The sequence below is a fragment of the Malaclemys terrapin genome, chromosome 3 (assembly GCF_027887155.1).
Source record: "Malaclemys terrapin pileata isolate rMalTer1 chromosome 3, rMalTer1.hap1, whole genome shotgun sequence".
NCBI classification, from domain to species: Eukaryota; Metazoa; Chordata; order Testudines; family Emydidae; genus Malaclemys; species Malaclemys terrapin.
In genome coordinates, this window is record NC_071507.1 from 40,327,054 (window position 1) to 40,471,232 (window position 144,179).

A 144,179-nucleotide genomic window follows, 5' to 3' on the forward strand; every position below is an offset into this window, starting at 1 on the left:
GTCTACCTGAGTTTGATTTACGGCAAAGGCAATGCAGTCTTCTGAACCAGTTTCGTACCAGACATGAATTTGTTCAGCAGCAGAATTTCAGTGGCATTTTAGAGACAGTCAGTGTCAATGTGGGCAGCCACAAACCATGACACAGGGTTGAGGACTGCAAAATGACTCCACTTCCTGGAGGTCTTCGTGCCTTGAACATCGTGGCTTGGCTTGACCGAATTGCATACAGCAAATAAATAATAAATGCCACAAGAACCAATCTGAACATTTGCTGAATCGGATCTTAAGCTGCCAAAGACACATTGCCCTAGATAGTAAATATACTTCTGTTACCAGTAGTTATTCAGGCTATTAGAACTATTTAATGTACTAAAGTGCTTCTCTTGTTAAGATTTTATCAGCATTTCCATAAGAAACCCTTTATTTTCAAAGAGTTATCAAATGGTCTATATAAAATTGATGACCACAGAAATTTGTTATCCAGTCTTTTGGCTCAAAGCTACGTTCTTTCTTTTTGCAGATTCTGGTGAGAATTGTTTTGGCAGTTTTTCAGTTTCCACAGGGCAGTACGTTTTTTGGTTTTCGGTTTCAGATGTTTTTAGGAAAACTTGAAAGGGTAGAATTGAAATTATCCTGATCATTAGTCTTTGGATATCTTTTTTTCCCTTGAAATTTAAAAAACTGTTGGATACTTTTTATTTAGTAAAATGGCTAATTAAACAACCATTTATAAAATATATTACTTTTTTAAAATGCCAAGTATTTTATATAATGTTTAATATGAAGGCACACAACCAGGATTAAGAAGAACAGGAGTACTTGTGGCACCTTAGAGACTAACAAATTTATTAGAGCATAAGCTTTCGTGGACTACAGCCCACTTCTTCGGATGCAGTCCACGAAAGCTTATGCTCTAATAAATTTGTTAGTCTCTAAGGTGCCACAAGTACTCCTGTTCTTCTTTTTGCGGATACAGACTAACACGGCTGTTACTCTGAAACCAGGATTAAAGGCTTTCAAAGTATGTACTGATACCTCAATGTCAATAAGGTGTATCACTTCAATGATCTGTCCATCTAAGTAGAGTATGTGTTGGTGTGATGTGTAATGAATTTTAAAGGACTCCTTACTGTGTGTTTATCACCATTAAATGAATGATGGACTCCTAATTATACAATCAGTTATTGCAGCAGCTAAAATGCTAATCTGTGAATTATAGCATGTCATTTTAGTGATTTGTGCGATATTATTACAGTATCAGTGATCTCTGAGAAACTGCAGTGAAGTAAGGACTGTTGCTGAATGTGCTGCCCCAAGAACATCCTCTCCTGCATAGTCAGAAAGCTGAGAGAACTTCTGCTTCGCTGAGGCAGCTCCCTTCCTCCCTCTCCCCCACTGCCCTGAGCAGAGCCCAGTGAGGACAAACAGAATTTAGTCCTATGATTAATTACTTCAGATTCTATTCTAATCCGCTGTTAATTCAAACTGTTTGAACACCAGTGAGCTATATTTACATGACTGAAGTCACAAAGAAAGAGAAGCTACTGAAACATGGTCTCTCGACCTAAAGGTCACTTATTTCAGCATAGACAAACACACATACAGGGCCAAACTTCGCTCTTGGATATGCACACCAGATTCCCACTGAAGTCAGTAGGGAGTCATGTATATCCTAAGGCAGAATTGTGCACGACTTACAATATTCTACGTTAAGAACTTACATGCAGCTTCACAGGGTCCAGGCCTTAGGGTGAAGCACAGAAAAAACACTGACAAATTTTAAATTTTATTTTTTTTACAAAAATAAACAATTTAAGGAACAAAAGTACAAAATTTTCTGAATGCACAAACTACAAAACAGTATGACATTGGTCACTTTTAGCATTTAGTTTATTGCTTTCACTGAAAGCAAATTCTCTAGACACACTATGCCTATAAAATGCATCTATTTATATAGAATTTAAGGCTAGTGTTGGTTTTTCATTTCATTTGTTCTAAGAACTAGTAAGAAGCACCTTAGAAAACCAAGGATTTGAGGATACTACAAATGGAAAGTTTTCCATGGCAAGATTTTCATCAAAAATTATGTTGTTCAAACTGCTGGATTGCTTTGCTGATCTGTCAGTGAAATACCTTAGGGAATATTTTGGACAGTGATTAAGGCCTTGATTCAGCAAAACACTTAAATATATACTTAAAGCTATCCCTATTCAGCAAAGCACTTAAGCATGGACTTAAATCCCCCTGGCTTCAGTGGGACTACTTATGCTTAAAGTTGCCATATGCTTAAGTGCTTTGCTGGATCAGGGCCTAAACAACTGAAATATGGCTTTCTTAAATTAAAGATAAATGTTTTCATAAACTTTTCAAACAAAATGAAAATTGGCTAAATTTTTAAAAATTATAAATATGGCTGAGTTCCATTGATGACAGGCCCATAGTATTTCTACAAATGTTTTTGGTCTTGCATATCTGATAACATTGACACAAATGTTGATTGTCTTCTATAACATTTGATATTTAGCTTTGTAACTGATAAGCTTCATTAACTCTGTAGTGATTGTACTTGTCTAAATAAATATCATGGCAGAGGACCCAGACTTCCTATGGAAATTATGAACTTCCAACTCTGTGCAAATGTGTACAGACCATTAACCTTGGTTAGAAAGGCTAGAGTTACCTACTGCTTTAAAACCCAACTTATATTCCAACAGTGTATCACATTTTGTATATTTTGTTTTGTTTTAAAAATCACATTTTGAAAATGTTGTTGTATTGCACATTCATCCTGGTCATGCAGGTCATTTCTTTAAAGTTTTGCTTAGCACTCTAGATTAGAATGAGTAATAGTGCAATTATCTCTCCCTCCCGCAGACATCTTGTACATAACAGCTGTCTATATTTATACACAAACAGTTCCTGTCATTTACAAGTCAGACTAAGCCACTTAAGCTGTCAGCCTGTCACTTTCACATATGTTATCTTGTCAGGATCAGGCACGATATGATTTGAGCCCATCTTGAAGAAGACAAGCTGCCGACCTAAACGGAACATGAAAGAAGAAAATAATTAGAAGTGATTACCAACATTTTGGTCTATTCCAAACACTGAAATCTCATATCCTGATTCTTTCTCTGCATTCTTTAAACTACACAGGAGGCCAAATTCTTCTCTCTTTCAAACTGGTATAAATCTGGAGTCTTTCTGCTGAAGTCACAAGGGCCAAACTGCACTCTGCTACACCAACACTACATTGATTTCCATAGGTTTATTATGGATTCAAACCAGAATCACTAAGAGCAGAGCTACTCCAGGTATATGCTAGGATAAGTGGGGTCAAGATTTGGCCCTCTGGGGTTGCCCATGTGTAACTAAGAGAAGCATTTGAAGATTAAAATTGTATTAATCTGATTTATTTATAGAGTTGAAGGAGCTTCTATAAGTCATCCCATTGATTTTAATGGGCTCTGGATAACTTAAATGAAGGGCACTCACTAGATCATGCAAGAATATCTTCTTGGCCTGCTTGAACCGCCACAAAAAATGTATATATGCACCAAATTTGGCCTAGTCTGAAACACAGATGCTAAATAAGTCATCTCCTGTTGTTCAGATTTTTAAGTCAACTGTAGCAGATTTTCCACTCTTACCAACAAACTAGTACAACAAAAAACACTGAGTGATGGGCAGCCTGTACAGTTTCCATTACATAATTAATCCTTTAAGCCACAGTTCATTTAAGGCTGTCCTTCAGAAAGGGGTTGGTTGTTAGTATTTGCTGGTGCCTCGCTAGCCCTTTCTGCTCTCATCATGCTTGTCGAACTAAGATCTTTCTTACATCCCCTCTATCTGGATGTGATCCCAGCATACTGAAATCCCTAGGGCACCCACTGTAATTGATAAAGTTGAGTCACTGGAATATACGCTACTGTGTCTTTAGGCAGTAATTCAACCTTCCCCACCTTCTGCCTCAAGGTAATACAGCCAAATGATATTCCCACAAATCCTGCCTCTTCAGCTGGATAACATTTCCCTAAAAAACCTATCACATGCTGATCTGGATGCCAACACATATGGTTTTAAATAATCAATAACTAATCAGAATGCCTGAGAATCAAGTGATAATGTAGCAGGAATTAAAGTATTATTTTAAAGAATTATTTTGATGATGCTATTCAATTAAGGGAGCTGTTCCTTTCTTCCTGCAAATTTCACCAGAGCTCAAGAAGGTGTTTTTAGTGGTATATTTGGTAAATCTGATTGTCATGTAATGGACAGTATGAGATGATCAGCTAGAAAGTGTTGGCTCCTCAGGATAAGGCTTGCATAAGCCTGTGATATATATTCTTCATTCTAGGTAGGCTCTGTTCATGTCTTTGGGGTGCACAATGGATGTGAAGACCCACAGCTGCATACAACACCTTACAGCTAATACCATCCTATGGACACCTTTTTAAAAAAAAGGTGTCTATTGTGGGTGCCTCCAGTTTTGGGGTACCTGAGTAAGATAAAGAGACAGATTTTGGCCTGGTCTAAATTAACATAGCTCCACTGAAGTCAAAGCTTCATTGATTTACACTAGCTGAGAATCAGATTTAGGGTGTCTCTAGTTGGACACCAGAAACTAAGCTACCAAACTAAGTGGCCACTTCTAAATATGTAGGCCTGCATCTTTGCTCTCTACCCACAATGGGGCACAATGCATGAGCAGTTAAAGTAGCACAATGTTATGCCCAGGTAGTGTTGTCATTTTTACATTTCTGCCTTAACCATTTTACTCCCTTTCTGATGATTTGTGTCACTACTGTACCATCATTTACATATAGATCTTAGTACACAATGACTTTGAAGATTAGAGCTGATTTTCCCAGAGCAGAACACTACTGTGCAGAGAAGCTGAAGGAGATTTGTATTATGTAGTCCTATCACTTCTTTAAACTAGGGGTTTACAGACTCAAGTATTTGTATGGCTCCCATTACCACAATATCTGAGCCCCTCACAACACTCCTCTGAGGTAGGGAAGGGCTATCGTCCCCTCAGACAGGAACTGGGACCGGGAAGGTATATCTAGACTGCTTTTTAAACCTGCAGCAGCAAATTTCAGTTACCAGGGCTACCGACAGGCTCACACCAAAACCAGCTGTGTACATAGTGCAGCTCAGGCTTCAAAACTCATCCCCCACCGAGCTTCAGAGCCCGAGCTCCTGCCCAAGCCCAGACATCTCCACAGCTGTTTTTAGCGATGTAACACAAGTCTAAAATTCACTGCCACCGATTTTCACACACTGTAGACATTTCTTCAGAAGCGAAGTGACTTACCCAAGCTCACCCAGGAAGTCTATGACAGAGCAGAGATTTAACCCCAGCTCTCCCAAATCCTAGGATGGTGCCCTAGCAACTGAACTATCCTTTGTCTCGAAGGTTGTGCCAACTCTCCTTACCAACAAACAGCATCTAAACCAGAACACCAGCTGCTTATTTATTACAGCTGACGACCGCACAGTATTTCTGTCAGGATCAGGACCCTCTTCTGTCTGCCAGAGGGTCATAGCTAAGTGATGGAAGGAGGGAGGAGAGAACTTGTTTGGCCTAATTTCAAACCAGATCATATGGACTTGAATGTTTCTTTCAAATTCAAATGTTGGGCCAAATCTTGCCTATCTTACTCATGTGAAAACTCCCAGGGAGGACAAGTCCCTGTGATCCCTGTCCAGCTGCTCCCAATTGATCCCTTCATGGCAGGCTCTTCTGAGTCAGTGAACAGACCCCACTCTATGGAGCACAAGGAAAGTACAGCCTAGCCCACCTCCTCTGCTCAGCCCTAACTGAGAGTTAAGAGACATCCTCCCATCTCTAGCAACTATGCTCCCATGAGCCTACTCCAGTGTAACTCATTCACCAGATGGTTTCAAAACCATATATATTTAGATGGGCCAGTAGCTTGTTTTGGATTATTAGCACCAGCTGCTGCATTTGTTCAATAGCACCAGTTACCTGTCCACGTTGTCTGGTTGGTCAGGACAAAAGCTTTGCACTGGGAGTGATTCTCGCAGACCTCAATGGCTTCGCCGACATCGAACACAGAGAGGAGGCAGCCCTTGTGATGGTAAGAAGGCCAGCACCTGTAGTTCTCATCGGGAATAGCAGCTTCAGGTATCTGTTGGTACTCTGCAAAAAACAGAGCTAAACAATCAGTTGGAAAGCTCTTCTGAAAGGGTTTGTCAAAGTGCTGGGAGGGTGGGAGAGAGAAGGGACATCTCTCATAATCTATCACATAAGATTTTCATCACCTCTGGTGCTCTCATTTATTTATTTATTTAATTAATTTATAGAAAAGGATCTGTCCGTAAAACTGTGCGTACACAAGATGTTTTTGCCTCTTTACCGAGCAGGCACGATAGATTTTATATGGGGTTTTACTGGGAGAATGTCCCATTCAATAAAGAGCATCCACTTGAATGAACTGATTCCCTGTCCTCGTTCTTAACACTGAATGGGATTGTCAGGGTGAGACCTGATCAGGCACTCCTGCCCCTCCCTCTCAGCCAGGAGAGCATGTTATTTCACTCTAGCTTCTTTAGAACATGAAGAAAAGACAGGCTTTTAATTAAGCAAACTTTTTTCCTTGCTCAGATTAACACAAAAGGGGAGTTGCTTGATGGGTCTCGGGGGTGTGTGGGAGGGGGAAGGAGGGACAAAAAGAGCCCATAAAGCATGTCAGCTTGGTTCTTGCCCAGCTCCTCTGCATTGCCCTGTGGATTACTTGGCTCCCTTGGCTGCCGTTCAGTCTCTCTTGCCTTTATGAGCTCCCTCTTGTTCTCTGTTCACAGCTCCTCTCAGTCTCCCAGCTGCTCTTGGGCTTCTCTGATGAATGCATCAGCAAAATTAAACTAATCATTTATAAATATTTCTACTTAGCTCCCAGAACACAGAAATAAAAAATCATTCTATAGTTATTCTAATTGCATCTATTATGGAAATTGTAGCTACTTCTTTAGTCACTTTAGTTCAAGGATCTTTTGCTTGAAACTGCAACGTTTCAGCCTGCTAATATTTCAGAGAGAGCTTTGTAAGGATGCTTCCAGTCGAACTGACAGTGTTTACTATAGACTTAACAGCCAACAGTTTGATTCATACACAATTACTCACCATTTAGGGTACATTCCATACTATTTATATGGAAAGTGAGTGAAATAGTCAATATGCTCTTATGAGCCTGGTCAAAACAAAAATAAGACATACACCAACAGGAAACACAATAAGAGTCCAATCATGTCCCATTTAAGTCAATGGCAAAGCTCCCATTAACTACTGTCGATGCAGGATCAGACCCCAGAATGGATTTAAAAAATGGGAAACAATTACCAAAAAAAAGTCTCCTTAAAGAGCTGCTGCATGAATAAGAACGGTCACTAGTCAGACATATGTTATTAGTATTAAATGTAATGGAATTATTTGACCAGAGCTACAGCAGAGAGACTGATTTGAGTTGATTTGTGCCTTCACTCTAAGGTCAGTGAGACACTCCATGTAAGGCGAACAACGGGTCCAGTCTACCATTGCCCTGTTCCTTATGTAGTCAATTATACCAGTGCCAACCGAATGCAAAGTGGATGTGAAATGCTCACCTTGCACCGGCGTGACTACAAAAGGTGCCAGGCAAAGGTGAATCAGTACACCTAAATGGACATCTGCAAGCTGGACATACTTTTTAAGTAACGGAGGAAAATGAACATCTACTATAGTGCTGGAATGCCGGTAGGGATCAAGCCTTGGGCCCTTACAGGGAATTCTCCTCAGAGCTTGCCAAGCTCCTGACGACAGCGTCTAAGGTCAAACTCTAGCAGGCCTTGGCAGGAAGTCTGCATAGCAACCCCAACATCATGTGATATATCTTCACTATACAAACAGAAATCTGTCTCCGAGTAACCCACCTATCAAACTGCAATTTACTTTTTTAAAAACTCTCCTACAGGCAAATATGTTTTAAAAGTCTCTCCACTAGATATTACATTGTTTCATTTCTAACGTGTTACTATATATTCAATGTTTCTCTCAACAGTTTCCCCCACTCCTTACCTGGGCTGCCCCGGGAGGGGGAGGGGGAGCAAGTGGGGCAATTTGCCCCAGGCCCCGGGCCCCACAGGGGCTCCCACGAGAACATAGTATTCTATAGTATTGCAACTTTTTTTTTAAATGAAAGGGGCCCCCGAAATTGCTTTGCCCCAGGCCCCCTGAATCCTCTGGGCGGCCCTGCTCCCTACCCTACCTACAATTACAATTCTTTAACCACAGTGGGCCAGAGCAGCTGAAGCTCTATTTCCTTTATTCATACATCTATCCAAAAAAAGCAGTTTTCATTCACTTTCAAAGAGACTGAGGGCTTGCTTTGACTGAGGGGTGTGAATTATAGATTGTGCTAATGTGTTGTGATTTAACTATCCCACGTAGACCCTGCTGGCGCAAATTCAAAAAGGTACCTAGGTCGTGTTCATGTAAACATTAGAGTGAAGATAGTCTTTTTACTTGGAGTAGCTCTGAGGTGTGCAGCAGTGACCTCTTTGTCCAGTTCCTAGAGCAGGGAAGCCACAATGGTCTGCAAAAGTCTCTGAGCTCTGTACTAATGTAAATAGTATCGCAGTGTATTTAGTAAATGATAATCCAAACCACAAAAATATACACAGAGGAAGACTGATACATTCCCTGGCTGAGAAGTTACTAAGCTTCCTTGCACAGTCCTGGCAGAGGTAGAGACATAGGAGGCCAATGGGAAGTGTGGAGGAACAGGGCCTCCATGTGGATAGCTCTGGCAGAACCCCAAGACTGGCACATTTCTCAAAACACCCACAGATTCTTGGGTTTTCCAGCAGGGTTCTGGAACAATTTTTATAGTGGGGGAGGTGCTGAGAGCCATTGAACAAAACTGTAAACCTTATTTATAATGGAAACTACTTCAAGCCAGGGGGTACGGCAGCATCCCCAGTTCCAGCACCTAGGTTTTACAATATGGTGAAAGTGTAGGAGGGAGGGGAAATGTGAGGGGATTGTCATGGGGTTCCCTTTCCATTGTGTGGGTTTTCCTGTGGAAAGGCTGATGTCCTGAGCATGATGCATTTCAGCAAGCACAATGTGAAGAGATGGGCAGTTTACTTTTTAAAAGCATTACATTTTCCGACAGAAATCCTGATCCGATATCTACAACTGGACTTTCCATCAAACTGAGATCATTATGGATCCTCTCCTGCTTCCACTGAAGTCAACAGAAAATCTCCCATTGCCTTCAGGGGCACCACGCTCGGGTCCCTAACATATGAGTACAGTAACTGCCAACTGGTGTTGCTGTCAAAGTGAGAACCATATGGCAGCCTCGACAGCCACATCAAGACACTCTTTAGCTTCCTTCTCCATACATCACTTTTCCCCTTACCACGAACGTAATAACCCTTACTACATTTTCCCTTTAATCATTTTTTTCATGTCTATTTTTAAAATAGATGTGAGGGGGTGAGCTGCTCCTAAAGGCCAGCTGTGCCTCTGCCATAAGTGGCCATACAGGGGAGGAACAGGAAAGGAGCCTTTGCCACTACTTGTGTGGCCTACAACAGGAAAGCCTAAATCATAGCCCTGAGTGTAGGGGCTGCTGTCAAGAGGCTTTGGTCCCCTGGCAGCATCTCACCTGAAAGAGGGCAGAATGAAGAGTAGGCTGAAATGTAGCTCCTTCCCCCCTCCCCCACCTCTCTCCTGCCAGCAGGGCTTTCCAGCCTTGCAGGGGAACAAGTTTGCTGTACCCCTTTAAACTGGTGCCACAAATTATTCCTCCTCCTCAATTAGGGATCTCCAGGAGACATCCACCCCCCGCCCCCCGGGCAGTCAGGCCCATGTGCTTTTTTGGGTTATAGAAAATATCTTAAACTGCTTGTACCTAAACCTAGAAAAAACTCTAACTCATGACAAGAACAACTGAATACTGGTCTGAGAAGTGAATCCTTTTCCAAAGATTCACCTTGTCTCAGAACATGATGATCTAGTATCTTTGTAATTTGCACAATGAAGAAAAAGATCATGCGAATATCATGTGTATATCACTTCAAATCAAGGGTCCGATCCGTAGTCTTTACTTGTGAGTAATCCCATTGTGCTGTGAGTATTTGAAACCAAGACACTTTACTCACTTAAGTAGGGATAGCAGGATAAGGAGCCCTTACTTGAAGGCAATTGGAGAGTTACTTAATTAACAGGAGTTCTGACAACACTAATTGGTATGTCCAATTAAAAGGTAAGCTATGTATTTTAGATATGCCCAAATGTAACCACTCAAATACATAATGAATCAAAATACTGATAAACGTGGTACTAATTCAATGGTTCAGAGAGCATTCCTCTCCTATTCAAAACTTGCTCAATCTGAGATAAACTATCAAGATGAAAAATAAACCCACTAAGTGGTAACTTTCCAGTCACTTACTTTCTATCCATTTGTTTTTATGTTCATGTCACTCACCTAGCTTTAGTGGTTCACTATGTAGGATATAGCAAGATAAAACTGTTACATAGCTCACTTGTACTTTGTTGTATGTATCAAAGAGAGAGGTTTGAATGAGATTTGTAGCCACATCAGGACTTTTTACCTGATGTGTGATATGGCTTAAGAAATCTAAGGTGCATTTCTCAAACAACTACTTTAAATGTTCATCCTGATCACAATGGTTCAATATACTTGTTCTATTTAGAAATACCCTACTGATTTAAAGACAGCTTTAGCTCAGGTTTTTGCCTTCCCAAACCTGAAACTTACTTAAATGGAGTCCATGGAATTTGAAGGCTCACAGCAGTAAATCACATCATAAAAAGGTCAAAGTTCTGGTCGATTTCCAGACTAATGGTGTTTAAAACCAATAAATACTTGCCTAATACTATAAATGCAGCCATAAATTTACACTTTCACATACATATACACAATCTGACGTAGCATATTTAAAGTCTATCACTGTAAAGTCAAGGAATAGATCAAAGAATTACACTGTGTTCATAAATAATTCCTTACCCAAAATATTCCTTTTCACTTGTACATATTTTTGTAAATGTTGAAACAAATAAACTTTAAACTACACTAGGCCGGATTCTGTTATCACTTATACCATTTTCATACCAGTTTAACCTCTGGGACCAAATTCTCTATTCACACTGATGTAAGTAGAGCCAGGCAGGAAACAGTTTGCCCATCCTACAAAAATTTGAGATTTCAAAACATTTTCCCAGCCCAAATCATGATAAGTTGAAATCTAAAAATTGTTCCTAAACCAAAAATCCAAGATGCATTTTTAAATCACTCATATTTCATTTAGGTTTTTTTTAATTATCTATAAATTAACCTGAATTTTGAAGTAAAAAGTCATTTCAAATTAAAAAACAGAATGTTTCATTTCAGAACTTTTTCTTTCTCTCTTTCTTTCTAAATGGGAAATTAGTTGAAACTGACCCATTCCTATGAAGTCTGCTTTGTTTAACTGGCATTTTCCAACAAAAAATGTTTAGCTGAAAAATTCCCCAAAAGCTCTAGATGTAAGGTTACTCACTCCTGCAAAACTGGGACCGTTACACTGGGAGAAAGTAAGTGTAAAGCAAGATCAGACTCAAGCCCATTCATTTATGTTACACTGCTGTAAATTGACAAGTAATTTAGATCAGGCCCAAAATGTCCTAAAGGGCCCACCCCTATATTGCAGAAAAGACATCTTGACCATGTACCATTTCACAGGATAAAGTGATATATTTAAAAACTGAAATCAGTTCACGGCAAACTAACAAATCACTGACCAAATACTATAATTAAAAACAAAATAGCAAAGCTTAAAAGGCATTAACATCCCAAAATTATCTTAGCAAAAAAATCACCTGTGTTGTCCCAGTGCTGACTCTAATCTATAAACATGCCCGTTTTCACAGTACCAGACTCAATCGTATAAATAACTCCAGGACTACATTATAAACAGGCTGTGGTTCCCCCTTTTAAATTGCTTAAATCACCTTAAATCTGACTTTAATCAGTCCTAATGACCATTTATTTCAGCCACAGCAGCTAGAGTGCATTTTTACTACCAGCTACAGCTACCAGGTGGGAAATTGCCCAGTCATCTTTTCCAGTTATCACCTGCCAATACACCATGGGTCAATGACACAGCTGCATCCTTGACAAAGTAATCCTGTTACTCCCTATTTCACCCCCACTTCCATTGTAATGATAAAATAATTAAACTTGCTTCTGGATTTCTTCTCCCCCCCCCCCTACTCCCAACTGCCCTTGCTTGTAGTTAAACATACAGGGCCTGATTCTACCAATCTCAGTAATACCTTGCTATACAAATAGTCCCACTGATTTCCCAATGAGTACGGACGGTAGAACCCGACTCTAAATAACAGAAAAATATACTTCCTGCTTCACACATATGTTCAGATTAAGAAACAGAGCGAGAACTTTGTTATTACAACTGTTCGCCCTCTTGATATTACATTTGTTTGCTTGACTTTCAGCAGGTCTCATTTTACATTTTTCATTTGTCCACATTTCCATATGCTATGTTAATTCATTCAAAAAGAATGCCCCATAAATATGGCTCTTAGGCCAAGTTAATGTGATTTTGCATTATACAAAAGCTTTTGGGGGGGGAGGGGCGCTACAGGCCCATGCAAGCAACAAAACGGTAGTATAGCAGGGAAAATTACTCATCAAGTTTATTCCATTTATCTCCACTTCCAATCACACTTGCCCTCCTCCACTAAATCACTGCAGCCGTTTGGAGAGATGCTATGGTCCAGTGAAAAAGTCATCTGGATAGGACACTGACCTGCTGCATGACCTTGGGTAAGACACTTCCTTTCTGTTTCTGCTCCATCTTTTGTCTGTCCTGTCTATTTAGACTGTCAACTGTTTAGAGCAGGGACGGTCCCTTACTATGTATCTGTACAGTGCCTAGCACAATGAAGCCCTTGTCTTGATTGGAGCCTGTCAGGGCTGCTGCAGTACAAATATTTGCATTTTGTCCTCCTGTCAACATTGCACCATGACAGGAGAAAAAGTTGGATTTTTTTCTAGCTCATGCATTGACAATAGAACTGTTAACCAGGTTCCAACTACAGTGGCAGATTCTACCTGCAGTTATGCCTCTGCAGTGCAACCTCATTGAAGGTAGCTGTACCAGAGATTGGGGTTGCACAGATATGACGGAGGCAGAATTTGGCCAGCAAAATCTTCATTGGTGTATGAAAAACTGTGTTAAAATTGTAGAGCTATCACTTTAAATGCTCGGGGAATTCCCAGGTCCTGCTTGCAGGCAGGGGGCTTTGTAGGAAAGTGTGTGAGCAATAGTGTGGCAGCAGACAGGCAGTCTAAAGTAAAGTGAGGTGACCTGTGCCTCTCTGTCTTAGGGAGCAGCCTGCTTTGTCTCTCTATTTTTGTATTATTCTTGTGTATTATTCTAATCTAAATTCTAAAAAAAAATCAAGTATTGTTAAAATGCAACCTTCCAGCAAAAGTATTGTATGGTTTTATCTAACTTCTCTGTTCCTATGCTGTGAACATACCAAATGGTCGTGATACTGCACAAGCCAGAAAATGTATAGGGTCAGATTTTTAAACATTTAAAAGCTGCTAAAGATGCAGCTAGACACATAGTGGAATTTTCAGAAGTTCCTAGGTGCATAGCGCCCAGTTGGAGTTAGGCACCTAGTACTGAGATTTTCAACAGGGCTTAACTGCCATTGGGAATTAGGCACCTCAGCACTTTTGAAAATTCCACTAGGTGCCTATCTGCATCTTTAGCAGCCTAAATAAAATCTGGCCCCTAACACGTCTGAAGGTCCAGCCCAGCAGTTAGAAAAAAACATTTTATTACTAAGCTGGTCAAATTTGATCCTAGAGCAATGGAAAGATAATATGAAACTCCATGATGCCATTTTAGAGTCATTTTTCAGAGCAGAGAAGAAAGGAGTACCTTGGCAGCACAAGGGTGGAGATGTATATCCTACTGTCTACGAGGGAAAGGAAAACAGTAACTCCTTATTTTCTCAGGGCTATGTCATTATATTTATGCTACAGCCCTGTAAAAGTGAGTCAGAGCTACACCCTATGGAAGTCAGCTACTGTCTCTCTGGGGTTGCTGCGTGCTGATGGTAGAGGCGAGCACTCTGTTCCATAACTACGCACTCCTAGTGGATTGGCCCCACTCCATGGGCCAATAAAGGTAGAGGTCAGACCATGCCTCTCCCCTTCTCATTTTTAGTCTCCTGCCCCATGTATGGCTGCAAAACGAATCCTTGTGCTCCCTAAAGTGGAGGGAGCACACAGACTGCTAGCAGGGGAGGCCCTTGCATGGCCAATGGGGAGGCTTCCTCCATGCCCCTCTATCCCTATGCAACTCAGGACATGTCTACACTTACCTCCAGAGCGATCAATCCAGCAGGGGTAGATTTATTGTGTCTAGTGAAGACGCAATAAAATCGACCACCAAGCACTCTCCCGTCAACTCCCGTACTCCATCGGAGCGAGAAGCGTAGGCGGAGTCAACGGGGGAGTGGTAGCAGTCAACCTACCACAGTGAAGACACCGTGGTAAGTAGATCTAAGTACGTTGACTTCAGCTATGTTATTCACATAGCTGAAGTTGCATAACTTAGATCGATTCCTCCCCCCCCCATTCTAGTGTAGGTCAGGCCTCAGTAAAAGGCCTCATACAATCTGGACCTATATGGTTGTGCAAAAGGACACAACAGAGGCATAATCCTGACCAAAACTAATTCATTTTAGAATCTGTGAGACTATTTGTAGGGAATTGTTTGTAATGTAGTCCCCTCTGTAACATGTGTGTCTTTAAGTATCTTCAAGAAAGTGCTTATTGTCTTTTGTAGCTCAACCTAATATGGCATATAAAAACTGCCTGAATATAATCGGTTCCCACCCTCCAAAGTTTCTCTCTCTCTCTCACACACACACACACACACACACACACACACACACACACACCATTAAAATTTCTTGAGCAGATTTATAATTTCTCAAGCAGGTTGTTATAGTATTTTTTAAGAAACATTATTGCACTGTAAATATTTACATACAGCGCAACCCTGCCAAAATGTCAAAGGACAAAGGAAAACAGGGAATGTCTTTTACCTTACTCCCTGGCATTCTGTCTCGAGTCCTGTAAATGTACTTGGTTCAAACAACTGCTTTTATTTCTGCTAATTATGCCTTTCTTTTGGCTAACCCACCCCTCAAGACTTAATAATGGGTCACCTATTTTCTTTAATGAATAACAAAGCTACAGGATTTACTAGCTGTAGTGCCTCTCATACATTTCTGTGTAACTCCTGAATTCACTGAAATGTTGGGTTGGGGAGGTTAGACTAAAACTCCAGAGCCAGACCCTGAGTTGGTGTAAATCAGCATCACTCTTGAAGTCAATGGAAGTTTTGCTGTAGACTTCAAGGAGGAAGGAATTTCACCCATGAAATCCAATGGGTTTGTATAGTATAGTATTCTTGCAGTTATAGCAATGCTACTATCATTTTTAGAAAAAAAAATTCACAAGGAAATGTATGATCCACATTGTTCAATGTTCAAAGAAGAAGAGACTAATATCTCATTACAGATAAAAGCATTTGAACACAGTGTCATTCCAAACAGTGTAGCACGTGTATAACAATTGTGTGTTGTTTACAATTACAAAAAACTTACATGGCTACTGAAGGACTTCTGACCCCACCCCTTCTCTGTTTTGCTTCAGTAATTTAGAAGCAAAGTCCAGAGTATAATAGAATTTACAACACTGTAAAATGTTTTACAGCTGAAACACAGTGAAAGCTTAAGACCCAAGTCCTTCTGTGACATGACCATGGTTCATGTTGTTAAATTTAATTTATGGGCAGGCTCAGATTGACAAGAACTTTCCTAGTGTCACTTTCCTACTGATGGTCAATATCACCTTTCTCACTTGAAAAGGGTTTCCTTGCAAAAACATAGGCTTAGATAGAGAAATCTGTTTCATGAAAGGCCAGATTTCAGCTTTTTCCTTAAATCCATTTTCAGAGATCACCATCACATCTTGTAAGGATTTACAACTCTCTATTAAAGACAATGGATAACTCTGAGTTTCTAGATCTAAATCAAATTATGAAGCACCATGAGTTGAAACTTCTAATGTTCCTTTTTTTAAAAAGAGAGATCGCTTGCAGTTCCCTGGATCTGAACCTACTATTTTGGCTTTGGTTTCAGTATAAATTCTATACCAGAACGGGCTTATTTTCTAGGTCTCTTTCAGATGCAGCAGGAATCTGTTGGTAACAGTTATTTGGTGAGACTGCAGCCCAAAATGGAGGTAACGTCACATGAGCAGTTAATTTCTTGAGATTTCCATTATTCAAGATGGTGGAAATCTTGTGAGACCAGGTCACCTGATGAGATTTCCACCATTTAAACCGAAATCTTATGAGAACAACCTTGAAAGCTTTTCATAGAATCATAGAATATCAGGGTTGGAAGGGACCTCAGGAGGTCATCTAGTCCAACCCCCTGCTCAAAGCAGGACCAATTCCCAACTAAATCATCCCAGCCAGAGCTTTGTCAAGCCTGACCTTAAAAACCTCTAAGGATGGAGATTCCACCACTTCCTAGGTAACCCATTCCAGTGTTTCACCACCCTCCTAGTGAAAAAGTTTTTCCTAATATCCAACCTAAACCTCCCTCACTGCAACTTGCCTCATTTTAACCTGAAACCAAAGCCTAGTTCCAATTCAGCCTCGAACTCAAACCACAATCCCAAGCCCAAATCTAAATCAGCTCAGCATCTGACAAATAGCCTCCTCCCCCTCTCACTATATTATAGAGCAAGACAGAAAAAGAACAAACAAGCCACAACTTACAAAAATATTTTCCCCTTGCTTTGGGAGAGAGTTATACAGTGTCCTGTGAAGTGCTGCTGATTTCTCTGTCTTTCCACGGACAACATTTTCAGTGGTGTTTTAAGGTGAAATTTGTCTCACTCACATAAAATGCAAGGGATTAGGGAGGTGAAATCCCACCCCTCCCCTCCGCCGCCCAGGCAGGGCCAGAACATGGGAGTGTAACTGCTTTTGTGACTGCTCCTGCCTCTGCAGCTGCTGAACTGATGGGTTGGAACAGTATCCATACCCCCCTCCCCCACCACCACCACTTGCAACAGTTATTACGTGGCCCAGTGGCCCAAACTACTTAGTCTGTGGTCCCAGTATGGCTTGGGAGTAGTGTTGCCTTGTGTGCTGGACCAGCATTTGGCTATTCTCCTGAGCACTCAATCCTGCCCTACCACCACACCCTGCCTTGCAGCGCCACTGCGCCATGAGGAGAATTTCACCATTGGTAAATCATCTTTGGATTGAGAGTTTTAAAAAAGTGAGTCGTTATGTGCTAAAAGTGAAATCTTGCGAGAGAAGAGCCTGTGTGGAGAAGGAAGGATATGCCTGGACACATGGGGCCTGATTACACTCATTTGCACTGGAGCCTCTGGGAGGATAAAGTAGGGTTACCCAATGTCCCAATATGAGGGGCTTTTTCTTGTATACGCAACTATACTCCCCCTACCCCCAAAAAAGTGTCCCGATTTTTCATCCTTGCTATCCGGTCACCATAGGATAAAGGGGCCTTAAAATATGAATACATTATATATACACACCCACTTTAAGGTCCTTTTACATGACTGTAGTGGTGTAAAATGGCCTTAGTGCAAATGAGAAACAGGCCCATGCATTCTGAAGATATGGTATCTAAATATGAAAATTTACCCATAAGTCAACAAATCTTGTTTCAGTGTAATTTCTGTGAGGATATTTGATTTCTCTTGATTGCCATTGGCTGAATCCTCACATAAAATAATTTAAAGAACCTCAATGTTACGTTAAATTAGAATTTTATTAGAATTGCATAAAACTGTACTCACATGCTCTATGTGCAGTTACACAGGGCAATGTCTATACCCTTTACTCATGTTGAGTAGCACTTTGCACCCGGAGCAGTTTCGTAAAAGTTAATGGGACTGCTTGCAAACAAAGGCACTAGCCAACTTGAGTAAGGGTAGCAGAATCTGAGCCACAGTTATTCAGGATTATACATAACTAAACCACATATGAAATACAGAAGCCTAATGTGAGTGCAGATCTGCTCCATATCAGTGAAGCCTTGCACTGTTACATCTAGCATTGCTGTCTTGGGTTTTCTCCTGGCAATTCTTTATAAGCAGGACAGCCTTTAAAATTCAAAAGCTCATATTGTCCTGACATGGCAGCTAAATCTGGAATCAGCCAGCATCACAGAAAAACCTCAACCTTCCTGGCACTTCCTCAACAAAGGATTTGTTTGTACTGTTGATTGTACTGCTGAGAATGATTTGACTGTGTTGACAGGTATCACTCAGCAAAGACTGTGATGAAAATCTGAACATTAGAAAGTTAAATGAACACCTGTAACAATTTTCTTGCCAATTTTACAACAAAATAAATATTGAATTATTTGTGATTAGTGGGCCAAATTCATCCCTGGGGTCAGAGTCCACTAAAGTCAGCAGAGTTACACCAGGAATACATTTGACTCATGGGTCTGTCACAAGGGAAATGCTTTACTGAACTTTTCAAATTCTTTACCCTAAATCCATCTTCATTTATCACCCATCTCTTTCTCTCTGCTATGCATGTGCAGCAAAACCATCATATTTTCCTATCACCCTCCCAGCAGCTCAAAGTCTGACATGGATATTGCACCTACAAAAAGATAAATTCTGCCCAGCATCTTTTTTTGGTGGTGTGGCTAAACAAGAACATTTACCTATTACCTTCTTTCAAATGTTACAATCTGTAATGTGTTCTTCGAGGTAGAATATGTATCCCTCTCTACAGCGTATGTTTGAAAAGCACTGTATACATTTATGGTGCTATACAAGAGATTTTTGTTAAGATGTAAAAGAAAAACCTTAGCATGTAAGCTTTATGCAATTTCTTTGTCAATTTATGCAGTTTTGTTACCGTATCGCTGCTGCAAGCTGCAGGGATTTTCCCCTGCAGAGCAGATAGGAGGCTTAATGCTTCTAATCTGCAGCAGTTGCAATATCTGCAAGGAAATCCCATGAATTTTAGGATATCCATGCAGAGCTAGGATATTAGCATGGAGATAAATTGGTTCCCTCTTCATGGGCTCCCTGCTTTGGCCTGCCCCAAACTCCCACCTCAGGGAGGTTCCAAAATGCAGATTGGGAGATAAGTCTTTGGGCATGATGAACCTTTCAGCATGAATTTATAATGCAGATTTCCGATAGGTTTGACATGGTTGATGGCTGCTCTCCATGGCATCAACAACCCGCCTTAGTACCTGCCGTGGTACCCATGGAACTCTGACTACCTGGAAGCCCTGCTGTGGACTTCAATTTCCATGACTTCAGGGGCCTTTTTGGTCTCTTCTCCTTATTTCTGCTCCCCTCCACACCTCACAGTCTAGATCGAGCCAATAGCTTTACATTTGTCAAAGGAATACTTTACCAGCTTTCGGCATCCATGTAGCGTTCTGTAGGTATGTGCCACTCTTGTATAAATGCAAAACTTTTTCTAGCTGAGCCACTGTTTCATCTATTCCCCAGTGGAGTTCTCCTTTAATAGTACAGAAAAACAGTGATTTAGACAAAGAACTTGGAATTAATAGGGATTATACCTGAGTACGGTCCAAAGGATCAAGATTCAGTTGTGCCAAACTGTGTGATGTTTTTGTGATGTGGACTTAAAGTCCATGAGGCATTACAAAGTGACTGCCAAATTGATTTTCATATATGCGATGAGTCAAGCCCTAACCCTGTGTCTCCAAAGCTGAGCAGCTAGTGTACTGAGACAGCCAGCTTCCTGTCTGAATATGATAGGATGGGTTACCCACAAGAGATGAAAACTCCTTTCCAGTGAATTCCCTTTGAAATTATTTATAGACTGGCACATTATACCTCCCCATAAAATGTACTGAAGACCAGGCAGGAAAAAAAAACCTCTGGCGTGAAATCAAAAGTACAGTTAAGACATACTCAAGCTACTCTTGTCTGAATGTCATTTTATGATAAAGATAATTTTATGGTCTACTCTGGAGTCTAAAGCATAAAATAATCTCTAATGTCATCTGGGAGATGTATGCAATAAATTGTCTCCGTGGTTCTAATTCCTCTCGGTAGAGATGGCCCATTCAAGGTCCTCCACACCAATGAATCCCTTAACATGGGACTAACATTTTGCAGAGGGCTGTGCATGAGCCCTTTGGTCAGGATGAATTTCACTCTGTGGGCTGCCAGGGTTCCTCCTGAGATCTGCATGCAGAGGAGACCAAATTCTGAGTCAAATACTGCTCTGGTCAAACTGCCATTGACTTGCAATGGGAACTGCACCTATGTAAGGGTGGAATTCATCCCTGTGCTGGGGCCCAGGACAAGACACATACTACTTAAATACTACTTAAGACCTCAAAATAGAGAGTTAAATGGTATATAGGCCTCATCTTAGCTCCTCTGATCAGGAGATAATTTAATTCTAAGGACACATCTACACTCCATCTGGAGGTGTAATTCCCAGATCAGGTAGACTTGCATGTGCTAGCTCTGCCCAAACGAGCACCTAAAAATAGCAGTGTAGCCAAAGTGGCATGAGCAGCGACTCAGGCTAGCCACCCAAGTACAATCCCCTCAGAGATACTAGGTAGATGCTCCGGTGGCTAGCCCATCCACCATAGCTACACTGCAATTTTCAGCATGCTCACTCGATCAAAGCTAGCATGGGTACATCTCCCCAGGCTGGAACTTACACCTCCAGCTGCAGTGTAGACATGCCCTAAGTGAAAGCAGAATCTGGCCTTAAAGCAATACATGTAAATGTAACACCCTTCCCCCCCATCTACCCCCAAACACTCAAGTTTACAGTGATATGAAAAAGGGAGACATTTGGCAGTATCACATATTTACAGTGGGATTACCTGTCGCATTGACTATCATATCCAATAATGGTCTTAAGGAGGATGGAGCACTGTGTGGCAGAAGATATGTAAAAAAAAACCTGCAATGGAAAAGTAACCCATAGTTTAAAATAAAGTTGGCAAGGGTCTAGTAACCACTGAACAACATAAACTATTAGAATTTTATTCCTTAAGTCCCTGACCTATTCAGGAAATATAATCATATTCTATAATCAAATAAATATATAGCGGAGGCTAGTCACACAGCTGTCTGGCATACCTAGACTAAGCTGCTATACACAAGGCTGCCTTGTAACTACCTGTAAATGTTCCATTAACATAGAAATTTGCTGTGAAGCCCTATGGATTGGGACTATTTGCAAAGCTGTCTGTACTTGGACAAACTTTATTAAAAGGACACTGTCAAACTCTGAAGTCTTGTTTTTTTCCCTCAAAACCTTAAAAATACAGGTCAGATTTATGCTTATTTCATTTCACCAATTATTTCCTTTTCAGTTCTGCATTATTTTTAGGCTTTAAGATGAATGTTGGCGGGGGGAGGGGGAAATCATTTTACGCCACCAAAATTCAGGACCTCTTCAATATTCCCATGGTGGGGTCATCATTAACATGCATTCGTGATGTTCCTGAATGGACTCCATGTTTGAATACACATTCTCTACTAAAACAAAACAAAACAAAAAACCTGTTAGGGATTCAGGTAGTTTGCGTTGCTTTTCCTAGGGAGGAAACGGCTGTAAAATGAAGGAAACAAAAAGTAAAGCAGATTCTACAATTTCCAGCCTAATTTCTCACAAGCTTGAAACAAGCATCTGGTTGTGAAGGCTCTTGCCCTGTGCTCAGTGCCTGATGATACTGAAATGCGAACATGTAACTGGTAATGCAAGTTAAATGGGGATGGCTTCACAAGAACACAGCTAGGATTTGGAAAAGCGGGCACAGCAATCTTTTTTTTTTTTTTTGTAATTAAAGGTATGCTGATTTCACTTCTCTATTATTATTTAAAGGTAGACGTAATTTCACAGTGCCCCTTTACATTTCTGTTGCTAAGCCAGTATTACTAAACTCTACAAACCCTGTTGCAGAGGGAACATTAGATAAAGATGGACAGTTTAGGAGCTGGTAATATAAACAAAAGTATCAGACATAAATATTAGGTAATGAGCAGAATGGTAACACAAATAGGAAATTTTACTGAGAGAGTTGCCTTGTCCATCCTATAAAGTACAGCTTCCCCACACGGCCAGATAAACTGTAGTGAATCATATTCATTGGAGAGAATAAAGCAGGTTTCACATAAGCATAATTTTAAAAAAAATCAAGTTATTGGTTGGAAAATGTCAGCTACAGGAGCCAGTATTGTGGCCTATTCAGCTGACATACTTCCACTTTATACAATTAATATTTCCTGCAGATGTTAACATTTTTTTAAACAAGAGTAAAATTCATCCCTTCTAAAAAGGATACTTACAAAATCCCCAAATAAGATTATTATAAAAGATGTCTTAGAGTTTTATATAAAAAGCACCACTCTAAATACATATAGTGTTTTAAAGGTAAGCAAATCATTAGCAATGAAGAATTCATCTGGTAAATTTTCTGTACCTGGAAAATCCATAAGTGGATTGCGACTGATCACCAGCAGCTCTTTGAAAGTATTCGAAGGTCACAGTTTGCTTTTCAGACTGGGTTGGATTGTTACAATTGGACAGAAAAGTCACATAGTATTGTTTCTGATCCTCAATTGAATGAGCGTGCGAACATTTTGATATGAACACTCACACATGTCTATCGGTACTCATACATGCGACTTTGAAGTGCATCGACATCAGTGCCAGTGAAACTCAAACTGGCACTGATGCATCTGATGAAGTAAGTTTTAGCCCACGAAAGCTTATACCCAAATACATTTGTTGGTCTCTAAGGTGCCACAAGGACTCCTTGTTGTTTTTTCAAACAGGAACATTCATGCAGAAGCACCTTGGGGCGGCAGGGGAGGGAAGCGGGGAGGATGCAGAGTCACATGCCGCCCCCCACCCCAATTTCTGCCAGGGTTTATATGCCCTGCCCTGAGTCCCACTGTATAGCACCAGAAGAACCTTCAAATTGTGCCCTCCCCCCCACTACCAATAATTATGCGATGTCTCTGCATTCATGATTTGTAGATTATAAGGCCAGAAGGGACCACTGTGGGCTTCTAGTAGTCTGACCTCCTGCATTACACAGGCCACAGAACTTCTTTAAATATAATTCCTTTTTGAACGAGACCATCTCATCTACAAAAAGATCCCATATTGTTTTTAAAATGTTCAGTAAATGAAGAATTCACCAAACCTATTGGTAAATTGTTCCAATGGTTCATTACCCTCATTGTTAAAAATGTGCATCTTGAGGGTACACAAAAGGATGCATGTGTGACTGAAGGAAATCGTTTAAACATCCAAGCCAATACTTGCACAACAATTTTTTTGTAATATTTGCTCAGCTCTAATAATCCACCTTGAGAAGGAACCAGGGGACTGGCCCAGTGATGTTTCTCATGAGTGGCTTTAATAAATTCAGACACTACTGAAGATTTATACCATTGGTTAATGTGCTGTAGGTTGGGACTACCAAGTAGCCCCAGATATGGACAAGAAACCCTTTTTCCAAGCTTCAAAAAGTAGTACTGCCAGTCACCTGCCATCACAATGTCCCTATACATGGGGATCTGGGAACTGGAAAACCTAGTTGTCTATACCAAGTAGATTGTAGTTTTGTCCTTGCTGAGTGAGCATATAGAGATTGTTGCAGATGCATTCATACGGGCGGCTGCAACCTACCATGGTGTAGGTCTGCTGTCATACAGAGACCTATTATGTGAGCATAATAATAAGCAATAGTGGGTGCTAAAAGCACTAGGATTTTCAAAGTGTAAAAACAGATCTTTAGAAACTGATGAGCTGATGGAATAGTTCAGGGATTCTCAAACTTCATTGCACCGCGATCCACTTCTGACAACAAAAATTGTTACATAACCCGAGGAGGGAGGGACCAAAGCCTGAGCCTACCCGAGCCCTGCCGCCCTGGGCAGGGGGCCAAAGCCAAAGCCCCCAGCAAGCAAATGCCAGCCCTTGGCGACCCCATTAAAACGGGGTCGTGACCCACTTTGGGGTCCCGACCCACAGTTTGAGAACTGCTGGAATTGTTCAATAGCACTCTCACAAATCTTAACCACGGTGATAGAAAAAGACAGCTTTCTTCAGTGAGCATATGATAGTGTATGGCTAAAATCACACTTAAATATTAAATGTTTTTTTCTGGCCAGACCAGCAAAATGGCCCTAATCAAAAACTAATTCACTAAGAAGTATCTTTAACCCAAGCAAATGGAAAATTTTGCAGAACACACTAAAAATTGCACTGCGCAAATGCACATGACAGTCATGTAGTGGAATACATTTCAATGTGGTCAGATAATGTTACACATATGCTGGTAAGTGCATTGGGACAAAAGCAGAAGACTCTCCCTAGAGAAGACTCTTCTAGTTGTGGCCTGGCAGGGAATGAGTGGTGTGATACTTGAAAGAGAAGCCTAAGAAAGGAGCACACCATTATGGCATTGCCTTGAGACCCTCTACCGTCCTCTCTGTCTCTCCAGTGGACTTGAACATCAAGCCACAGCACAATTAGAAGCAGTGCTTTAAGGATCAATTCTTCATCCTGTGAAAGCCAATAGTAAAGTTTCCATGGGATCAGAGTTTGGCCCAAAGAGTGAGTTGAGTGATCAGAGTTAGTGAAGAGCCAAGACCACAAACATAAATCCCTCATGTAAAACTCCTCAGTTGTAAATCTGAAGAGACCTTAAGAAACAAAATTCTAAGAAACACATTTCAGCTAGACACTTTCTTCAGTGTTCTGACTGGCCGACATAATAACCCAATTACCTATCTGTCATGTGCATGGCACGACCATAAATTATGGATGCAGACCTCAATGGGGAGGCACAGGAGGATGGATGGGCGTAGTGCAAGAAGCAGGCAAATCACTGCCTATTCAAAGAACCGCAATTGGTTTGTTGGTGTGAGGAAGCCTGGGGTAAATTGTAAGGCGAGAACTACAAAGCAGTGATGGCTTTTAAAAAAACGTTAAGATTCATTATAACCCCTGGGAGATTACTCTCCAGATTATCAGCGGTCTACGTTAAAGAAGTACAATGACATTACAGGTTTTTGACTTTCAAACAACTGATCCAGCGAGTTTTATAATCAGCAGAAAAGAGGCCTGGTCTAATGAGAGAGATGTATGGGTTAGTGGTCAGAGCACAGAACTAGAAGACAGAACTGTCTGAATTCTAATCCTAGCTCTGAAGTCACTTCATTTCTCAGCCTCAGTTGACTCATACTTAAAAGGGGATGATAACACTTATTAATCGACATCATAGATGTGTTGTGTGATTCATTTCATTAATAATGTAGCAATTGTGCCCAAACACCATATTACCCCAGTTTTTCACTGCTATAAATCTTTACTGTGTAACGGACTTCAATCGAGTTATACCAACATAGACTTTAGTGGTGAATCAGACCCAATGTTTGCAAAGTACTTCCAAGATATTAATGTTATGTATTATTATTAATGAAATATTTACAACACAAATTATTTATTGTTTTAGTTATTAGTCTATAAGGGCCCAATCCAACATTTCCATTGATCTCAATGGCTATAAATGACTATACAGAATTCTTGTCAAATTTTATTCACTTTATCTACTTAGATAACTGGTCATCTACCTGTATGCATTGTAAAGATTCCTCTTTTCATTCATATTTCGACATCGGCCCTCCACAGAGCAGGGAAGAGTGAAATTTCTTGCTGGAAACTCTATAAAACAGTCACGGTTACTGGTACAAGAGCTTTCTTCTATGCTAGCATCATCCAAATCTGTCACTTTCAGCTCTCCATCTACAATCACAAACTGTCGAGGGCGAAAATCCAACAGCGTCACGGAGCCAAGCGGAGAGTGAGCCAAATAATGCAAAAGCCGAACTAAGCTGAGACATATCTGAAATATAAAAAGCACAGATACCCTGTGTTACTTGTCTAGTATGGAGCATGTAAAAAAAATGCATCTGCTTTAAATTAAGTCACACACATAATAATGACCAAAGATTGGCATTAAATTGATCATAAAAATCAAAGTTAGTACATTTCAAGGTATTCTTCATAAAATTTAACATTATTCTTTCAATGTAAATTATAATAATCTTTAGAAGCTTGAAACTAAAACGTGCTTCTTTACCAATTTTTCCCCTATGCAATTTTATTATTGTAGAGTTGCTCATGAGTTCTGAGCTGCTGAGGCTTTCTTGTTTTGTTTTTATTATTTTAATAGAAATAAAAGCATTTTTCTAAATAAAACATCACACATAGGCCCTGATCCTGCAATCTAATGCTCTTATCTTCTAAAAGCTAACACGTACTTAACTTTTCACACTGAGAGTAGTTTGACTTCACTGGAACTATTCACAGTGCATAAAGCTAAGTCTTTGTAGGACTCTTATGTCCACACAGAATCCCATTCAAGTTAATGGAGCTCCACACATGTGCATCAGATTGGGGCCATAGAGTGAAGAATTATCTGGGCTTTGCTAATAGATAGAAGAGAATAATATTTGGAACCTTCAAATTTGGACCCAACCCTATAGTGTTTACTACTGTTTGCAGTTCATTTATGTGATGCCTTGACAGTATTTCTTTGCATGTATTGTATAACACACTAAAACAAAAATAATATTAATATGCATGCAGTTAAATGCATGCTCATTCACTGTATTCAATTAACAATATGTCTTATGTAAGCTAGAAAGCTTTTTATTGTTTACATGTACACTTTGTTTTTTGTAGGGTGACCAGACAGCAAGTGTGAAAAATTGGGACGGGGTTGGGGGTAATAGGAATCTATACAAGAAAAAGCCCCAAATATCAGGACTGTCCCTATAAAATAGGGGCATCTGGTCACCCTAGTTTTTTGTTAAAACTGTTGTTAAGACCATATGTATTAAAGTAGTCAAATCACAGTTCAGTCTCAGGACATAAATGATATACTCAGGGAAATACTTAAATGCATACTTCAGAAGAAAATAGAGGTTGAATATGGCTTACGTTATACTTCACTGACTTTACGTCTGTGAGATATTAGGACTATCCAACACTTCTGTAATCATTTCCCCTACCTTACCAGCCTAAAACATTTTTGTTCCACTTAAGCAATATCAAAAGTTTATGTAGCGATACTTGTAGGTATAAATTAATACAAGCATGGTTATGGGATGTCTGCACTGACTGCTCTTTTGTTCCTCTTGAAATTTACAGAAATCTTCTATACAGCGTCCCAGAGGATGCTATATATAAAAAGGCATATCATGTTGCTGAGGAAATGAAAGTAGACCAAATTGAAGCATTTAATATTCAGAATATCAGTGTGATTTTTTCCTTGGGTCAGGAGTACTGTACAGAACCTCATTATAGGAGCTGAGCACTGTGCTAAAATTGTTACCAGAAGCTTGAACCAAATTATAATTAACATCTTTAACTGCTCAAAGGTAAATATAGGGGGGAAAAAATCACTTTTCACAGATTTCTTAAACTATTACGGAAAACTCTGCATAAAAGTACAAAAATTTTGCAAAAAACTAAAGAGGGATTTTTGTTTGCAATCTGAAATCATTCCTCTTTCCTCAAACACTACCAAGACCCTGATCCTGCAAATGGATCCACTGACACAGACCCTTGTGCCTGTACTGAGCCCTGTTGAAGTCCTTTATGTGCCTGCCCTCAGTGTTGATACGGGCTGTGTGTGTATATCCCTTACAACAAGATTAAAATACACATTTTAGGGCTCAGGTCTGCTCCACTGATTTCAACAGGTTTGGGGAGATTTGGTCCTTGTCCTGTAAGCACAAAGGCACTACTTGAGTGTATAAAGTTAAACAACCATGTTAATGTTTTCTTAACTGGGGCAGATACATAAACAATTCTCATGTATTGAGCTGAGAACTTGCATCCTTTTTCCTCTCCTCTACGACAGCTGCACACTAGATAAGGTAATAGTTATGACATTGCCTAAGGCTTCATTACAGCAGTTCCAGGAATATTCTATTTATAATTACATCTCTATGAATCAAACCAACATTGCCAAGGTATTTCTCCTTCATCTCCCTCTAACTGCCCTGTAAGGGATACCCATTCTAAAGAGAATTTCCACCCACATCCTATGCAATATGGTCAAGCCATATTTTGCAAGCCTCTTTTGCAGTTTACATCACAGTGCCATAATTTGCGGTTGCATGGGTGAGGTGTGAGGGAGACAGCAGTACACTTCATTGGCCATTACAAGCTAAAAACTCTGATTGAGTCATCATTAGGATTTTGTTTCTTTTAGAACAATGTAGTGGAATTCAACTTATGGGCCAAATGCAGTTCACAGAGCACTAAATGAAGCCTGTAACAGCCCTAATCTTTAATAGTGAGGTACATCCCACTGAGACTACAGCTCAGCATACCCTATCATGATGAAAGTACCTCTACAGTCTGGGTTCCATTCCATACAAATTAAGTGTGATCTCCATGTTTCTGTTAAATTGCCAATGTGGGCTTCACTGGGCAAACTCTGTTTTAGGATCTGTGTACATTGATAAACCTTGCTTTACCCTTTACTCTCCCCTAGTAAAAGGCAACATAACAGGAAACAGTAGGAAACAATTATAAAATCAGCTTGTGATAATGATCAAGATAGAGATGTCACATCCTTCTATTGTTTGAATTCCAGTTACAGAGCATAATGTTCAAAAATGCCAAGCTCTGAGTTTTTAAACAAGTATGAAACCTTTGAAGATATTATGTGAATAGCACAGAACAGCCTATAATTAGATACCATCAACACACATAATAGCGCAGTGTGTCAACAACTGAAAAATGGGAGTGTTATATCTTACAGACAAACTAAGACTTAACATTCCCAAGCAAAGCAGTTGTTTAATAAATGTGAACAAAGCTGTAAATTATGTAGCCTCTTTTTTTTTTCTCCTCTCACATGCTTGGAGTTGTGTGTTCACATGCTCCTTAAAAGTCCTTTTGATACCCTGGTTGTTGTACTTACTCGAAATCTGTCCTCCCAAGAGGTCTGTAAAAGCTGAATCATCTCCAGTGGTGAGCCTAGCTCAGTGATGGCAGTCAGCGTGTCTGGGATGTCATTGCTATCCTGATAACAGTAGCCATAGAGCTGAAAAAAGTACACAAAGGGAGAGAGATTAGTAGAATACTTCTTGGCATGCTCTTCTTTTCTCCATGGATGTGGGAAACAGTCTCCTGCATCCTCCTGGGACATCTGAATCCTATATGTTTTAGGACGCTGCCCTTAAGGCCCCATGTCGCAGCTTTGTATCCTTCCATCTGAGGAGAGGTCCTGTTGAAGCCCATTATTGAAACTCTTAAGTTGCCCAGTGCAGACTCTGCAGGCCACACATGGGTGGCTGGGTATGCAGTATTTGCCTATCCTTCTGGGTAGGCTTTTATAATCAAGACCCTTATCAAGAAATTTATATGGAAAAATATGTATATGTGTAGATATGGAGACTTACCAGAGGGAATTCATTTTAGTATATGGGCTATCTGGCATAATCATAATAATTCTGTGCTTAAAAATAAGCATTAGAAAAATCTCATTTAAAGATCAAGATTTTTTGCAATACTATTGCTAGTGCACTGAGTGTCTATTTGTATTTAAATGCCACAGAGGGTTCAACTATATCTTTATAATGAACTTTAAAAAGCCATTGCAAATGTCAAGGCATATCCTTTCCAATGCAGAAAATGCTTCTAATAATACTTGTTGAAGTTACATGTGCAATAATGTTAGAGAGGGGTGAATACTGCAAAAATATTTTTAAATGAATGCAGTTCAGCCATGCTCCAGCCCCTTTTGTGTTTGCTTTCCAAAAGTCACTTGAGTGATCAGTTTTTACTTGCACAGACACTTTCACAGTAACAACATTTTAAGCCTGTTCTTGAAGTGACTTATTTCAGATGGGATAGGGACTGTTTTACACAGCCAGGAGACAGGCTTTTAGAAACTCCTTGCCAAAGCCTTGGCAGAGAGGCAGTTAAATGAGCTGAACAAAGATCTGATTACAGACTCTGAGGCAGGGACAATTTTACACTCTACCCCCAGCCAAATAAGTCTTATGGTAGAAGAGCTGTCATGATGTAAAAGGTTAAAAATCCCCTGATCCTACTCATCTCCTCCCCACCCTAAGAGGCTCAAAAACACCATGGCTTCTTCAAACCCATTCATCTCCTGATTATGGACATCATCCAAAGCTCACTGAAGTCAATGGGAGTCTTTGTATTGACATCAGTGTGCTTTGAATCAGATCCTATAAGAACTATGCTCAGCCATTCTGGGTTCAGAAACAATACCTTGTGTGTTATGTGATCGATCACGACTAAGCAACATTTGAATAGCCAGAGCAATTAAATGTTCTCAATCAACTAACAATGGAAAAAACAATGCAAACAAATTCACTCACTACTCTGACTAGCAAGCGAATTTGTGCAATATGCTCACAAACATTTAACAAGCAGAAAAAGAGGTTAAATTCAGTAAGCAAATTATTTGTGATGAATCATTCCCTTAGCTCTATCATTGTCCATGTTTAAAGGAAGGAAAATATTCCAAAAATGTAAGTGAAGTAAACAATTACTCCTTTCAGTGAAAGAATAGCATTGTACTTCAAAACAACTGGTAAAACATGTACATCGAACAAAATGGAAGCTAGAATAGTTTATTTTAAAAACATACAACAGATACTTTGGCATGAGAGATGTACTTGTGGCAGGTATTTCTGCACTAGAGACACATGGGATTTAAATAAGGATACACCATAGTTTTAATAATACACATTAACCTAGGACTTCTTGGACTAGAACAGGGATTGTCCCTTAATATCTGTGACACAATTTTTTATGGAAGCTTGTTTCTGATATAGGTATAGTAGTAAAAACTTAGCATGACACAAACTATCTTAGAAGAACACATCAGCACAATTATTACCATTACAAACCAAAAAGAACACATATAAAGAGAATTAAAATATGTTATAGAATATGCATCTTTGCTAGAATGCTACTGGACTTGCCTGTGAATTTTTTATATATATTTAAATATGCCTGATACTGCAGTCCTCACAAAGTTTAGCCTTCGTATGGATGGGGACTAACAGTGTAAGATTGGGCCCATTATATTTAATGTGTTAATTTCTGGTGTCAGAGCCTAATAAGAAGGTCTATATCCTTCTAAAGTCTAGTTCTATAGAATCACAGAGGGGATTTATAAAATTGTATTGTCCAGTGGAAAAAACTAATAAAACAGAAGTGAGATTTAGAAGACAAATGTAATGAAAAATGTCAATTCTACAATAAATGTCAATTTAGAGCAATAATGAATGACAAGGACATCGGTCTTCATTAGCCATTCAAGCCCTCTGAAAGAGTGCAATAAAAACAAACTAATTTTAATTAAGACAAAGTTTCTTTATAGCATATGTATATGCATGTTAAAAGATTCTGAATTTATTTTAATTAAAATCCAATTTTCCTTCCACAAGAAACTCTCTCTTCAAATCGCAATGGGAAATTTTCTTCCATAAGTCCATTCAACTTAATTAAGTCCATAGTTAAATACGTTAAAAAATATTTGATATTTTTCTTCATCACACATAATTCTAACTAAAGAAATAGATTATCTGGCTTAAGCTCTTCTTTATCACTATTATTTATGTAAAACATTTCTAGCTATGGAATTGCTGTTTTGTTATATAGAATCATTGGAGCATGGCAATCATAGATGGAAAGGAGATATTGAGCTACATTTCAATATATTTTAAATGAAGGCCTGAGGTCTAATGCAAAAATGCAAATGCAATACATGGCCACATTTGTGAGTACAATTGTGGTGACTGAAAAATTAAAAAGTAGCTACATCCTGATGCAAACAAATAATTAGGTATCCAAAATGGCCATTTATATGTGCATGACCACACAGAATACAGATGTACGTGTATTTTCCTTTAAAAGTTTAGCTCATTAGATCATCTAGCCCTTCTTCCTGTCAATGCCAGGTTGTTTCCCAAAGTATACTTTCTTGGTTTTTGTCCGATCTAGTTTGTAAAGGTCCCAAAGAGGACAATGTCATTTTCACTACCAATAATAAAGTAATTAATTTGTATACATACATATTTGGATCAACTACCTGCACTTGGAAAAATAACCACACAGACAATTTGAATGAAACTGGTGACAAAAGATTATCCAAATGGTAAAGATATAAAAGTAGAGCAAGCAGAGTGAATCAGGAACTTCAGCAAATGAAATTCTCTTTGTAGGGATAGAAAAAATGCTATCATCTAGTTACATATTAGATTTTCCAAATATATTATTTTTCCAAATATATTATTTTTTCATACCCCAGTATGGCATGGTTTCAGTTAAATGTATGGAAAGTAATATTATCCAATGAATATTGTCTGATATGTCAAGCCATTACATTGAAATACTACAAATACATAATTTTGTATAGAATCTATAAACAGTTACTTGTGGCACCTTAGAGACTAACAGATTTATTAGAGCATAAGCTTTCGTGGACTACTGTAGTCCACGAAAGCTTATGCTCTACTAAATCTGTTAGTCTCTAAGGTGCCACAAGTACTCCTGTTCTTTTTGCGGATACAGACTAACACGGCTGCTACTCTGAAACCTATAAACAGTTACTATCTTAGGATGCTTTTCTTTTTCCTTAGGAAAATATAAGCTGGATATGAAATTTTGAACTGTTGTCACATTGTGCACAATAATCCCTGTAGAGCAGGTGTGTTTACTGAGTTCTTCACTAACTATTTAGATTTTCTCAATCAAAGACTGTATTCCTTATGCACCTAAAAGCTCCCACTGACTTCAGCAGGAGTTTTAGATGCCTAAAGAATACAGGGTCAGCCCCTGAGAAAGTTATATTCTTTTGTAAGATTTCATGTCTGTACTGCCAGTCAGTTCACATCCCTTTAGAATTGCCTTGTATTACAAATTATAGAGACAGAGGTGCCCCTTTCAGACAAGAAAGGGGGTGGTGGGGAGCAGAGGTCAGACTGCGCACAAAAGCTGACAAGCTTACTGAATAAAAACACAAAATAAAGGAGCTTATTAAGCTGTCATCAGTGGGTAAGTATATGCAAACAACAGGCCCTCACGCATTAGTGTAGTCACCAAAGCTGGATTTAAAAAAAAAAAAAAAAAAAGTCAAGAGAAAGCCTTAGCAAAAGTGTTACTTTTCATTTATACAATTTGCTCAGACAGGAATGGTACAATTGAAAATCTTACAAAATAAAGCCAGATTATGTTCTATCACTGGTGTAAACCTAAAGCAAGATTGCCAGCCTGAAATATCAAAAGATCAGAAGTTTGGCCCCCAAGAAGAGAATACTGGCCCCAAAATCATGAGATGTTAAAAAAAAAAATGATAAAATGGATTTGCATTCTAGTTTTTGAGCCCTGAGTATCCCCTCCTTTAGCTTTCCTCTGTAACCAGGGGGGCTATAAATTTACTTGTTTTTTGTAATAAAAGCTGAGATTGTTCATATAATCACATGACTCCCAGAGCTCAAGCTTTCTGGGAAAAAAGGAATAATCACCTTTGATGAAATTGTGAGAGTTGGTAACTGCTAAAGTAACAGCATTAGTTCTGATTCTCTTCTCATTCAGACCTCAGTGATTTCACTGGAGTTACTGCAGATTTATTCTATTGTAAGAGCAGAGTTTGGCCATGAACTGACAAAAATTTTCTTGTTCATGTGCATACTGGAGCACAGGAGCTTGTGGGCACAGTGAGATGGAAATTGTAAGCAAGCAGTGGATAATTTAAATATTAAACTAACTACTCACAACTATCTTTAGGAGGTTTTTTTATTAATAACTTTACCATTATTAATAGTGCTGCACACTAGAAGAGCTAAAGGTTACACAAATGTCATCATAGCTGCCATCCATATTAATAGCTTCAAAAGAAAGCGGAACAAAAATGAAATTCACGTGTATATGTATATATTATACTCACAAAACCTGTAAGGCACATATTTTGGCAGTAAACATAAAAGACTTACAAAAGTTCTTTCTTTTCTCTCTCCTCATTTTCATTACAATTAAACTCCAAAATGAAATAGTTCTATTATAAAAAATTCTTTATAGCACTGTAAATTTACACTGCATTGCACAACCCTTGGGTCCAGCCCAGGAAAACACTTATTCATGCAAGCTCTTGCCAAGATCTCAATTAAAGTCAATGAGACTACTAATCGAACCATGATTTCAATGGGAATGGACAGGTATAACTGAGGGCAGAATTTGAAGCCATACCTTAAATAATAGGGATGAATATCTACCCTGACTTCCACCTGTGATGACTGCCATCCCCTTTGGTGGGGTTGTGCGGAAGTTTGACTCTAAATTATGCAACTATTTAAATGATTAATCTCTGTATGTTTTCTGTTCTGAAGCAGCAAGCAAGACAATGCTGTTGAAATGTTCATGAGACCCGTCCATATTAAAACTGATCCCTTCAGTATAATTCTACTGAGTTAAGTGTCTCAGTCTTCTTCACTGCTGGGCTTACTTCCCTCAAGAGAGCTTTGTTTAACTCAGAGTTGGTCTGCAGTTGCAAAGTCCCAGAATAAGCAGCTCTTCCGATCATAGATCATTCTGAGTTTAGCCAGAAACAATATAAAGCCTTCAAGGCCTAGGTCCACAAATACTCCACTGGCAGTTCTTTTTGCCTAGCTAGAGTGGCCAGGCGGAGATTGGAGAAAAGACAACAGTTTGCTCCTTTATTATTATTGATTAGTTGTATTGCCATAGTGTGTAGTAGTGCCAGCCATGGACCAGGACCCCATTGTGCTAGGCACTGTACACAGTCCCTGCCCCCAAAAGCTTACAATCTAAGTAAGTAAGAGACAACAGACAGATACCGATTGACAGATGGAGGCTGTGGTCTCAGCACCCTAACCCCTTATACAGTTTTTTTTTTTGTAGGCAACATGGAAGAGGAGAATTCAAATGATAATTAGGCACTGAGACACTTCACTAGAGGCCTATTTGCATCTTTAGGTACAAAAATGCTTTTAACAATCTGGACCTAAGTGAAAAGGTATTAAAAATATCACTGGTTGGTTCATACATTGTATGTACAACACCTTGTCTCCTCAAATGCTCCTCAAGTGTGCGCCCTACAATAGTCTCTCTCCCCATTGTGGACAAGGCTACCACAGGGGTGGCAGCATACTGGTTTGGCTAATTCCCATGCCCTCCCACAAAGTAGTAATGCAGAAATTACTCTAAAGCCACCCCCTCCCCTCAGCAACAGTGGGTATTATGGGCTAGGTCCTACAGGCATCTTAGAACTACAGCTGTTACAACTACAGTTTGTGTGTGGTGTGCGTGGATGCACCAAAACAATTCTATCAAAATAGCGCTTGTGGGTGGGTTAAACCATTGCAAGGATAGGTGATGCTACAAACCATTTTGTGCAATCGAGTGCCATTGAAGCTAAGGAACTGAATTGTTTGTTTGCAACAGCTGTCAGGAAGTGTTCCTTCTGAACTGGTACAGAAGGATTTTAATAATTGCTAGTGTAGGAGGGCCAAACCCTTTACAGAACCATGACAGGAAGTATGAACGAGACAAGTTTTCCTCAACTTAATGTAGACACACCCACTGATCAAGGGCAGGATGCAGATCTAAAGAGACAACATGGCTACATGGGACCTTGGAAGCCAGGAAATCCTGTGTCTAACCCCAGCTGGGGCAGACTCGATGTGTGGCCTTGGGCTAGTTATGTAACTTCGCTCAGTCTATCTAATAAAAGAAGTAGGACAATAGTACTTACCTACCTTACAAATGAGCCCGATTGGTAAGTAATAAAGCAGGTTTGCCCTTGGAATCCTTATTATACAAAATGTTATATTTTATTGAAACATAGTGTCCTGAGCAGGATACCACCACCTTGAACAGCTTTATACGTGCAGTGTCTCTCTGAAAAGTTCAAGTAGCAAAGGTGATTTTTGCAAAAGGTGAAATGGTGCCATTGGTCTCTGTTCAATGCTGCACAGAGAGGAGACTGCCAGGATCCTAGGCAGGGAAAGCTGATGAGGTTGCAAATCATCAGTTCCCATAAAGGAGCCAGAAATTCAAAACAGAGTCTTTTGGGGTAATTTACATGGCACATAACACAGAGGAACAATCAGAGAAATCATTCGACAAATTAACGGGATTAGTTTTATGAATGATGTATTTGAAAGTGAGTAATGAGGGTGTAGCTCTTTAACTAATTCTATGGTTTATGCCTCATGGAAATCCCTTCCTGCCAACAGTTATGTAAGTTGAATCCCCTCTACAGTCCCATGCAGTTCAATGGGAGAAAATATTATTTGGACACTTCAGAGTTGAGGCATATGGCTTGTCTAATAATGACATGAATAGTTATGGCTGGTCTGCAATTGTATCAGCTCTGTGCTTCCAACAGCACTGGAGTTCTTGTTAACAGATCCTTTCTTCGCTCTTAAAAGTGCAGGATAACATCTGGGCCTGTTGGGAAGCACTCTTGCAATAAAGAAGTACTTTGTGTAATTCATCTTTCCTCGCCAAGCCGCATCTGTCTGCTCCCCCTGGCCTTCTCCATTCCCACCCCGAGCTCCCCAGGGCTGTGGAGGCATACTGGAGCTGCAGCAAGCTGTCTCCATCAACAGGTGGCACTGTTTGCTTTTTTCTTCCTTACCCTACAAAGAGATCCGGTGCTGCCACCCCACATTACACCTAGGGTAACATTTTCAAAAGTGCTTACGTCACTACATCTCCCTGTGGATCTAGTGCTAACTCCCACTTCAGGGTCTTAAATACAAAATATAGGCACCAATGAGAGCCTCAAAACCCCCACTCAGACGCCACCTCAGCCCTAAATTCCCTAAGCACCTCAATTGTGGTTGGTGAGCAGGTGCAAAACCACCTAAGTCTAATACCACCAAGCTGCTTGGTGCCCTAGTTCACGCTCCCCCCGGTGGGATTCTCCAACTAGTCCTCCATCTATTTTGCCTGCAGGGCCAAATCTGGTAGGTATTGTCCGAGCATGCCTTACCCGCACAAAAGACAACCAAATCTAGACTTTTTTGACGTGAGTATGCATGTCCCAGAATACCTGACAGCCCAGTGGGTAGAGCTCTCATGCAGGCTGTGGGAGACCTGTTTTCAAATCCCCACTCTGGCTGATTTGAAGCAGGAACTTAAACCCAGCTTTCCCAGATAAGTGCCTTAACCATGAGGCTATTGGGTATTCTAGGGCGAGAGTGCTCTCAACCTGTCGTGCTGAAGCTGTTCCCCTGTGTATTAAATAAATAAATAAATATTAACTGGGCTCAAGAGAGACTGACTTCATAGCCCGGTGGTTAGGGGACGTGCCTGTGATGTAGGTCCCTGCTCCAATAAATATTTCGTTTGTTATACAAAATAGATCAGCTTCACCAGAAGAGACAGAGAGCCCCCCTCAGCACGCCACATAGCCAAGGCAGCAATAGGGGAGACCTGCTCCAAATCAGGCAGAGTAGGGGTTTGGAAACAGGTCTCCCACAGCCCAGGTGAGCACCCCCTAACCACCTGGCTATAGGCAATAATGTGATGGGTCTCTCTCTCTTTTTGAGAAAGAGCTGAGGTGGCTTAGGAACCTCGTTCCAGGAGAGGATTCACTGCTCTGAATCCTGAGTGGAACTAGACACGGGGCTCAGACCCCCACCCCTCTCCTCGGCATTTCCTACTGGCTAGCATAGACAGTAGCCAGCAAATCAGAAGCCAAGTCTCCCCTTCTCAGGCATCTAACTCCCCCCACCTTTGTATAGGGGAGCCTGAGCTCCTAACTTAGAGCTGTGAATTCCACTAGGCAGCTGGGTGCCTAGAAGTTAGGTGTTGTCATGCCTACGTCCCTTTGTGGACTAATCCTTAGGAGCCAACCAGACACAGAAAGTCATTGGGACTTAGGCTTCTATGTACCTGCATCACTTTGGGGATTTAGGCTCCAAAGTCACTTAGATGCTTTTGAAAATGTTATCCCAAGTACCTACCTACCCTGGGAAAAATTTCTGAGCAGTTTTAAAACTTGTTCAGCTAAACTCATTTTAAAACCATCCAAGTCTTGGTGTGCACTTGGTTTCAGGCAGTTTAAAATGTCTTTAAAATGCTCTAATAAAAACAGGTTAACAGCCGTTAGAAAATTTCCCAGTGTAGATAGGCCCTTGGAGCTATATTGTGCCCTTTATCTATGGATGCAGATCAAGCACATAATAAGATCCCAAGATCTCATTCTAGCAGGTTAATTCTCTCTAATTAAAAAGAACAGGAGTACTTGTGGCACCTTAGAGACTAACAAATTTATTAGAGCATAAGCTTTCGTGGACTACAGCCCACTTCTTCGGATGCAGACTAACACGGCTGCTACTCTGAAATCTCTCTAATTAGGGGCTCTGTTTTGAAGGAAAATGTCTATGCTCCTCTCCCAATCCAAATTTCATAACGACAGTTTCCCCATGTGATCAGCTACCATCTTGCCTGGGCTCTTCGTTGACACTACACTACAGTCTACTCAGAAGGTTGCTCAATTTTTCAATAAAAATAAAGAGCTCTTCAGTTCATCACCGAGTATTCTCCACCGCTACCAGCACAAAAGTGTTTCATGATTTGAGCTCCTGATTCCACTGGACCCCACTTTCTTGAAACAACAAAGGATTTCCTGAGCATCTGACCCTCCCTCCACAACTAGAGTTCAACCCTAGCCAAGTATGCAAGTTTTGTTAATTAAAGATTAGTGTGGACTCCAAATGAAGCAACATGATATAATATGACCTGAAGATTCCATAGATGATTCATGTCAACTCATTTAAGCTAGAAATGCAGTTTAATTAATTTACCACTTGGAAAAATTATTTTCTTCCATATAAAATTACCAGATTATATATTGAGACCTCAACATTTTAATTCTCAAACTAAAAATAAGGGTCCTGCTTTTGACCTCACTAACTGGATTTGTCTATGCTGAGGAAAAGCAGCATGTTAGAAAACATGTTAACTAACACGATGGTAACGTGACTTTACATCCTATTTAAAAGAGGAACTAGTAATGTTTAAAAATGTGTTAGCTGGTTGTAATAGCCCATGCCAGGACCACCTAAAATGTTTTCAAACACCACTGGATTTGTCCGCGCCAAAGGCAAAATCTTTTAATCCCATGTTTTCTAACATGATACATCTTCAGAGTATAATCAAGGCCACTTACACATATGTAAATCCAAAATAATTCCCCTAAAGACAACTGAATTACTCCAGATTTAAAATGGGATAAAATCATAATCTGGATCATGAATTTTTAAAGTGTATTTGCTTTAACACTAATCTGACAAACAAACCAAAAAAGGGGGTTGGTCTTATTCAACAAGCCTCTAGTTTGCTATCAGCTGCTATTCAAGGCTGTTCCTCCCCACCCCACCACCACTGTATCATCACTTATTTTTATTATTTTTTAAATAAAATAAAGATTTGTTTTGGTTGACGTGGAGACTTTTTCAGTAGCACACACTGCATTGCGCTATGAGTGATTATAAAGATACCTAAAAACCTACAAAGACAATCTTGCGGTTTCACAAAACACGTATGTCAGTTTCAAACCTTCACTCCCTTCCATTCGTCTTCAGCAATGTAAGGGGAGAACCCGTCAAAAGATTGTTTATACTCATGAATGGCAGCACCCTTAATTCAGATCTACAGGGCTGTAATTATATTATTACAGTAAATCAAACATTGCCAGGGTCTTTCCAATCGTATTCATTGTCTGAAATTAACAGCAAATGGTGGTTGATTTGCTTTTCTCCCCTAGATACAGACAGACTGGAGGGAGGAATTAGAGCAAACTAACCCGGCTGCCCGGAAAAGCTGGAGTCAGAAATAAATATTTTAACTTTCTAAGAAAAGAAACCACCGCGGAGAGGGAAAGGAAGAGGAGACCCGCCACAGCACTTGATAGAGAGCGAGTGCAAAGCAATTAGTGGGCTGCTAAATCCTGTGTTACAATAAATCAGTGACCCAAATCCCCCTCTTCCCCAATGCCCCTCATTATTAAATCAACTTTAATGAACTAGCCCCTTCTCTCCCTCTCCAAACCAAATACGGTTCCATTTCCATCTGCACCTGCCTATCACAATGGCTGGTGTGCGGCAGGAATGTGTATAGGAAGCGATCTAGAGCAGTGTGTGTGTGTAATTGACAAGTTCCCAGCCTTGCCCTTTGAATCCGCGCCTCTGCCCAGATCCCGAGGCAATGCCCCATCGGACAAACCGAGCCTGACTCAGAGACGGTCAATACAAACATTTTAAAGCGACAGGCACCTCCTGTTTTCTTTGTATTAACACCAGCTAACCCCTGTATCTAACACTAACCCACACTCCCTTGTCCGGGTTCTCAGCGTTTCGTTTGATAGCTGGATGTGCCACATCTGGCGCCTGGCCCGAACAGGCTCCATGCATGACGAACGTGTCAATATGTGGTGCGAGGACGGGGCTGCGAGCTGAGAAAGGTTATTTTTTTTTAACTTCCACATACGTATATTGTGCCCTAATCAGGTATTCTAAAAGGATGCCTTAACGGGGATGGGACCAAAGCTGGTTTTGACAAGAGACAGGCTAGAATGGGAACTGCAGAGACAGTCAAGAACAAGTCTGTTATCTTACAAACTACACTTCAGGCTGTCAGCTGCGAGAGATTTACAGGAAAATCCCCTTTCCTGGGACTGAACCTCCAGGAAAGAAACGCTGGGTTTCCCCCGAGAAAGACAAGCATATTCACCCTAGATAGCCCCTCATACAGGCCTGAGTGGGGGCATGCGCTGCCGTGCCAGATCGCTAAGGGTACAGTGCCGGGAAAGCCACTTAGCAGCAATAACATTGCACACCGCCCTATGCATCTCGGTGAGTAGGTTCTTTGGCGGGGGGGGGGCTATTTATCTGTCCGTGTTTGGCTCTATGAAAGAGGGGGAGATCTCTCTTCTCCCTCGCCCCTTCTAGCCCCCCTCCCCCCCTTACCGCCATCACCAGCTGCAGTTAGCGTGAAGGTGGCTTCTGTTTTCATACTAAAGTACAGCTATTTGGGGACGCTGTTTCAGAGGGCTGAGCGAGTCAATTGGAGTTGAAGTAGCTCAGCACTGAGCAGCTCCAGCCCCGAGTCGTGCTAATAATTGGTCGCAGCTGGCTTAGGGGTGTTAAGTGTTCACTGTGTGTTGGGGGGATAATTGGAAGGGGAAGTTTGAGAAACAAAAGTGCAATATTTTATGGCTGGTTTACAGTGATGTCAAACTCCCTAGTAAACACATTGCTATTGAAAACCCAGCGTGAGCCTATCTGAGTCGCCAGGAACAGCTAACCCCTGGTAGCTAACAGAATCGCCGGGCTAAGCCGTGGCGTATTAAAAAAAATTTCCCTCACATTTGATTTTTCCCATGTCTGAGATCGCTAAAAGTTCCTTACCCAAGAGGGACTGCAAACTGCTGCTGGCGGCGGTGGCTGGGGAGTCATTTCAGGTGGTCTCCACAACTCTTTCGACTAAGGGGGGGCGATGATGAAGCTGGAAATTCTTTTTAAAAACTAAGCCGAACAGTAGGCAGAAGTCTTGTATTTTGCTAAATTAAGATCTACTGAAGTAGCACAGGCAACGCAGTAATTAACTGTCTGCGGCAATGTTGTTTTAGCCCTATAGCTCCCGGGCTATTAGAGAGACAAGGTGGGTGTCAAAGCGTCTCTTTCTCACCAACAGAAGTTGGTCCAGTAAAAGATCTCGCCTCACCCACCCTGTCTCTCTAACGCAGAAACGGACTGTCCAGTTTGCTAGGGAAGTAACTCGGTGATTGATGGATACATTGCATGCAGGCAGAAAGTGAAAGGCGTTTGAGGACAAACTGAGCACTCTCAATTGTGTTTCTACAGTGGATGAAGACCCCCGATGAAAATGAACTAAGAAAAAGCTTTTCTTATTAGGACATACACACCGTTGTGTTATAGTGAATTTGACATCAGTTAAATGGTTTGGGTCCTTTACACTCTTTTCCTCTAATTAAAATTGATGCTTATGTCAAAAACCAGAATAGATTGGGGAAAGTATGATGACTTTTGAGTTTCTTTCCTCCGTCTCCGGCAGAAATTTATAGATAGTGATTTCTAAACCCAGATAAGCGTTAGAGGCCTAATCCTGCGTTAATTTTGTCACTGACGTCAGCAGATGCAGGACCATGCCCTATAGGGGATTTTAGAATAGACACAACAAAAAATAGCAGGCTGGTTTTGAAAACGTTCACTGTTCCCCGTTGTATGTGCCCCGATGACCCCCAGCATGACATTACAGATCTGTTCCTGGACCATACCTCTGCCCAGCTGTGACTAGATAAAGTCTGTCGGGTTTTTAATAGTCGCTTTGCAAGGTAAGGTCTTATCAAACATTAGTGTTCACTCACGGCAGTGACCTCGCCCCGCGCTATTCGCAATGAATGGACTAGGGTAAACAAAAAGGCAGCGATGTACGTGGCTTCGCAGCTCTCCTTTCTAGCGCATTTGCAATCTGATCAGAGCAGCCAAGTCCAAAGGAAATTCTGCTAGTGTCTGAGGAGACAGCGGGCAGCCAAAATAATAATAAAGAAAGAATCGGAGCCAAACGGAAAACATGTTTCTGATTTAAATTTAATCTATTCTGTAATTAGATGGCATGTCATTTATGAAAACATAATTAACACAAGGGATTTTTGCTCATTAGAACATTCTCCCAGCGCAGAGGCTGGGCGTGTATTTTCTACTTGGCGTTTTTAGAAGCGTCTATTCATGTGTTTCTACACTTTCTACATGACGTGACTGCTCACAAGGAAAATGTGACATGAAGAAGATTGACTTCATTTACCTATTATACGGTCCACCAGCCTTCAGCAAACAGGGGAATTAACTGACAGCGCTTCCTCTAGTCTTTGCTACAAAAAGCAATCACTGATCGTGAACAGATTTTTCAATAAGATGTTCCATAATGCCTATCCCAGTTTAAAGGAACCCTAGTGTCTACACATGTGTAAACACTGAAGTTTGTTGTTGTTGCTCGTTGCATAGATAATGCAGGACAGAAGTTTGGTTTCCATTTTGTGAAGATGACTAATTATTTCCAAATTATTCTCTGCATACGATGAAAGTATCTATTTGAATAACATGTGAAAGGAATACAGCACGATCATTAAAACCCATCGAGGAAACCAGAGAATCTGCAATTCTAACATGTTTAATATAAATCATCAGTTTTGCTAACTTGTAGAAACACTGGATTGCTTTCTACGGAATAAGAGAAAAATCTTGAAAACCAATGTTTAAAAATTGAGTTTATTTCCTACTGTCAAGCTATTATCGATATCCTAGTCTGCACTACAGTGATTAGTTTGAATTTCTTCCTATGAGGATGTATTACATCATATGGAGTAACTGAAAACCTCTAACAGAAGTTGTAGTGTAGTGTGCGAGATGTTGTTTTCATTATGTGTTATAGTTATACCTGGTAGCATGGAGGCAATAAATAGCAAACGCTTTATTTAGTTGGTTGTTGATTTTTTATTCTAGAGCTACAAAAAATGTTTTCTCCAGTTTTATCCCAGGAAATCAAGAAAGAAATTGACTTCCCAATCCCAATTTTTGCATGTACTCATGGGGAAGAGGTGATATTAAACTGGCATCTGGCCTTTCCAGTGTATGAAAATTGACCGTTCTGTTCATTTCGACCTTTAGTTCTTATGGGGGAATTGGTACCTTTTGCTACCGAAGAAATCAAAAACTGCCTATTTGATTTCTTTTAAAAAGTAGCTACGGGGAACGCACGTTCTAATATTGTTTTATTTTTTCATCAACGTTCCACACACTGTGCGAAATTCAACAGGAATTTCAATCCAAATGGGCACATTGAAATTAATGTGGAGGTGTAATAGTCGCACGATGCAACATTTTTGGCAAGTGGAGTAATGTCAGTGTACAGTAAGAATAATACTGAGCCCTGATACAGTTAATACTCCTTCTAATCTTCCATTTGCCAGGATTCTGTGTATTTAAGATTCACACGATAAATTACACAATAAACCTAAATAACGACCACAGTGCCAGGTGAGGAACAATCACGTTTCCATTCCCATAATATTCGGGGGGGGGGGGGAGTTGTCGTTTGTATTGATTAGTGTTAGCATTTTATTGTACGTATTTTGAGGGAGTTTATATCTTCTTACGCTTCCTTCGCTTTCCAACATCACAATTTTTTTTTATTAGGTGAAAGAACAATCAGAAAAGGCTACTAGGCCAGGCGTAGCTATACGCCTGCTCCCATAATGGCATTACTTCTGCACCAATTAGCAGACTGAAAATGTATAATATTCCTAATCTTTCCCCGCTGCTTTGGTATACAGGCCAGGGTAAATCTGGCAGAATGAATCACTTCAGAGAGGAAGTCAATATCTTTAGTTGTGCATGTATGTCTGTTGAGCGTGTTTGTGTATAAAGGTTTCCTAACTTCTCCGTATTATAAGTAAAGAGTTGTTAGAAAAGAGCAGAATCTATAGATCTGTATAGATGATAGATCAGAAGGGATTTTGTGTATATAAAATTTAAATGTGATGAACTAATATCTACAAATCTTTAGAAAACATTAACTAAAGTAACTTATTTGACTCGATAAACATTAGTCTCAAAGGATGTTATAACTATACTTGTCCAAAGAATGTTACATTTGTAGTTAGAGGGAGGCTTGTTAACACAAGATAACATTTTTCGACCCATTGGGCTGACATTAGTGATAGTCAAATACTATTTATTCGATGTACTATAATCACTCGGTACGCAAGGCCAGGAACAGCAGTGTTATAGGTATATCAAGATCAAAGCTTTCTAGTTCTTTCATACAGATCACAAATGCAATCAGCTCCACCCTATATACAACCCTCTCTGCGGTTACTACATACTTTTATTCCCTTGGTATGAAGAGCGCCAACAGGTTGCCTGTGGTGAGATATAAACCCTTGACACATTTTTCCACATCCTATCTGTATACCTCGGCTGGTTTTCACTCGCTGTCTGGTACAAGCCCAGGCATTTTTAAAGAAACCCTAAAGATGACCATTGTCTACCGTGTCACGTCCAGCCGATCTGCAAAAGCTACCTGTAATTCCTTTCAAAGAGCCCAAGCGACCCCCATGGCGCCCCAGCCCCCTGGGCTTACCTGGAGGATGTTGGCATGCTGCAGCCTTTGCAAGAGGATCATCTCCTTGACGATTTTGTAGGAGGCTAGCCGGTAGCAATCTTCTAACGCCGCGTATTGCTTCACGCAGTTCTCGATGTCGTGCCCCCCAAAATCGACCGATTTCAGCGCCACGGCCAGCGTGCGGTTCAGGACGACCTTGTAGACAGCTTTGGTGTAGCCGGAGCCCAAGTAATGCAGGCTGGTGACATTGTGGATGTCTCGGCACCCCAGCAGAGGGGGGTTCAGAGCCAGGTCTACTTTGGCTTCGGGATAGGAGCCCCCGCGGCTTTCAGCCGGCGGCGCTTTCCCCTTCTCCAGCCGAAGAGTCTGCTCCGCGGAGGTCCGCTGCTGGGCAAGGTCCATCAGCCGCCGCTCCAGCGGTCTCACCAGCCGCCTGGCAGCAGCCGCGGGCGCCTGGTGCTTCTGGTAGCGGACCACCTCCTCGTAGCGCTCCCTGATCTGCCGGGCTAACTCCAAGCGCTGGCTCTCGCGGTCCTCCGCTGGCCAGTACAAAGGCGAGCCCGCAAACGCCGGGGTGACCCCGCGCCGCGGCTGCTGCTGGTGAGGATCAAAGCCCGGGATGAACAACACGTTCAGCAAAGTGCCCAGCAAGAAGGAGAGGCAGCAGCCGGCGGCCACCGCGATCTTTCTGCGCCTCATCGCAGCGCCCCAACCTCTCCGCTCTCCCCCCGGGCTCAGGTTTGGGCGGAAAAGGCTCCCCGGGACCGCAGCCTCTTCACGTGGCCCCGCCGGCCCTCGCCCCGCTCAGGCACATCAGCCTGACACTTGCCTCCCTGCTCATGAGCTGCTGGAGCGCGGATTATTAGCCGGACCCGGAGGCGAGGTGGGGGGGGGGATAATAACCCTGAGCGCTCTCGGCTCGCTGACGTCCCCTGATTGACAGTCCAGCCCGGCCCGTGGACCGGCGGAGCAGCAGGGGGCCCTGGGAAACGTAGTCTCTCGAATGACGCTCCCCACCGCCGCTTGATAGCCGGGAAGTCAGGACTACAACTCCCAGGCTCAGCCGCTGCTCCCGTGCACGGCCAGGCAATAGGCGGGACCGAAATGATAACGGTGTGCTCTGCAGAGTGGGGAAGGGGCTGGGCTGGCCAACCGCGCTATACACAAGATCCCGCACCCGGGGGCCGGGGTAGGGGTAGCATTAGTGAAGTCACTTTTCTGGCAGGAGCCGCTGAGCCAGGGGAGGCAGGTTTAGCGGAACCAGAACTGCCAGCGGCTCCTTGCTGCTGTGGGAAGGAGGCGCCTTCATGTTGGGATTCATTAGTAAAATCTCCCCCGCTAGTGATGAAGGCTTATCTCACCCCGCCCCTCCACCCTGGTGGGTGTTTATTTGAGCTAGACGTTTAAAATCTCACCCGTAATTATTGGTTCAAGATCACTCGTTCCCATTCTCCCAGTTTGACAGCGCTGGCTGAACTGGCATCACACCAGTCACATGTTGAGAAGCCAGTGCTTGAGAGCTCAGATAGCAGCTCGCACAGGAATACAGAAGTGAGGGTAGGCACACAAAGGGAAGATTTTGCCGATGAATTTTCCACATATTTTCTTGCAGTTGGTTACCTTACAAATAAAGCAATCTGATTAAGATACATAACATCTAATTCATTATGTCTGCGTGAGGTGGTGTATATATTTTCTCTCTCAACGCAATAAGATGGTACAACATTACCCAGGAAGTAGTAATGGCCTTGTGTCCTCTGGCAGGATCAAACTCTGGCTAATCATAAGTTTACTGATAATATAAGAACAGCGGGATGTGATTTCGAGATGAAAACTGGAAGCAACGGAGGAGATAGGTTAGCTGTGTCACTCTAGACTAGATCTACAAATCATGGTCTCAACATGGGGTAGCCCCTGCCCTGCTGGAGATGTGAATTGCAGGGGTGAGTGCTAATGACATGGTTATCCATCAAGCCCACATTACGATGCTGTTAGCAACTAATTAACAAATACAATCGGCCCAAGAAACGTCACAAAGAAAAGCACATCAACAAAAGAAAAGCCATAAAGAGTCTAGGGGGGGACTGCGAGCTAAAGTTCACCGGGATGCAAAAAGAAGAACCATTTCCAATAAAGGAAGGGGATCATTTAAAGCACGAGTCATTTAGATAATACACATCGGCTACAAAAATTCCGTTTACCCTCACAGGCGCGTGTGCCTGATGCTTGAAGGCATTTATTTTCGGTGATAGTAGAAAGTAAAGCAATATACTTTGTATGGCTTGTAACTAATCAAAATCCAAAGCCTGTTGTTTGTCCATTTTTGTTGCATGTGTTACACGTGATACTGAGTCTATGATTGCATGCTGACTCATAAGGAATACTGTTTTCAAGAGACATGATATATTAATAAGAGGCCTATATAGTCAAGATAATCGGGAGAGTTTAAAAGATTCAGTTTACGTTTACAATGTAATCTTTTCAATCACTGGTTTAACTAAGAACCGTCAGTCACTTGTAATAAAACTGTCCTGAGGGTGAATTACAAGTTTATGAGAAGCAGCCAGCAGATCAAATGGCTTTTAATGAGGCCTAATTTTGACATATTTTAATCGTGGCTGTACAGTTAGGCTTGAAACATAATACCAAGAGCAAATGGAAGAGTTAATGTCAAACATGGTGAGAGCCTCAGAATGAGGACAATAAATTACCAGTAAAGAGACCTTGTCTGAAATAGGTGTGGGTCTAACAAGCCATTAAATAGCCTGCAGCACATTTCCTGAACGCCTCGCGGTGTTCTCATGCCATACTGTCCCGTTAGCTTTGTGGCCATTGCAGCCTTTGTATGGGAGCAGAACTGAGCTGTGTAAGGAGACTGGGAGGAGATCGCATGCAAAAGCCAGATAAATACTGTATCAGTTAAGCGCCACCTACTGTTCCTTGCAACTGAATGCTCAACCAGCAACACACCCTCAGTCAGCGGCAAGCTTATTGCCGGACACAGCAACGGGGTGAAGCTTTGTGTAGTTGGGTGGCAAGTAACAAGACATAAAACACCCCAACGGTGCGTGATGTATCTCATTTTTTTATTCTTTCCATTCTTATCTGATTGTCATCCCGGACAAAATTCTCTCCTCAGTGATACCACAGCCTGCTCCCAGTCATGTAAGTGAGAGCAGAATTTGACCCGTGATCATGTCTTGCAACATAACTCTGATCATAACGACTGGCCGTATTTTCAAAGGTGCTGAATGCCTGCCACTCCCGTTGATTTCAATGGGATGTGCGGGCGACAAGCACCTTTGAATCCATCCCTTTTTATTACATTACATTACAATACTAGGCATCTGAAACTCGCATACAACTAAATATATTGTACCTGGGTTAATGCAGGGCCTTCCCACTCTGATCTGTCAGCCACACCTGTCTCCGATGCTATATAATGCTCGATCTGGGGCTAATTTAGTGCAATGAATAATATAAATGTGAATCGTGCGCGTACCTGGACCCATCTACATTCCGGATCAGATAACCACTAAGCAATCACCAATCAAAGATCTCCGACCACAATGTCAAGTCTCTGACCCACTCTACGGCAGAAATAAAAGACTCTCCCAGAGCTATATGGGGAAATAATTCCCATTCGTCCAGAAATATTTTAAATATCATTTTTACGCAGTTTTATGATATGTTTGATTTTAAACCAATGTTTCCCATTTGTTCCAAAGATGTAAGTACATGAGTAAAGTTGGAGCGTTTATGAAACTGGAGAAACGAAGAGCAGAAGGAAACCCTGTATATACTAATTGTACCAACTCAGTTTTATTTGGGTTTATAATTTGCCCAGTAACATTCAAGGGCCTAGACAGACTCGGTCCGGTGAAAATAGTGAGGTTTAGGAGGGGTGGGCTAAATTCTTACTTTGTTTTCCCGGGATTTCAACGTTACAGATTCATCTCTCTTAGAGGACAAAACACTGAACTACTAAGGCAAACCTACTGGAGCAGATCTTCCTCCCACTGAAGTGCATAGCTATTTCGACTTCAGTATAGAAAGGACCCAGCCCCATTGCTTGCTACAACTGAGGAGGTACCTTCCCCTAGGATGGAAATGCTCTCAGACTCGGGGAACCGATTTTCAGCAGAGCTTTTAAAATCCTTACTTCTCTAGCTCTGGGTTGCATTTTTATTTTAGCTCCTGTCAAGAATTACTGCTACAGTCTTAATTCACCCCCAAATGGTTGGGGATGGATTTAAGTGCTGTGATCTGAGGGAGAGAAACACCGACACTGCCTGTTCAGTCCAATGCCTTTCCCAGGCATTGATTACAGCACATCGGGCAATCTCTTCAAACTGCACCATGGAATCGTGGGCCAGGTTACCTCACGGTTCTCCGCCTCCTCACCCCCCCAGGAGCCCCGAGGGTTGTCTTATCAGCCCAGTCTTCTCCAGGGTTCTAATTTAGAGCTTTCCCCGGATCGCTTGCGTTCTTTGCAGACACCCAACAGCTATTTACCATCCTCACGTTTGCATAGCACAAACCATTTAGCGCGGGATTATCGAACTTCACAGACGAGCAACGGAAAGCCCCTGAGAGCTCACAATCCAGCCCCCTCCCTCTGGAAGATTTCTATCAGATAATAGGCCAAACACTGCCTCATTGAAAGGGAGAGAAGGGAAGCTTGTTTAGCCAGGTACTTTGCATTACAATTTTACCTGTGGGTGGTTTGGGGGGAGGAATGTAAATCTGCCTGTGTGGGAGAAGGGTTGTTCTTGCCTGGTCTTCTGCAAGGGCGTCCTGCTGCTGGGAGCAAAAATGAACTTTTAACTGCTTTTCATTATTAAGGCTGATTTAAACCATTTCACAGGATAGCAGCCAGAATGAGGGGGATTGGGAGTATCCAGATTCTCTTCCTTCTTGCCCCCCTAAACACGCACACATTTAGACTTTGTCTCAGCACCCCACCGCTGTCATTTTCTCACCCGGCAGTGCTTTTGCTTTCCTGGATGTGAATTACTAGTTTGTTTCAGACCTTGTGATCAGTCCTTTAAGTTTACATCACTGCTCATATTCTGCCTCAAAGGGTTAGTTATGCTGGGAGAACTTGTTTAAAGCAGGGAACATTCATACCTTTGAATAGTAAGCATAGTGAAACACTAATAACAGCGCCCCTGCAAAATGAGTTTATTGCCTTGCTTTCCTGGGTGTATTGTTGCAGACAACTTTGCAAGCACATAATTTGTTTGGGTCTAACGCTGGGTTGTTGGTGCATGCATGCTAGGTGTAATATCTGACATTATGTTGTGCCTTGTTTATGAAGTTTACAGGAAAAAATACAACTGCAAACAGATGCTTCCAAACACATTCAAGTGGGCCAGCTGTTTTTTAAATCAGGCCTCTCTCAGAGCCGGTTTTCTTCATTATATCATTCCCGACAGACACCATGAAATACATCACTCATTTAGATATGGAAGCAGACTCTGGAAGAGGACTTGTGTGGAACACTTTGATGTTAAGAGACAGATTTCAAAAGGCAGAAAACTTATTCGATGTTTCTAATTACAACCCATTCTGGGCCTGTCACTGATTATTGCATAGTACCTATGCTACATAAACTGGGAGTGTTGTTAAAAACACAATCTAGGAATCAAGAGTATGCTGAGACCAGCTGTCTGTAGTCTACCTAATTAAACTATGCAGGGAGAAAAATCAACAAGGATTTATAAACAAAGCTACTGACTAAAGTCAACAATGAGCTGCAGGGAACAGCAAACATACTTCTTAACACTTCAGGGCTCAGTGGAAGCCAAGGGGGAAGGGTTTGATTTAGGTGAAACAGAAATTCATAAATCTGCATTAAAACTAGGCAGACAAAACATTTTTTATGTTCTGAGACAGATTTTTTTTCCCCACCAAGAAAATTCTGAATAGATTTTATCTGTTCTCTATAACCAAAACTTTTGCAATAGTGAATGCAGAAGGCATCACAGGCTTGGGCATTTGCTAACAGTTCTGCTCACATGCTAGCCTTTTATCTCAACAGCACAGTTGGAAAAGATTGAACATTGCAGAAAGGCTAAAAGCTGCAGTTTATTCTTTTATTTACAGAAGACTGCTCTTTATTTGATCTTAACAGTTCCTATTTCTATCAATATTCCTAAGGCTGTGGGATCAAACACAGAAAAATTAAAACCATGCTACCATGCTAAATAAGATTAAGATTGTGGCAATGTATTGACTGCTCCTTGGGGAAATCACTTTGTTGCTCCAGGAACCATAGCAGTCTTGGAGGGCTGAACCTAAGAAAAAATTTGTGTTCCAGTGACTGGGGATGGGAAATAAAAGTTTAGATGCCTTCTGATCTGCTAGACCCAAATGTTTGCATAAACATTTTCTGTCCTACACTTGTGCTAACTTTTGGGCAGTGTTCACAACATGAACCTTTGTGGAATGAACTATGATACATCATGATAAGCTTCATAATGGACTGTATAGGGAATTAAGAATTCCTTTGCGAAGCTAACATTTCTCAGTAGCTAGCTGTTTTTAATGAAGTTTAATGCAGACATACAAACACTCTCAAAAAGGCATATAGGAATTTAGGAAGGAAGGAACTTTTGCCATTGGACTTTGAATCAAGTTCCAGAAGACCAAATTCCAGATTTTCAAAAAAGTTCAGGGCCTCATTTTCAAGAGCCCTGTCAGCACCCACAAATGGGGACATTTTTTCAAAAGAGCTCAGCTCCCACTGAGGTACTTGAGTAAGAGCAGGATTTTAAAAGCCCTTAGCACCCAACAGCTCCCAAAGTGACACTTTCAGGTGTATCATTTGAATGTCTAAACACGTATTCTGGTGTCTGAATGGGAGTTGAGCTTTTTTGAAAATCCATCCTCAGTTGTGGAGGCTGTACGCTTTTGGAAGTCTGGCTCCAAGAGCCTTCAACCTTCTCTGTGAGAGTCCTCAGTGTGGGAATGCTCTCCCATTCCTTTGTTTGCCAGAGCCCAGATTTGACAGCCTTCAGGCATGCAGCATCTCTTCCTTTTCTCAGGCTATTAGGAGGGAGCAAGCATAGAGTTGAGGTGGTTATATTCAGATACATTTTATACAGTCTTTCTGCACTATTTTCTGGGCTTTAACCTATGGGACAGTCTGAAGTAAATTATACAGTGCCTTACACAGTCACGTTAGACATGATTTCATTTGGCCACTTTCTCAGTAAACCTGCTCTCATGTATATTTGAAACAAGCTCAGAGGAAGCCAATTTTATTAGTTCTGGCTAGAGCAAAAAATGCATCATGAAAGGCTGGAAATGTGCTGAGAATTCAAAATAAATGGTCACTAGCCGAGCCAGCAGAATCCCGCTGGCATAGAAAGTTGCAAAAAAGGAAGGCTTGGACTTTGCCTGTACTGGAGGTACCCTTCAGGACTTTTCCAACAGAAAATTCCATTTTCGATCAAAAGAGTTTGGAGGAAAGAGATTTGGGAGCAGTCACTTATGTTCACTTTAGGAATTGTGATGATTCTTCTCTTGCTATGCACACAGTTCTTATCTGGGGAGTGAGTTAAGTGGTTGGTGGCTTACAGCATATCTATATTTCCATACAGTTCTAAGGGGGAACTCTCTGTGTCTGGGTTCCCCATTTGTAAAATGATGTAAATGCTTCCCTGTCTCACAGAGCTGTTGTGAGGATAAATGCATTAATGTTTGTGAGGGACTCAGGTATTACAGTGATAAAGGTCATATAAGTACCTAGACAGAGAGAGAGTGCCTGGGTCCCCCTGGGAATTATAGACTAATAAACGTTACTTCATTACAAGAAGGTAGTTGATAAAGTCACTAATATATTACATGAACTGTTGTTATTAGTTAAACATTGACAGTATACTTGGTATGGGTCCAAGACACAAAATACAGACAGTTGCTGCTGTGAGGTGTTTACAATCTAGAGAGAAATATAAAACGCCCAGAAAAGTAACTGATCGGGACAAAGCAACATAGCAGCTATAAGAATAAATCTTGCCTGTCTAACCTTTTACAATTCTAAGAGTTAATAAAATAGTGGGTAAAGGAGAACCAAAGGATATAATTTATTTAGACATTCAAAAGCCTTTTGATAAACTCTCTTACAAGAGGCTATTAAGGAAACTTGGTAACCACAGAGTGAGAGGTAAAGTCCTGTCATGGATTAAAATCTAGTTATAAATGGCCATGGAATAAATGGCCAATTCTAAGCCTTGAAAGAGATTAATGGTGTGGTGCCCTAGAGATCAGAACTAGGACCAATATTGTTTAATACTTTATTAATAACATGGAAGACAGGGTGAACAGTGAAGTGGCAAAATTTGATGTCAATAAAAAAAATGATGTGAGCTAGGTCAAGAGCAGGTTTCTGAGGTACTTCAATAGGATTTTAATAAAATGATGGGACCATATGCAAAAATATGTAGGGAGCAAAAAATGCAAACAGTCTTTGAAGAAAGAACAGGAGTACTTGTGGCACCTTAGAGTCTTTGAGGAGCTACTGTAGCACTGTATTGTTCCCCTGGCACTAGAGGATTGGCAGAGAAACATAAGAAGCCAGGCCACAGAGAGATTTTTGGGGGTTTGGGGCAAAATCTGAAATGGGTGACTCGTGAGGGACACAAGGGATGCACCAGTTAAAGGGGGGCACGTGACCTCCCCTTATGACTCCCCACATGACTCCTTCCTGCCCTGTCCCAACCTGGGCCCCTGTGCTCTCCCCATCCCCTCCTCATCCCACATTACCGGGGGGGCAGCGGGGGGGAAGAGCCCTATGTCCTCCCGCTGTGCCGGGTACTGATTTCAGGTGAAAGGAAGGTGGCACCATCTTCCAGCGCGGCTGTACCACCCCCAGCCCTGTCCTCTGGTGCAGCTACACTAGTACTGCCCCTAGCCCTGTCCTCCGGCGGGACTATACAGACCCCAGGAGACACAGCTGCATGGAAGGGCTGGGGCAGTACAAGCATGCCAGCCCTGTGTTCTGCTCCTTTCGCTGTTGCAGTTCCTTGCTGAATGTGCCCCCTCCCACATCTAGGGAGGGGCATGTGACCCTTCTTGACACACACCCCCACCCCCACATTGCCACAGTGGTGTCTTCTGTCCCACAGAGGAAGCCTGTCTCCCCATTCCAGGCACTGCATGATCTGGTGGATGGGATCACTACACCACTCACTCAAATTTGGCCCAGCTGCCTCTCCATCATGATGGAGGAGTGGCTGGGCCAAACTTGAGTGGCACTGAGACCGCATGTGCCAGGTCACAATGCCACTTGGTTTGAGGGCTCTCTCAAATGAGGGGTCCAGGACAAATTGCCCTCCCCCTCCCCCCATCCAACCTGAGCAGCCCTGATAAGAGGAACTGAGCATGTCCTGACATATGCACAGACCTGAGGGATCTGCCAGATCACATGGATCTCAAGCAGGATATCCAGACATACCTTCACTGCCTCTAAATCATTCTTCCCAGCCCCTGCCTGCCCAGATGCAGCAGTGTTTCCCATGCCATGTGAATAGGGCTGGACACCTACCTGGCATGCTCCTCTGACAGTTTGTGGAAACAGTCATCATGAAATCTCTCAGCAGTTTTCTTTATAAGCAGCAGTGTGTTTCCATGGGAGCTTCTCCCTCTCCGCCATGCCAAGGCACCTAAAGCATATGAATAAAAGAATGGCGCTACTGGGTCAGACCAATGATCCATCAAGCACAGTAGCCTGTCTTCCAATAGTGGGAGGTGCCAGATGCTTTAGGGGGAATGAACAGAACTGGGCAATTATTGAGTGATCATCTCCTGCCATCCAGTCCCATGTTTCATAAGTATCTCAAAATGCATGTATTCAGGCTTTTGGGAATGACTTGGGAGCAGTCTGCCATACTGCTTAAACTAGGCTGTAAGCTCTTTGGGACAAGGACTTTTACTCTCTGTCTGTATGACACCTAGCACAACAGAGCCCACCTGGCTGGGGCCTCTAGACACAGCTGTATTATAAATAGTAAATACATAAATAATAGTAGTAACTTATAGAAAAGAAAATATTCAATTAAACACACAGGCTGATGAGGGCTGCACTCACTGCTACTGAGATTTTGGGTTAGTTCTGAATATTACTGTTTTTTCCAATGGTTTAATGATGGTAATTTTTGTGGTATTTGTGTCACTGTGTGATATGGCTCTGTCTTGCTAATCCTGATAGCTGTGAGTGGTATAGTCATAAACTTTCATATGCACTAATGCTTTTCACATACTGTAGACTTGTTTGTGATACAAAGAAAAATATTGTTCAGCAATTGAAGTATTATTGGTTTTTGGCTTGATAATCTAGGACAATAGTTTTTAAAGGGGCTGTTTAATTCAGTAATCTTATTACTGCTGTTGCTCTCTGTCCCCCACTTTCCCTTCCCCTGCCCTCTCACTCAAATGGACAAATGAAGGCAACAATATCCCTGACCATTTGAACTGTTGTTTTCCACAGAGATTTATGATTATGTCTTTAACCAATGGGTCATTTCCAAGGATACTATTCTTGAAAACAAAAGCAACTCAGAAAGACAGAGGAAAAACTGGCTTGACATGGCCTGTAAATTATTCTAAAACAACAAAAATTACTTGAAAAATCATCCTCTTTCATCTCTGTTATTATTACTCTACATGAGCAACCAGAGGCCCCAGCTGAGATCAGGGCCCTATTACATCCTATCTCCTAGAACTGAAAGGGACCTTGAAAGGTCATCAAGTCCAGCCCCCTGCCTTCACTAGCAGGACCAAGTACTGATTTTGCCCCAGATCCCTAAGTGGCCCCCCTCAAGAATTGAACTCACAACCCTGGGTTTAGCAGACCAATGCTCAAAGCACTGAGCTATCCCTCCCCCCCTGTGAACTTGGTAGGGCCCTACTAATGATAGAACCCCCTTGAAGAGTAAAAGCTCCTTTTTCTACCTTGAAGCTAAGTTTCAGAAGTGTCTCAGCTGTCACCCAGTGTGTAAGGACTTAGGGACTCAAACCTGGGTTGTCAGAGTTTGGGGCAGCTGATATTTCCACAGTGCCACTGGAAGGCCACAATTGTTGTATAGGGTGCTGTGCAAACACAGCATCTGTGACAGTCCCTGCCCCAAAGGGCTCACAGTTTAAGTAGACAAGACAGACAAGGACTGAGAGGGGAAACAGAGGCAAGGTGGTGAAATGACTGTCTGAAGTCACACAGCAGAGTCAGGAAACAAACCTAGGTCTCCTGTCTGTTAGGTCAGTGCTCTAGCCATTGGACCATGCTGCCTCTCCTTATTCCCTCCTGTAAGCATTTGACTTTTCACCTGCTCTATGATGGATCTTGTAGCTATTTCACTAGCAACACAATCTGAAATAAAGAAATTCTAGAAAGTCCATGCAGACTAATAACCAGAGGTGTACTTTAAAGGCAGTGGGCCAGATCCAGCTGGTGTAAATTGGCTTCATTTATGAAGCTGTGCAATTTACACCAGCTGGATCTGGCCCACTGCCTTTAAAGTACACCTCTGGTTATTAGTCTGCATGGACTTTCTAGAATTTCTTCTGAGGATTTGGCCCAGTATTAAAAAAACTATTTAATAGGTTTTAAACTAATGTGCCTTTGTTTTATCACATGGGCCCTGATATGCAATTATTTTTGCCTCCTGACACCCAATAAGGAAGGAACCATTGAGAAGGCGATTGAGTATCTATAGCATGTTCATGGGGGTAGCACATAGTTATTTACCACAGGCCACTGAGCCCTGTTGTCGAGATATAATGGGAAATTACACTCTTCAGACTACCGCAGACTCATTTCCGCTTCCAAGCTGTCATGATCTAGTGCAGGGTTTCTCAAACTTTTTGAGCTCAGGAGCCATTTGTAAATGTTTATGGCCTGTCACAACCCAATAAATAGTCTGGGCGTGGAGCCCCTAGGGTGGTTTCGGTTGTGTCCTGCCCCCTCGGAGGGGTTGGGTCCTGCCCAGCACTCACCCCACAGTCAGAGCCGGCTCTAGGTTTTTTGTCACCCCAAGCAAAAAAAATGTTGGCTGCCCCCCGTCCCAACCCTGGGCTCCTTGCCGCACTCCCCTGCCGCCCCAACCCTGGGCTCTCCCCCACACCCGCACCCCCTGCCCTGGGCTCTCCCCCCCCGACCCGCACCCTCCTGCTGCCCCAGTCCTGGGCTCCCCCTACACCCCCACCATTGCCCCCACACACACCTCCTGCCACCCCAGCCCTGGGCTCTCCCCCCCCGCCCTGCACCCTCCTTCCGCCGCAGCCCTGGGTCACTGGTAACTCGCTCCCAGGGCAGGTTATTCAGCAGGAATTTTGGGTGTGCACAGAACGCACACAGGATTGATTCCCATATGGTTACAGAACTGCAGTACAGTGGAACAATTTTCAGCTTGTGTGATTGGAGGATATCTGGATGCATATTATAAGACTGTCCTACATAAATGAGGAAAAGTTGAGGTGACTTTATTATTCTTTTGTTCCACTCTTTCTTTCTATGAGGAATTTGCCAATGCAATATCACTGTCTTCCTTTTAAACAAACAAACAAACAAACAAACAAATGGTAATGGCTGTTGAAAATAGCAATTCCAGTCCTAATAACCACTGGGAAGCATTTCTTGCTCAATTTTATCCTACTTTTTCTACAGCAAGTTACAGTGGATCAGTATATTTGATTTGGGAGAAATGAAGTAACAGCCGCCCAAACTGAGCTTGAGCACTCCCGAATTCTGAGGTGTTCAAATCTGGAAGGCAGGTGCGGGGGGGGGGGGGGCTCCGCAGGGGAGCATGTGGCTCCGCAGGGGAGCATGGCAGCATGTATGCAGCAGCGTGTCTGGCGCTGCGCGAAGCCAGACACGCTGGTCTGAGTGGCACGGTAAGGGGGCTGGGGAGTTGGAGAAGGGGTAGGGGGTTCCGGGGGGGGGGCAGTCAAGGGACAGGGAGAAGGGGGGTTAGATGGGTCAGGGGCTCGGGGGGGCAGTCAGGGGACAGGCAGCAGTTGGATACGCATGGGAGTCCCAGGGGTTTGTCAGGGGACAGGTAGGGGGTGGGGTCCTAGGGGGGAAGTTGGGGGGTCTCAGGAAGGGGCAGTTGGGGACAAGGAGAAGGGAGGCTTAGATAGGGGGTGGGGTCCCGGGAGGGGGCAATCAGGGGACAAGGACCAGTGGGGCTTAGATAGGGGGTGGGGTCCTGGGGGGCAGTTGGGTCAGGGGTCCCGGGAAGGGGAGCAGGGGGGTTGGATGGATTGGGGTTTCTGTGGGGGGCAGTCAGAGGGAGTGGATGGGGGCAGGGTGGGGCTACCCTCCCTCCCCATGGAATGTCCTATTTTTTGAATGTTAAAACATAGAATCCCTACTCACAGTGCAGCTCTCCATTCACTGCAGGCTGCAGCATGAGGTCTCAGTTTCCTCACTCCCTCCCCCTCTTTCCTGTTGGTGGTGGCCAAGGGAATGCTGGGAAATGTAGTTCTTTCCCTGCTCCAGGGCTGGCTCTATAGGCAGGGAGCTAACCAAGGAACTTCAGCTCCCAGGGCCCCCTGTTGGTTCTCAGCTCCCATGCTGGATCCCTGCCACCCCTGCAAATGGGCTGCCCCAAGCATGTGCTTGCTTTGCTGGTGCCTAGAGCCCCCCCTGCCCACAGTGGCAGTTCCTGCAGCTCCAGTGCTGTGGGGCTGGTGGGGCTTGGCTCTTCCCTCCAAGCTTTGCAACCTCTGGGGTCAGGGCCGGCTCCAGCTTTTTTGTTGCCCCAAGCAGCGAAGCGGGAAAAAAAAGATATAGCCGATCGGCGGCACTTCAGCGAGAGGGATTGAGGGACCCGCCACCAAATTGCCGCCAAAGACCTGGACGTGCCGCCCCTTTCCATTGGCCGCCCCAAGCACCTGCTTCCTTCGCGGGTGCCTGGAGCCGGCCCTGTCTGGGGTTGCAGTGTCGCTCAGGATTGACCCTGCCTGCTCTGACTGGACCAAATTTGTGTGAGTGGAGTTGTGACCTGGCTCATGGGGTTGCAGTGCCACTCACTCAAATTTGTCCTACCCAGACTCCCATCATCATGATAGTTGGGCCAAACCTGAGTGGTGCTGGGACCCCAGAGGTTGCAGTGCCTGGAGCAGGGAGGTGAGCCCAGCTAGGCCCGTGGGACAGGAGCCACACGAGCTGCCATGTGACCCTTCAAAACATTCTGACGACCCAATTTTGGGTCCCGACCCACGGGTTGAGAAACCCTCGTCTAGTGTAAGAATAATGAGCACTGATGATGTGAAACACATTGAGACACCAGCCAGCTTAAGATTGATGCGTTTAAATGGGTATTCTTCTACACTGTTCAAGTTTCTATTTTTGAGTCACTTTCCAATTTAGGTGCCATCAAAAGACAAACTTTTGCAAGTGGCCAGGAGGTATCAAAAGAAGGTGGTGAGTAGGGCATGTGCTGGCATAGGGAAAATTGCAGTGTTTAGGTAAGACAGAACAAATCACTACATCTGGTGGTTTATACTATAACCTGATATTCAGGTTTCATGGACACAGAGGCAGCAACTTGGGTCTTCCCTGGAAGTGGCTCCACTCTTGCTCCCTCATCCCCCCAATGCACCAGGAAGCAATGCTGCCTCCTCTCACTGCTTGATCACTCTAGATGCCTTACTGCCCTGAACTAACACCACTAAGTGGTTGCCTTTTTGTTAATTGTCACCCCGTGCTGCTTGCCTCCTCACAGCCATGAAACCCCTCAGGTCTCCTTCTCACTTCCTGCCAGCTCTGTTCCAGGACCCACTTTCCCTCTGATTGCAAGTTCCTGCCTAGTGCTAGCAACCTCTCATCTCCCACCTGGTTCCAGACATTTTACTTCCTGCCTGCCATGTTTTAGAGCAACGTATCCCCCATTCTCACAGTTCGCTCTGTCCCTTGGACCTTCCTTCTACCCCAGTTCATCTGACTTTCCTTCCCCACAGAGCCTTCCCTTATTTGGTAACACCTATCCCCCCCCCCACACACACACACTAGTGCCTTCTCTCCCCCAGATACGGTGCTGCTCCAATCACTTCTGCCTTAGAGGAAAAGTGCAGATCCCCATGACTCTTCTTCCCTGGCCCTAGTAGGTTGGCAACCAAAGATGCTCGCAGTTATTCCTTCTGCTCTGCGCTACTTTCAGAGGAGGAGAATGAAGATTTCGGCATCATTGGCCTGGCCCTCCTTCCCCATGTTTTGGGAGTGTGGTGACAAATTTCCTGGTTCAGCCCCAGTCAGATAATCTAATTGACTTTCCTCCCACACCACCCAACACAATTACAAAGACTAGCAGCATGTTATCACAGAGCTAATCAAGCCAAATACCAACATTTTGGTTTTCATTTTTGCATTTCTGAGCTTTTATATGTGATTTTAAAAAATATTGAGGCTGGATTTTTTCATGCCATAAAATCTATTAAAATAATAGCAATTTCTTTTTAAAAAAGGATGAGATGATTTAAGGTTAAAATCAGAACAAAAATCTGAGTGTCAGATTGAAGAGGTGGAAAGAGAGTAGAAACTGGCTGCGTCTCCATTCCTGAGGATTCCCAGTGGTGTAGACGATGGGGAGGGAGCGTGGCAGGCGCATTCTGCTGGGTGGACTGCAAACTGCTACCAGCTGGCAGAGACTGGGCACAACAGAGGACTGGGGACTTCCTGCCTTTTTGCTATCTAATTCAAAGGGATGTTGTGAGGATAATTGCATTAATTGTTGTGAGGCACTCCATTGTCCTGGTAATGGAAGCTATAGAAGTGTCTTAGATAGACAGATACCTTCAAATACATATAAGCTGTTTCATGGCTCCTCTCCTCTGAATAGACAACACATTTGATTTATTTCCTGGAGCCAATAAAAAAAGCCTGTGAAAAATGTAAACCCGCCCCCCCTCCCCCCACCACTCACACATACAAAATCAAATAAAACAAACACTTTGGTTACAAATGTATTAAATGCCCCCCGCAGCCCGCCCAGTATGCAGGCATTTTCCAGATGAATGGGTTAGAACAGTAGCTCTCAACCAGGGGTCCAAGGCCCCCTGTGGGGCCATGAGCAGGTTTCAAGGGGTCCTCCAAGCAGGTTTCAGGGGGTCCTGCTAGACTCACTGGGGCCCAGGGCAGAAAGCCAAAGCCACGCTGCCCTGAGCCCCGCCACCCAGGGCTAAAGCTGAAGCCTGAGCAGCTTAGCTTTGCAGGGCCCCCTGTGACGTGGGGCCCTGTGCAGTTGCCCTGCTTGCTACCCCCAATGCAGGCCCTGGCTTTTATATGCAGGAAAACAGTTGTTGTGGCACAGGTGGGCTGTGAAGTTTTTATAGTAGGTGGCGGGGGGGCTCAGAAAGAAAAAAGTTGAGAATCTCAGGGTTAGAACTCATCCTCCAAGAGCTTCAAAATCAGCTCCAAAATACCGACTGAATGTGCCACCCAGTCAGTAACTCTAGCAACCCACAACAGTACTCAGAGAAAATGAGTGTCTTCATTGGCTTTACTCCTCCAGTGTAGCACTATTGGTTCCTGGAGCTATGTCCCGCTCCTGACCCTATTTCTGTCTCTCACAACCCAGCAGTGCTCTTAATCTGACCATTTTAAAGCCTGCTAGAGTGTAGACATAAATGCCCAGGATAGCTATTAAAAAAATCCACATTATAGCTCCCTTTGGCTTATTAAACAATAAAGAACTGTGCTAATGTTGTAAGAAACCTGAAGTGGTAAAGTACACTCGTGATGAGAAAATGTGGCAAGCATGGTAGAAAGTATATAAACAAACTACTGCCCTTTATAGCCAGTTATTTTTAGAAAGACTCAAGATCTGCACAGAAAAAGACATTTGCATTTTCATGCCTACATTTGGATGCGCTCTCACCAAAATTGCACTCACAAGTCAGGCATTTGTGTATACAAATGGCTGTTTGATGTTTAAATATTCATGTGGATACACAGATGCCCAACTTGCACACTCCATTATAATAAATGCATATGAAACTGAATATACATTTTTGAATACAGATCATATCTCAGGCCTGAGAAATAGGAGGAGTTGTTGTTATTTGATTCAGATTTTAAAGTCTCTGGGACTGATTCTGATTTCACTTACAATGATTTTACTTGGGTATAAATCCATTGGTTTCAGTGGAGTTACTCTTGAGTCATGCCAACGTAAAGGAGACTAGAATTTGGCCCTTTCATTCCCTTTCTCAAATTAGTTCTATTAGCCCTTTTTAGATGCAGTTCAAGTTACCCTTGTACTCTTGGCATTGTGGCAGTACCCATATGTCATCGTCTTTTTTACTACAACTTATCTCTGAACTATAATAGCATCAACAGCAAGCATTAAGATAAAAGAGCTGACTGTCTTAACTATTGTTTAATAAAGTGCTTTATTATTCACCAAATACATTTTAATAGCTTGGCCTGATTTATCCAGAGAGTTTAAAAAAACAACATGGTGGAATTCAGGAAATTCTTTTTACTTCCAAAGTTCTTCAGTTCCAAAATTAGTCTCACTCTAACAGCAGAGTCATATTTAAATTTAGAAAAATCATGTAGGTTTCAACCAATTTTCCACAAGTGCTTGAAATTTTCTGTTCTTTGAGCACCCTGCTGAGCTGAAAACATTCCCATGAGGTTAGTAGACTGAGCTACTGCTCCAATTCATAGACATTAAACCTTCCATCATCTGTTTTCTATATTTGGAAAATGTCAACTATACTTCCTATCACGTATATTGTTGCTTCAACGAACTGAGCCGTCTGTGAATTTCAAAATACATAACTCCACTCTGGAGCATTTCTTTTGTAAATATTGATAATGGTTTCAAGTTCTTTATTAAATAACTTTTTAATGAGGTTGAGGACAAAGAACTATTTTTTCATGGTCTCACGAAGATAAGAATCATAACATATCTTTCTGTACCATCGAACACATGGTTCTCAGTACCACATTGTGCAGCATAGTTTTTTCCCATTTATTAAAAGTTTACTTTGAAAAAAAAAATCCAGAAACAAAAACAAAACCACTGATTAGAAGAAGCAAAATCAAACCAGCTCATAGCAAAATATCTGAAATTGCATGTAAACTCCACCTCACAGTTGTGCCCATTGGTGTGTTAGCTTAGGAGCAGCATCAGGAAAGTCTCCTTCACCACATTGATCAGCTTCAACAACAACAACAAAACCCCACGCGATCCCTTCTTAATAAAGTCCAATATGCAGGCCTGTCCTCTGTGCTATGTTATAAAACCATTATTTATTGTCTACTTCTTCACCAGAGAGCATCCCTGTATGCACTCAGGACCAGAGACAATAACATACAGTGTATTATGGACGAATTCATCAGAGGAAGTTTCTGGGGAGAATTTTTTTTTTATCAGTCGAGAGGCATGGAACAGGAGCTCCTTTTCTGAGCAGGCTGTAAACAATTTACACTGGGTAGGCAATAGGAAGTCTTTAGTGTGGCTTGGAAAATATTAACTTGTAAAAATTTTGACCTCTGTGTCCTTGATCAGACCCAGAGGGCTGATGTTTACTAAGAGGCATTTGACTCTCTAGGAAACTGCATAATGTCAATGGAAGTTATTTTCTTTTGATGCATTTCAGTTAAAAGTCCGAATATGTGGCTGTACACGAAAACAAATTGGCTGTGCAACTAATTTGCTCTATTAAAAATAAATGTTTGTCTTTGAACTTAAAAATGTGGCCTCCAGGCATTAACTGTTCCAGCCAGCTGTAGTTTACAAACATGCTGGGTTCTATAGTTTGCTTTTTCATTCAGCACTTACAGATTTGCTAAACTGAATTAAAAGCCAACTGGGAGCATATTACTGATCCCCTGGTATGAGCCGTTCTGCTCACACATTCACAGAAGCCTTTCAATGCTAATAATAAAGTTTCCCTACGCTGGTCTCATTGACAGCTTGAAGCCTTAATAATGATCCATTTGAAATGAAAACAGTGAGACTTATTTGCACATTTATTCATGGGACCATACATTGAACCAATTTACTAGTGACAGTAAAGGGAACTTAAGAAGCAAACAAGAAGCTTTAATTTATGTATTCTTCTAGGGCTAGATTGTGACTTTAGGCCCAGCCCTGAGCTAGGGGTGGTGTGTAAGCTGCACTTCCCCTGGAGTAGCCCCCAGGAGACATTGTGATTGAGAGAACTTCCAAAGGTGAAAGTAAGCCGGTACAGCCTGGCACAGCATATCAGCAAGAGCCAGTATGCTGTGCTGGATCAGACCGGCTGGTGATTTAAAGGGCCGGGGCTCCCTGCAGAGGCCAGAGCCCCAGGCCCCTTAAATAGCCTCCTGAGCCCTGCTGCCAGAGCCCTGGGGTAGCAGTGGCAGGGCTCCAGCAGTGATTTAAAAGGCCCGGGGCTCCAGCCCCTGCGGGGAGCCCCAGGCCCTTTATAGCGCCACCCGAGCCCTGCTGTCGGAGCACTGGGGTAGTGGCAGCAGGGCTCCCATGGTCAGGGCCGGCTCCAGGTACCAGCCCACCAAGCACGTGCTTGGGGCGGTGCCTGGAGAAGGGGCGGCGTGGCGGGGCGCTCCAGCCTGAGAGCGCAGCGCTCCATCCGCCGGGGAGAGTGGAGCCGCAGCGGGCTCGCCGCCCTCCCCCCGGCACTCTGGCCGCCGGGGAAAGTGGAGAGCCCCGGCCGGGCTCGCCGCCCTCCCCCCGGTGCTTCGGCCAGTCGGGAGAGCGGAGAGCCGCGGCGGGCTCGCCGCCCTCCCCCCAGCACTCTGGCCGCCGGGGATAGCGGAGAGCCCCAGCCGGGCTCTCCGCCCTGCTCCCGGCACTCTGGCTGCCTGAGGCTCTCTGCCCTGCTCCCGGCGCTCTGACCGCCGGGGAGAGTGGAGAGCCCCGGCCGGGCTCTCTGTCCTCCTCCCGGCACTCTGGCGGCTGGGGAAAGCGGAGCAGCGGCGGGCTCGCCGCCCTCCCCCCGGCGCTCCGGCCGGTCGGGGATTGCGGGCCCGCGGCCAGACTCGGCGCCCTCCCCTGCCATGCCGGGGGGGGGGGGGGGGGCGGCGGCGGGTGGCTTTTTTGCCTAGGGCGGCAAAAAAGCCAGAGCCAGCCCTGCCCATGGTGATTGAAAGGGCCTGGAGCTCCGCTGTGATAGCAACGGGAGCCCCGGGCCCTTTAAACTGTCCCTGAGCCCTGGGGCTCCTAGCCACCTCTGCAGCTGGGAGCTCTGGGGGTGATTTAAAGGACCCTAGGAATTGAAAGGCCCCGCCTCTTCTGGTTGAGGCCACGCTCTTCCGGTTGAGGCCACGCTCCCTGCTCAGGACTCCGGATTACCGGTAAGTCCTTTAAATTACTTTCACCCCTAGACACTTCTGAATCACAGTTCCTCCTCCTTGCTTCAGAATGGCAGTGGAGTGGAGAGGAGAAATGTGTCACTGGCCTATATCTACTCAGCTGCGCTTGCTAGGCATAGAAATGCCAAGGCTCTATCCATTCCCCACCAACTTGCCTAGGATGAGGCAAAATAAACCAGCAAGAAATACCTGCGTACTCCTGTGTGCTTGAACCAAGACAGTAGCCCATAGGAGTGTAAGGGGAGCTCATACTTTCTGTCACTCCCTTACACATGTGATTAGTCTTATTTAAGTGACTGGGGCTGTTTGCGTAAGGGTTGCCTTTGGGATCCAAAGTCCTCATGTACAAATTTGCCCCTGAGGAGGTTTCCATTTGTAAAATGAAATTACACAAAATACATTGGCGTTACTTTGTTTCTGCAGCAGGGGGGCAACAAACCCAAAGAACCCATCTGTTAAGCAAATGTAGAAAACGGCCCCTTATTACATTGAAGGATTGGGAAGGAGTTTTTGTAGGTGGCTGGCTGGGTTCCTATTGGATTGATTATCTTAATGCTACTGAGATCTGACTGTGGTAGTAACAGTGTGTTTGGGTACCTAGAGTCTTGTATAGACACCTATTTGGTTTTTATTTAAATACAGTTAAATAAATATTAAATGGTTGTGTGTTACAAGAAACACCCATCTTTGTCACTGTGCCAACATAGGGGAAAGAACTTGATCCCCAAAAGTGCCGAGCACCTGCAACTCTCATTAAAATCTCTCTAAAGTCACCCACCCAGTGCTTGTCAGACTCCTAAATGCCCGTGTTATCATCTACTTGCTTCCAATTTCCTAAAGATTTTTCACCACAGAACATAGATTATTGTTCTTGCTATCAGGAATTTCCTTTCTTTTAAATAGAAACATAAAAACACTAAGTATAAACTCAAATACTGTGAAAATATTGTGTTTGACTCAAACCTATACATTCAGCTTTACAGCTAAATTTCTCACCTTGTACTTGAACTGTGATGCTGTAGGAAAGGGGCTATTAAGAGGTTAACTGTGTGACTCAGAGTATTATGGACTGGAGTCATGTTTCACCCTTTGACTTTACTTACTTCCCATTAGTTGGTGGGGTTTGCAAAACTTGCCCCACCATTTTGAATATGTAGTTCCAACAATAAAGCAACATGTTCTTTAGCCTGCAGTAGCTGAAAGTAGACAGTGTGTTATCATATCATCTGGAGGTCCCTATACAAAACTGGCAACGAGGAGAAAACAGAGAATGGCATTGATAGGAAAATTGAAGTGTTTAATGCAGAAAATAAGGATTGGCAGCAATGTATTGAAAGTTTGGGACACTACTTTCTGGACAAATGAGATTAGAGATGAGGAAAAATAGACAGCAATATTTCTCTGTCTGTGGGAGTCAAGCCTACTCCCTCTTGAGTTTGTTAACAATCTCAGAAACCAGGAGAGAAATGTTTAGAAGAACTGCAAAGGATATTAACTGAGCATTATACTCCAAAGCCCAGCATTATTGTGGAATGTTTTCATTCATAACTGGATGAGGAGGCAAGGTGAATGTGTATGTGGCTGAGCATAGAAAGCTAATTGAATATTGTTCATTTGGGAATGTCTTGGAGAAGATGCTGCGAGACAGATTTGTTTGTGGTATCAATGATGAAAAATTCAAAGGCAGAAGGGAACTTGACCAGGCCCAAAGAAGTAGAATTGGCAACCACTATGAAAGTAGCAATGAAAAAGATTTGCATTTAGAATACAAGGACAATCAAACTGATTCTGTACACAAAATGCAAAGCCAACAAAAATGGGTGCCAGATTCTGCTATGGAGGAGCTCATTTGGCCTCCATTTGTAAATATAAAATAGCCCAATATTATAAATGTCTCAAGGTTGGACACTTAGCCAGGAAATGTAGAGGGAACTAACAACCAGCACATCAAATCTAAGCAGTTAAACTTCATAATCACAGAGAAAAAATGGGGAAGCAGAGGTCCTTTTTCCTGAAGAGGAAGGAAGGAAGGAAAGACACAGAGGAGGAGGTACACACTATTTATTGTATACCGGGGAAGAAAGTGGGACCTTACAAAATAACAGTAGAGTTAAACAATCAGTTGGTACACATGGAAGTAGATATAGGGGCTTCAGCTACTTGGCCTAGGGGATTCAGTGAACACGGAGAAACAATGTTTCCTTCACACCTGGGCTACAGGAGAATGAGCCTCTAAAAAAAATTAATCTCTCCCCCCACACTCTTTGTTTTCCACAGTTAGAAGCCAAGGGAGTTTGAAATTCCCTTTGTAGCACATTTAATCAAGTTCAAGCCAAAGAGATGGCACATGAACCATGAAAGTGATTGAGATGAGTCACTATCTTCTTCTGATTTGCCAGAAATTAACCAGACTTTGGACTCTACACTGACCTGGAAAACCGACTACATAAGAGGAACATGGTTGACTTATGTCATGCTGCTGGAAATACAATGGGATCATAAACTGGCAATTTACACAAAGAGAAGCACTGCAACAGGAAAGAGAGCAAGGGAGAGAACATTCTGTTGGATGCCTATAAGGAGAATTTGAATAAACTGAGACATTGTAGACTCTCAAGGCCCCTGTTCTTCCACTGCAGAATATATGTAACTCCCACTGAAGACAATGCAGGTTAATAATATCTTACAGCTAGAGAACAGAACAGATAGCCAGGCAGGGCAGGTTCAGCTGAGTCAGATAATTTCTAAAAAAGGGCCCTTAAACTCCTCCTTCCATCTCATATGTTGCCTTGGAAACTCTGCCCTGATCTGGTCCCTCTTTTTAAAGATCTGATGATTCTTTATTGGCTTTGTCCTAGTTTTATCATGAGAGAAATATTACTAGAATCTGTGGCATTTTCAAATATACAGTGTACTGCTGCAGACCCATGAGGTTCCCATTTTTGCTTTTCAACAGAGGCAAGATAAGGGGACAAAATGGAGGTGCACCTCCACAGTCAGAGCTTCTGGAAGCATTGTGCATTAGTCTTCTTCACATCCATGCAGAACCAGGCCCAAATGAGTCTGATTCTTGTCTCTTCTGAACTACTCTTACAACCAAGTTACTCCCGATGTGCACCTGTGCATGTAAGAGGAGATCAGGTTTATGATGTTTAAGGTTTTTCTCCAGCATGATTTGAAATAGGTTAACCATACTATTTTTGTTAGATTCTGACAAGAAATAATCTCTGTGCTCCCCCTTCAACAGCTGAGTCAAGTTTATACTAAAAAGAAAGAAGGAAATATTATCAGTCATGTTGAAAGGTTTAAATGTAATCCTAACTGAGAATATTTTCTCCATTACTCTCTGTTCTATTTTAATCCTATCCCAAACTCTCTCCTAAGAGAACATATACTGCTTATCATAAAGGAGAAGAAATCTTACATGTATCAGACATTTTCTACAAAGTTCTACCATTGCTATTGAAAGGGGATTTTTGTTTCAGGACAGCAAGATTTAAATCACATGATTAGTTAAGGGCCAGAAGTTACTAGGACTTCAGTGGAGGTACATGATTTGCAGTCTGGCCCTCACATGATGCTAGCACCCAAAGGGTGCCATTGTGTTGTACAGACACAGAAAAGAGACAGTCTCAGCCCTGAAGAGCTAGTGATCAAAAGAGGTCCTTAGTCATTCTGTAAATCTTTTATTAAGGGTTTTAAAATACCCAGGGCCAGATTTTGTCACCTATACAAATGTTTAGTATGTTACTCATCAAGTAGTCGCATTGAAATGTATGGGACTACTGGCAGAGTAAAGAACTATTCAATGTGAATATAGGTGGAGAAATCTGGCCCCAAGTGATGTTCTGATTATTGGAAAATATATACTAGCCTGAATTATAAGAGCATTTAAAAAAACGTAATGGGTTAGATATATGCCTACTGTACTTCCACTGGGATACATTCTGATCCGCATTACTCCGTCGTAAATCCAGAGTAACCTCACTGAAGTTAACAGAGTTGCACCAGTGTGAGTAAAATGAATATCAGTCCCCTTGGCTGCTGTCTAAGCACACATTTCTACACAATTAGCAATGTGTACGGGCACAGTGGTACATGCCTGTAATCCCAGCTACTTGGTAAGCTGAGGCTGGCGGATTGCTCAGGGGTTGTGGATTGCGGTGCGCTATGCCAATCAGATGCCCAATGCCACTGAGAGCCTGGCTAGTGGGTGGCTGAAGGACTGGCTAGAACAACATGAATGACGTGTTGCGATCAGCACTCTCTCTGTGAGGGCTGATGGACCAATCGATCAAGGTGACAAGGTGACTTTTTTACAACTGTCTATCAAGGTGCACAGCTAAAGTGTGACAATGTTGTGATGATACATGGATTATATTTATTTACTGACACACAGTATCAATCCACACAAGAAGACCAGCATAGGCAAGAAGATCTGGTGTGTTTTCATGTACCTCATTGCTAACATGAAGACACATACAGTATATGGGCCAGTGGTACTCACACTGAGTAGTACCATACTGATTTCAGCAGGGCTCTTGGCAGAGTAAGGTGCCACTTGCTATAAGTAAGGGTGGCAGGATCTGCTCTATGTTTTGATTATGGCCTTCTTCAACAAAGATGTGTGATTGTCCCGTAACAATAAAGTTCTTAAACTTTGTCAGTAGCTTTAGAATATCCAGCTACTTTTAAGGACAACAATTGACAAGTGAAAACCTGATAGCTGCAATAGGCTTTTGCAGGCTATACAGCACTCTAGCTGTAACTCTCATGTGCAGACCCAAGATAAGAGATTGTCACATGGGCTGCTTAAAACAATTCCCTACTCTCCCGGATCCTACCCGTGATCCCACAGAGTACATGGTGATTGAACAAGAGGGCAGTTGGGAGGTCCAAAGCCCAGAAAAGGTGATATGGCAGTTCCCTTTTCTCTTTCCATCAATTATCTTTTTGTTGGAGAGGATAAAGGCCATCTTTGGCCTAATGGAGCCTATCTTCCCCTTACCAATCAGCTACAGGGTTATAGCTAGAGAAAAGAAGCATCTTTGTGTTACAGCCCCCTCAAAATTCTGACACTGGCTGACTGAAAGGCAATTTGCCTGAGCCTGATCTCCATATGTGAGAAGTGGCAGTCGTAAGCCTTGAAGTAGCAGTAGATGGCCAGTTCCAAGAGGGAAGATGCCGGAAGAGCTACTGTGGGGGCTGTTTTTTCCTGCATAGTGTTCTAAAAAAACACAGCTGAGCAACTAGTGCCTTATTTATTTTCCTGTCCTTGTTTTAACCAACACTTTTGTCTAAAATGAGACTCTAGTCCAACCAGCCTGTGTTTCTTGCCTGAGGCCATCACACTGGCAGTTTCATCTATCAGTTACACCAAACCACAGCACACTTTACTGCGCGTAGTTTATGATTGTCTTTCAGTCTGTAGCATAACCTAGGGCGATGGAACAGTTACTGGCACTATAAATGTTTTCAGACACTGAAGCTAGTAATATGTAACCATGTTTAAATTAAAATACCTCTTAAAGAGAGTCTTAAACTGGATGACTTCACATAATTCATTATGTTTAAGAGGGCAGTTTAGTGTGGCATGTTAAAACCCATTAAATTACAGTGTAGTTTTCTTGGCTGCATTTGGTTTTGTAAAAAAGAACCAAGTAATTAAAAATAAATATTTACCAATATTCTAGCCTGTGAAACTCTATAGCCTATAACATGAGCAAGGAGAACTGACACATCTTTGGTTTTCTATATTGATATCCTGCACTGCTTCAAATATAGGTTTGATGTGCTGGCTTTTCAGCAGATGTGGCCAGCTGACGTGGAGCTTTGATGGGGTACTCAGAAGCTGTGCACTTTAATTTATTTAAATATGAGGAGGAAACTGCTTCTCAAAACTGATCTTTATATACAGAATTAATGTGAAGGTTGCAAGAACACCACAGTGAAAGAGCTTTCACCACAGTGATCTGGCTGAGGGTCTAATAAAAAAACAACACTGAAATCAATGGAAAGATTCCCACTAAATTCAATAGGCATTGGATCAGGACCTCTGTGATAGTGTGGTAAATTTTAAAAAGCACGTACATGACTTAGTCAAATCAATGGGCCTGAGGTTCCTAAGTCTCTTAGGCATTTTGAATAAATTACTTGTGGACATCAGGTTTACATAAGTACAAGCCCACAAATGTGTGAGCTCATGAAACCACTGTCAGAACAGAAGCCTGTATATCCATCTATGCCCAAATTCACAAAAGGGCCCAATGGGTGCATCTGTTTTGGTAATCCAACCTTGAATCACCCAGATTTTCAGTGGTGTGAGTCAGACAAACAGGATTTAGCCCAGAAATGTTTTAAGGGTGTTTCAATATGACTGTACTCTCCCTGCTTCTGCTCTTCTCCCTTTACTTCTCATTTAAACGCACAATGGGCCAAATCCTGCTATTTTGTACACTACTGTAAATCCTGAGCATCTCCACTAAAGGCCACAAAGTCAGAGAGTTAAGAAGTAGGATGGAAGAACTCATCCAGTTGGTAAAACTATGTCCTGACGCTTCTCTAAGGTAATTCAGGCACAGATTCCACGACTTTTACTCACATTGAATCTGTTTCACATTTAACTGAAGCCCCTTTACACCACTCTGGCACTATAAAGGGACAGCTATTCTAAGGCCCATTTAGAATCTGCCAGAAGAATAAGATTCTACTTAGAGTGAGTAAGAGGGTCAGAATCCGCCCCAATGGCACTACTTCTGGAGTAAGGCAGTCAGGGTGGCACAACCTATCCCTTTAGCTCATGTGCCTGATCCTGAGTGCTCTCAATGCCTACTGACTTATATTAAATTGACTTATATTAAACCTAAACAGGTCCAGGTCCATATTAGTTAGCCTCTGAAGAGAATAGGATTTTTAAGGATCTGGGACTGGATTCTGAACTCCCTTCCACCAGTATAACACAACAACGAGTGGTGTTATTCTGGATATACAGCAGTGTCCCCGAGGTCAGAACCAGTCTCAGGTCAGCAGTCCATTAAAGATAATCTGAAGGACTCAACTAATTTCAGTTACAAGTGAGGCTTGAACATGTGTCAGACAGGTGGAAAACTTGAATTACAGAGGGGAAAAATCTTAGCAACCTCTTTCATTGGACTTGTATGCAGCTACTTCTGTCGTTGCACATTTTTCAAAAAAGGGAAGCAGAAAGAACACTGGGTTGTATTTACATCTGCCAGTACTTGTTCTGCACAGAATGGAGCAATCAAGATTTACCACAGACTATGTACACAGGGAGCAGTCAGGGTAGGATCTGTTTTGTTTTGTTTTTAAATAGTACATTTTAAAGTGAATTATTTATCCTGTGAAAGTCCTCTAGCTACCAAGGATGAGCAGTGATTCTGCGATCTTCCCCTAACACAGCCCCCTATGTCCTGGAGGGACCACTGTGCCCACTCAGTCTTTGGTCTCTCTGCTAGAACTGCCCACGAGGGTGCCAATTAATGCCTATTATGCTGTTAGAACACAGCACACACATTTCAGTAATTATTGATTCCAAAACCTTTTGCCAACAATGCGCTTGTTAGTGCGCTACTTTACTCAGAAAGATGAAATATGGAAGCGTCTGCCTTTACAAGACAACAGCTTGTGTGAGAGCTCTGTGTGACTGAAATTCAGACAGTTTTCTTTGCAAGAAAGTGGTTGGATTGTTTCAGTCTTTTGGGGCTCTGCTGTGTAGAGGAACTGCCAAAATGATTAAAAACTGAGTTATCCACACGTCTGAGAAACAATCTGTGTGTTCAGCTAGACTAAATTAAGCCAAGCATGGTTCCAACTGTACCTTGATAACAAGCCAACTACTTTTCAACCATCCACCCAATTCTTCAAGCCTTCCTTCAGTTCAGATTTTTCATAATGCTTTTACTGCAATTCAATAGTAGTCCTTGATAGGTGAAGTATAATTTAATGCTAGACTAGCATTCTGCTTGGTGGCACTGCAGTGAGGGGCAAATTTCTTTGCCACTAAGTACTGGCAAAAAAGGAAAGAAGCTGACAGTTGCATAGTCCACTGGGGTTTAAGAGAAGTGCTGTTAAAGCTGCATTCATAGACTGCATAATCCCATATCTAATTTGTAAATTACCCATCCAATATGGCTTGCAGCCATACTACTCTGGGCTACAAATTTGTCAGATATTTGTCACAAATTCAGCAGATTTGGACCTCGGCAGTACTTGGACGGAAGACCACCAATGAAAAACCTAAGAACTCATAGTGGGGATCCAGTAGGTGACACTTTTCTATCTGAGTTATTCTTAAACTAATGCCCACAGTCAGACTTACCATTTTTAGGCAAGCCTCAGTGCAAAGCAACTTTTCACTCCAGGAAAATATCACCAGCTCCTCTCCACCATTATGAAACCACTAAGAACAGGGATGACTTTTGGATTTTGAGGAGGGTTAGTGAGATGATTTTTTGGGATATATACTCAAGATCCTGTTACATAAAATGTGTATAATGAAAATGAGCTGAGTCCCTGTTCTCAGGCAGCTTACTGAGAATAAACTTGCACAGATCCTGGTGCCATCAGCTGCAGTCTGGGCAGCACTGTTTGCACAGCCACAGACTGATCTGAGGTCCTCTCACATGTCAAGGGCCATGGTTTTCACAGACCCCCAAAGAGGAGCTTGGATTGCTGTCAAGGAAAGGGGTGGGGACACTGAATAACTGGTGATCTTTAGGAACAATCAGAGACAAGCTTTTAAATCTAGGTGGGTTTACATCGTTTTATTTTGGTTTATCAAGGGAAGCTCTGCAAGAAAATGGATATCTTAATGAGAGCTGAGATTATTTTACATTTATAGGTCTCCAGTAGCTCTGACAATGCCCCAACATGGAACTGCGGGTATTATGTTACTAAAGACGCCACCTTTTAGATGAGATTCAAATCATAGGTCCCAGCCACCTGTGGTCAACAAAGGTACTATGGCATTTCTTGAAAGAGCAAAAGTGACCTGTACAAAATTTCAATTTAGTTAATGATACTGTGCCTACTTTAACCAGACACAGTATTCTTCATGTTCAGTTGTGTTATTTGGCAGTGAACTCCAAAGCAACTGTCACATTCTACTACAAAGGTGGCATTTCAGTGGTGGTGAAATGATTATTCTAGTGTATAGTTAGTGTGTGTTTATATGGGGGAAAGAAGCTTCTAAACTATTGATTGTTCACAGTGGCATTGTTCACAGTGGCACAGAAACAAATAAATAGGAGTGTAGGGGGAGGGGTATGCATGCATGCGCATAAGAGAGAGGGAGAGAGCTGGGGGAAAGGGGCACTGAGTAGAAGAGGCTGGGAATTAGGGCAGGTCTACACTTAAAATGCTGCAGTGCAGCTGCCCGGGGGCATGCTGTGCCGCTGTAACGCTTCAGTGAAGATGCTACAACAGTGGTGGGCAAGCTGTGGCCCATCAGGGTAATCTGATTGCGGGCCGCAAGACATTTTGCTGATGTTGACCATCCGCAGGCACGGCCCCCTATAGCTCTCAGTGGCCACGGTTCACCGTTCCCGGCCAATGGGAGCTGCGGGAAGGTGCGGGCAGCACTTCACTGCGGCCCGCTACTTTCCACAGCTCACATTGGCCGGGAACAGCGAACCGTGGCTACTGGGAGCTGATGGGGAGCCGTGCCTGCTGATAGTCAACATCAGCAAAATGTCTCATGGCCTGCGGGCCGCAGGTTGCCCACAACTGTGCTACAACAATGACTGGAGAGCTTCTCCCATCGGCATAGTTAATCCACCTCCATGAGAGGCAGTAGCTATGTCAATGGGAGAAGCCCTCCTGTCGATGTAGCACTGTCTATGCCAAGAATTAGGTCAGTATAATTGTGTCACTCAGGCATGTGGATTTTTCTTACCCTCGAGTGATATAGTTATACCAATAGAAGTTTGTAGTGTAGACCTGGCCTTAGTAAGTAAAGGGAAGGAGACACTGAAAGAAAAGGAAGGAAGGAAGAGAACAGTCTCAGGAGATGAAAGAGAGGAAGGGAAAAATGGGTGGAGGGAAAGTTATTAGACTGAGGGAAAACAGACACAAAAGAGGTTTGAGAAAAAAGAGATACCACAAACAGCAAAATAAAAATTTGAATACAGGAACACGAGAAGGAAGGTGGAGGACATTCATTTACTATTTTTATTTAATCATTCTTAATTCCTAAATGCATCAATACATTTTAAAAATGCTTGTTAGACATGTAGGAAGACTTTGGAGTGGCACATAACATTCTACCTTAACCCTTTCACTGCATCAGGTTCTATATATCCCTTTGTATTTCACACAAACAGCTCTGAGAAGCTAAGGAGACTTAGGAATTTTGTGAGCTGCACAAAAAAGATACTACCCAGGCTGCTTCTGCCACCTATCCCTCTGGCAGTGGGAAAGAGGGAAAGGAATGTAGTTGGCATGAGAAGAGAGGCAGGTGCTGTGTTCAGGTGGGACTATGTGTTCTAGAGGGGCCTAACTGAGAGGAAGTTTTCCTATATTTTGTGACCTAATTAAAAATCATTGCCTAGGCCACTTTGCACAAGTCAGTTCAATTCTGAATGGAGTTCCATCCATGTAAATTGGAGGTGAATTTGGCCCACAGTACAGTAATAGGGAGTGAAGTCGATAGCTATTTTCATTGCTGTTCTGGTGTCATAAGGTTAAAATTACCTTTTATTAAATGTTGAATCAAATCTGCTCAGAAGATCATTTCCTTGCAAATGTTGCTATCCCTTTAGATGCTTCTGTGGATGTATCTTTTTGGCCATGTTTTAAATGTCCTCATTACATGATTTCAATTATTTATTTTAGTCAAGTGAATCACTGGTATTGAAAATGATAGAGGGTTAACTTTTGCTCTCATTGAAGCCAACTGGGAGTTTCCCCATACACTCCAATAGGAGCAGGAATAGACCCGGAGTGTTACTTCTACAGTAATAACTTGCTTTTTTCTCTCCTCTTACAGCTGTGATGGCACATGATTGTTTTGAACTGCTGATCTCAGCAGCGGTCTGTTGTTTCCCGCAACTTGCTTTGCTTGGATGTTTACTTCCTGGATTTAATTCTAATTTAGCTACTAGCCTAATCCTTAAATAAATCCTTTTCAATTTAAATCCCTTCCCTTAACCCTATATGCCAATGTTTACACTAATTTAAATAGGCAGGATATTAGATTAACGTTAATTGATGGAGTCAACATACTAATCCAGTTTCTACAGGTTTACACCTTTGAAGAAAATATTAAGTGCAGCCACATAAATTAATCTCTTTCTCACGGACACAGGGGGAGAGAATATGTTTAGAGAGAGGCCTCCTATTAAGTTTTTGAAAGCCAAGCCATTTGTATTGTATATTTCTCAGATCAAGTGTAATACAAGACACCACACACTGTTAAGCTGAATTCTCTCTCTTACCCACTATGTAGTGAAGAATTCCAGAAAGTCATTTGAACTTAGTTTGAAAAAATTCTGGTTTTTACAGCTGACATTATAGAAATTTAATAGTTCATATAATTTTGTATTTTTAGCCTTTTAGCCAAGAATAAAAGAAATACAGTGGCATATTTTGCATGTCATATATTTTAGAGAGAAAAGACCAAATTTTAAGACTGGGTTTAACTGGACTTCATTTTTTGTGCCTTTTTACCGGCATACATTATTGTTGGTGAAAATTTACATCATGATTATTTGTGGGTGCAATTTAGATCAAGCACCTGTCAAAATACAGGATTTCTAAGTGCAATTAGGCATCTAAAGAAACCAAATTGCATCAGAAATTTTAAAAGTCTGGGCCAAAATGTTTTCTATCTGTAAATAGCCCTAGTTTATTAACCTTCAGGGTGTGCTGCAAGGTCTGTTTACTCTCTTTCGATCTGAGAGAAAGGGAAGGCTCTGGTGAGGGAACTTGAACAGTTGATGCAGGCTGATATTCATTGGTTCCCTGGTACCTTTGAGAAGCTCAAGTGGAATACCATCAGGTCCAGCAGCACATCCATTCAATAATTTTTGGATGGCCTTTCATGCTTTCTGGAGTGATGGAGGATCAGTGTTCACCTCTGGGTCTGCAGCCATGCGGTTTGCCAAGTCACATAGCTCTAGACAGTCATCAGCAGGTGCATGTGGAAACACATTTCCACGATGTGTTTTCCTTCTGTCCAGGACCTCATCCATTGATGATCAGGAAGAGCCATTTGGTTTCATGATGGGGATGTTAGAAGGCTGTTTATGGCTGCCAGCCAGCTGTGTGATGGCTCTGTAGGCAGGACACAGATTGTTGTACTTAGGCCATCCTCTGCTTCGTCAGCCTGGGAGTTGGTGTAGATCTCAGAGTCACATTTCACCATGTCCTTTCAGCCATTTAAGGTCTTGGACATTTTCATGCTTGTGTATTTCTGCCTTCTTCACTAATATATTAAAGACCTTCAGAAAGCCAAGATTTCTTGCACAACTGTCGAGAGCCGATTGTTCCAGAAATGGCATGTAATATGGCATTAGCTATTCCACTCCAGGCAATCTCCATGTTGTCCAAGAGGGCACCAAGGTTACATACGTGATCCTCAAAGGCCTGTGTGTATTTCACAGCTTCAACAGGATTCTCAGATAGACAATGGACATTGTACTGTTGGTCTGCATCTGGCTTGTGAAGTGTTGAAAAGTGCAGTGAGAGCAGTGCAACAATGAGTCTGTGGTTTGAGTTTGCTAGTTCTTCTGCACCACAGAAGACCTGGTGAGATTTCACTCCGGAGTGATTTCTGACAAGGATGTGGTCAATTTCCTTCATGGCATTTCATTGTTTGAAATCCGGGTCCACTGGTGGTTGTTTAGGCACTTAAACCAGGAGCCTATAACAGACAAGCCCTCAACAGCACACAATGTCAAGAGCAGCTTTTGATTTGGTTGTCAGGTCAGCACTTCGGCTCACATTGAAATGAATTGGTGTCCTAGATGTTCTGCTAAATCAGGTGCACAATCTTCACACTAGAACCGGTGCAAGAGTGCATGTTGGTTCACAGATTTTGCTGCATTTCTACACAGCATCAGGTGTGCAGCAGGGATACCATCTCATCCCAACACTATTCTGTTGAGCTACTGACTGGATATTAGCACTTTCCACTCTATACATCTGAATCAAAGGACGGTCAAGATGTGTTCACCAACCAAGACTACTCCGATGACACTGCCCTGCTTGTGGAGAAGTCAGAGAACTTCAGCCCCACTCTCCAAGGACTCCAAGATGCCACCCGCACTATGGGGTTGAAAATCTCATGGCAGAAGACCAAAACCAAGAACCTCAGAGTTGGACCACCAGAACCCATGGTGCAGGTGAGGTTCAATACTGTAGACTGTGTTGATGAGTACATCTACCTAGGCTGCAAGCAGAGTTCAAAAGGTCACAGAAAACCAGATGCTCTTCAATTAATAGGTCTTGCCACAGCGGTGATGGATTCTTCCTCAAAGTGGGGGGGGGGGGCATGAGGCCCTGCCATCTCTGTGGACCTGCCACCTCTGTGGCCCTGCTCCTGCCCCTCCTCTTCCCCCGAGGCCCTGCCCCCTGGCCAAGCAGGAAGCCAGAAGCCGGAGTCAGCACCTCCACCTGGCTGGAATGGGAGGCCCAAGAGAAGCCCCTGGCCCATGTCCCTGCCCCTGGGCCCTCACGCCCAGGGTAGGTGGAGGGTCCGCAGCTCCCCACAGCTGCCCGCTTGGCTCTTACCATGGCCCAGCTTTGGCTTCCTGCCTGGCCTGCGGGTGGGGTCTCCAAGACAAAGTTCAGGATCTATAAAACTGGCATTCTACCTTTATTGCTATAAAGGCCAGAAACCTGGACCCTTACAGAATCATAGAATATCGGGGTTGGAAGGGACCTCAGGAGGTCATCTAGTCCAACCCCCTGCTCAAAGCAGGACCAAGCCCCAAATAAATCATCCCAGCCAGGGCTTTGTCAAGCCTGACCTTAAAAACCTCTAAGGAAGGAGATTCCACCACCTCCCTAGGTAACCCATTCCAGTGCTTCACCACCCTCCTAGTGAAAAAGTTTTTCCTAATATCCAACCTAAACCTCCCCCACTGCAGCTTGATACCATTACTCCTTGTTCTGTCATCTGGTACCACTGAGAACAGTCTAGATCCATCCTCTTTGGAACCCCCTTTCAGGTAGTTGAAAGCAGCTATCAAATCCCCCCTCATTCTTCTCTTCTGTAGACTAAATAATCCCAGTTCCTTCAGCCTCTCCTCATAAGTCATGTGCTCCAGCCCACTAATCATTTTTGTTGCCCTCCGCAGGACTCTTTCCAATTTTTCCACATCCTTCTTGTAGTGTGGGGCCCAAGACTGGACACAGTACTCCAATGAGGCCTCACCAATGCCGAATAGAGGGGAATAATCATGTCCCTCAATCTGCTGGCAATGCTCCTATTTATACAGCCCAAAATGCTGTTAGCCTTCTTGGAAACAAGGGCACACTGTTAACTCATATCCAGCTTCTCGTCCACTGTGACCCCTAGGTCCTTTTCTGCAGAACTTCTGCCTAGCCACTTGATCCCTAGTCTGTAGCAGTGCATGGGATTCTTCCATCCTAAGTGCAGGACTCTGCACTTGTCCTTGTTGAACCTCATCAGATTTCTTTTGGCCCAATCCTCTAATTGTCTAGGTCCCTCTATAACCTATCCCTACCCTCCAGCATATTTACCATCCCTCCCAGTTTAGTGTCATCTGCAAACTTGCTGAGGGTGCAGTCCACGCCATCCTCCAGATCATTAATGAAGATATTGAACAAAACCATCCCCAGGACCAACCCTTGGGGCACTCTGCTTGATACCAGCTGCCAACTAGACACGGAGCCATTGATCATTACCCATTGAGCCGGACGATCTAGCCTGCTTTCTATCCACCTTATAGTCCATTCATCCAGCCCATACTTCTTTAACTTGCTGGCAAGAATACTGTGGGAGACCGTATCAAAAGCTTTGCTAAAGTCAAGGCATAACACGTCCACTGCTTTCTCCTCATCCACAGAGGCAGTTATCTCGTCATAAATTATAGCAAACTTGGAGCAGCTAGAGACATTCATATGCACTGTCAGAGCTAAATCCTGCGCATAAAGTGGTTTGACTTTGTTCTATAATGATCTTGCAGAGATCTGGCCTGTCTTCAATTGCTCATTGTATTCAAAAGTGGCGTAGCATGCTCTTTGGCCACATCGCCAGGATGAAGAAAAACACCCTAGCATACTGTGCTCTCAAACTCTCCATTGACATGTGAAAGACTGCATGCCCTGACCCTACCTGGCACTGCCGGTGGAGGGCCCGAAGCCAGAGAGATTCAAGGATTTGCAGGATTGAACCAAAACTTCACTACACAATGCCTGGTCACCATCAACCATGGTCATTCTGGCTGCCCAGTGGTCCTCAGTAGATTGTGTGTGTTTGATAATGCATATTTCTGTAACAACATCAACAGTCTATGTTTAAATACAGACACTATTGTACATCATACTCAGTTGTTAGACCCATGGCACTTTGGGGTAGAAGTTGTAGCTTTTCCCTACAAGTTAGGATTTTATGAGCATGGTTGCACCAGAAGTGTTTCACAAACATAATTTAGCTGCGGTAACATGAAATTCCTGATGCTCTGTCTCTTGCCGACATGTGTATTTCCTTTTTACAATTGCCGATGGAATTGTAAAAAGGAAAATAAAAAAGTTTAACAGCTTAACCACAAAGGAATGTTTATATCTGATTATACTTAACAGTTAATTTAATGGTAGTTAATCAGTGGCACAGAATACAAACCAAGCTGTACTATGACTTTGCTGATGAATGGTACTAAAGTTGCCATTAGAATTCTTGTCTGTTTCATTAAACATGCAGGAAGGGAGCCCTTTGAAACATTATTGCTAAGGGCCAAATTCTGCTTTCAATTATGCTGGTATAAATCCTGAGTTGCTGGAGTTACTCCAAATGTTTACGGCAGTTGAAAGTACAGGACAGTTACACTGATCTCACAGAACAGAATTTGATCCTATGTCCTGAATTCTGCAGTGCATGCAGGCAGTGGAGCCCATTGACTTGATTAAGGGATCTGCAGATGTGCAACACATAGCATGATCAGAGCTTAAAGGAGAGGGTACATGGAAATAAATACCAATACCAAATATTCATTTTTAGCTGCCTTCTGAAAACGTCACAACAAAGTTAAAGCAGGAAAAAGCAGTAACAATAATAAAGTGTAAAAAAAGGCACTGGCTAAAATTTTCAAAAATAGATTTGGCTCTTAAATGCATATTTAGATGCTTGAAGGTGAGATTTTTAAAAATGCCTAAGGGACTTGGGAGCACAGGTCATGTTGTCTGCACTGGGACTTGGGCTACTACATTATTTAGGCACTTATGAGAATCTCACACTTAGGCATATAAATAAGGTCTTCGGAGCCCAGCTTTAGCTCCCATTTGAAAATGTCATCCAGTGTGCTCCACATTCCACACATTGCTATCTAACTTTGAAAGTATTACAGAGTTTCAACTGCAGTAAACATTTATTCTTCTTCTAGATATATATTTTAAAGGGCCGTCAACTTAATCTTTAAGATGGTCCAAGCCGAACAGTGGGTGTTGAGGCTGGCATTTAAACATCTAACTATCTGATTTGTAGGCATAGTCAGGTATGGTCCTGGAACCTTCAGATTTTACCTATTCTGCAAGAAGAGAGAGTCTTTTTCATAATAAGAAATCAATGCTATTCAGTAGATTGCAACCTTTAGGGCAGGAAGTCCCTTGAAGGATAAGTGGAATTTTAAGTCCCCAGGTCTGAAGCTAGATGTCTTAATATTAGAATGAGATTTTTTATTCTCTCTGTTGGAGGTTACTTCTATGATGCTCAACACAATGGTATATAAGCACTGAGAAAAGTAACTTAGATCTGCGTAGAGTTGTCTATAGTGGAGTCATAATGGATTTTACACTTCATCCTTCATGTGTATGTATATGTGTTACATGATACATGGCCATTGGGTTACATGTGTGCATGTTAGAAATTCCAGGCAGCAACATATTGGAATATTTTATTACATATATCCTCTGCTTTGATCATAAAGTTTTAACTCATTGGAAAAACAGCATAGTGCAATATAAATGCTGAGTGCCTATGGTTCCCAATGACTTGCAGGCATTCACCAACTACTTACAAGGATCAGGCCTAAGGCAGCTCTTGAATTGTGTGCATACTGTTTGTCTATAAAGAAACATTAGAAATGTATTAGCTTTCAAAGAGGCTCAACGTGGTCCTTTTCATTTACAGACTCTTCCATTGAATGTTCACTGCCTATTGATCACCCATGAGACACTGCCGCTACCCTGTTTTATACACCTAGAGGCCTGATCCTATTTCTGTTGAAGTTGATGAGAGTTTTGCTATTGACTACCGTGGGAACAGGACCATTGCTAAGAATTCAGTGGGAAGAGAATCTAAAGCAGAAAAAAAAGCTAAACATTATTTAATTTATTTATTAACATGTGAAAAGGTTTACTTAATGCTGCCAAAATATAAGAGTCTATTTCTGTGAGAGCTTTAGTCCCTGGAAGTATTTTCCTCTTGTATAATTGTCAGGAATGTGTCCTATGCGGTCTACTCCATGAACAATTTTCTTTCATCTTTCAACTGGAAGATTTCAAAGGTATAAGATACAGAGGGATTTCATACTATGAGCTGCAGCCCCAAGAAGAATGGCCCAAAGACAGTTAGAAAACTCTCTAATTTACAGGTTGACCTGTCAAGCCAGGTTCAGAATGACCCAGTTTCTTAATTATAGGGTGTAGTAGTGAGTTTCACCCACAAATATCCAGCCCAATTAAACCTTTAATACAACATTAAAATCACTCCTGATATTGTTACCCCAGGGGAAATGTGGGATAATTAACCTTTCATTAGTGGCAGTGACTTCGTTGTTCAGTCTTAGGTACAAAGAAAGACATAGTGGAGTCAATTCATTCAGTTAGGTGGTAGGTCACTTCTTGATCTGAGAGCGAGCATGGGGAGCTACCTAAACAAAAGCCTAGCTTCTATTTACTGTCTCAAAGAAGCTCATTTCTGAGCCATGCTCAGCTGGCTGCTGACCCAAATTTGGGCTTGATCCTGCCCAGTAGAGGTGTGGAACGTTGAATAGAAAAGCACACGTTTGACATGGAGTTCACAGGAACCGTATCCTACATTAATGGGAACAATGCTGCACAGCTGCCAAGTTACTCCTGCCTGGTAGCATCAGCAAGGCACGAGAAGGAAACCTACACATGATGCTGAGTACCCAAAAAAAGTATCGTGCATCAGCTCACATGTCCTCAGAGATGCACGTTTGCCAGCCATTGTTTTTTTTAACTCCTCGCACTTGTAGGAGATGGAACATACAGAGATTTACTGCCACTCCATGAGGACTATACTTGATGCTTAATCATACCTCCAACCTTGCATAACCTCCCCCTGCACTCACGTTAGAGTGCAACTACCGGGAGCACTGCAATTACAGCTTTAAGGCCTTAGTAAATCAGACAATAAATGAAAATGTTTTTTAAATTAAAAAAAAGTAAATTAAGCTATGCGAGACATTGCAGCCCTAGCAGCACCCACCTGAAGACTTAAAAATTGCAAGTGCATTTCACAGGTGAAAAGAGTAGCTTTATACCCCTCAGGACCTGTATTCAAGTACTGAGAGGTTTGTGTTTCTCTTGCAGTTAGATACAGAAACCTAAACCCCTGCAGGCTGCTGCGTTTCTTAAAATGCTGCGCTTGTCAGTAAAATCACCAAACACTGCAGAGGGAACATAGCACTCTGAACTCAGGTCATGGCAGGTAAGTAAAGAAGAAATATATTTCATATATGGTTTTAATAATCAGATGTATGCATAGGGAGGCAGCACAGTATACCCCTATGTGCCAAGAGCTGAGAGCCAACAACCCCCAACTCCTAATCTCAGCTGTGACCTTGAGAAAGTCATTAAGGCCCAAAATGATTTAAAGAGTTCACTAAACATAGGAGTCTCCATTTTTTGGGTGCTAAACTTGAAATATCTAAGTCCTGATTTTCAGATGTGTTGCACCCACAACTCCAGCTGAAAACCAGAAAGAGCTGTGAGTATTCCACACCAGTGAAAATCAGGTGCTTGTTGCCCCAGGCGGATGAAGGCAACTGCCAAGTTGAATCAATCCTATTCTCCTATTGAGAACATTTACCATTCATGTGCTATTTTAAGCTGTTAGTACAATAGATTGTTCTGTGTAGTTTTGAAAGTGACAATGTTATGTTGCTGGAGATTTCTTGTGCAAGAAGCAATATCCCATGCATAAAAAGATTTGTTGCTTGTTAGCTTATTTCTACAATTTAATTTTTGTTTCTGTTCAGCTCCGTACATAGGAAAAGAAACCTAGGCAAATTGTGTGTCAAACACAGAGCATGCTGTGGAATTTGTTGCTGGTTTGGTATAAACAGCTACTCTTGTATATTGACCTAATGTAAACAGTCAGTAGCCTATGTAAACAGGCAGCAGTTAAACCCAGGCTAAATGAAGTCCAAAAAGTATATTTAATCAGCAAGAAATCAAACATTAATACATATATTTTCATGTCAAAAACCATTGTTTTTTTCCTTCCTTGAAGGCCTTCTTTAAATTTCTCCCCCAAAGTTTTGACCATTGGGCTGCAGCCAGTTTTCCAAATGAATGAGGTGGTGGAAGACATCATGAGAGTCCACATGGCAGTGTTACAGCTACTTAATCTTTGTTCAGGGCTTGATCGAGTTTCCATTGAAGTCAGTGGCAAAATTCCCATTGACTTCAGTGGATGAAGCAGACTGCAGTGTTGTCAGAGTTTGATGGTAGGAAGGGGGAAACTCAGGAGGTTTGCAGGTTCACGCCTAATAAGTATCCACAAGATATATAATATGAATTTCAAACATTTTTGCTGGAGAAAGCAAATTAAAAATCGTGTGAGGACAGGTTTTCTTATACAATTGCCCATTACAATGGGCTCCCTGAAGAAAGCTGGACTAGTTTGAGAGATTATACCGTATCTAACAGAATTCCCCTTTATACAAATAGGGAACAGAACTGACAGTAGTAAACACTTTCAAAATAGTAATGCTTTTTTTTTATTTTAAGAGCACTTAGAGGTGAAAATACCATGGGAAAAAATCTCCACATATTTCAGTATGACTGGTTCCTGCAGAAATGTGTAAATATCATGTTTTTTAAAAAGCCAGTTCATGGCTCCAGATTCCAACGGTGACCTTAGATCTGACCATTTCTCTTTGCCCCTGTAATGGTCATCACTCAGGGTCTGGTTGGGGAGCATGGCCTAGTGGTCATGGCTGCAACCCCTGACTGCCAAGGGGATTGTGGGAAGGGAGCCCTGGCCCTCCCACTCCACTGGGCTCTGACCCAGGGCCCTTTGGGCTACCCATAGTCTGGCAACCAAAGCTACTTAAGGCTATCCTCCTTAGGCCTCTTCCTCTTGTCCCTCTTCCCACCATGGGATCATCTTAGTCCAGAGGTGGGCAAACTATGGCCCGCGGGCCACATCCAGCCCGCAGAACCGTCCTGCCCGGCCCCCGAGCTCCTGGCCCGGGATACTACCTCCAGCCCCTCCCCTGATGTCCCCCCACCCCCGCAGCCTCAGCTCGTTCGCCCCGCCGCCGGTGCAATGCTCTGGGCAGCGGGGCTGCGAGCTCCTGGGGCAGCGCAGCTGCAGAGCTCGGCCTGACCTGGTGCTCTGTGCTGTGTGGTAGCAGCCCGGCTCCAGCCGGGCAGCGCGGCTGTAGCACCACCAGCCACCGGTACTCCAGGCAGCGCGATAAGGGGGCAGGGAGCAGGGGGGGGGGTTGGATAGAGGGCAGGGGGTGGAGGTGTGGATAGGGGTCAGGATTGAATGGGGACAGGGATCCTGGGGGGGGGCAGTCAGGAAGGAGGGGGGTTGGATGGGGCGGCAGGGGGCAGTCAGGGGCAGGGGTTTCAGGGTGAGTCAGCGGACAGGGAGGAAGGGTGGTTGGATGGGGCAGGGGTCCCGGAGGGCTGTCAGGAATGAGAGGAGGGGTTGGATGGGGCGGCAGGGGTCCAGGGGCGGTCAGGGGACAGGGAGTGGGGGTTTGTGGATGGGGCAGGGGTCCCAGAGGGGCCATCAGGGAATGGGGGGGGTTGGATGGGGCAGGAGTCCTGGGTGGGGGCAGATAGGAGGTGGGGGCTGGCCACAACCCCCTCCCCTAACCGGCCCTCCATACAATTTACAAAACCCAGTACGACCCTCAGGCCAAAAAGTTTACCTACCCCTGACTTAGTCCAAGGCATGGGTGCTGACACCATGTGTGCTCCAGAGGCTGGCTGAAACCAAAATAATCCCTTAACCCCTTGTTGCCCAGTGTAGGGTTTGTAACCCTATCACAACCCCCATATAGATGGACACAAATGGTAAAATGGGTCAATATTTTCTTCACACAGTGAGATGGAAATGGTGGAAGATTAGGGGGAAAATAGCACTAAAAGAAGGTAATGAGAGGGGAAAAAAGCCTTGATGAAGTAGGGGAAATCCCCACATACAACATGTTTGGTGACACCAGGAAGATATTGCTTTGGGTGAACTGCTTGGCTCAGGGGGGTTGCTAGTGGGCAAAAGACCCTTTTATCTCTAGGTTGTTGGTTTGAATCTAGCCCACCTCATTAGCCACAAGCTACGTAATCTGAGGGTTGTTCACTGTTTTTGTGTTGGGTAGTCTCAATCCAGGGCCTCGTGAACAAGCGTCCACATCACTAACACCACCATCATAATTAGCACTAGCTGTTGGCAACTTCAGCAAAGAGGCCACAGGCTGGACAAGCTTGTAGACTCAGATGCCCTCTCCTTAGTCCATCTTGGGTTGGGGCACACACTGGCAGACCAATGTGGGGACATGTTCACTTCCATTCTCCATTCTGCAACTGTTCTGCTGATATGGTAAATGGAGCACTTCAGTCACCAGTGCTGTTAATTCAACACTTTTCAAAAGCAGTAAATTCACCTTTTCCAAGAGATCATAGATGTACGCACTCTAAAACTGAAGGGACAACCTTTTGCGCTGATTTACACCTCTTGCAACACCACTGACTTTATTGGGGCCACACAGAATGTAAGTCAGGGCAGAATTCAGCCTGACGTGAACACTGCTGGGAAATAATGCATTAAGTCTCTGTGCCACTGAACCATGTAATGAATCCCAGTGTTAGTGCTAATGCAAAAGTCGTGGTGATGTGCTAACTGGTTTAGCTGCTCATAAAATGGTGGTTAACCACCTGTCCAGTTATTACTGGGCAAGGGAAACTTAGCTGCAGTAATAAAACTGTACTATATAAAGTTACAGCGTTACTTAGAATTGAATACCTATTCTGAACAAACAAAATAGAAAACAAAGTTAAAAACCGTAAATTAAAAAAAGGGAAAAAGTTTCCCCATTTGTCTCCTGAAAGAAAACACAGTATTTAAAATGCCTTAATCAGAAGAAAGCTTCATGGGCCACTCACATTTTCAGCCAATTTTAAAGCTGGGTTTAATTATTTGTAGACTCTGATACACTAACTAGTAAATGGAGTTAACATTAAGCATGAATTTGGCTTAATATATATTAAACGCCATAGCCACAAACATAGATGAGCAGATCAGTATAGTAGCACCATTCAGCTATGGTTGGGGTTATAAATATTTGCATTTTTGTTATAAAACATATGATAGTAATTTGAACATGGTTTGGGAAGAAATACTCTGGCCAGCATCTAATAGTAGAAATTAGTCCTGCTTTAGTTACATTTTAACAAAGCGAAAAATAAATGCATTGTTAAAAACAAGCTTGCTTGCACGTTAAATTGTTAACATTCTTTCCCCCCTGTTTGTCCTAGAAAATGTGAATCCTACGCTTGGAAATACTGAATTTGAAACATTAGTATCAATTTGAGTTGGAGACATGCACATCACTCCATATCTTGGAATATCCTGTGTGTGCTGTAGTGCTAGCGCTCCGTAGTAGATTTTCCAAAATATGCAATGTAGACAAATTTCATGCAATTCCTATTAACGCTGTTAAGTATAGTATGACCCTTGCAGCCACAGGACCTATCACATAATCCTTATCTTGCAACAAGAGTCAACACACTGAACTGTAAGGTCATCAGTTATTAAAAGAACATGAGTGCAAATTCCACTCCCTTATCCTGTTTCTTATAGAAGTAACCTATTTCCCTGTGGTTTCTGTGGTTTCAGAGATCCTTGTTATGAATGGATAAAACTTAGTTGAGCTTGGCCTTTTTAGATAGCAGTTAGCTGTCTTAATTTTTAGGTTAATTTTAAAATAATTTATCATCAAAAGCATGTGGATAAATATGGTACATTAAATATCTTGGAAATAGAGTGAAGTCACATGTTATGCTTCGTGACAAAGAGAAATCTTCCTTTTTCTAACCTGTGTATCCTGAAGAACAATTAAGGAAATCAGATCAACTTATAAAAACAACGAGGAGTCCGGTGGCAACTTAAAGACTAACAGATTTATTTGGGCATAAGCTTTCATGGGTAAAAAACATGAACTTATCAACTTCTCATTTAAGAGTTACAACAAACATTTTTCCTGCAATGTGTCTTTTACCAAAGATTCAAATTCTGGCAAACAAGGCCCTTATAAGTTTGTGGGGATCATTTGGTACTCCACGTTTTCCCTTATAAAAGGCCCCATGATATGGTCACTCAAGCTTTCAACTGAGAGTTAGCTATGGCTCCCATCAGAGTACATCAGCTAGAGGTGAGTCACTGGAGAGACATGATAGGTCAGGAATTCAGAGCACTATGCCACTATCTCCACAGCTCCTGCCAGTCTGGTGAGAGATGAACTGACACAGAACTTGGAATAATTATATACAAGAACACAGACTTTTAAAAACCTTTCCCTTTGATATATTCCTGACACTGTGTCAAAGTCTGTTTTGACATAGCATCAAAAAGGGAGTCTCCTGCAGCATCTCAAATCCAGAGCAAATAGATTTTAAAGTGATAAGGCTAATTGGTGTTCTAGCTATTCTTTGTTTACAGGTTTGTCCAGGAAGATTGAAGTGTTCTCCTACTGGCTTTTGTATGTTACCATTCCCGATGTCTGATTTGTGTCCATTTATTCTTTTACGTAGAGACTGTCCGGTTTGGCCAATATACATGGCAGAGGGGCATTGCTGGCACATGATGGCATATATCACATTACTAGATGTGCAAGTGAATGAGCCTCTGATGGTGTGGATGGGTCCTATGATGGTGTCGCTAGAGTAGATATGGGGACAGAGAAGGCAACGGGGTTTGTTACAGGGATTGGTTCCTGGCTTAGTATTTCTGTGGTGTGGTGTATAGTTGCTGGTGAGTATTTGCTTTGGGTTGGGGGATGACACAAATCAGACATCAGGAATGGTATCATACAAAAGCCAGGAGAACTTTTCAATCTTCCTGGACACTCAATAACAGATTTAAAAGTAGCCATCCTTCAATAAAAAAACTTCAAAAATAGACTTCAAAGAGAAACTGCTGAGCTACAATTCATTTGCAAACTTAACACCATCAATTTGGGCTTGAATAGGGACTGGGAGTGGCTGGCTCACTAGAAAAGCTATTTTCCCTGTCTTGGTATTGACACCTCCTCATCAATTATTGGGAGTAGACTACATCCACCCCAACTAAATTGGCCTTCAGCATTGGTTCTCCACTTGTAAGGTAATTCCGTTCTCTTCATGTGCCAATATATATTTATGCCTGTGTCTGTATTTTCACTCCATGCATCTGAAGATGTGGGTTTTTCACCCATGAAAGCTTATGCCCAAATAAATCTGTTAGTCCTTAAGGTGCCGCCAGACACCTCATTGTTTTTTTAGAAGCACAAATGAATTTGTATTATATGAATATCAGTTATGCAGCCCGGGAAGATTTTCAGCTAATGACAGTCTGAAAAAATCTAACATTTTCCTCTCACAAATGACAAACCCATATTGATGGTGTCCAGCTTTTTAAATTGTCAATGCTCCTTGGGGGTCATTATATGCTGGTATAAGTTACGCCTAACCAGCCACCAGTACCCCCAGGGATCAGGGACAACGAAGGTCATGTGTGGTGAGCTTTTCCGTCATTAGGGTCCTCCACTGAGCAAAGCACAGCCAGACCCAAGGATCAGGGTTAAAGTGTTCCTGTTTGGATCAACATATTGGAATAAATTAGGAATTATTGTTCTCAAAGGTAAATATTGGCCTTGGCTTCAACTAGGTTGTTTTCTACCGTATGGGTTGATGAATCCTGATGTTTACTTAAAGAGAGGTCTATATCTTCATATGGTCAGATAGAAGAGCTCCAGAACAGGATGACTATGAGTCGACAATGTGACGTGGCGGTGAAAAAAGCCAATGCGGTCTTGGGATGCATTAGGCGAGGTATATCTAGTAGGGATAAGGAGGTGCTGCTTCCGTTGTACAAGGCGCTGGTGAGACCTCATTTGGAGTACTGTGTGAGTTCTGGTCTCCCATGTTTAAAAAAGATTAACTCAAACTGGAACGGGTACAGAGAAGGGCCACTAGGATGATCAGAGGAATGGAAAACCTGTCGTATGAAAGGAGACTTGAGGAGCTCGGGTTGTTTAGCCTGACCAAACGAAGGCTGAGGGGGGATATGATTGCTCTCTTTAAATATATCAGAGGGATAAATACCAGGGAGGGAGAGGAATTATTCCAGCTCAGTACTAATGTGGACACGAGAACGAATGGATATAAACTGGCTGTGGGGAAGTTTAGGCTTGAAATTAGACGAAGGTTTCTGACCGTCAGAGGGGTGAAATATTGGAACAGCCTTCCGAGGGAAACGGTGGGGGCGAAGGACCTGTCTGGTTTTAAGATTAAGCTAGATAAGTTTATGGAGTGAATGGTTTAATGGGATAACATGATTTTAGTCAAAGGAACAGCGTGCCATGGCAGGTAAATAGTATAATGGCTAATGAGGGTCAGGCTGGAGAATCTTGCCTACATGCTCGGGGTTTTACTGATCGCCATATTTGGGGTCGGGAAGGAATTTTCCTCCAGGGTAGATTGGCAGAGGCCCTGGAGGTTTTTCGCCTTCCTCCGCAGCATGGGGCAGGGATCGCTAGCAGGAGGATTCTCTGCTAATTGAAGTCTCTAAGCCACAGGATTTGGGGACTTCAACAGCAGAGTCAAGGGAAAGGGTAGGGACGGCTTTGTGGCCTGCATCATGCGGGAGGTCAGACCAGATGATCATAATGGTCCCTTCTGACCTTAAAGTCTATGAGTCTATGAGAACAAAGAGGTTAAATGACCTTCCCAAAGTCAATCAGTGGACAAGTGGAGATATGTTCCAAGTATGCAGACTCTCTCACCACAAACTCACCCCCTCACTTATCAGTAGGCTTGGAAGGATTAGACTTATCACTAAATGTCGATAAACATCAATTTCACCATACACACGAGTCAACAACAAAAAAATCCTATCAATAATAACCAAAATTTACAAATAAGGAAAAATAAGAAAAAAGCTGCTTGAGATTTTATTAGATTAAATATTTTTTGTCTAATACTCCCATAATTTCCTGCCACTGTGAAAACTTAAATCAATAAAAATTGAGAAAAATCCTTAAAATATACATAGGTATTATCCATCAAAATTATGAAAACAATAACAATTGTATTCTGCCAAGCCTTATCAGGCTGATTTTAATAACTCACACCTTAAATTTAAAAAATATTGGTAGGACCAGGGAACATATTTCACCTTAATTGTATGAATTGTATGAATTCTCTCTTATTTTATGCTTTATGTTTGTATTCTACTACAAATCATAATTCCTACAGTTTTGGAATGAAGCAAATAAAATAGCATATTAAAAGTAACTATAATCTTCACTGAAGCAAAGTTAAATCATTTCAAGATCAGAAGTTATTTATATTATGGAAGGATTTCTAAGTAGTCTGAAATCTGGAATAATCAAAGTAAAAGTTCTGATCTGTCTAGAAAAACAAAATTTTTTATAATTTAAACTATTTTTAGTCTAATAGATGTTTCTGATTTGTGGAGGCAGCTCTTTGAGCCTATGCCTGGGTAATACCAAACTTCTGTACAGAAAACATGTCAGATGCTTTAGATTATAGATTATGTTTTTAGTCTTTCCTTAGTTCCCTTGTTATACATTTCATTTTAAAGCAGATGATTTGCCAGTTGCAGTAACCCCTGTTTAAATATTCTTCATGTATAACAATATCACAGGAGGAAAGCTGAGTAGTGAAAACCACCCTGGCCCAATATGACTGTTTTTCTCTGGAGAGCTACTAAATGCTGTTCTTATAGCAGTAGCACCTGGCTCTGTAGCAGATTTACAAAACACTTGCATTTTCAGTTATTCAGTTTACTCAGATTTTGTCATGTATGGGCTGTTTCTGAGATCTGCATGGCAAATCCAAGTCTTGAAATCCTCTATAGAATATGATGTATGTAGTATAAGAAAGGAAGTGGAGACTGTTGTGTATTATTAATAGCAGCCTGTTATGAGAATACTCTGAAGTGCAAACCAAGATAGCCCTCCCTCCCATTTTGGGGGGTTACATTTGCCTGTTGTTTTCAGAGTTACCATTGTTCAAGGGCCCTGTGTTTCCCTCAGTTCTGAGCAATGGACAGAAGCAAGATGTGTGAGAGGGTCAGGTATAAGGAGGAGAAGAACTAAAATGATTTTTCCATGGAGGCTTCCCCTGTACCCAGAAGGCCACAGTTCTACTATTACACAACATTTTTACCAAAGGCAGGGAATACTTGCTCAATCTGCTATGCACTCTTGGGGACTCAGCAGATTTTCACTTGGCAAACTACCTAGGAGTTAATGTCAGTCAGACCAGCATCACCTCCTACATGCATCTTCTGCCATCATTAAGAGGAGGCAGGGTTGAGGTGAGGTGAGGGTGAGCTAGCTAGGCTGCTAGGAATGTACAAGACCCAGGGAATAGCATGGAGGAGTCAGATCACCTCATAGAAGACCAAGGACTTCTTGAGTTGCCTACGGATCTGAGGGATCCATAAGATTCCAAGACCAAGCCACCTACTCCTTCTGCAAGGCTCCATACTTTACCTTCACGTTCCTTTAGAAACTCCATGAGATTTTCTGCACAATGTGATGGCTTTGGGCCCTTTGGGGTGTCACCTGATGTGCTGGGGTGCCACTGAGTCAGCCTATTCTGCCAGCCTGGGTCCCCTTTACCTGGCTTTGCAGGGTTAGGCTCAGAAGCATCCTCCAGCCAAGCACACAGGCAGGGCTGCACAGAGAGACAGAAATCTGCTCTGGACAGATTCAGCCTTAGGGGCTTGGCCTAACACCCTGGTGCCCACTTCCTTTAAGGGGTACAAACCCAAAGGTTTTATGAAATTCACCTCCTCCCTCAAGGTGGAGAGAGATATGCACAACTTCTCCCCCCAACTCCCTCCACAGTTAGAAATTACATAAACTGGGTTATATTATAAACAAGAAATACATTTATTAACTACAAAAACTGAATTCTAAGTGAATATAAGAGATAACAGACAGAACAAAGCAGATTACTGACCAAATAAAGCAAAATACATGAGCTAAGCTCAATATACTTAATAAACAGGTTACAAAATGTACCGTACAAACTTGTTCATAAACCGAATATTTTTGGTAAAAAAGTGACACGGCAAAGAGCGGGGGTCAGCTTATAAATGGGTCTACACCAAAATTTGATGATTTTAAACTCTATGGAATCATTGAATTGAATATCTAATACATTGTTGTTTTGTTTACCTGGAGTGTCTGCAGACATGGAGCTCCTCAGCTTCCTGTGGCCACAGTTCGCCGTTCCCAGCCAATGGGAGCGGCAAACCATGGACACTGGAAGCTGAGGGGCTCGGTCCCTGTGAACGCTCCAGGTAAACAAAACGTCCAGGCCTGCTAGCGGCTTACCCTAACGGGCCAGGAGCCAAAGTTTGCCAACCCCTGAAATATAGGGTCAGCTTATGAAAGGGTCATACAATTGTTGCTATTTTTACCTAACCATCTTGGGGGGTCAGCTTATAAACGAACAGGCTAATGAACGAGTATATACGGTAATTTCTTACCCTAAATATTATTTTAGGCAGGTTGCAAAATTTCTGTGGTTCAGAGTTCCAGTTATATTTCTTTTCAGACTGGACCCGTCTCAGTCTGAACTCCCCCCTGCCTTCACTTCAGGTGGCTTTAGCAGTTTTTCTTCTTGGGCAGACAGGACATGGAGAGGAGGAGTCCCGTTTGCCTTCCTCCCTGCCCTTAAATAGGATTTACATAAGGCAGGAATCCTTTGTTTCCCAAACTTGACCCCCCTTCCCTTCCAGTGGAAAGTTAAAAGAAGTACCAGGTAATATTTAGTATCAGGTGACAAGACCACCTGACTCTGACAGCATCCATGAGTCAGTATGGAGTATGGAGTGTCAGCAGGAAGGCCAAGCCTTTTCACAGTCCATTGTCCTCGCTGATGGGCCATCTGCCCTGTCTGACTTTTCCATTGCTGTACCTGAAGTGTTAGCAGTGGGTGTCACCCAAAGCAGCATAGTTGAAATACAGGTACATAGTCAATATTCCTAACTTCAGATACAGAAATGATACAAGCATACAAATTGGATAATGACATTCAGTAAATTATAACCTTTCCAATGATACCTACAAGACCCATCTTGCATAAAGTACATCTCAGTTATGTCATATTCATAACATAAGCATATTTTCATAAAGAATATGGAGTGAAACATCACACACACTTTTTTCTATTCGCAGCTTTTCCTTTCAAAGGAACACCATGTGACCATGTACATTTAAAAAAAATAACTGGTCTTAAATATTTAATGGCAGATATTCAGCTGATATAAATCAGTGTAGTACTATTGAAATAAGTGCACAAAAGACCAATTTATACCAGCTCTGGTACAGAGCATCTGGCCCTTAACATTTAGCTGAATCTTTAGTGGGAAAATTCTCTTATCTTCCATTATATATTATTAACCACAATGCATTTATGAAATATCAGAACAAATATAGAGGTCTGAGATAATAATGCTCAGCTGTTGCAGTGAGGAATGCTGTATAAATGTCTAGACAGACAGAAAAACAGTGACTGATAGAAATAGGGTTGGTGACCTTCTACAACTCGCATGAGAAAGCAGAATACATATCACAAACTTTTAAAGTAGTTGTATAAAATTTTAAAGGTTTTAAAGCTGATACCTTTGCCTATTTACAAGTATTCTGAAAGCCTTTCAATTTATAAAAGTTAAATTTGGGGTATTTTCATCACTTCCATCTAAGAACACTTTCAAAGATCAGTGTGCTCACATGATAATAATACAGCATGTTAAAAAAAATCCTATCAACCCACAGGAGAGCAAGATGTTGTGCCATAATGAGGTTCTTCTGGTGGGCAAACTTTTTAAACAAAATATGTAAATTAGATTATTTTGAACTGGCAAGATGCATGCACAAATTGGACATTCTATAATACAGACTCATGGAAGCATTTATATACATTAAAACTCCTTTTATTTATAGCCTGTGATTTGATTACACAGCTCATTAACTTCTGGAATAACTGCAATCCAATGGCATAATTTCCCATATAACAATCCCAAGAAAAGCATGTCACTAAAGGAAACAATTTTTAAAAACGGAAACATTTCCATAAAATAAACAAAAGGAAGTAAATTCAAAGCAGTGCATGAAGTGATATATGCTTCCGATGGTGTTTAATGGTTAACTATGCAAAACCTCCCAGCATGGGCTTGATTCTCTGGAGAATGGCAAACAATGCAGGGTGGCGAAATCTTCAAAGTTAAACCCTGAAACAGCCACATCCAACAAAATGTTACGGGTCAGACTGTGATGGCTCTTCCAGGGCCATATGGGGTTGGGGGAGCTGTACAAGTGACCTTCCTTCTACACACAGCCACTCAAGGGTTTCCCACAATAGCATTTCCCCATATCTGCACCTTTTGCTAGGTCATGGATCCAGACTAGTGCTTTGAGGGGAACCAACCAAATGTACACTTTGCCCACATGCACTGATTAGCCTAAGGACAGATTATGCCTACTTCGGGTACGGTCTCTGCACGGCTCCTCCTAGGTCAGAGCATCTCTGCACCACCCCCTACACATGCTATACCATAAACTAGCCTTCTAAGAGTAGAAACAGACATTTGTAAAGGACCCATCCCTGTAATAATGGGCATTTTTCCAACAGGATTATTTACACCAGCTAGTGGAGTGAGAAAACCTCAACCCTTTTTTCTGGATGATATATGTGAAAGGTTTTGTGCTGAAGATGGTGTTTGGAAGTAATACACATAAAAGATATCTTTTCCTGTTCAAATGAAATAGTTTAAAATTTTCCTTAAAACAGCTCATTATTCCTATCAAGGTAACATTTTTATTTAAACCATCTGTGGATTCTTGAGGCCTGATTGAACCTGACATTCTCAACCTTTCGCAACTGTATTACGCATGGCATACATTTGTGTGTGCATGTACATAGGGGAAAAAGGGAGGAAGGAATGAAAATCTTCTGGTAAGATAGGACCTGTCTCTAACCTGTTGATCCCAAACAATTTTTCAGTCCTTCCATCTGTGCTTAATTTTGGTAAGAATACAGTCAAGAATGATAGAACTTATTCAGCAGTAAATCTGAAAAATGAATCAGTTACACCTCCAAAAGGTCTTTGTAGAGGAGAATCGTCACAACACTTGCACTACCAGGCCAAATAGAACAAGAGTCTTATTATCTATCAACACTAAGCTTCTCTTTCATGTCATGCAGATTTTAACTGTTAGAGAAAAGAAAAAGAAAACCAACAGCCAAAAAAGAAGAGAGAGGATTTTCCATCTTAAGCAGATGTGAAGTGAAGTCCTATAAAATGAAGGAATTTCTGTGTAATTTTAACTATAACCGTCTGTGGTTTGGCATAGAGGTATGCCACTGAAAGTCCATTGAATAGAACTCCTTGAGGATGAAAAAAAAGTCTCAGAAATTTAAAATGTTGTCAGCTCTTTAAGCCTTAGCAGGAACAGAACTGTCAAGCTTATACCTGTTCAGCATCATTTAAATTGAAATATGGACCTTCTCCAGTCTTCAAAATAATGCACTTCAGGTGATAATGATGGATTAACATTGGGGGAAAAGCCATAGCCGCCTGTTAGTTACTTTTTTCAACTGACTGGGAGCACACCAAATTTTTCATCCATTTGTCAACTTAGGACAGCTGAGAAACGACAGCTCTGACAAATGACAACTCTCAGAATGCTATAGAGTTCATAAATAAATATCCACTGATGACCATGTTAAAAAAGATGTGAAAATGGAGAAATGTTTTGTTCAAATACTGCTGTATTTAGACTCCTACTCCAACTGCAATATATATTTATTTTTAAGTAGTGGCTTACTACTTCAAAGAGCTGCACCCTTCCTAGTCAAGTTTTTCATATTACACAAATGCATTTTGCAAGGCAACTCTGTTGCAAGATTAATGCAGTGCCCTTTAAATTGTGGAAGCCATAAACAAATCTGGTTTAGATTAAATTGATTTAACACTATTCCAACATCCAACAACTCGAATGTACGTTTTCAATGGTTGAATCTGAAATCAGGTGTTCTGCATTGTTAAACCTCTTAGAGTTTGGATTCTTAGCTGTTCAGCACCCCAAAAGGACAGATTCATCTCTGAACTCTGTGGCTGACTTCTATTTAGCTTTCTCAAGTGTCTGCTGTTCATCTGGGCAACTCCCAGACAAAGACGATAATGTACAGAAATCAATAAGAAGCAATCCTAGACAATAGTGAGTCAGAGATCACTCCAGCCCATTCTAACCCAGCTAACTCTGATAGTAACTGACCTATGGAATGAACAGTTCTTATGCTAGTATAAGCACCATAGGGTTATAAAAATTAACGTTTTCCCTGGTATGTGGCATGTGCCATACATCCCCAAAGTGACATGCATAAAGAGTACATTTGGTTGGGATTGGTAACTACATTTAATATACTATACCTTGTATATACATTGCAATATAATCCAGAGGGGAAAAGAACAGAAACCTAAGTCAACAGCAAAGTCTTTCATAATGTGGTTAGCCATAAGTAATAAAGTAGGAACAATGGGGTTTTTCTTTATAATTAAAGGGAACAGTTACCCAGCTTTTCCACTTCAAAGAACAGAGAGAGAAGACTTTTGTTACTTTGAGCAATGAAATGGACAGGAAATGGAACCTTGTGGATCATTCAGGCATTAAGCCTATGAACCTGAGATTTTTTTTTTTTCAGAGCGAGGAAGAGAGAATAAGAAAATAAGAAAATAAATGTAACTCAGTAACTGCTATTCAAATAAAAAGTAGATTCTTCCCGCTTCCCTTCCTCCAACATCAATAGCAGGTGCAGACAAAGAAAACCTATCAAGTTTGTAACCTTAAGCAGATAATTGTCATATAAACTTTATTGCTAAGTTTGGAACAATAAATGAGACTTCATTCATATCATGAGTCATTTCAAATTCACTTTGGATTTAGACAGAGCTGTTCAAATAAGTAATAAACAGATTTACAAATAAATGTCTTGAATTCAATTTCGTTGATGTTTGTGGGGTCCTATTGTTAATTATTCTTGAATATTCAGAGGACATTGCAGGCATTCGTGGAAATATATAGAGAACAGTTACTCATCAGTCAGTGTAGTTCTTTGAGATGTTATAGTTATTGTGCGTTCCACTGCACTTGAGACTGGATTTTTTTTTTGTATTAGCAGTGTCTGTTCCGACTGCGCATGTGCCCTGAGCCTCCTCATGCTCCCGTACGAGGGTGGAAAGGGTGGGGCAGCTATGACTCTCCCTCAGTTCCCTTGCACATGAAACCGTGTGTTGCTGAGGACTCTGAGAAATGGGAACAGAGGGCAGGTTGTGGGATTCCACTGACTACGCCATCTCCAAGAACCACACTTGCCAAAGGATAAGTAACTGTTCTTTCTTCAAGTATGTGTTGGTGGAGATCACACTGTAGATGACTAAAAGCGGTATCCTCCCTGGCCAGTAAAAGAGAAGGGTATCAGTTAAATGGAGAATCAAGTACTGCTTTCCTGAACTTGGTATGTGACCTCTCTGCCAGGTCAAGTGCATAATGTTTAACAAAGTTAGTGGGTTGCTCCAAATAGCTGCCTTGCAGATGTCGGAGACTGGCATGTTTCTAAACCAAGCAGGAGATGCTGCTTGTGTTCTGGTGGTATGTGCACTGACTTTGGGAGGGAGCATATCACCAGCCAGCTGAGAGCAGATGGAAATTCACTGCATGATTCACTTCAAAATTCTCTGAAATGACCTAAGCATAGCCTTTCAATGTGTCAGATATGGCCACCAAAAAGCAGGGAGAGAGTTTGAAAGCCTGTTGAGGTAATAGCGCAATGCTTTGGAGAGGTCCGAAGTATGCAGCAGAGTGCAGCTTTGGGAAGACTACTGCTAAGGTTATGGATTGATTCAGCTGGAATTCAGAGACCAACTTATGGATGAATTTTGGGTATGGTTTCATCAACACCTTGTCCTGTGGAAGGATATGTAAGACAGCCTGACCAGAAGAGCTTGGAGCTTGCTGACTCTCTGTGCTGAGGTAATGATCTTTCTCATGGTCATCTTGATGGTAACATAGTATATTGAACACTCTGAATGCAGTTCTGGTAAGGCCGGAAGGCACATGGAAGATTGCTTGGACATCTGTAACAGGTCTGCTGGCCAAAACTGTCTCAGCCGATATGGAGCTATCATGACGTTCAAACTCTTGTCCTCATTGATCTTTGATATTATTCTGAGAATCAGGGGAATTTGCAGGAAAACATAGAGGAGTCCCCAAGGCCATTAAAGGAGGAAGGCATCCAGTAGCAAGTCTGAGCTCATGCCTCCTGTGGAGCAGAAATTCAGACATTTAGTGTTGTCCACTGTGGCGAACAAATCTTTGGTGGAAATCCCCCATTGGCAGAATACTGGGTTTAGAATGGATTTCTGCTGCGACCCCTTGTGTTTGGTTACCATATTTCTGCATATAGAAAGTCTGCTAGATCATTGCTAACCCCTGGAAGGTGCAGAGCCAGTGGAGTCACCCCCATACTCAAAACTAGATGACTTCCTGACAAAGAAGGGAGGGTCAAGTGCCTCCTTGTTTGTTTATATAGTACATTACTGATGTTCTGTCTGCCTCCCTGATTTGCACCAGGGAGCTCTGCAGAGCAGTCAGGAATGCTACACAGGCCAGCCTGATTGCCTCCCGGATGTTCATATGCAGTTTTCAGTTGATCTTAATGGAGTGTTCCAGAAGGCAGAGTTTCAACCTCACATCTCACAATTTGTGAATCCTTGCAGAGAAGAATAAGTGTACCAAGCATCAGGCTTGGAAGTGTGATTCCCATAGACAGAAGAGACATCTACTGTTCCTGTCCTTTATGGGAATTAGTCCATTGCTGAATGGACAGGTCTTGAAGCCTGCAGGTTTCAAATCCACCATTTCAGAAGTCCTGTACAGTGGTGTCTGTTCAGGAAGTGTTACATGGCGGGGTCTGATCAACAAAATTCGCTACGGACAGGTGGTGATCAGCCAAAATGGGACATCAGAAGTGGTTCTGAAGATTTGCAGAAAATTTTGAAGTTTAGCCTGAGCTAAGAACTAGAAGGTCAGACACTTGCCAGTTGCATGGGCAGTAAGAAGAAACTGAGAGAGGGTAGTGGCCATCCTATCCCTTATACCCTCATATAGGAGCACAAGGAGGAACATGGTCCACAAGTGGCTCTGACATATATTGCTAATAATCCAGTCTCTTGCACAATAATGCATGCATATCTACAGTGAGATCCACATATACATATACTAAAATAAAAATCAGAACATTTCATGAATTTGGACAGGCATTATTTGCTGTTTGTTATTTATTACTCATTATTCACAGGTTAGTCATCTATTATTTGCATCTCCCCTCTTAAAAGTTTCAGTTATCTAATCAGGGAACAAAAACAATACCATGCGACCAGTTTTACACCACAAACAACAAAGAGCAGATAGCTGTAGTGAACAGTTCACAAACAATCCATTGTCTGAAAATTCCAAACTCCTACCTGAACCCAAGCAATAATAATCCTTTAATATCCCTTTTCATCCATAGGTATCAAAACTCTCCACAAAATGAGCAAGCTCTACTATGCCATTTTGTACAGAGAGAAACCAAAAATTGCTCCATTTTCATGACAACATACTTTGATTTCATAATTGTTAAGTTCACAGGACATAAACAGATAAGTTAGATAAAAACATACAATATTCTTGCTGGAACGATGCAACATAACACTACTTTATTTTTTAGAATTTAGAACAATAACACACCTAAGAATCCAGGAAGAGAGAGAGACAAAACAGGTTGCTCCCTAAGACAGAGAGGCACAACTCACGCCACCTTATTCTATGCTGGCATTCTGCCAACTAACTGCTAAGGACACAGATAATACACTTCCCCAAAAAGCCCCTAGCCTGCATGTAGGACCAGGAAACCCCTTAAGACTTAAAGTGATAGCTTATAATTTTTACACAGTTTTCAATATACCACAATAGCATGAATACTGAATTTTTATGATTTCACTAAAGGGCTAGACAATGAAAGAAGCTGAGTTGCAAAGGAGAACACTATTGAAACAAACTTATGAAACACTAGCAATAGGAAACAAGAATATGAATTATTTTCAAGTCTCAGTGGCTTTTTCCAAATTTGATCCAGTATCTTAAACTTGATTTCATAGCGTTGCTCCAACTGTAGACACCGGAGGAGGAGGTCTGAGGGCTATTAATGTTGAATTTTCACAGTAGATCAGCCTAATACAAGTTAGCACAGATAGGTCTGTAATTTTGATACTCTGGGAAAAGTCACAGTTTTAAGCAACTCGGGAACATGCCTCTTTGGCTGGCGCTCCACTAGCACTTTTATCCACTGCATGACCCCTGGTTTAGCTCAGCTGGTGGTAGCAATGGTGTTAGCATTCATATAGACCATTTAACTGCTGACAGCCGGTGGCCTTATTACACTAGCACTCCTACTATTAGTACAGCTTGTATGTGCGTGTAGTACCCCAACTATCTTAGTACCCTGGATAGTTTTAAGAAATGTGATTGGATTCAGACTCCCACATTTTTAACTCTGGATTTCTTTCCTTATGAATATTCCATACTTTCATTTCCAGAAAACTTTCCCCTCAAAGTAGATGTGGTGTAGAGCTGGCACAGATACTATCCTAAAATCACCAAAAGGTACCCATGTAGCATCTATAATCCAGCTACTCCCAGATGCTGGAATACTCCCTTGGCCATATGCAGCCAGAGAGAAGTTTAGAGTTGCCTAAAGGCAGCCCTAATTTATACCTAAGATTGGACAAATCTACTGAATAGAGGAGTTTCAAAGGTAGCATAAAGTCACCTTTGCTTTGCCACCTCAGGCCATGCACCAAGCAAAGTTCATATGGAGCTGAGGAATGATGCCAAAAACTTTAATATAGCATTAGTGATGGGCAAGCCTCAAAGCTTTGGCAGTTCAGTTCCGTTTAGATAAGCAAGAGTGGCTCCAGGCACCAGCGCACCAAGCACGTGACTGGAGCAGCAAGCCACAGGGGGCAGCCTGCTGGTCGCCGTGAGGGCAGCAGTCAGGCAGCCTTTGGTGGCATGCCTGCGGGAGGTCCACCAGTCCCACAGTTTTGGCAGCAATTCGGCGGCGGATACGCCGAAGGCAGGGGACCGGCAGACCTCCCGCAGGCATGCCACCAAAGGCTGCCTGACTGCCGTGCTTGGGGCGGCAAAATACATAGAGCCGCCCCTGCTCAAAGTTCAGCTATTTTAGCTGATTTATCCAAAGCAACCTGCTGTTATTCTCTCTCTTTCTACAAAAATAAAATAAAGTAAATTAAAAAATTTTAGTATGCTGCTCTTGGGCCCAATTCTGCATTTCTTAGTCTGTCTTTACCCAAGCAAAATTCAAGTAATAAATTAAGATATATAAGTCAAGTGAAGTTTTGTCTGGGTAAGGATCTGAACCAAGGGACTGGGCACCTTATCATGATTTGGATTTCTCACACACCACAGGAGTTTAAACAAATGTACATGATTAATTATTATTATTTATTATTAACCTAGTACACAAAGTGAGCTAAGCACTTTACTGATATGTAGGAAGAATTTATAATCTATAAGACAATATTCAGACAAAGGACAGACAAGGGAAAAGGGAGAGTTGCAAAAAAAGCAAACATTATTCTGGGATGTATTAGCAGGAGTGTTCTTAGCAAGACACGAGAAGTAATTCTTCTGCTCTACTTTGTGCTGATTAGGCCTCAACTGGAGTATTGTGTCCAGTTTTGGGTGCCACATTTCAGGAAAGATGTGGACAAATTGGAGAAAGTCCAGAGAAGAGCAACAAAAATGATTAAAGGTCTAGAAAACATGACATATGAGGGAAGATTGAAAAAAATTGGGTTTGTTTAGTCTGGAGAAGAGAAGACCGAGAGGGGACATGATAACAGTTTTTAAGTACATAAAAGGTTGTTACAAGAAGGAGGGGGAAAAATTGTTCTTAACCTCTGAGGATAGAACAAGAAGCAATGGGCTTAAATTGCAGCAAGGGCGGTTTAGGTTGGATATTAGGGAAAACTTCCTAATTGTCAGAGTGGTTAAGCACTGGAATAAATTGCCTAGGGAGGTTGTGGAATCTCCATCATTGGGGATTTTTAAGAGCAGGTTGGACAAACACCTATCAGGGATGGTCATAATACTTAGTCCTGCCTTGAGTGCAGGGGACTAGATTAGATAACCTCTCGAGGTCCTTTCCAGTTCTATGATTCTTTGCAGAACAAACCCCAAAATGTAAAGACATGCTCAAACATAGCCAATGAGAAAACACCTAGATTCACATTATTTCCACATACTGCCATACAGTCACCTAGGTTCTCATGAAACTCAGCCCAGGACTGACAAAAGGCTCATGAACCTGATGTTGGATTTGTAATGAAATCTGAAGCCAAGGACGTTTCAGCCCAGTTTCAGGTTTCATTGAAATAATGGGGCGGAGGGAGGGATGATTCTAGGTAGTTCTAAGAATGTTATGACAGTGTAGGCATGGGAGCATGTGTGAGCGTAGCACAGAGAGCACTTACACGTTGCAGACGGACTAGTATTGCAGGTTAAGTACTTTCACTTTCTTGGAGTATGGTACTGCTATGTTCATATGTAGCCATATTATATATGCGTACGTATATCAATTGCCCTAAAATATTTTCTTGGTCTTTACCAAAAATAGATTAGGAAACAAAATACTTCATCATACAGCCTATCAGACTGTGTAGCCAGACTCCACAGATTTTCCCACAAATATTGTCTGCCCTGCAGCCTAGTTCCAAAAACTGAAGGGATGACAAAAGTATTTGCACTATAGTAAGACAAATGTACAACAGCTGGAATATGAGACCTGGCACCAAAGGGCTTTTGCCAACAGGCCAAAGAAAAGTGTATGAAGAAAGTAGGAATGAAATTACATGCCTTGTCTGTCCACACTGTGTAAGAACCTGAGGCCAACAAACCCAGAATGATAGATCAGTAATTCATCATTGTAAGGAAGGCAGTTTACAAAGAACACTAGAAACTTTGAAAGATATGTAACACATTGATTGAATTCCCTGAATATTTTACCACTAAGAAAACCGAGATTTAATTATATACCCCTCAAAAATCGTTACACATAAATGCTGTTTTATTTCACCCTTACTGATAGCTGATATTTATCAGGAGATTAAAATGCTTCCAGCTGACAACCTAATTAGCTTGTTCCATGTTTTCTGCCAGTCCTGACCACAGGAAAAGTCCACTGTGCAAGTGAAGTTTTGTTATAAGTAACAGGAAGGATTACTGCCCTGCACTGTCTGATTTACAAAAATGAGGAAACTTGTTAGACCTTCACATTTGAAAGATTTGTATCTGGCTCTACTTCTATTATAGCCACATACTCAAAAGCTGTAGTGGTTGTAATCTAGCTGAGAAGTCTCACTAGCTCACGCTCACACGCACACATGTTCTCCTTGAAGAATTTAGATGTAAACACTGGAAGACTGGACAAATTACGAATGGTGTGGGCTACTCAATCATTTCAGGTAAAGCTAAATTGTTCTTCCTGTTATAGTAGAGAATAAATATGGATTTTACTTCCAGGGTCTCACTTCACCCGGGAAAAATTTTTGATCAGTTATTTTATCTGTGTGTTCTACTCCCTATATTTTCCAAAGCCCCATGAAAATTCTAATATATGGATGTCTTAGCCATCAGCACTCTATTTGTGAAATTTCTAGAATGGGCACAAAACTGCAGATTGTGAGTCTAGACATACTTAAAGAATATGTCTATATTAAGAAAACAATGCAAAGCACAATAAAACAGAGAGGAGAAGAGGACCTGGCATTCCCTGGCTGGGAGATTATTGAACATTTAGGGTGAAATCCTGGGTGCACTGAAATCAAAGATAGTTTTGCCAGTGACTTTTCATGGGGCCAGGATTTCACCGATAGAGCCTGATCCTGCACTGCTGAAATCAGTGGATGCTTTACCCATGGCTTCAGGGACTGTGAATCAAAATCTTTTAGAGCAAAAGTTAAATCATTGTACCAGATATCTATCCTTGTAATCTCTTAGAACTACAGTGCAATGTATTACACACATTCACAAAATCCTGAAGCCTCGTCGAGTAGACACAATAACATATACATATGTAATAACAATAACATAAAATATTCACAACCACTGCATATATCCTGCATGAAATTCCCAAGTAGTCAATAATTTTCATTGGCTAGACTTAGAGTACAGAATATCTTTTTTTAAACAAAAAGAAACTGGTAAGTGGCATGAAGTAACATTGAGCTAGTTCATATTAGCACCTGAGCATTTGACATGGCTAATTAAGACCCTGCTCGTGGAAACACTTGTGTTTGTGCTTTAATTTATGCATGGTGAGTAGGGCATTAGAGTCAGTAGGGTGTGGCTGGTCCATATCAGCTGACTCAGGTCCGTGGAGTTTGGGCTGAGGTCTACAAAGTTGCAGTGTGGACACAGAGGTGTGCGCAAGTAGAGGGCAAGTAGAGGCATGGGCACCACCAATCAGTGGGGGCACAGAAATTCTCCAGGGCTGGGGCAGGGAGATCGAATTCCTCCATCCCAGGCTGGGGCGAGAGATGACAGCTTCTCTGGACCTGGGGCCACAGGGGGAGATCCAGTTCCTCCAGCTGCTAGGGGAGAGCGAGCTCTACCAGCCCCAGGTGGATGGGTGGAGAGCCAGCTCCTCCAGCTGTGGGGGGGGTGGGGATGGGAGGGAGGGAGCAGCCAACTCCTTTGGCCACGGGGGGCACAGAAAGTGTCTCTCCAAAAGCAGCCACATTTTTATTAATGTGCATGCCCCTGTGTAGACCTACTGGCTCGGGTGGAGCCCAGAATCTGGAGGATCCCAGAGCCTGCACCCCGAGCCTGAGTCAGCTGACACAGGACAGTCGTGGGTGTTTTCCTGCCACGTTGACATACTCAATGAGACTTCTTAGTGTGTGAAGTTAAGCACATGCTTGCATTTTTGCAGGATCAGGGTCTTAGTTTAAAATTAAGGGACCAGATCCTCAGCTGATATAAATCAGTATCATTCCATGGATTTCAGTGGAGCTGTCCCAAGATTATATCTGTTGGCTCAAATTTCTTCTAATTATATTATTCATAATTATTTTTGATTAGCATATAATATTCACTGGGAACATATTACTGTCCCACTTACCCTATTTTAAAACTAGAAACTGAAATACAGCCACATGTTATATGACTGGTCATTTCTGAGGTTTGAGGACAAGACTGTTTACCACAGAACACAAACTGCACTGGAATGAGGAAACACATGAAAAACTTCAAGGTCCATTTCTTGCCAGTTCTATGGTTGTCTTTCCACATACCGGTTAATACAGAAATAATTTCTCTGTGTGAAAATGTTGCAGTGTTATTGTTTGTATTCACATTTTTCTTCGTGTACTAGAATCAGTGTCACGTTTTGCTCCCTTGTACTTTGGGGGTTAGAGAATTATAAAACAACGTCTGACAATAGATCCATTGTTATGTGATAATGCCCCAAATCTATCCATTTGCTGTACTAATGTCCCAATTTCCAGGCATCATCAGATGACTATTCCTGGTTGCCAGATGTTATTGCTTTAATAATTTTCATTTCAAGAATTTATGTCTTTGTACAGCACATGCAGATATAAAAGTATAACTTTAAATAACGAGCCAGTGGCTTTTATATATGGCTGAGTACAGATTATGTCCCTTTGGAGCTCCCTCTGGAGAGCTGAACTCATTCAGTTTGGCCCAGCAGCTTCAAAGCTCTACTTGGGGGAAAACGAACTACACAAACTAAATGAATATTTTATTGTCTTATTATCTAGGAAAGCCCAGGTTGCATTTTACTGTCCAGAGTGCAATACAAAGAAAAGAGGAGATAGACTGCAGTTCTTCAGCAAGAAAAGCAAGCAAACAAAGGAACTAATTCTGGAGCATTCTACATGGGGGCAGGTGGCCCATAAGCAGTGTTATAGTTGTGTATTGGCTATATATGGGGTAAACGTTGAGACCCACTCCACAGAAATTTGTGCAGCTCACTGCCAACCTGTGGATTTTGAGACAGCAAAGGGTGTGGCCAGTAGGTCTATACACAGTACAGATCCCCTGGGCTAAACTCCCACAAAAAAATCCCTATTCACACTTTCCCATATAAGTGATTACAGCTCAGTTGTGCAGACTCCTGCCCTGCTGAGCTGAGCATTCCATCCCTCAGAGCCATGCTGTTTTCCTGTAGAGCTGAGTCCTTTTACTGAGGCTTTATGGTGGTTTCCTGGAGGTGGCCCTAATTAAATCTTCTGCATAAAGGGGTCAATCCAAAGCCCAGAGGGAACCCTCTCCACGGCACTGCAGAGTGACTGTGGAGCTGCACCGCATAGGCCAGTGCCGCCTACAGAAGGCTTTTACACAGCCCCTTGTTGGCAGGAGGATCAGTGTAACATCTGCCCTTTGCCCTTGCCCCACCTTTCTCATAGCCTCCCAGCTCTCCTCCCACTACTGAATAAGGAGCTTTTGTGGAGAGTTCTCTGTGCAGCCTGGGCAGGGGGAGGGGGATGAACAGCTGCATTCATGGGCCCCTCTTGGGCAATGGAACCACACCAGTGCCATTGCCTATGAGCTCTTTGCAAGTGCGGAGGAGGAGCCTTAAGGCCGAGTATAGCTGCTTTGCAGTGTGTGTCTCCATGCAACTATAACTTTATTCCTCCTCTACAACACTCACTTCTAATTCACTGTCTAGTACAAGGCATATATCACAGTATAATAATAAATACACTTCAAGTGTTTGATTTAAAGAGATACAGTGAGAGCCTGCTGAAACTAAAAGCCCACTTAATTTAGGGTAAGGACTTCCTTCCTGGCTAGGTGATTTAATGCCAGCTCTACCTTTATTTGCTGAAAATTTCCCCCATACATATAGTTCAGCAACCACTGACAGTCAGGAGACCTAACTATGAAGTTAAGCAAAGGAATCTATGATCCTGGTTTGTTTAATGCTGTCCTAGTAACAGTACCGGTTACAAGAAAACTTGTATCATTTCAAAAAAAGACCTAGAGAAGGTATGATATGGGATCCATTTCTAAACTTCCAATTCAATTTCCCTTTTGGGTTCTAAAAAAGAAGCCCTATTCACACTCCATTAAAAGATGTTGTCAGGACTGTAGTACGCAGTGTAATATAATGTAATCCAAGCTGCCAGCGGAGATGATCCAAAATAAGCAATACACTGTAAATCCACAAATAGAAAAATTAGGGCTTACACTTTTTTTCTCCTGAAAATGCTCTAAAATTAGGCATTTTAGCTGGAAAGCTTTTCACAACATTAAAGCACCATGGGTTTTAAAGATCTATACTCAATGCTGTAAAAGCCCTTATCTAAACAAATCTGTGGAGCGGTGTGAAATCTCTTACTATATTTAATAATTATTTGTTTATGGAATTATCCCTTTTTAGTCTATGATCCAAAATCACGGATAAGTTGCAGGCCTTGAAACACCAGATCTAGAGCGTAGCTTTCCGTGGTAGGGAGCTTTTGGTGTCCAAACCAGATTACGGGCCAAATATTGTCATCATACCACAATCCCACAAAGCACCTGGGTAAACATGCTTCACAGAGGGAATCTAAGGGTCTGATCCTCAAAACCCTTAACCTTTATCCATGTGATTAGTCCCCTTGATGTCATGCCTACTACTCATGACTAAGAAAGACGCCTCAGCCCAATCCTACTGCAGCCCCTGGGCTGCTCTGGAATCTACGGGTCCTATATGTCTCTCAACAGTGACTTCCATACAGCAAACCCACAGTATGCTGCACCTAGGGTCTAGAACAGTGATTCTCAACTAGGGGGGTACAAGTAGGGTTGCCAAACGTCCGGTTTTTGAACGCCCAGTCAAAAAGGGACCCTGGCAGCACCGTTGACCAGGCCGTTAAAAGTCCGGTCGGCGGTGCAGCGGGGCTAAGGCAGGCTCCTTGCCTGCCCTGGCTCCGCGCAGCTCCCAGAAGTGGCCAGCATGTCCCTGCAGCCTCTGGGTGCAGGTGCAATCAGGGAACCTCCGCACGCTGCCCCCGCCCTGAGTGCCAGCTCTGCAGCTCCCATTGGCCACAATGCCCGCTGCGGGGACAGTGCCTGAGGCTTGGGCAGCATGCACTGCGAATAGCCGGTTGGCGGCACCTCCATCTAGAGGCTGGACATGCCAAATGCTTCCAGGAGCAGCACGGAGCCAGGGCAGGTAAGTGAGTCTGCCTTAGCCCCGCTGCGCCACTGACTGGGAGCCGCCTGAGGTAAGCGCCGCCCTGCCGGTGTCAGAGAAGGAACAGGGGCAGGGGGTGGGGCAGTGGCGGATTAATGATTTTGCTGCCCCTAAGCCCTGAAATAATTGCCGCCCACCCACCCCTGGCCCTGCCCGACTCCACCCTTTCCCCACCCCCATTCCAACCCCTTCCCCAAAGTCCTGCCCCAACTCCGCCCCCTCCCTGCCCCTATTGAATCCCTTCCCCAAATCCCCGCCCCAGCCCCGCCTCTTCCCTCAGCGCGCCGTGTTCCCCCTCCTCCCCCCTCCCTCCCTGCCCCGCGAAACAGCTGTTTCGCAGCGCAAGTGCTGGGAGGGAGGGAGGGGAGAGAAACAGGACGCGACAGCACACTCATGGAGGAGGTGGAGGTGAGCTGGAGCGGGGGGGCGGGGAGGAGAGCTTCTCCGTGGGTGCTCAAATTTGCCACCCTAGGCCTAGGCCTTGTCGGCCTACGCGATAATACGCTGCTGGGGTGGGGCTAGGGTGTTTGATTTTGTGCAATTAGAAAGTTGACAACCCTAGATACAAGTACCCCTGGCGGTATGCAGAGGACTTCCAGGGGGTACATCAACTCATCTAGATATTTGCCTAGGTTTACAACAGGCTACATAAAAAGCACTAGTGAAGTCAGTACAAACTAAAATGTCATACAATTACTTGATTATAGTGTTCTATATTACTGTACACTGAAATATAAGTGCAATACTTCTATTCCAATTGATTTATTTTATAATTATATGGTAAAAATGAGAAAGTCAAAAACCTTTCAATAACAGTGTGCTGTGACACTTGTATTTTTATGTCTTTTTAATTGAGGTGAAACTTGGGGGTACACAAGACAAATCAGCATCCTGAAAGGGCCGGCCAGCTCCAGGCACCAGCTGAGCAAGCAGGTGCTTGGGGCGGCCAAGTGGAAGGGGCAGCACGTCGGGTTTTTCGGCAGCAATTCGGCAGAGGGTCCCTGTCCCTCTTGGAGGGAAGGACCTGCCACTGAATTGCCGCCGAAGAAGAAAGCGGCGCAGTGGAGCTGCCGCCCATCGCGATCTCGGCTTTTTTTTTTTTCCCCGCCTCTTGGGGCAGCAAAAACCCTGGAGCCGGCCCTGTGAAAGGGGTACAGTAATCTGGAAAGGTTGAGAATTACTAGCCTAGGACATCCAGGTTGGGGGCAGTGCATCATTTGATTTGTACAATAAGAGTCAGAGGCACCCAGTTTCTAATCTGCCGGGGGTGCTCCCCTCCCCGGCTCTGCCCAGGCCCTGCCTCCATTCTACCCCTTCCCCAATGCGCCACCCTTACCCTGCCCCGCCTCTTCCTGCCCAGTTCCGTCCCCTCTCCCCCCCTAGCACCTCCTGATGCCACGAAACAGCTGATCCGCGGCAGGTGGTAGGTACTGGGATGGGGGGTGCTGATTGGCGGGGCCCGCCGGCAGGCAGGAGGCTTTGGGAGGAGGGAGAGGCATTGATAGGGGGCTGCTAGTGGGTGCTAAGCAGTCATCACATATGATAAGAGCTGATTTTAGAGATGGTCTTTAAAAACAATGCTGGAAAAAAGGCTTTGCTTTTGTTTTTATACCAGAAGGTTCACTTCTTGGCCCTCTGCTCTTTTCTGCACACCTCCTGCCATGTGACTTGCTGCAACTTTATAATTTGGCTGCTCCTTATATATTGATAGCACTCAACAGTATATCTCCCTGTCACCATGAAGACCTCCTTCCTGTCCTCCTCCTCCTCTGCCTAGCTTGAGCAAGTAAACTTGGGTCTTCATCCCAACTCCCAGTGCTCTTGTCCCCTAGCATTCCAGAATGTCCCGTTGAACTTCCAGGGTGCCCAGGCTGTGCTCCTACACCCCTTTATGGCATAGAGATGATTACCCTCATGAAGCAATACAGCCAGTACATGATGGGAGTTAGGCCCCGAGATGCCTTTGAAAATCCCACTAGTCACTATCTGCATTTTTAGGCACCTAAATATCTTCAAAAATCTGTCCCCTGGCCCTTAAGAGCCACATTTTCATTGTCTTTCACAGTGACTTAGGCAGCTAAGTGCCTAAATCACTTTTGATAATGGGACTTAGGCACTTTTGAAAAAAATAACACAAAAGTATTTTAGTTTTACTTTGAAGCCTAGTATGTTTTAATAGTTGAGAAGGGTTTTTTACTGATGAAGCAACTCTTTATATAATATCTAGGATAAAATGATACACCTCAGTCTACTTGAGAGCCTCTAACACAATATATATGCTCAATCATATGAGTTATCCTTATTCAAGAAAGTAGCCTCACTGCCTTCAGTGGGACACTTCTTATCACTAAGTGCAGGATTAAACCCTATGTTAGTACACGTTTGAAATGATTTTCTACGCTGGCTCCTTCCAACATTGTATGGCATAGACTAATATGGACTAGAATATATGGAAGTGCCTTTTAATGAAGTACTGGCATGACCTGTTTTTTAGTTAGTAACTTTTTATCAAAGATAAAGTTGCTGACAGTACAAGCTATTTTTGTACATAAGTAATAAATAAGAGTGAGGGTGACAGATTTGATGGCTTCCAGCAGAGCAGCTGTCTTGATTGATTTCAGTGAGACCACTCACTGTACATAAAGTTAAGCAAGTTCATAAGTCTTTGCTGGTTTGAGGTCTAACAATATCTGTATGTTTATTTTATGAGATGCAGTTTTTAGTACTTACTATCTTGATTTAGTGGTTTAATTAAAAACAATATTGAATGCTGTACTGTTCAGTGATTGAAGAAATACATCCGGAAGACATTAAAGGCCTGTTTCTGCCCCTCTCTCAACAGTTTCACATCAGAGTAATTCTACTGGTGTGAGAGGAGAATCAGGACCATTGGCTTTCCACTTTCCTTTTTTAAGATCCTAATCCAGGTCTCATTGATGTCAGTGAAAAGACTGCCACTGACTGCAGACAGTGTTGGATCAAAACTTTATGCAGTACTTTATTGTATTATATTGAGTTTTATTTTCCTCTGTATGTAATGTAGCTGTTTTTTATTTATAAAAAAGGAAAGAAAAATACTACCATGTATCCTAAGGATTTTTAAAACGTCCTCAGCATAGATTTTGGTGGCGATGACGTGCTTCAATGAACACATTGTTTCATTTCAAGTCCCCCATTCTATTGTTCCTTTTTTTCTGGAATACTTTCTTCATCTTCATTTTTTTCTGGAATACTTTCACCCTCTGAGAAAATGGTATGTGGGTTGTTTTTTATTTCCTGAAGACATCAGAAGCATAGTTTAAAAATACCACAAGCAGGGTGCCTGACAGTGCTGAAAAAGGAAAGATACAAGGCGATGTCCCACTGACTTCCTCATCCGTCTGTCAGACGTCATCGATGGCATTTGTACATGCAGGCCACCCACCCTCTGCTAGCAAAGCAATGTTAAATGTGTATGCTTCCTACAGGGCAATTGTCATTGGCTCAGTGTGTAATTGACCTACTGTAACAAAGGAAGGAGGAGAACCAATAAATCAAATGTCAAATGGCTAGGGAACTCGGGAGATTTTCTGAAAGGGGCTCCCTGTGGGTTCGATGAGATAAGATGAACCTATTTAGATTTTTTTTTTTCAATTCACAATTGCTTAGAGGAAAACAGGAGGGAACAGTAGGTTTCAAAGTTTCAAAGAAAAGAAGACTGTTCTTCAGTAATAATGTGGAATATTTTTCAGGGATATGACTATTAGAGATTGGTTTAACTAAAGCCCTGGAGTCAAAACAATGTCAAGCTTTGCAGCATGTTTGAAATCCCCAAATTTTGGAAGTGACATACTAGCTTTATAACGTGTTGAGCCAAATCTCCAACTCTGAACCTCCCTCGCCAAACATTTGCATGCATGAAATTCAGCTCCAGAGCCAAGTATTGCAGACTAAGTCCATCTCTAATCAATGTGTCAATGGCAACGATATTTGCAAATTGAAGTAAATTCAAGCCATCAACATTTTAGCCCAGTCCTGCAACCCTAACTCCCCCTGAAGTTAATGAAGGAGTTTTGGCTGGGCAAACTACAACAGGATCAGACTCCTGATATTCAAGGTACCTTATTTTACAAAGGTAAACTTAAGTTACTACTAAAAGTCAACAAGAATTATGGTCTATATCTTTACTGGTGTTTTAGGATCACACACATTATGCAATGGTACTGTCTGTATATCTGCAATGAACCACCTGCTTAAAGGCGTAGTAGAGCTGATTGAAAGTTTTCATGGGACATATTTTTACCCAAAGAAAAAATAATTATAATTTATTTCAATTTGGGCCGTCAAAAAAGTTTTGATTTCTTTGTTTTTTGTATGCTACTGAAAACCACATTTTAAAGATTTCACCTTCTTTTTTTTTGATGAAATCCTAAAAAAATTGTTGAAACATTTCATGCAAAAAAGATTTCAAATGAAAATGTTTGTCTAGTTCTAGTGAGTAGCAAGGAGACCCCAATTTAATGTCATTAGTGTATTTTTAAAAAATCTATTAAATGTAGTCAGTGGGCACTGATGTTTGTAGGGACAAACTTGCTTGCATAGTTTCACAATAGAACAAAATGCAAATTTCCATACTCTTTGTCCCGTGAACCTTTGCCATACTAGCAAATACATTTTTGCCTGCAAAGGCCACCTTCTGATTGCTCAAAACAAGAAAAATGACGTTTGACATGAAACCTTTTTGCAAAATCCACAAAGCCATACTGCTCCAGCAGTGTCACCTGCAGTGCTGATATAGTTTGCAAAAAACTAGAGCATTATTTTTATTTTAACTGAAACTACTTCTGATATATTTCTACAGAAATTGCATGCCAGTATCTGCGTGACATCTTTTGTCTTTCACTTTCACACACAGATATCAAGTAGAGACATGGTATATTTGACAAGTAAAAAGTATATATACTCACAGAGGATATTATCAAAGGGCCTGCTTCTGGTCCCAGTGATGTCAGAGATTTGCCACTGTCATCGGTGGGAACAGGATAATTCATATCAGATTCACTAATATATTCCATATAAAGTTAATGCTTAACAAATCCGTTAAAAAACCCTAATTATGCAGTGGAAATTTTAGATTCTCTTCATTAAACTTCATTTAAGTTTTTTTTTATCCACTCAACTTTTACTGCAAAACATTTAATATACTTAAATGGTTTCCATGTAGTTTCATAACTCTCTAAATTACCTTGTACATACTATTTCAAAAGGGCTACAGTATGTCTGTTAATGCATAAATTAGTGGCTTATCTTTCCACTAGCTATATATCACTTCTTCTGTTACCACTAGAGATCATTTGCTTTATCAGATATGTCATTTGTTCCCCACTTTCAGTGTTAAAATGTCATTTAACATCCGTGCAGATTCTGTTGTTATCACCTGCTCAGCTATTACTTCCAGTTTGTCTCCTACTGATTGCCAGAACTTTTGGACGTGTAAGCAATCCCATAAGATTGTTTTGGAAAACACTTGCCACATTCCCACACCTCCCGCAATTTTTCACTATACTTCAGGGTTATTCTAAACAGTCTTTGCATTGTCCTGTACCATCTATTCAGCATTTTAAAGCATAACTGCTTGATATTTGCATCTGATGCCTTGTAACCAGTTTCAATTATAGCAGACCCATTCACTTTTGTCATACTCTTTTCCTTCCATTTTATTTCTTTTTCTTCTTTAGCCACAGTACAAATGTACTCTACAGCAAAATCAGAAAACTCTGATGTAGTGCAGGGAGCATCACATTGAACTTTATTATAGCCAGAAGCATTATATTCTCAACTCACCACCCAGGGTATTGCCCCCATGAATGCTAATGGGTGTTGTGTGACAAATTCCCGAAGAAGACACAGACCCGAAGAAGAGTTCTGTGTAGCTCGAAAGCTTGTCTTTTTCACCAACAGAAAGTGGTCCAATAAAAGATATTACCTCACCCACCTTGTGTGTCTCAATTCCTAAATAGTGAGTTGAGATTACGTAAGAGGTACAGTATGTATATGGTGACTCAAATACAAGTAAGATTTTAGTGTTCTATTTCCAGTATTTTCTGTTGCAGCCCCTCCTCCTATCTCCCTCAATTCCCCCCAAATACTAATAACTGTAAACTATACAACTTCATAGCTTAAAACTGTAATAATCAGAAACAGATAATTTGATATGTGCTTTTAATGATACTTTAATCCAGCAACCAAAGCGTTAAAACCAATTCTGAAGTTTAGACTGAGTTAATTTGAACCCCCTGGGCTACTATGTTTCTATTGAATAGAAGTGCCTCCAAACACTAACAAGTGGAACCTGATGGTGATCTGCTGTAGTGTAGCTGCTGGTCCATCTGAGTGTGTCTGCAGAACTGTGTTTACAACTGCTCAGTTGGCTGCTAGTTGCAAGGCTGGTGAGTCTGCTGCTTTAATGACAGCGTGGCCCAGTGGATATGGCACTAGACTAGGAGACTGGGAATTAGCGTTCACATCCTAGCTCTGCTGATGATTTGCTATGGGACTTTAGCATTTCGCTTAATCAGTTTCTGTACCTCAGGCTTCCCCATCTGTAAGATGGGGATGATATGTACCCACATTTGTACATAGAGCTCGATGGGGAAAATAGTGTTTGCATCCTGCAAACATTTTTGAGATTTTCCCTGTCTCAAATCAGGCAAAATGTTGAATTTGAAAAATGTTCATGAAATGAAAATCAAAAAATGTTTTGGTTCAGGTCACTCAAAATGTTTCATCTCAATAATTTGGAAACATTTTGTTTTGATGTCGACTATAATTAGCTTAAATTTCTGAATTAAGTCATTCTGAACCCGAAAAACAATTGTTTTCATTTAGAAGATGTTGAAATAGGATGTTTTGACAACTTCAGAACTGCCCCACCCCAACATTTTTGGGTGTCAAGAAATTCATCAAAACCAACCCATTTCCACTAAAAGTTATGGTTTGACTAATTGACATTTAGTTGAAAAATTCCTATGTGTGACGCACTCAGATCTATGAATGAAAACACTAAGGTATAAAAGCTAAACATTACTAGTATTTATTGTATTATAGTTCCATGGAATATACTATTGTAAATTAAAATAAAGTTAAAGCATGATTAAAAAAATCCTAGTAAATGTTTTTAGCTTCTTTAATATACAATACAGATGACCACACTTTTCCTAATAATTGATAAGCTCTCAATGCCTGCTTAATGCTATTTAAGCAACTTAATTAACATATTTGTGTATCTGAATGAATAATTTTAAAAGATTTTTTATTAAGGGACAGAACTAAAGGTGACTGGAAGCAATGGGATTCTTTGGATCAGGCCCTAATATTTTATTATTAAAAACCCATACAATTAATACATATATGAATATTCATGAATTATTTGTCCAGCTGTGGGTTACTAATGGGGAAAAAAAATCATAGAAAAACATGATAAATTTCATGATATTTTTCAACTAGGCTACTCTATCAGCTGTACTCTAAACTAGCATTTCTGAAGCCTTGATCATGCCCCAAATGAAGACAAGTAATTTTGTAATTCTTTGCCTTTCCATAAAACTGTAACCTTACCTAAAATCTGACCATCTTTTTTCAAATCAGCACATGTGGTGACATCCATCTCTAGTAACCGTTGACCTCAGGAAGTTAAGAAAACAAACGGTTTCAAAAATCACACTGTGAAATATGGCTGCTGAGATCTCCAACACATTCTTCTCATTTTTCATTAGACTCCTGTAGCTGTCACAAGACAAAATCAGACAGGAAACTGGCAGCCACGTCTCCAAAAAGCAGAAGCTCTGTTTGAATGAAATGTTTTATCCATAAAATCTGACAGTAGAAATATAAGGTGTAGTCTATAGGCCCAATTTTGATTCCTGGTACTCAGTCAAAGTGAATGGATTTTGCACACTGGTTCCCCAAGGGCCTATGAGAAAACAGAATCAACCTTCTTATGCTCCCTCCAGCCAGGGAGCACCAGTGGGGCCCCTCCAGGGGGTTAAGAAGTGTAAAGCACACTTAACGCCGATGCACACATGCTCCGTGTATCCTTTTTAGGTGCCCATTAAACAACCTTGAGAAAAAATACTCTACTGGGCATGTTCTATGTGCAACTGTCAAGTGCTCATAACTTTGTTAAATTAAATCCACCTTCAGGGTAGCTCAGAAGTAGATCACAATATTATTTTTGTAAATCAACATCAGTAGTATTCGGACAAGCCCCAAATAGTAATTAAAATTTTCATTATCTCAGTTCTGTATTAGTACAAATGATTCATCCAGAATATTGGGTGGGAAGTGGGGTATTTGCTACTCACTATTGTTTATTTATATTAGAGTACCCCCCAGTGTGCTCGGCATAAAATATGCAGAGTAGGACTGTAAAGAGTTTACAGTTTTCACAGAAAAGAGACTAAAGATGGGAGAAAGGAAGTATAATTTACAGATAGAGAACTGAGGCATAGAGCGAATAAGTGACTTGCTCAAGTTCTCCAGGAAGTTTGTGGCAAAGCCAGGAATTTTACCCAGATTTCCTGAGTCCCAGTCTAGTGTCTCAACCACAAAACCATGCCTTCTCTTCTGCTTCTCTAGATCAGTGGTTCTCAAACTATGCTCCATGGAGCCTTTGATGGCAGTCTGCTGAGAGCTGTGGGCTCCTACAGTACTGCAGGCTCCTTCATGGTTATCGAAACTGAGAAGAATCATCAGTGGTCACTATTAAGAGCTACAATAGGACTTGGGGCTGAAGCCAGGAACCAGAAGGCCTTGGAGATACCCCTGGGATCTCAACAGTACTGAAGCCTAGAGTGGTGGTGAAGGATTGGAACCAGGAGCGGCAGATCTGAAGCCAGGCTAAACTATTCTGCAAGTACTTGGAAGCTCTCCATGAAGTTAATAGGAGTGTGGCTTGCCCATGATTCTTAGTACCTTGTTTTCAAGCAAAACATGAACTTCTAGGTTCTCATAAAACCCATTAAACAAACTTCAAAGCTAGGCAATCCTGAATCAGCACAGAGGTGTCTGGCAACAATAGGTGTTAACTGATGCAGCTAAGGTACTCAACAAGAGCTACATAGCCTTGCTAAAGTAATCTAGTATGTTTGCTAATTAAGGGCTCAATTGTACCTTAATGGCACAGTCCCAGCTTCAGGGGTGTTGTAGAGGTGCATTGATGCCGGGGAGCTCTGGAGAGCTTTATATTATTGTCATAAAGAAACAATAAAATTGATCACATGAATCCCAGGGGAAATATAAAAATAATAAGGAAGGTTAGATCACAGCCAGACAGCGAGTAAAATTATATATATCATACCTAACAAGGAGAAGTTCATAGGCTGTTAATAGGGAGAAAATTTATTGAAGTTGTTTTTTAGTGCAATGTCTAGCTTCCATCTAAGTGATGAAAGGTAGGCAGGTGTTCCGATACCATAAAATCATTCAAGATAATGCAGTTTTTGTATGGCTAAGACTGCCTTATGTTTTGTCTACAGTAAGAAAATAACTCTCATTCATGTGATCACTAATTCAGCTACCCCTAAAAAGAACAGGAGTACTTGTGGCACCTTAGAGACTAACAAATTTATTAGAGCATAAGCCTTCGTGGACTACAGCCCACTTATATGCATCCGAAGAAGTGGGCTGTAGTCCACGAAGGCTTATGCGCTAATAAATGTGTTAGTCTCTAAGGTGCCACAAGTACTCCTGTTCTTTTTGCGGATACAGACTAACACGGCTGCTACTCTGAAACCTGTCAGCTACCCCTGTGGTAGCACCAGTTCTGGCAACTTCTGGTGTCTTTACCATGCCGGTTAAACTTGATGAGCTGCAGAAAATCTCACAATAAAAAAGAGTGAAGGAGAAAATTATAAGCACCTTAAAACAGTGAATTTTTACCTGCACATTAATTCTGCATCAAAGAATAAAAATCTGCAGAAAATACTGTTGGCATTCAGTTTAAAGGATTAACTTGACTCAGTCTAGGCTGATCAAGATTCAGAGGAACCTTCTGTCTTTATTCATATCCATACCTGTTAAATCTGAAGTTCCAGAAATTTGAAGATTTTAAGCAAAATAATTCAATACCCTATTTAGCATATTTCAGGATTACATATTTATATAGAAGACAGAAACTGCATTATCAACACACCAGTGTTCAGAATACAACAATCAAGTGATCAGTCTTCAGCTCTCTCGCTCTCACTTGTAAGTACTCTACTATTTTTCTTTACAAAAGGCCATGGGAGAGACTTAAATGCCCTGAGGAGGCAGCTGGTGCCTCAAGGGAAGATCAGCCCCATAGCCCTGACTGCACCTGGCTCTCTCTCATGTGAGAATTGATGTTTCTGCAAAACGTAACAAAGCCAGATCAAAATTTTACATCTGTTAAGAAAATAACTACACAAAATCTGCGTTGTTGGTGAGACATCAAACTAAAAGTGCTACGGGCTGTGTGCACGTGAGAGAGAGTTGGAAGATCTGGTAGGGAATGACCTGAGGTATCCTGACCAGATCCCAGCCTGGCTAATTTAAGACCCACCCAAACCCCCACATCTCTCTCCCACCCTCCACAACTCCATTGTGCTTTGTCCCCTGCTCCAAGGTTAACCTCCCTCTGCTGCACACCAGTTACTGTTGCTTGTCTTTGCTGAACTGCAGTGTGCCACTCTTACCACAGGGGCTGTGCTCCCTGCTCCCTCCAATATAGCTTTCCTGCTGTAGGGGCCTCACTGCACTGTTGCCTTCCCACGTCCCGTTGCTTTATGGTCCTTGTACTCTTCATTAAAATGACACTCATTCTTGGGTGGACAAAGTAACTGCCTGCCCATAAAAATGGGAGAATCAGGCAGCCTCTTGAATGTCCGAGAAAGGGTATCCAATATCAGGGGTCTCCTAGGAAACAAGGAAACTTAACAGGTCTATTCTGGTTTGCACATTCCCACTCTTTGGGCCTGTAATCAGACAGCCACGTCCCATGGACCCCCTTGTGGTCTTAGGGCAGCCCTGCAAGCAGCACCCTGCCTCAGTTTCTGCCTTCAAGGGGCTTCTTCAAAAACTCAAACCCCTTTGTCCATTCACACCCTTTCTCGGGTTCTGGTTTATTAAATTAACAAATATTCAAATGAAGTTCTCAAATCAAGTTAATGTGTTTATCTCTTCATCAAGTCACTTCCAGGCTTTTCCTACCTGTAGTCTGACTCCCCAACTCCCAGGTTTCACTGCTGGACCATTCCCAGCTGTCTCTGTACTCCACTCCACTCTCCCTGGGAACTCTTTGCAGCTTCCTGCTGGTCTTGACAGAAAATTAGCTGATCCCTGAATATGTGTGCCTTCTCAGTAACTGGGGTTTGCTAGCCCCAGGCCTCTACTCCTTAAAGGGGCAGGCCATCCTATTTACAGTGCTCGTCTGAGACCCACACTATTGACAATCCCAAGCATTCAAAAATCCATGAGATCACTTAAAATCATAAATATAAATATGGGTTCTTTTATATGACTGCTGACTTGAGCTTTTGGTGAGCACTTGTTTCATATTTTCAAGCTTTTCTCCATAACCATGAGAGCAGATTGCTGATCCCTATCTTAGCTTTCATTTAAAGCAAACATTAAAGTGACGTTCACATGCATTAAAGTGAGGTTCACATGCATTAACCCAAATCCAGGAGCTGGGGCTTTCAGAAACACTAGGTATTGAGGGACCCAGTGAAGTTGTGAGAGTTAGTAACACTGACAGTCCCTCACTTGTCAGTGATGTTTTCACTTGTGCAGTAAACACTTCCTACCCCAATCACCTTCACACTAGTCACTGTCATTTATTGCCATGTCCTTTGATTTGTCATCGTCTATGACCCATACATGTTCTCTCCAAAGTACTCCCTTACTGCGTTCATACTTTCATTTTGAAGTTCTTCATGGTGTAAAAACTGGTATTTTGGGTCAGGACCACAAACTCAAAAATCCCTTTAAAAAAAAAAACCACAACCTACTATACTTCTCTCTGCCAGAGTGTAGCTATAATTCAAATGGACTCCTCGTCTGTTCACACTTTTGCTCCATGACTACGGGTTTCCTTCACCGGTTCATCGTTCTATTTAAATATTTCCAATCACTCATTGTTGTCATAGCCAGGAGCTAGCACAATTGTACTCTTTAAAAACCTCAGAAGTTGGAGTTAATCAACCAACCGGTTTTTTAGTCACCCAGGCCTGATCCTGCACCTTTGATGTCAATGGGAATTTTGCTATTAACTTCACTGGGGCAGGACTGACTACTAGGTCTTGACCCAAAGTTCATTGAACTCAATGGAAAGATTCCCACTGATTTCAATGGGCTTTGGATCAAGCCTCTAGATAGCAGCAATCCAGTGAATGCAAAATGACAGTAGCATCTACTGGGAAGGGGACAAGCCACTGGCCTGGGCAATTAGGAAACCTGGGTTCTCTCTCTGCCTCATCCACTGATCTACTGTGCAAGTCACTTCACCTCTCTGTGCCTTTGTTTTCCCTAGCACCCTTGTCTATTTGGTCTTTAAACCCGTCAATCCAGACTCTGTTTAAACAGGGCCTAGATCTCGGTTGGGGCTTCTACGCACTCCTCCTACTTTCAATGCACATACACAAGACTCAAGAACATGAATTTCATTTCCTCAGATTCTTGTTATAGATGGCAGAGTAATGAGGGACCATGAATCATTTATTGTGGGAATGTCCAAAAGTTAAGCTATTTGGGAAAACATTATTTATTGGTATTTTAATCTTTTGAGCCAAGATTTCCAGCTTACTTTGGAATCTACCACATAGCATTAACGTAGACCTGCTAGATAACACACAGTCATGAAAAATGTTGATTTCTCTGAGCAGGGCTAGCTGCCAAAAATTCATACAGGCTCCATGGAAGAAACCTTCACCTCTAGATGTAACCCATTGGTGCAACACCCTGTTAGAAATGGCCAACTCTGAGAAAATGACTTTCATCTGGCGGAGAAACTATGTATGTAAAAGCAAGCCTGGGAACCCTGCTTAGAGCTGTGGGTTCTGTACTTTCAGATAAAAACATACATCATTCCACAGGACAAATAATTCCTGTATCATGGAGACATTATTTACTGCTCGATAAGCTCCATCTTAAACATTAAGGGCCAGATTGTATCGCAGCCCTTGTGCATGCAGCTGGCCATGCACAAGAGGTGTTTTATGTTCCACTTGCTGGGTAATAAAAAGAGAGCCTGTGCTCCTCACGAAAAGCATGTTGGTACACGAGCAAGCCCCAGTGCTCCCTGTGCTCTGGGGAGCACAGGTTTCTTGCTCTTGCTCTCCTCTATTCCCAGGAGAGCCATTCCCTAGGAAAGGGGCAAGGAGGCGGCAGGGCCATAGAGAAACAGTGGAGCACTAGAGAAACAGTAGAGCAGATTACTGATCCCCCCCACCCCCCATGCATGTTGATCTGAGTGCATCCAAGCTGGGAATTCATACACTGAACAGTATTTATCCCATAGCACTCGAGCAACTGTACTAGCCTTCTAATCTCTGACCTGGGCATACTGGGTGAAATGGTCAGTCACTGCAAAATGTTGCCCCACATTCTCCCAGTCCACCTCTAGAGACAGGAAATCAATACATTCCAGCTCCAGAGCTTTACTGCTGGTGATGTTTTCCAGATACACATCTCTGGTGTGTAAATTTTTCCTTTGAACATAGCCAACACTTAGGTCACATTTCCTGAGAAGGTCCTCAGCCATCCAGGGCCATTAGAACTGGTTTTTAAAAGGAGTCCCAGGGTTCTTTGCATGCCCAAAAGCATATGCAGGTCTCTTGTGGCAAGGGCTTCATGTTTGACAGCTCTAATTGATTTTGCTGATTTTGTAGAGGATCTGCTGTTATTTGGTGCAATACTCCATTAATGAGCTTCAATCTATTCCACTGGCTTTCAACCTTTTTTCATTTGTGGACCCCTAAAAAATTTTCAAATGGAGGTGCAGACCCATTTGGAAATCTTAGATATAGCCTGCAGAACCCTGCTCCCCAGGGTCCATGGACCATGGACCATAGGTTGAAAATCACTGATCTATTCCATTTTCTTAACAGTAGCTTACCTCTGGGAAGGATGGAATAATTCCTGGTGGATTTCACCCCAAGCAATGTGTCTAACCGCTGGAAACCTGGGTAGCTCCTTCCCAAGGTTCCACTCCAGTTTCATGGATACCCCTACCCTACAATCAGGCCTCTCGGCAGTCAGCAGCATTGAGGTTGGGCAATGGAGATTGATCCAATGTAGAGGCCAATGAAACAATGGGGGCAGACCCAGAGTTTTTTCCACACCCCTGTGAGGGCTGTCATGGGACAGAAACTGTAGGAAAGTCATATGGGAAATAGCTCTTACTCCATCCACAGGAATTACAGCCAACTGAGGTGGTCATGGATGACAGAATAGTGCATAAGCAACTATATTGCTTCTCCCCAGTCAATGTTGAATGCTGAGCTCATAACTAGCTAAATTGCCCAACCCCTCTGTCCTGTAGCCTCTAGCTAGCCACTTGACAACAGAATTCAATGGGTTATCTGCCAACACCTGGAACTGAGTGAGTACCATACAAAGAATCTTGAAATGTCTTGGTGACAGCCACTTTAAGGCCAAGAATTCCAATTCACGTATAGGGCATCATGTCTCACTTTTGGCAAAAGATGCAGGTTTCCATTTCCCTTCAACTTCTTGATATAACACTGCTCTTGAACCTCCCAAACTGGCTTCAGATCAGAGGTTTGCTTGGTTCAGCAAAGACTGAAAATTGGGCATAAGATAGGCAATTAATGATTTCCCAAAAGGCCTGATCACACCTTTCATCTCATTTATTCCCAAAGAGTTTTAAGGGATCATAGTGTTTGTTGAGAAGGCTTTGTGGACTTTCTGGATTTTGTCTTGCATTTCCTTCTCTCGAACTGATATTGCTAGTGAAGTCACTCATATGGCTTTGCAATAATAGCATAATTCTTCATGTATCTGTTACAGTAGCCCCCACAAAAAGATCTTGAGCAGTAATTTCGTTGGCAGGACGATGGACTAAAAAAACACTATTTTATCAGGATCCATAATTATACCTTTTTGCGGTAGTATGGGTCCCACAAACATCACCAATCTTCTACCAAACTGGCATTTATCAACTTATAGCTTTAGGGCTTGTCTACACAAAATTCACACTTAAAGTGTATCAGGCTAATGTGGGGTAGATTTACAACCCAGCCTGCTGCAAACTGTGCTTGTTTGTGTAGATAAGCTCTTATTCTATAGGTTTCTAGCTAGTCTAACACTTTCAGGAGCCTCTCTTCATGCTTTTCCTGAGTTCTCCCAAATACAATCAGGTCCTCCAAATAAACTAATACCTGTACTTAATTCATGTTTCCCATAACATTCTCCATTAGATGGTAAATGTTTCAGGTGCTCCAGAAATGCCTTGGAGCATACATTCAAACTGACAGAATGCCACGGGGCAAATGAAAGCTGTCTTCACCTTGTCCCAGAAGACTCTAGCAATAGCCACTTTGAAAGTCCAGCACTGAAAATCACTGGCTCTCTAGCAACCAGTCCAAGTCATCTTGCATACAAAGCACATTAAACAGAGGCACTGTGGTTGATCAGTCCAAGGTCTGGAAGTCTATATGCATTCTTATCTTTCCATTTTTCTTACTGACCACGACTATGGGGGAGGCATATGGGCTGCATTATTCAGCAACATTTTCTAGCAGTTCCTGGAGAGGTCAGACATCCTCCATCTGGGAGAGATCAATTTGCTGAGAATGCTCCCTAACGGATCATTTTGTAGTCAAATATTATGCTCCACTCCATTTGAACATTCCACATCCTCTTCTCCTGTAGTGAGAGCACCTTGGGTCTCTCAGAGCTTCTCCCACACCCCAGCAACAGTGAATTTCCAAAAATCAAACTTTGAAGGTTCTATTGGTGAGGCCAAGGCTTCACATTAGAGTTTTATAGTGTTCTTCAGATCAAGTAGGTCTAGTATCTTATAGCCTTGTCTCACCACAATGCCATGAGCTGTCTCAGTGATCAATATTGCCATCTTTTCTTTGTCTCTTGCAGGTAAAGTTATGACTCCACTGAGGGCCTTCCTTCCTATGGTTGCTCTGTCATTGCTACTGTTGGTTTACCATCTTTTAGGCAATTACTCAATGAGGAGCGGTTTCTTCCTCAGTCCCAGCAGCACTGGGGGTTTGCCAGCATACTTTAATGCTCCCATTGGTAACTCAGGCTGCTAGTGTTCTCTGTTTTCTTATAGGCTGCTGCACATAGGGAATGGATCCACAGGGTGACCAAGATATTGTTCCCCGTTTGTTGTTTTGAGGAATTAGAGTGTACCTTCAAAAGGCAAGAATTGGTCACTATCAACAGAGATGCATTAGCAATACCTGCAGGGTCAGGTCAAATTAGTACTGCAATATTGACTTTTTACCCCGACAACCTCATCTGAAAATTTTAACAACAACATGGACCTTGGTAGGGGTTTTCATCTTTAATATGGCCACACAGGCCTAGTCCAGTCAGAGACTGAATTAGCAAATACTTAAGCATCTTTTGGTAGAAGGACTGAAATATTAATAGTCAATTGGGATCCAGTGTCAAGCAGGGCTTTATATTCTGCCCCATCTATTTTTACCATGACTTCTCCAACCAGCTCCATCTGTCCTGGTGAGATGATATCTTGGAAGGTCTTTCCACATAAGCCTCTAACCTCTGGAAACCTGGGTAGCTCCTTTCCAAGGTTCCACTCCAGTTTCCCAGCTAGTCCTCTGTATCTGGTACACCAAGATGGAGTTCTCTTCACTCTGACATTTCACAGAAGTATGTCCATCTTGACCACTCCTATAGCAGAAGATGACTCAAACTCTCCCCTTTTACTCTGACAGGACAACAGTTCTTAACTCAGTCTTCCCTAATACCACACCATGCAGCTCCTGTGCCTTGAATTCATGGAAGAGATGGCAGTGCTCTGCAACTCAGCAACTTGATCTGTTAGGCTCTTGATCAGATGTGTCAATACCTCTGCTTCATTCACCATCAGTTTTCTGGGGTCCCAAATAGATGGTATGGCAGATGGCTGGGGTGATTTGTAGCAACTACTCCAACCTTTAAATTGGAGACGACCTCGCTGGTTGGCATTACAGAAGCTGAAATAAAAAGGTATTCTGCACCCTCCATGCTCCCAAAGATCTGTTTGGTGGCATTTAAATATTCCTCTACTCTAGCCCTGGGGTTATTGAATCTCAAGGTGTGGACCACATCAGGGGGTGGCGAGTTATATGGGCCTCTGGTGCCCGTGCTCCAGCAAATTCAGGGCCCAGGGGCCCGGCTCCACCAATGTTCGGGGCCAGGTCTCTCCCCCGGCCCAGCCTGCCACCCCTGCGCACCTCCCCCGGAGCGTCCCTGCCTGTGACATGGGCAGCAGATGGCTGCCCTCCGCTCTGCGCTGTGTTCCCTCGCCAACCGCTGCTGGCTATAAGGGAGTGGCACTGGTGGAAGGCTGAGGAGGGGAAGAGGTGCACACGTGATGGCAGTCCTGCTCCCCCTCCCCCAGCACCCGCCACAAGGGAGGTGAGGGGGCTTCCTGGACCTGAGAGGGGCCCGGCCCCTAGGAGCACGTGCAGTGATGTTGCCGGGTGAGTGTGCTGCCGGGAGTGGGGGTGGGGGACCCTCCCCTGGAGCTCGCTGCTGCCGTGGTGGAGAGGGCTGGGAGGAGAGTGAAGTCCTCCTCTCTGCCCCCAGCCCCGGGACAGCCTGCCTGCATCCCAAACTCCTCATCCCCAGCCCTGCCCTACCCCAGAGCCCGCACCCCCAGCCAGAGCCCTCACCCTCCCACACCTTAACCCTCTGCCCCAGACCTGAGCCCCTCATCCCTGGCCACAGCCCTCACCCCCACACTCCAACCCTCTGCCCTAGCTCTGAGCCCCTCTCATACCACAACCCCTCATCCCCAGCCAGAGCCTTCATCCCTCCACACCCCAACCTCTGCCCTAGCCCTGAGTCCCTCTCACACCCCAAACCCCTCATCGCAAACCCCAGCCAGAGCCCTCACCCCCCTGCACGCCAACCCTCTACCCCAGCCCTGAGCCCCCTCTTGCACCATGAACCTGTCATCCCGAGCTCCACCTAACAATCCTCACCCCTGCATCCCAACCCTCTGCCCCAGCCTTGAGCCTCTCCCACACCCCAAACCCCTCATCCCTGGCCAGAGTCCTCACCCCCCCACACCCCAACCCTTTGCCCCAGCCCTGAGCCCCCTCCACACTCCAAACCCCTCAGCCCCACCCCATTAATTTTGTTATGTGCACCAATATGCTGGTGGGGCGAGAGCGGGACTTGGACCCGTTCTGGGTGCCACCAAAAATTATACAAACCTGCTGCCCCTGGACCACATCCTAGGCCAGGCCCCTGAGATTCTATTCAACGCTTCCATTTTTCTGCATCTGGTACCGATCACTCCTGCATCATTTCAGAGGCCTGTTCTAACTAGGTGTCAAATTCTCCTTAACCAGTCAATGTAACCATGGCCCCAGAAAATAACCTTAACTTCTGATATGGCACTGACTCAGGATGGGGCTGTACAGCCTTCTATCATGCTTGCCCCAGTCCTTGGCCCATTAGGTGCCACAGCAGCATCCAGGGTGGGACTGGTGGATGAATGTCTAACAAGCCCTACAGCAGCCACAGACTTTCCCTCTTTACTAAGAAGGCTGACATCCTTGCTTAAAACTCCTCCATTGACACAGGGGGCTGGGAGGGCTGGCTTCCAAAGGCTAACAGCCTCTACAAGCGGTCTTCCAATCTGGCCCCAAGTTACATACCTCCCTGATCCTACACAGGCCCTCATTTGCTTTGCGTATTTTTGAAAGCACTTTGAACTGAAAATTTCCTATTTTGATGACTGCAGGGCATTCAGTGGCCCTGCTGTGATGAAATGCATTTATGGTATAGCATCTGAGCTATGCTATTCAATGCCCAGGCCTCATACCATGTATTTATCAGACCTGATTCTTCATTCATTTACAGCTATGTCTCTCAGGAATAACTGCAGTATAATCAGTAGAAGTATACTAATATAAATTGAAATGAAAGATGTACCAGGCCCAGCATACCTACAAGCTACTGCAATATAGAAGGTATCTGTCCTTCATTCTGGTGGCAGCTTGTCTTTCTGCATGGTGTTGTCGATAATTCACTTTTTTGCCCAGTGACTGACCTTCAGATGCGGTTCTGAGTCACAGTTGCAGAACATATATGACAACCATAGTTTTAGTAACATAATACTAAGATTCAACCAGCCACATGTACCAGTATTTCAAAATGTTTCACATGTTGACACTCACTGTAATGTTCTCTAACCTACGCACTTGATATTGAACCATAGAGAATAGATGAAAGGAAGAGATTAAAATCTTCATCAGTGCCAAGTGTCATTCAGGAAGAAGGCTTTGAGCCCTTTCAAACCAACCACACATTCCCTAAATTGAGGATATCTATTATAATAAACTCAGATTTTTAGCACAAAATCAGTGGATGCCAGAATTGCCATTATGCAGATAACACACCTAAACACTCATTTTAATGTCCAGATCCAAAATCCCCCCTCAATTTCCTGGGGATGCACATTGCTTAGTCTAATATCATTCAGCCTATCCTTTTAGTCGAGAAAGGGCTCAGTATAACCGTACTGCAGTGAAACTGAACATGAGTAACAGCAGAATTTGTTGGCTTATACTGTGTTCATTTTTTTAGTAACTCAGTAATAAAAACATGTGCAACAGTGAGATCTCTCATATTTAGACACACAATGTATGCTCTTTAGTTTCCTTGGACATACAGTTAGATAAATTCAATGAAAATACTGCATAATGTGTCTGACTATCTTTAAATCTTTTTTTCCAGTCACATCAATCTAAACTGAGAAACACCACACTAAAATGTTGTGCTTAATAGCTAATGGCCCAAGACAGCATTTTGCTAATTGTAAGCGTACGTCAATAGTAACCACAGCTAGCAGGCGATGTAATAAGTGATTTCTCTCTGATTTGTAGAAAAGCTCTTTTAGTTAAACTTGTAGAGCAGTCAGCCAGGATTTCTCACCACTTTGGTTCACACTTCCCTGAAGGGAAGAAAAATGATTGTGGTAGTTCAGAAAATGCTCTAAGTGTTTCTGAACCCCATATCTCCAATGCTGAGTGCACAGAGGTAACAGCATTGGCATTTTAAATATAGTTATTGAACATTCAGTACTTACCCATGAAAACTTGCTGTTTTGCCCTTGGATAGATAGATACAATTCCCTCAACATTTACAATATACACTGAGTGTTTCAGGGAATGCTGACAGGTTTCAGAGAGGTAGCCATGTTAGTCTGTATCAGCAAAAACACACAAAGATGGGACTACAAGCTGTCAGGAACAGTATCCCCGATAATGTCACGGCAAACCTGGTGGCTGAGCTTTGTGACTTTGTCCTCACCCACAACTATTTCAGATTTGGGGATGATTTATACCTTCAAGTCAGCAGCACTGCTATGGGTACCCGCATGGCCCCACCGTATGCCAACATTTTTATGGCTGACTTAGAACAACGCTTCCTCAGCTCTTGTACCCCTACTCTACGTGCACTACATTGATGACATCTTCATCATGTAGACCCATGGGAAGGAGGCCCTTGAGGAACTCCACCAGGATTTCAACAATTTCCACCCCACCATCAACCTCAGCCTGGACCAGTCCACACAAGAGATCCACTTCCTGGACACTACGGTGCAAATAAGCGATGGTCACATAAACAGCACCCTATACCAGAAACCTACTGACCGCTATACTAACCTACATGCCTCCAGCTTTTATCCAGACCACATCACACAATCCATTGTCTACAGCCCTAAAATATAACCACATTTGTTCCAGTCCCTCAGACAGAGACAAACACCTACAGGATCTCTATCAAGCGTTCTTAAAACTACAATACCCATCTGGTGAAGTGAAGAAACAGATTGACAGAGCCAGAAGGGTACCCAGAAGTCACCCACTACAGGACAGGCCCAATAAAGAAAGTAACAGAATGCAACTAGCCATCTCCAGCCCCAACTAAAACCTCTCCAGCACATCGTCAAGGATCTACAACCTATCCTGAAGGACAATCCCTCACTGTCACAGACCTTGGGAGACAGGCCAGTCCTTGCTTACAGACAGCCGCCCAACCTGAAGCAAATACTCACCAGCAACTATACACCACACAACAGAAACACTAACCCAGGAACCAAATCCTGCAACAAACCCTGTTGCCAACTCTGTCCGCATATCTATTCAAGGGACACCATCATAGGACCTAACCACATCAGCCACACCATCAAGGGCTCATTCACCTGCACATCTACCAATGTGATATATGCCATCGTGTGCCAGCAATGCCCCTCTTCCATGTACATTGGCCAAACCGGACAGTCTCTATACAAAAGAATAAATGGACACAAATCAGACATCAAGAATTGTAACATTCAAAAACCAGTAGGAGAGCACTTCAATCTCCCTGGATACTCAATAACAGACCTAAAAGTGGCCATTCTTCAACAAAAAAACCTTCAAAAACAGACTTCAATGAGAAACTGCAGAACTGGAATTAATTTGCAAACTTGACACCATCAAATTAGGCCTGAATAAAGATTGGGAGTGGCTGGGTCACTACAAAAAGTAATTTGCCCTCTGTTGATACTCACACCTTCTTGCCAACTGCTGGGAATGGGCCACATCCACCCTGATTGAATTGGTCTTGTTAGCACTGACCCCCCACTTGGTAAGGCAATTCCCATCTTTTCATGTGCTATATATTTATACCTGCCTACTGTATTTTTCACTCCATGCATCTGATGAAGTGCGTTATAGCCCACGAAAGCTTATGCCCAAATAAATATGTTAGTCTCTAAGGTGCCACAAGGACTCCTCAAGGTATTTTCTGTGTTTGTCATTTTTCAAATATTTAATGCACATTTATAAAAAGATGTGCTTTTATACAGGGAAACCACTTTTCACAGTAGAGCAAGTCTTTCCTTTTGCTCTAGAAAGTTAGCTTTTATTTATTAGGAGTGCCCCACTCTACATTTTAGAGTAGTTGTCTTTAGCATGTTCTCATGGAACATAGCTAGGAGTGATGAAATAGACACTTCAGCTACTCTTTCAAATCCTGTTTTGCTCTAAATAAGTGAAAGTTACCTCAGGGCTGATCAGCCTATTGAAATCAATGGGAGTCCTTCCATTGACTTCAGTATTCAATATTCTTTGGAAAGGCCTTATGTGCAGTATTCCCTATAGCAGGCACTGGAAACGCCAAGGCAGTACTGCACATACTGAGTTAACCCTATCGAAGGCAAAATAGGCAAGTTTTTAAGGACACCCACTGTAAGCTGTCAAATACGGTGCTTAAAATTCAGCATATGGTTCAGCAAAATATGTAGAAGACAGACAATAGTTTTTCTAGAAATACGTGAATTCTTCTCAGCTGAATAGAACTACCAGCAATGTATAGGTATTATTTCAGCAGAAACAGCCGGCAGTTCTTTCAAGTCTGGTTCCGGATCACAGCCCAAATATTTTTCACTACAATTTTTATTTTCAGTGAAGCAGTGCAGAGCCAGTCCCATTTTCTCTATTGCTCTTCTTACGTGTCTTAGGATTTCATGGCCACTGCAATGAAATAATCAGTTTATTCTTCAAGAGCATCTCTGCTATCAATCTCTATGGGAGACTCAATTTGGAGAATTTAGTTATAATGTTTCTCATTGTGCTCCAAACCAGACCTTTTGGAATAAACATGCAGCATTGTTTTCCAATGGCATACTGAGGTGAAGACAAATTAGTCCATAGCTATGAAAAACTGGTTTCTTGTTTTCAATAACAAATTCCCTTAAGTAGAAATTTAAACCCGAATTTATTAACCTTTTGTGTTTTTACATGTTGTTTTTATCTTAATTGTAGTCCTTGATCATTTTTCCAAATTATTTATGAAAAGGAGACAACACTAATGTCTTCTGGTAAAATAAACTGACAAGACTTAACCAACAGAGACAGAAAATGCGTTCAACTTTTCAGACAGAGGAGAACAAAAATATTCATGCCAATGCTGCCACACTTACTCACATGAGTAATAGTTTATTTGTCAAGTTGTCCCATTTAAATCAATGGCGTGTTTGTGGAATAAGGTACTAGTCAAAACATACAAGTGAAAGAGAATCTGTCTGAGAAAGCACTGTATCATTATTATTTTTCCTTCCTCTTCATGCAGCAGCATCAAGTAGTGCGATGACGATTTATGGTAGTACAGTTAAGCACATGTGTTTGCAGACTTGAGGCCTAAGCAGAAATATATAGTCTAGTAGTCTGAATGGGGGGACAGGGGGCAAGGAGCCAAGAGTTCCAAGTTCAGTTTCTGTCTCGTCCGCCGATGTTTGATGTCACTAAATCAACTCCTTCTGCCTCAGTTTCTCCATTAAAAGACGGTTTAAAACAAGGGGTTGTGAAGTGTAGTTAATTGTTTGTGAAGTGCTTTGAGATCTGAAAATGAAAGACCCCATATAATTTCAGTATAATAGATTACTGGTAAAATGACACACCCTCCTGTTCCAAAGTAGAGAAGTAACACACAAAAAAATGTACGTGTCACTTCCTCAGAAAATTCCTAACATATGAGTTTTTAATAAGTTGTAAAAAATAAATGAATATTGAAAGCTACGGTAGGTTACAGAAGGGAAATAACGTAGGACTCCAACATACCTAATACCATAGAATAGGTGGCCTTTGGAAACCCACCCATATAATTAAATGGTTACACTGACACCCATAAACAGGCTGAACAAATGAGTCAATTACCTACAATTAATGGGCAATGTTGGAGCCAATGAATGGCAGCACTTCTCAAAGCAAATTTCCTCACTGCTGTCTTTATTTTGTTACCCGTTTTTATTGCCTTCTAATTGAAGCCACTGATGTCTAATTGCTTCATTTATCATCAAGTTTAAAGGCCACACACTGCCAAGTTAGAGACCAGGCATTGTGCTTTAGTTTCCTTTTGAAATATTGCTAGCCTTTACACGTAATTTCAATTCATTATGTTTCAAAGAAGCTGAAAGAGCAGGAACAAAAGGATTATATTTAAAAGCAGCATGGAGATTAGACTTGTCCAGGTAACACAGTAATGCACTGTTATTAGGCTTATTTGAAAACAGGGTGAAGGGAAAAAATTAGCTGTTTCCCTTAGTTTCAACACTGCTAAGCGTGAGCCCACATAAAGAATCCAATGTGAAATGCTAGCAGCAGAGCTCTGCTTAGCACACATAATTCTCAACCATACTGATTTTCACAGGGAAGTGGTGAATTTTGCACCTGAGGTGAGAAATACTTCCCTAAGGATTTAAATCTGACAAGTGCCAAGGTCTTGTGAAGGTTCTTCTGTTAGGCATGGAAAGACAGAAAGGCAGACTTCTGAGTTCATTGCTCATTGGCTCAAGAATAAATCACCCGAATCCTGCAGACATTTGGCTGGCCAGCAAAGAAATTAGTGTTGTTTTAACTGCTTTTAACAGAAACTTGATAGATTTTCAACTTTTTAAGGCATCTTTGATAAATATTTCTGATTTAAAGCCTAATCCTGTTTTGCCTTCCTTGTACAAGTTGCCACATCAACTTCACTGGGGCTGTTCCTGTGACTAAGGCAAGAAGGATTTGACCCTGAGTTGGAATAAAGCGGATTCTATTCCCTTCTTGATATTTGATTTTGTCCTGTCATGGCTATTCCTCTTCCTTCCCCTTTTAGGTCCCCTATATCCTGACAGGCTCATTCTCCCTAGACAAACTTACAGCACATAAGCAAAATACATTTGTTGCCTGGGGAACATGTTATTCGACATAAGGTTTTACCATCCTAGGAGAGCTGTAGACCTCCAAGGAAGTTTTTATATCAATAATTTTAACTGATCAGAAATATCTGCTGAATAAAACATTCCTCACCACTTGCTTGATGCATTGCAAGAGGTTTGCCAGATTCATCATCATGATAACTCTTGATTTATTTAGGGTTTGTGTGTGATTCTTTGTTTGTATGTTTTTTATTTTTTGGTCTTCATTTCAGAAGTGTTCCCAAGTAGCAGTGATGGACCCTGTCGGAACCTCAGAAATCAAGAATACTAATTATTGTGGCTGCCATGGGGGAAATCTCTGGTAAAATGATCAGAAATTACTGGTAAACTCTTTATTAGACCATCATTTTGTCTAATTATTTCCCATATTTCACTCAGTCAGTGATTACTTATAATAAAGATAAAACAAAAAGTCTCTTTGAAAATCAGTCTATGCAGTTCTATTATGTTGCATAATATAGAATATGATTTTCATAGCTCCTGGTAATGGTCCCTGGCATTCTGCTGCTGGTATGGCTAATACAGTCCCACTTTGTCTTACAGAGAGGCAGGAAAACAGTCACACCCCAATTTCCTGTAATAATTACTCTCTTAGCTAGGTCTCCTTCTCATCTGATAGAAGCCCCACCCTTTGGGGGAGGGGATTGTCTAGGTGTGTCCCAAGAAACACGTAGACACCCAGCACCACAGCATTATTTACTATTTGTATTGTGCAACAGAGGGTCCTGTGGCACCTTTAAGACTAACAGAAGTATTGGGAGCATAAGTTTTTGTGGGTAAGAACCTCACTTCTTGCATCTGAAGAAGTGAGGTTCTTACCCACGAAAGCTTATGCTCCCAATACTTCTGTTAGTCTTAAAGGTGCCACAGGACCCTCTATTGCTTTTTACAGATTCAGACTAACACAGCTACCCCTCTGATATTTGTATTGTGTTAGTACTCAAAAGGCCCAGCAAAGACCAGGCCCCATTTTGCTACATGCCAGGCATACAACCTGTTATTAGCAAAGTGGCAAATAAATACTTTTCCTCATATATACTCCTAGGGACAGGTGAGTAGTGCAGTCACATGTCACTGTCTCAGTACCAAAGCTGTGGTGCTGGGAGTGGCAGATATATGTTTAATAAATGGAAATAAGATTGAGGAGAGAGCCTCTATCGGAGGGGGATGGGAGGGCACTGTTGAGCCCCGCAGAAATTATTTCAGTTATGACCATTGTTTCTTGAGTACATCATGCAAACCTCTAACAGCTACTTATATGATTTATAAAATGTTCTTTCCACCTGGGTCAGGTTACATGTACATAATCTAATAAAACCCCACACAAATCTGCCCTCTTTGGTAAGCAAAAACAGGAATGACCTCCCCCAACAAAACAATCCCCATCCACTCAGGCTAATGCCTGAGAAAAGAATTGGTCTTGACACAGTGCCCTGAAAGCCAACAGTTTTGGACTCTGTTGAACCAACAATTTCTATAGCTGAGGACCCTTCACAGAAAGCTCTCTACCACCAGCCATCTGGTGTTTAAATCTGGTGACTATTAGCTCAGCTATCTCAGTTGATCTCAAAGCCACGGCCAGCTCCGGGCACCAGCCGAGCAAGCTGGTGCTTGGGGCGGCAGCTTGTAGGAGGCGGCATTCCGCCCAATCCTAGGGCGGCACGGCCGCTTTTGTTGTTGTTGTTTGTTGTTCCGCTCCGGCCGCCCTGTAGGGGGCAGCGGTGTGGAGGAGGGGAGTGCCCTGCAGCAAGTCCGGCAGGGCAGCCCGCGTCCTTCCCTCCCAGCTGACCGGAGCAGTGCAAAGCCCTCCCGGCAGGGGGCACGGGGGGAGGGGCCGCGTGGCAGTGCCTCGCTGAAGCCCTGGCCGCCCCTCTTCTCTCTCTCCCCCTGCTCCCTCCCTCTCCCCTAGGGTGACCAGATAGCAAGTGTGAAAAATCGGGAAAGGGGGTGGGGGGTAATAGGAGCCTATATAAGAAAAAGACCCCAAAATCGGGACTGTCCCTATAAAATCGGGACATCTGGTCACCCTACTCTCCCCCCGCTAGCTGGGGCACATCTGCAGGGCAGGGAGTCCCCCTGCACCCTGGCTCTGGCCGCTCCACAGGTTGTTGTTTTTTTGCTTTGCTGTTCTGGCCACCGCAGTTTGTTTTTTTTTCCTTGGGGCGGCCAGAAAGCCAGAGCCGGCCTTGAATTCAAAGCTATAGCAGATCATGGAGTGTGAGATGATCTCTCAGACAGCCAGGATCCAAGCCACCTTCTGCTTAATTAGACAAAAGTCAACACCTTGAATTACAGTGGAAAGTGCACAGGAAGCTCAGTCAGCTGTTGAAAAACGTGTGTAAGAAGTTCCTATAAGCTACCACCCTCTAACTGGTAGGCAATTACATTCCGCACTATTTGTACCTTTCTAGACACCATCAAATGTAGCTCTTAGTACCGTGCCTTGCAGTAATCTAATCTAAAGGTCATAAAGACACAAACAATTGTGACAGGGTCGGCATCCTAGAAGAAAGGCCGTGGACACTTAGCTACACCAGAAAAGGGGTGATTTTGGCCACCAGTGCCACCTGGGATCGAAGAAACAGATTAGTATCTAAGATCCCTGTCAAACGATCAACCTTGGCATTGGCTAGGCAACCCCTCAATAATGGTAGCAGAAACCATCTCTACTATACCTTCGGGCCCTTACCCTAGCTCAGTAGCATTATGTCCTCTGTCTTTTCTGGACTGTATTTCAGCCAGCTCACTCTCATCCCCAGTGCTACTCTGGCTAGGCCCTGGGAGAGCAGCCATCTCCAGTGAAAACAAGACAGAGTTGACATCCACATATGGATGCCCTACTGTCATCACGTATATGAGGAAGAGGAGGGGTGAGGAAACAGAGCCTTGAAGAAGTCCCATTGAGCATTCCCTTGTGACAGATAAGCAATTCCCCCCAAACTACCATTATCTTTTTTAAAAGAATAATGCCATACCTTTCAGCCACGATTGGCAAGCAAGTTAGCAAAACCTGGATATTTTATCCACAGAATTGAACCATAAATTACCCTTTGCCCCCGATAAACAACAATGTACTATTTCAACACTTTTCTGTGGCATTTAGGCTCTATGATATAATTTGAACCTCCAGTGACAGTAACATTGTTGCATGAGGAAAAATAAACCAACAGTTAAAAAGTTCCTGTATAATTTTCCTTTACCTAATACAGTTTTTGTGCAGGGCTAAAGCCCAAAAGATACTGATAGGTCTGGAAAAGATTTGCAATAAAGGCTATTTTAGGACACTTGCTAATGCCCACAAAAACGGTTGTTTGCTACATGCACAATATGAAGGGATGGACTGAAAGTGTTATCAGAACAGACTAGGTAGCAGCAGAGAAAGAGAGTTTGTAATATATTTAAGTGGAAGGCACCTGTAAAACAATTTCTCCACCCCATTAAAACCAATAGGAAGGTTTCTCAGCACAACTGCTTTAAATAAAACAAGCCCACGTGTGATGTGTGTACAATTCAGAAATGCATTTGAATTGACAATATTTTTAACAATCATAAATGGATGGTTTAAAAAAAAGAGAGAGAGAGAGATCCAGGCAAGCATATTTAGTTATTAGTCTAATCACATATGTCAGATACAAAAATGTACTTGTTGATCAGCATTGAAAGCTACTATGTCTCTTATATGTACTACTGAAGTGTGCTATTCCCCATACGTTATAGTAAATTATAAATATTAATTGTTAAATTATGCTTCCACCACGTGATGTTTCATTGTGAGGCCTTAAAGTGCATGACAGACTATAGTCTCAGTGTTAGTGATTCTGGTTCTCAGAATATTGTCCTTCTGATATTTGACGCTTCTTTTAGGCAAGTTATGATTAATTTTAAGCTATTTTTTATTAGTTATACATTATTTTTGAAAATAATACATGTCTTTAAGGGGTTTCACTCACTGCCACAGCACCATCTGTTGGACATATTCCAGGAGGTTTCCACATGATGCAAGGGCTTTAAGGACTGAATTACTCCAAAACTATGGAGCAAGAAGTTTGCTGCCATGGAAAATAAGGACCAGTGAATGTATCTTATTCTTCATGTGCATGCAAAGTTCAAGCATATTACATAAATAAATATTTTAAAAATCACCAGTTGTAATCATGTGAATCTTATTTTTAAGAGTGTGATGGGGTTTAGGCTACTTTACTTTTTAATGCATGTTTAAATGGTTGTGTTTGCACATGCGTGCACATGTTTTAATTCAGTTATTTAAAAATAACTAAAAGAAAATATAGTATATCATCACCAAATGACTAAAACAGCAAAAGCACATTCACTACACTTGAATGACTGTTATTGCATTTATCTTATAAAAGTGGGGTCTCCTGTACTTGAATGTCTTTGCTCTCAGTTTCTGTCTTACTCCTGTACTTAAGTTGGTTACTTGCTGCTTCCAACAACTCTGGAGACTCTTTGAAATATTCATAAAGTCAGCACCAGACACTGTAGTTCAGCAGCACTGGTAGCTATGCTTTAATAATATTGTCACTTAATCGGTTCCTTTCTTTGCTCCAAAAGGTGAGTCATTAAGCTGAAAACGCTTTTGTGTTTGAGACAACAATTGAGAGCATGGAAGATATGAATTTAAAAAAAATTAGCTGTTTTCATTTTGTGGTATTTGTTTAAAAAACTTCCACCCATCTTTGATCCATTTTTGCTCTTTTGAAACGATTCCCCCTCTTATTTGCTGTAAAATGTAGCAATCATCTTATATCTTGTCAAAAATCAATCCCAAAGTGAAGAACTTCAGCCAACTCCTCAAATCAAACCATTGCACTTCATTGTCCAATGAGAGAATTGACATTTGTTTGAAAATAGATAATTGAAACCATACCATTTCCCAAGATAGTGATGCCTTATCTGCCTCCCTCTCCAATTTTCTTCTATTACACTGAAAGACAATGAGCAAAATAGCCTGAGCTGATCATCCATGGAACTTGTTCTCTTTCCTTCTCTTTAGTTAGAATGAAGACCTCCATGACACAGTTGAGTTCCGTACAATTGGCATCAAAGCTAGAAGGCAATGAATGCTTCATAAAATACTCCCATTAGGTTATATAGAATGTAAATATAACAAAGAGAAATAGAAGCCTGATCACCCTCACTGAATTCTTCCGCCTCTAAAATAAAAAGTGCTTTAATGAAGGCCAGCACTGAAAGACTCATTCTATTAGAGGCAGAAGGAACAGCCACTTATTGGCACATTATACTCTATTTCTACAAAGTTGAAAAATGAACAGAGAGATTCCGCCTTTTTACTGGAGGAAGAGAACTCACTTTGCTCTTTCAGAATATGACATTCAGTATCAAAACCTCGAAGCTTCCATGCCATTTTTACCACAGTTCTGATTTACCTGGCACTTTCATCCCGAATCATTCTGTCATTCAGTTGGTTTAGCTTCTGGTCAATTGATCTGTGCTGCCCAACAATAACATACATGTTATCAGCTACATAGGACGACATGCAGTTTATACTCAGGCTGTTTTCTTCTATAACGTTGGAAGTGCATGAAGCAATGGCATCATTTTTCTCATTGTTATCACAGTAAAAATCAAGTAAGCCATATTTAGTGCCTTCCATCTTTGAAAAACAAACAGTTATAGAGAAAAACCTCTCATTTCCCTTACTTGAGGTATCTGTTCAAACTGAGGCTACGTCTACACTATGGGGGGGATCGATTTCAGATACGCAAATTCAGCTACGGGAATAGTGTAGCTGAATTTGACCTATCTGATCCGACTTACCCCCTTGTGAGGACAGCGGCAAATCGATCGCCACGGCTCCCCGTTGACGGCGCTTACTCCTACCTGGGTTAGTGGAGTACGCGCGTCAATTCGGGGATCAATTATTGCGTCCCGACGAGACGCGATAAATCGATCCCCGAGAGATTGATTTCTACCCGCCGATCTGGGCGGGTAGTGAAGACAAGCCCTGAGTGGGGGGGAAGCACTAGATCAAGATAATTAATTAAGATTCTGGTGCCAAAACATTCTCAGCAATGCTAGTTGATTTTGTACAGCTACAAAGCATTTTTGTGTGTGCAATTTCTGAATCTGGTAGAAACTTTGGAAGCAATTTGTTAGCACAATCTTGACTAGAATAACTTAAATGATGAAAGCAACAGAGGGTCCTGTGGCAGCTTTGAGACTAACAGAAGTATTGGGAGCATAAGCTTTCGTGGGTAAGAACCTCAGTTCTTCAGATGCAAGTGAGGTTCTTACCCACGAAAGCTTATGCTCCCAATACTTCTGTTAGTCTCAAAGCTGCCACAGGACCCTCTGTTGCTTTTTACAGATTCAGACTAACACGGCTACCCCTCTGATACTTAAATGATGAATCAGACCATGGTGAATTTCCGCTGCTGCTAACACTAGGTTTTCCTGAAGCCAAGGTGTTATTTTTGTAAAAAAATAAACAAACAAACAAATGTAATTTGAGGTGTTCATTTCTGGTTTTTCACAGCATCTCTGTGTTTTGTACATTCCATATGAGTGGCAATGACCCTTTCCCCTTCATATTTAATAGAAAATGCTTGATGACACAAAAGGCATTCAGACATAAATTTCTTGGCTTTACAAAACCAGCTTTTATACTCAGGGTCCTTATAACAGTTGTCACTAAGTACAGTGGTACTTTTTCCTTTTCTCAATACCACCAACGTTGCTATGTTTTGAAAAGACACTACCAGAATCATCCATTTTGAAAAATATATTTGTTCCTTTTAAAAGTGCAAAACACCGTTTTTGCTCATGAGCCAGAGTTACATTTGGTTGCTAGGAGCCAGCACTGACTTTACAGTAACTACATAACGTATGTCACAGCACACGTTCACTAATAAGATGGTTGAGAGAGGGCAAATGCACATTGCCTTGACATTTCAATACTCTGGAGTCTCAAGGAATGTGAGAAACTAAACAAGAAGCTGATAAGATAAATCTGCTTCCTCATTCAGTTTTGATTTTGAGAAATTCTATATAATTTCTCTCACAGGTTGCTCTCAGCAGCCTTCAGGAGATTAATCTTGAGTGCCTGGAAACTCCAGGACAATCATGGACAGTTGGTAACCCTGTTTAACCAGTGTTGGAGCACAGTGCTGCAGGGAGAACAGGAGTACTTGTGGCACCTTAGAGACTAACAAATTTATTAGAGCATAAGCTTTCGTGGACTACAGCCCACTTCAGGGGATCTTCATCTCTAACGCCTCCTGTTGACCACCACTTTAGCCCTGCAATGACCTCTCTCTCTTTCAAGATTTTCTGTGGCCTATCCCTCTTGCAAGTCACCTGTTCAGTTCTCTCCCAGGGTAATGAAAGTCCAAATAATTATCCAAACCAATAATCCTTCTGCCCCTCTTGGACTATGCCGAAGCTCTCTGTTTTTTGTCCCTGCTCCCAGGCCCTGCAGAGTTCTTCTGTACTGCTTCTTTCCAGAAGCTTTCCCCACTGCTTCTTATAGGCCCTATCTCCAGGCCTCCCACAGGAGACTAACTTGCTCCTTGTGGTCCTCTCCAGCCTGGCTTCACCAGGCCCTTCCCAGGATGATGAAGATAACTCTTTGTTCCCACCTCCTGGGTTTCCTTTAACTGAGCTCTCCTGTCCCTTGTGTAGTCTTCTGACCTCTCAGAGAAGAGACCACTAGTTGTGCTTAAGTCAGCATATCAGGATCAGCAGGGAGAGGGGGGAATAACTATTGTGTCACTCACAAGGGTGAGTCAACTCCCCTTGAAGGGCCAGCCAGCCTGTGATATAATCCAAAGCAGCTGCCATTGTAGGTTGATTTTTCGTGCCGATTACAATTTTCAATTCAGAGAAAGATCTTTCACTTAAAGTAAAATCTATAGGCTGCAAAATGGTTTTAGACAGAAACACAGGACTTGCCAGACTGGATCAGACCAGAGGTCCAGCTAGTCCAATATCCTGACAGTCAGAATTAGAGAAGCAATGTCTGTAGGAATGTGTTGCTCCCTAATCACAAGCCTTGAAGAACGGCAAACTGTTCCCTTGGCAATGAGGCAGGAGTGACCTTGTTCTAGCGCCTATGTTTGGGAAACTTATTTGGCTGATTTGATTGTTTCCTCGCAGCTGGCGTTCACGCGCTCAAGAGATGGGTTCGTTATCTTATGTGCATGTATACTGCCTGGCTTTTCTATGCGCAAGATTTGTACCAATGAGAAGCGTTGTAAGCAGGGAAGTGTAAAGAATAAAAGCCCCAGGAAAAGTTCCTGGAGGTAGAGGGGCTTTTCGGCTACCACAGACCTGGCGTTCTGTTTCCTTTCCTGCGTCGTCAACACAAATGTCACCTGGTGGATCGGGTTCTGTAGTTTCTGCATCGGAGAGTTGCTCTTTTAAGACTCCTGAAAGCATGCTCGTCCCTCTCAGATTTTGGAAGGCACTTCAGATTCTTAAACC

At 42.3% G+C, this 144,179-nt stretch overlaps 1 protein-coding gene across 1 annotated transcript; it reads right to left on the reverse strand.

Moving 5' to 3' along the window:
• Positions 1-1,773: 1,773 nt before the first annotated feature.
• PKDCC (protein kinase domain containing, cytoplasmic) lies at positions 1,774-46,870 on the reverse strand. Its single transcript, XM_054023551.1, has 7 exons — positions 45,409-46,870; positions 29,156-29,278; positions 25,788-26,059; positions 21,017-21,096; positions 19,555-19,662; positions 5,996-6,169; positions 1,774-3,041 (listed from the first exon to the last, which is right to left on the reverse strand). The coding sequence occupies exons 1-7, from the start codon at positions 46,087-46,089 to the stop codon at positions 2,956-2,958; spliced, it is 1,524 nt and encodes a 507-aa protein (XP_053879526.1). The 5' UTR covers positions 46,090-46,870; the 3' UTR covers positions 1,774-2,955.
• Between the last annotated feature and the right edge of the window lie 97,309 nt (positions 46,871-144,179).

What these genes read in the sequence shown, in the direction of transcription:
- PKDCC (XM_054023551.1), bottom strand. Translation starts at nt 46,089, where the DNA reads ATGAGGCGCAGAAAGATCGCGGTGGCCGCCGGCTGCTGCCTCTCCTTC. An exon ending in AGCATGCCAACATCCTCCAG is followed by an intron (nt 29,279 to 45,408) that starts GTAAGCCCAGGG and finishes TACTTTTTTCAG; the next exon opens with CTCTATGGCTACTGTTATCA. An exon ending in AATCTTTACAATGCATACAG is followed by an intron (nt 21,097 to 25,787) that starts GTAGATGACCAG and finishes TTTCCATTGCAG; the next exon opens with GTTTTTTTTTACATATCTTC.